The sequence below is a fragment of the Coturnix japonica genome, chromosome 24, assembly GCF_054131305.1.
Source record: "Coturnix japonica strain WE chromosome 24, WE-NBRP24, whole genome shotgun sequence".
NCBI lineage: Eukaryota > Metazoa > Chordata > Aves > Galliformes > Phasianidae > Coturnix > Coturnix japonica.
In genome coordinates this window covers 9,014,822-9,123,142 of record NC_140686.1, presented here as the reverse complement: position 1 = coordinate 9,123,142, position 108,321 = coordinate 9,014,822, and the positions used below count along the sequence as shown (strand labels likewise).

The window sequence follows — 108,321 nt, the reverse complement described above, 5'->3', positions numbered from 1 at the left end:
GTGCTGTGAAAGACACCTCTGGATGGAGGCTGTGAGCACAGGCAGAGCTGGGGCTGTGTGGTGCCCCACAGGCTGGGAGGGAGATGTCCCCAGTGAGCCGTGGGATGAGCTCGTACCCAGTGATTTGGGGTAGCAAAAACCTCACGGCCACCCCACGCTCCCAGGGTGCAGAAGGATTCCTCAGGAGTGGTTTTGCTAGTGAAAGAGGATGTGATGGCTTCGGCAAACAGCTTTGGATAAAGAAATGAGCTGGTCTGAAGGAGGGTGAAGGATTAAAGAGAGCCCAGATCCGGAGTGGGGGAGCTCAGGGTCAGAGAGGTCTGCGAGCCTGTGAATTTGGCTCCAAAATGGGGCACATCTGAACCCCAGCAGCTCACTGCACTATGGGACAGACCCTTTCCCTACTCCCCCCCCCAATGACCCTCAGCTCTTCCCTCCTTGGGATGCCCTCAGTGCTCTATGCCCCCCTTCACTGCAGGGCTCCAGCTACACCTAGAGAGCAGGACAACCCTCAACGCTGCTCCTGCTGCTCCCAGTGCACCAACAGCCATTGCAACTGCATGAGGGACATGGAAGTTGTGGGGCTGGAGGTGGCACTTGTGGGGTGGGATGATGCATTTGTGGGGCGGGAGGTGGATGATGTGGGGCAGGAATTGGCCCCTCCTCCACTTGGGGCCGTGGGGCCAAAATCAACACCCACCTGGCACCAGCTGCACTGAGGTCACTGCTGAGGGAAGAGGCTGAATTGGCGTCTGCTGGATCCTCTCAACCCCGCGCTGGGGAAGGGAAGGGAAGGGAAGGGAAGGGAAGGGAAGGGAAGGGAAGGGAAGGGAAGGGAAGGGAAGGGAAGGGAAGGCCTGAGATTTGCTTAGTGCTCTGCCACCTCGGGTTGGGGCTTTGGCATGTGTCCCTGCTGGGGGCTGGGCAGGGGATGAGCCCCACAGCTCCAGTTTGTACCCTAAAAGATGCCCAGGGGTTGTGGCTGTTCTGGGTGTCGGGGCTCAGCCCCATCCAAGAGCTGTGTCAGCCTGGCTCTGCTCAGCACCCAGCTGCGTGAGGAGGGATGCTGGCCAAGAACGGCCATTAAGTGTCAGGCAAGTTCAAGCTGCAAATTATTTATTAAAACCAGATGTGCTCGCTCAGAGCTGCCACGAGGAATTTCAGGGCTCTCCAGCCTTGGGAGGGCCGGCACTGAAATCCCTGCCCTTCCGCCGCGGGGGCGAGAAGAGGCCGAGGCTGCGTGGGGAGGAGAGCTGCCCCAAAGCCAGCACTGCTGCTGCTTCTCCCTCCCACTGCACACAGGCACTCAGGGCTGCGAGGAGTTCCAGTTCATTTTACTTATGGAGAAAAACACTTTCTCCTTGCTCATGACTTAAGAGTTAGCAGTGCCTGGATATGAGGCCCAAGAGGGAAGGCACCTGGGGGGTGGCAGAGGATGGTACATCCTGCATGGTGAACTGGGAGAGCAGTGATGGGAGTGGGGGGCAGCGCTGCCATCCTTCCCCATAGACACTCCCAGATGAAGCATCGTAAGTTCAGGGCCACGTGGGCAGCCCTGGATCACAGAATGACCCGGGTTGGAAGGGACCTCAAGGATCATGTAGCACCAACCCCCCTGTCTAGCAGAGCCACCAAACATACACCTTAACTAGATCAGGTTGCCCAGGAGACCCCATAGATCCCCATAGAGACTCCATAGACCCTATAGATCTTCATAGAGACCCCATAGATCCCCATACAGGCCCCATAGACCCCATAGATCCCCATACAGGCCCCATAGACCCCATAGACCCCATAGATCCCCATAGAGACCCTATAGATCAGGTTGCCCATGGCCCCGTCCAACCTGACCTTGAACACCTCCAAGGACGGGGCATCCACAACCTCCCTGGGCAGCCTGTTCCAGGGCCTAACCACTCTCCTAGTGAAGAACTTCCCCCTAACATCCAACCTAAATCTTCCCTCTTTTAACTTAAAACCATTTCCCCGTGTCCTGCTATTGTCAGCCCTTTCCAAGAGTTTAAGGGAAGAGTAAGTTCCCTTCGGGTATTGAAAGGCTGCAGTGAGGTCACCCCGCAACCTTCTCTTCTTTATCCTTTATTGGATAAAGGTGGATCCTTTATTTCCACCTCAGCTCCCTCGCAGCCCTTCTCTTACCGAGGGGTTTTGGTGTCCATTGCTTTGGTTTGGGTGCAAGCAGGCAGGTTTTCATGGTAGCAGGAGCTGGGATGAGGCAACGCTGGACACTGCAGGGCTGTAGCTGTGGTCTCAGTGCAAAGCTGAGATGGGCCAAGAGGGAGGACATGACCAAATCACTGTCCTGTCCCCCAGCCAATGCAGTGGAGTGAAGTGAGGACAGGGCTGAGCTGAGCAGCGTTGTGCTTCCTGTGAATGCAAACCAGAGCCAAGCACTGCACAAACCCAGACGAACCTTTGTCCTGCTCCACACCATATCGTTATGTTTGCAGGTCCAGTCCAGGCCAGCCCTGGCCATGAAGAGATGACGGCAAGCTCTGCTAAACACTTCAAGCTTTACCATTCCACCTCAGCACCACCCGGCATTGATTGACCCAAGCGTGGAAGCAGGCTGACGTTTGGCAACTAGGAGCAAGGGGAAAGGGAGGAGAAAGGCTGCAGCAAAGCAATCCCATGGCACAGTGCAGGGCTGGGAGCCGTAGAGAGCTGGCAGCTTGTCACCAGACAACACGCGCCAGCGGCTTTTCCAGCCCTTCACGCCCCCCACACAGTTAATGCATGAAATGAGAGCTTTGCTCAGCCCCCCCCCCCCCGGCCTGGCAGACAATCGGGTCCTTGTGGCCAACCCGCCCGGCCCTGGCTGTGCAGTGCAGAGTTTGCTTGGCCTCCTGCCCCCAGCCTTACCCAGGGCAATGGCTGCAGGGTGTGTGGATGCTCCATGTGTGCAATGTGGGGGTCTCGGTGCAAAGAGGCATCTATGCACAGCAGGAAAGTCAGCTCTGCACCAGGTGGGAGTCCTGCTTCCACGTGCTGCAAAATCTCCATTACAGAATCACAGAATGACCCGGGTTGGAAGGGACCTCAAGGATCATGTAGCTCCAACCCCCCTGCCTGGCAGGGCCACCAAACATACACCTTTACTAGATCAGGTTGCCCAGGAGACCCCATAGATCCCCATAGAGACCCCATACAGGCCCCATAGACCCCCATAGAGACCCCATAGATCCCCATACAGGCCCCATAGACCTCATAGATCCCCATAGAGACCCCATAGATCAGGTTGCCCAGGGCCCCGTCCAACCTGGCCTTGAACACCTCCAAGGACGGGGCATCCACAACCTCCCTGGGCAGCCTGTTCCAGTTCCTAACCACTCTCCTAGTGAAGAACTTCCCCCTAACATCCAAACTAAATCTTCCCTCTTTTAACTTAAAGCCATTTCCCCGTGTCCTGCTGTTGTCAGCATTTCCATTCCAGGTGGTTCCGGGTTCAAGGCTTCAGCACCCAGAAAACAGCCTCCTCCAGCAGCAAACCCCAGGGAGACGCAGTCGGCGGCAGCAAACCTCATGTTGAGGGTTTGCCAGGTCACAAAATAAAGCAGGACTGGCCTAGTTGGCAGAGGGAAGCTCGTTTCATAGCACGACGCCTCACTGCTAACGTAGGAGGCGAAGCATCCAGCAAGGCAGCCCCTGGGGAAGCTCCACTCCTGTCTGCACTGAGCTCTGCAGGCGTCCCAGCTGCGGGCATGCCATGTATATGGTACATACCTGACCACCCCTGCACTGTGCTGTAGCTGCTAAAAGGCAGCTGCCAGCTCCTGCTGTCCAAAATCTGCCTCGCGTCGCCCCAACTGGCGATAATCAATTGCAGCGGCACAGAGGGAGCCGAGCTGCCGTCGGTGTTTGGTTTCATCCGTGCTTTGCTGAAAGCTCTTTCTGACCCCGAGTGTGAGGAGGGTGATGTCAGGGCTGCTGGGAGCAGAGGAATCCTCACCCACCATCCTGCAGCACAGAATGCTCCCTGCATGGCACCTCCTCGCCATGCACCGGGATATGGGCTGCAAACTGGGCTTCATCCACCTACAAGTGGACACGGTGCAGTCAGCTGAAAAGCCCTTGTTGCCTTTTTTCCCCTCTCTCCTTTTCTGTTTTATAGTTTAAAAGCTGTTGAGACTCGGCTGGATGAAATGAAAGGAGCTGGATTTCTTGTTGCTGTTATTCCAGGCCATCAGCTTTCAGCACGGGAGGTGCTCACATATTCATCATCAAACACACAAAGCCCATTTCTTTGTGGCCCAAATGTTTACATCTTCTAAAGGGCAGCCACTGCTCCAGCAGAAATGAGGGACAAACTCCACTCTGACGCCTTCCTCCATCTTCCAGCGTTTGATTGACGTCCATTGTCCAGAGTTTGATCGATGTCCATAAATAAAGCTCAGTGATTTTCAGCAGCTCCCTCTTCTGATGCAGAGACTGCGATGTTCTGAGCTGCTGAGCATCACCTCCATCTTCATCCTACAAACACCTCACACCAAGGCTACGAAGAGCAAAAGAGTGAGAGCCAAGCAAATCAGTTTCTTAAAACTTATTTTAATATCCATGTCTCATCTGTTGGGTAGAGCCAAAACAGTCTGGCCTGGTTTAAGTTACAAATTCTTCATACACTTCTCTTTAAGTAAATGAACAGTGTGGCAATAGGGTCTGTTATCCGAAGTGAAACCCGTATTAACAAGGTGTTTGCAGCTAGAATTCTACCAGGGTTCTTCACTGCTTTCAGCCCCAGAAAAGGCCAACGCCGTCCCCAGGCCCCTGAATGGGTGTCACACAGCAGGAATAACACAAAACTACTCACACCCACAGAGATAGCACACAACTGTATGGCCAAGAAACAACGGGGCTGGGATATAAAAAAACCCTTTTAGAATCCTCCCCACTGTGGATAGATACCAGATCAGCCATAGCAGCAAACAGGATGAAGCATCAGCCCTGATTTTGCCTGACAGATCCATGGAATTGCTGCTGGCTGAGCAGTTATTTCTGGAACAGACCAGCAAGGATAAAAGGGCCACAAAACGATGGCCGAGCATTTAAAGATGCAGTATTTCCTCTAGTTTCAAAACACTACAGTTTAGAGACCACCTTCACACAGTCGCAATAAAAATCAAAGCACGGTTCTGTGCTTCCCAGATCAATTTGATTAATTATTCATCTTTTCCTTTCAGTTTAACACGAGATCCTGAACAAATAACACTTGTTATGGCTTCCATAAGGCAGGTGAATGTGAGTTCCCTCAGTAAGTGCAAGGCTGAGAGCATAGATCGCCATAAGAACATCATGCAGGTCCTGTGTGCCCCACACAGCTGGAGCTGCAGGACCCAGAGGTGCCATGCAATAACCCACAACACACTGGTCTGGGTATCAGGATAGGAAGCGTGCATGGGATCACCTGTTCTTTAAACAAGGCAGTAGCGGCACTGCTTCTTTCCCATGAAAAACTTCATTCTTGAACACTGCATCTTTAAATTTTCCTGGCCAGGGACTGCTGCCACATGTCAGGAACTCTCCAAGCTGGCTGCCACATGTTCAAGCGCTGCACTTTTCGGTGGGTGTTTTCAGTCCTCCTTCAATGCAGGGGGGGAAGGGGGCACGGTGGGGACAACGGGCTGATGTTTCCCATCAGATTCCAGCTGGAGGTGCGAGCTCCCTCCAGGCAGATTACAGAAGGGTGACAGAAATAACGAGGCTATTGGTTCCCTTCTACAACATTATCTCCTTCCCCTCCATTTGCCGAGTGGTGCAGCGAGGGCAGCAAGTTAGAAAAGTCAGCAAGTTTTAAAAGGAAAACGCTAAGGGAGAGAGGAAGCTTTCCTGCCAAGTCACCTAAGTGAGAAGAACAAGACAAGCCTTTCTTCAGCTTTGGATTTCTGTAACATTAATGAGATATGTACAGTACTGCGCGAGCACAGATTACACCCGTGATCAACTGCGCTGTGCTCCAATTCTTTCCTGTTCTCTGCCTGCCTCCTCAACAGCCAGCAGATATCATGCTCACAAGAGCACGTCGTGAGCATGTCAGGGTGTGTTTTCAGAAAGAACAGCACTTCAAATAAATTAAAAAGGTGCAACCGTTGAGAGAGCGATGAAGCAGCAGCTGAAAACCTGGTGGCAGTCTGAACTGTAATCCACTCTGAGCACAGGAGATCCATGCAGGCCTGCCTATGAGCTTCACCGCTCTCCTGAGAAGGTGAGTTATTTGCAAGAGGCCATCCCCAAGGGAGCAGAAAGCTGCACCACCTGCAGGATGCCACGAAGCTGTTAATACGGGTTTCACTTTGAGACCAGAAAACTGTTTTCTTCCAAAAAATTGTTATTTTTTTTTAAAAAAACTGAAATTAATTAGGGGTAAAACACTAACGCTAGTGCCATGAACAGGCAGGATCAACTTTTTTCCCCTCCAAAGGGCAAAGAGTCATATACCATCCCCAGCTGAACCTTGGTGCTTCGAGCTTTTCAGGAGATGTTACCTAAACTTTATTAAAAGAAAAAAGAACAATGTTTAAATATCAACACTGGACTCGACCAGTCTTTTTTCCAAAGTCCACATTCTTCATATGAAGCACACACGGCGTTCTGGATTCTCCAAGGCTGCACGTTCAGAAGTTCACAGTACGTGGAACCATGTCTTTTTATTTTTCATATTTTCTTGAGTTTCCCCCTCCTTGTTCAGAGTAGCCACGCTTTGTGGTCATTTGCTGGACAAACCTCAAGCCACCTCTTAATCCACATGGCTTGGCCTAGATGCTAAAGGTTTTCTTGATGAGATTAGATGTTGTCATGCTCTATGGATGGAAAAAAGCAAGAGAAAAAAAGCACCTGGTACAGGTTTCTCAAGACCCTTGCGGATTCCTCTACTCCAAAGCCGTTTCTGAAAGTCTTCTTGCCGATTCCTCAAGCAGTTTTTGGCCTATTACTCTGTGTCAGTTTGAAGAGCTGTTATTGGATGATCCAGAGGTTGATGCAATTGCAGCTCCAGCTGGGCTGCTGGTGGATACAGATTTGCGGATGTGAGGCAGCAAGTATGGGTCACAGGCCAGCTGCTGGACATCTATCCGATCCTCCTTTCGGTAGGCCAAACAACGCCTGATAAATGCCTGCAGATACCCCCCCCCAAGGCAAAACAAGAATTAGTAGACTGACAGGAACAGGAAGCTTTCTTTGATACATCTAACTCTTTGGGAGCTGGGCCAATCTGACAACCCAGCGCTGAAATTCCTTCCCCAGTGGCTGCGCTGACAGCCCAGCTGCTGTGCCAGAAGCACGTCTTTTAGCAGGAGAAAGCAGGGGTAGAGAGACGTGCTGTACTCCATTCAACCCTGAGGCTGACAACAACAACGATGCAAAGCCATGGCAAGCGCTGAACACAAACTCCTTGCTGGTTTAGGAAAGCCAAGAGAAAGGAACCATTGGTGTTGGCTGCTGAACGGCAATGCAATGTGACCGAATGCTGCTGAGGACTCACCTTTGCTTCTGGTGTGACTACTGGCTTTGGAGGGAACTGCACCTCGGTAGCTTTCAGAATTGTGTTCTCCTGCAGAATATCTTGTTGTGACTGGTTGTGGCCAAAGGGCTACCAAAAACAAAAACAACCCCAAAACAACAGTAGTTAAAACCTGACGACAGGCCTTAAAAAAGAAAATCCCATAGTGCTACTGTTAATCATCACTTGACATCAGTATTTTTCCAGGCAAGAAGCCCGTGAATGCTGTGAAGGTGCTTGCAGATTCCAGCCAGATGAACATCCGACACACTGCTCTGTTTTTGAACTGAACAAAAGGACACCAAGCTGGAACTTGTCCGGGGTGTCTCCAGCTCAAACAGGAAGGACCTCTGTGTGCTTGCAGACCTCATTGGTCAGCTTCATCACACGCAGGAGGACCTTCATCCATCTGAACTGCCAGCAGATTCACCTCCTTCAACCCCTGCTGGGTTGGTCCCACTGTTTGTCTAATTGACACCACAGTGTTTCTATCAGCCCAAGCTTTCCCAATTCCTGGCTACCAAAGACGTGTAAACATGAGAGCTGATGGAATCCTTTTCCTGTCCAACCAACTTCTTCTGTTGTCATTAAAAATAAAGATTGCCTTTTCTCAGAACAAATCACCTCTTCCTGAAACAGACTCTTCCCTTCCAAAAGGCATTCTAAAAACATCCAGAGTAGGTCTTTATATCTACTTTATATTCTATAACACTTGCAGCTATTGAGCAATATCAGGCCTGACAAAGACTTAGCATTCAAGTAACATCAGAGCACTGAAAGCATGATAAAACAAAGCTAGAACGCCAGGTATCTGGCCCTGAATGACACACTCATCTTGCCCATTATCATCTCACTGGAAATAAGACCAGCAGGAAAGATGTTCTGAAGTATATTGCTTCTGACTGTATTGTCATGTAGAGCAAATCATAACCTAACAAATGAGCCTCACTCCATTAACATGGGCAGAAGCAGCTTCCAGTCTGGCAAGGAAAAGGAAGCAGAAGCCAGGGCTGCCTCCCAAAGGTTTGGGAATCACTGCTTGGAAAGGAATTACGTGCTCTCTTACCTTTCTGCCATAGAGACACTGATAGAAGATGACCCCTACTGACCAGACATCAACTTTATTTGAAATCTTTGGAGGTTCTTTCCCAACCACGAAACATTCTGGTGGCAAATACCTGATTAAGAAGAACAAACAACAGGTTATGAGTATTATCTTCATACACTTTCAGTCATTTTCTTTAGGAAAAAAAAAAGAGAAGAATCTTCTGGGATCATGTTGGCTTGGGATTCAAAGAACCCAGTTCTGATCCTGTGCAGCTAAGATCACTGTTACCACACCACTGCATTTCTTGAAAACCAAAGTCCCAAGGACTCCCCAGACACTGATGGTCTGAGTCAGCACAGTCAGTTCCCTTTCAACAGAAGCACACAAAAGAACCTTGTTTTCTTTCACCTTCAAAGCTGGTATTTGTTGTCAAAAGGACTTGGCCAACAATTTCACAATAGAAATCCACAGCCAAAAATATGTATTTCTAGAAATTCAAGCCTCGTTGGCAGTTCATAGTTAGAAGACAGCTTTGCTCAAACTACAGCTAGTTTTACTTTTGGAAAGGAACAGGCCTAAACATTTGTTCACACAATATGGAAGACTTTAACAAACATTATGTACAAATGTTGCCCACAGTGACACACTGCAGTTTGGGTAACATCTAATAATTACATCCCATGGTACTCACTGCAGGTCTTGCTCTCAGCTGCACCACTTGCAGCGATGACATCTGGCACTGGGAGTCAAGTATTGCTGCAAATATCTTTCATATGGCACTTGGAAGTGAAGCTTTGGCTACAGACAGTACTGTGAGATTTATGTAAGAGCTACCTCTATGGATTTTTCACCTTACTTAAGTGGAATGCTCTTTCCTTCTCCCTGATGTACCTGCATGGTATTCTCCTTCCCTGATTTCCAGGGTCTCAATGGCAGTACATACAGACCCAAAGAGGTCTGGTAACCTCTTCTTGATCTCTAAGCTGCAAGTGCCCCAGGTGATGCTTACCAGTAAGTACCAGCCCCCTGCGATGTCAGCTCCATGCCATCAACAGAGTTGTAGCTGTCATCATCCATGATTTTGGAAAGCCCAAAATCTGTGATTTTTATCTCTCCACATGCAGTACCATTAACTAGAAGAATGTTACCTAAATAAAGGAAAAACGTCTCTTAGAAATACATTTAGCAGGGAAAAACAAGAATAAAATTGCATTAAGGTCTGGTCCTCTACAAGAAAACAAGCATCCTACAAAGCACAGCAAGCTGCAACTGCCTGGGGTAGGTGTTTTAAATCCAGTACACCAAACTTCAGAGACAACTCAGCTCCCACCGACTGCTAGATGTGATTTATCTAACCTCAGATGGCTCAGTTGCCCAACGTTACTTGGAGCCTGTGGGCTACAAGCCCTATTCTCCAAATCAGCTTGATGCTCGTGTTGTTTTGACCCCTCCCAAAGGTCCTGTTAAAAGGGCAGGTCAAAAAGAAAGACTAAGCAAAGAAGCAAACATACACAGTTATGACTCATTTTGTCCAGAAGTCCTGACTTGCCCCAGTCTCTCAACAGCCAGAAACTCTCTCCCTTCCTGGCAGTGCTCCCCAGTGGCTTTCTAAGCTCAAAAAAGACAATTACTGCTTAAGCAAGAGTCTTTCATAAATCCATCAAGGATCAAGAATTCAGATCATCACTGTTTTTCTCAAAGCACACAATAAAACAGCAGAATTGTGTGTGATGGCAGCGGATGAATCACAGCTTTAGACAACTGCAGGCTGAGCTTTGCTGCATGTTCAGACAGAGTAAGAACAGCCAACAGTTGGGGGAAGAAATACGGTCACTAGAATAGTGCAACAGCACCACCTCCTGTACAGATTCCTCTTGCTGATGCAACAAACCACATCACAGAGTTACACAATACCAATGAGGTGCCACCAGTAAAGGAAGGCAAACCAGAGACAACTGTCTGAAGAGGTGGTTGAATTTTACTGGACTAGGAAAAAGCAACGCAGCCCACGTCCCAAAAGAGAGCACTTCCATTTCTGCCTTCACTACTCCATCCAGTGCTAAATAGAGCCCTGCAACAACACCTTTCAAAGGACCTTCTGCTTGGTAGATGCTAATGAATGCAAAGGAAGACCAGAGCCTGCATGTCCTCAGCTTTGTGAGCTGCCACGTAATAAAGAACAAACCAACCAAAAACCTGAACCCAGCTTCTGCCCCCAAGATTTCAGGCAGATGATTACAGAAAGAATAAACCAGAAGAATGGGAACATAAAACACACTAGTAATTATGGGAACCTTTATGAAGCAATAACAGAAGCTCTCAACAGCAGAACATAAGCAGGACATTGAGAAACCAAACACAGACACTCGGTGGTTCAAGAGCTCATTCTGAATAAGGAGGCTACTCTTTCTGGAATGTTACTTCCTTGTTTATGTTGCAATTCTGGGAGACAATACCCTTTTCACAGAATGTTCTATGCATTATGGCGTTTTCTTATTTCAAGTTTATTTTCCCAGGCAGAACTGCCTCCTCCTTGCTGTCTGACCAAAATAAACACCTTCTGCTTTACTTATAACCCTTTGCTTTCAGTTAGCATCATTAAGCACGTCAGCTAACAGCATGACATACCTGGTTTAAGGTCATAGTGTATGATGGGAGGTTTGATTTCATTTAAGTATTTTAAAGCATTCACAATCTGCATGATAATGGATCGTGCCTCTTTCTCCGACATTAACTTGTGCTGTTTCAGGTAGAAGTCCAGATCGTTTCCCTCACAGTATTCTAACACTGTACAAAACCTGAAGGCAAAACAATAATAGTTGTAATTAAGGCATCTGATAGAAACCAGACCACTTTGTTGTTGTCTGTCTGTAAGTCTCATCTATTCGATCAATACATTAAGAGTTCTCCAGCCAATTAATCTCCTTCCAAAATTAGGGCAACAAGAGCACAATCATCAGCGCTCAATAGTGCAAAGGTCAGATACGCCCCATTTAGAACCAGAGCAGAAATGGAAAGCAGTATTTGCTGAGGCGTGTGCCCAGGTCAACAAAAAACAGGATTTACTAGCAGAGCATCACGTCTGACATAACAGGGCATGCAAGTCAGCATCTCTAGATAATCTATGCATGCTGGAACTGCCTCAGACAGACATCTCTGCAGCACAGTCTGCAAGGCATGAATATGCTCTGGACTCTGCTGTAAGACTTTGAGAGATCAAAAACTTTGTAGTGGATGGGTCAAACCGAGTCAAAGCAAGCAGCAATACAACTTACGAGTCAGTATCCAGTGAAAAGTAGTCATATAGCTTAACTATTCGAGGATGATCCAGTTCTTTGTGAATTCTGTACTCTCTACACGCATGTCTGGAAATAGGAAAGTGTGAGCATTAGTCATACAAGTAACGTAATTCTAAGTTCTGCAGAAAGAGCACCCAGATGTACCGCTCAGCAGTCCAAGTTCCATCACAAACCCATGCACATCACACAGCTTAAGAAAAGGCAAGCAAATGAGGAGCAGCTCAGAATAGTTTTTGAGAACCACAGAATCCAAGCGTATCAGATTCCTAAATGCTGGCAGCACTACAAAATAACATAATCCTGATTAATGGTACTGCTTGCCAAAACAGAATTATCTCATCATAAATTGCTATGGGATCCAAGATAGCTGAATGTAAAAATCAGCAAGTTCTAGAAAAATTCCAGGATGCTCAACAGCCTGAGATTCAGCTCCAGCTTAGCTCATCCCACCGACACGTTGAGGAAGTAAGATCACAGTTTTGTCTTTGAAGCTCTGTGAAAAAAAAGTCTGGCTGTGATTCTGCAGCACTTATCTAATCTAAGGCATTAGGAAGCAAGTGTTATCAATGCTTAACAGGCTTCCTGCAGTCCTCTTCTAGGCTGTGACAAGTTATTCCTGTCACCTGTGGAAAGCTCAAATATTGTAGGAAACAAAAAGAAGTCTTTCACCACGCAGGTGTGTGCCTGGAAGATGGAGATGAGCACTCTTTTTCTGCAAGCTCTTACTCATTTTGAAGAGAAGCCACTTCAGTGCTTTCTTTCTCCAGCCCTACTGGCACTTTAAACCCTCGTGCTTATACAAAACTGGGGGTGTGTGCACATATTGAAGGCATTTCTAACACAGATATAAATTTTACAAGTAGATGTTGGGACAGAGAGTGGCTTTTGAAATGTGGCAAAACACAGGAAAATATGGCAGCCTGTTCATAGACAGTGACTAACAAAACACAGCTTGGAAATGTATCTGTCTGCTTTGCAGTCCTACTTACTTGTGATAGTTTTCTTTCTTCTCATCTCTCCAGTTTTTATTTAACTGGTGTATTTTCACAGCTACGTATCTCTGTTCTGTTAAATCAAATGCCTGCAGAGAAAAGAGCTGACCATCAGTAGGAATCACAGCTTCAACTTAATGCTGCAGAAGCAGACAAGATCTAACAAATCAATCTCCCCACCCAGGAAATCAGCATTACAACACACTGAGCAAAGAGCAAACCCACATTTTGATGTAATTAGTTTCACTAATGAAACCAAGCAACTCCGAAAACAATTGAATATTCTGTGCTTTGATCTGACCCTTCCCTACGGGATTCAACTCATGCTGCATTTATTCTGACATTTTACTACCAGTGCTACAATGGGATCAGAACGGCCAAATTACAGAAATACAGTCACTTAATCACTCTGGGAAAGACTCTGTCATTATTCCCCCAACCAGCTTACTTATTTTTCTACACTAAGTTAAAAACAAAACGAAAAATCACACAGCAGATCTTTAATACTTTGTTTCACGCTGGTAGCTCAGCTCTCCATCTTGAAGTAAAATGGCTCAGCTTGTTTAGAAGCTAGAGAATCTGAGGGCTGAACTGTGTATTTCCGATGCTGTGTGGCCAATATCTTGCTATTTAGGCAGCCTTTAAAGAATCGATCACTGGAACTGTGTTCATGAAATGAAAAAATCTGCTACTTTGAGAGCAGAAACATCTAATAATTTACAGGATAGGGTAAAATCCTATTGTAAGCAAACAAGGATAATCCATATCCAGCTTTAAAACCGTACACTTAACTCCTTACACTTAACAGATCAGCACGGACCATGGAGAAGAGAAATGAGTGTTTCTTTGTTTTAATAATGTAATTATAACTCTTCTGCACAGTCAGGTATGAAGCATTCCTATCCCCTTGCTTTTACCTTTCACCTGTGGAGCTCTGGATTTCTACTGAGTCATCAGAGACTCCAAAGAGAAACTTGGAGTACTCCCTCTTGGCTATCTGAGCAGCATGCCCCTCTGGTTTAGGTACCTGTTGTTATACTGCATTAAAATAATACATTATCACGTTCCCAACGTCTGCACTGGCATAGTTATGTTAATTCTACCCAAATTCAACATGAATTAAAGACTACTGGGTTAAGTGGAGAATATTTAGCACTGGAGAGGATTTAAGTGCAATAATCAAATAACAAGAACCTCCAAAGTACCGTAACTCTTGGCCAGGCAAAGAGTGCTGACAGACAAGCACTCCTCAGTTCCAAGGACTACGCACACACACCCAGTCTGCTACTTCAGAGCATAAAATGAAGAGAAGTCTTTTACCCCCAGGAAATGAAGGCTTTGCTCTTATTTATTTTCTCTTTTATTTACAGCAAAGTTCAGACTTGCTATGCCATACTCAGTAAAACTTCGTCACATTAAGGTATTTGCATACAGCACTTGAATGGTATGCTTCTAACCTTGGGAAACCTGCAGATTTAGTGCAATGTTTTCTTGAAACATACATTTGCAGGAAATTTGACCTCTGAGGACACGAGCAGAACCTAAAAATGTCAAGCCTGCTGTCTAATACAAGCCAGATGTAACATGTGTTCTGTTCTTCTTCCTTTCACAACCACACACTCCATTGTAAAAATGATTGCAAGGTTCTGCTTACTGTGGGATTTCATTGTAAATACACATTACATCAGATTGGCATCTCTAATTTACCTTATATACTTCACTGAAGCCTCCTCGACCCAGAAGATGTAGCAACAAGTATCTATCGTTTAGCGTTGGATGGTCTTTAAATCTGGCAAGAAAGATATAGTTTAACAACACTGACAGTGAACTATAACACATTACAGCTCTTATACAACTTAGAAGCATCTTTTATATTGAGACTAAAAGCATCAAAACTGGCAGCTTTGACACTATTTAATCATTTTCTACTGATATGAGGTTATATGATAATACTTTGATGTGCTCACAAGCCTTTGCCCCTGCCCCCTAGGTTAGCAATGCATTAAGGTGGAACATTAATTTAAAAGATGTTAATGTATTTACTGTTATGAAGGGGACAAATCAAGATTTGCAATACACTCTCTATGACTCCCACAGGCTTACTGTGAATTATCTTCATTGTGTATCCTTTTCAATTCCCTGATATGTAGATTTCTAACCCTCTCTAGCCGTTCCAGCTCCGCCTGGATCTCTGCTTCTTCCTGTGCAAGAGAAAACCAAAAGGAAAACATGACATTGTTTCAGATATCATAGGACGCATTTCCACCTGGAACCACAAATGTAACTTCAGGTATAAACAGACCATTGGCAAATAATGTATCTGGGAGATTAAAAAGCTGCTCACAGCCATAGAATCAGCAAACCATAGGAATGGCTTGGGTTGGAAGGGACCTCAAGGATCACCCAGCTCCAACCCCCCTGCTGCACACAGGGCCACCAACTTCTATTTAAAGAGTCAGGCAGAAGGTAAAAGGAATGAAAACCGACCGGATAATGTTGCTTAAAATGGCAGCCATTCCCTTTCCAAACCCCTCTCCCCTTCTGCAAGCTATGTGATAAATCTTTTAAGATTGCATCTTCAAAAACTGGGACATGATGTTTTAAGAAAGACATGCTATAAATACAGAGACTGGTATCCTGGGCTTTGACACGTAATTATGTAGATAACAAAAGTAAATGAGATTTTTCTGAAGAAAGTACAGGCTTTGGAGTCTGAAAAGCCATAGAAGGAATGTTTGAAGGATGCAGGATGATGTGGCCTGCCTGACACTTTGGCTTACACATTACACGTGCATGGTTCTAACTTAATGTTAAAGATAAGGAGATCTCCAGTACCAGATTTTGTGTTCAATTCTTATAGACTACCAGTCTGAAAGCCATCACAGCACATAAATGTTACGATAATCTACCAACACATTTCAGGGTGCTGTATTTTCTTCCCAGGAAATATAAAAGCTGCCCAAATCAGAAATGGAAGTTACAGCAAACAGCTTCTGCTGTAAGCATCATTTGAATGGACAGCATGCTCCCATCAACAAAGGTAAGACAAGCAAAGGCTTGTTCACACGGGAGTAACACCACACTGAACCACATGCACAGTCTGAAGCTGAGAAGCAGGAATACCTTAACATACATTTTAGTGGTCAGCAGATCAAGTTATGAACAGCAGAACATCTCAGTGTAGGTTTCGTGGACTCTTCAGTCCCTGTGTGGGTTCTTGTTTCTCTTTAACACCAGGCCAACAGCCACCACCTCACCTTGCAAGCAGGCAGCCCCCTCCCCAGAGCTCTTTAATTCAACTGAGATTGATTTCTTTATCATAGGGCAAAAGTGACTGATAAGCCAACACGTGAACTGAAAGAACTTTCAGCTGTTACTTAGCAAGACTGAAGAATTTTTATCTGAATCACAGAGATTTCAGTTCCTAAAGACGACTTCTGTTCCAGAGAACATTAGGTCTAAAAACCAAGTGAGGAGGCGCTGAGAGGCTCTGCCTCCTGTAAGAACATGCTCTGGACAACTTCAGCTATGTGATGTGCAGCACTGCTGCTCCTGCCCCTTTCCTTGAGAAGGAAGGAACCATGTCACAGTCTATAGGACTGGAAGGTCCACTGCCCTCAAATACAAGACTTGATGTCACACTGATAAGGACAGGTTTGCAAACCTCAATTAAAACATGTGCCTTAAGCAGCATTATTTGGTACACATGACTCAAGGGACATAGTTACCCATTTGCCTTGTGACTGCTCCTTCCCTTCTCAACTGGTTCTATTTTTAGGCACAAAGAATGAGCCAGTTTCCAAAAGTGGACAGGGATAAGAACAGCTTCAGACAATGCCACGATCCCAGAACATTACTTCATTTTCCATTAAGGTCCATTTCCAAATGGGATTCCTCTGTTCCAGGGTGGCACATGACATGCCAGACAACCTGCAATTAATCCACTCCAGCAATGCGGAAGCTACAAAGCAAGTTATGCTTGCAGCATACTCCTGCTCATATCGCATATCTATACTCACTGGACAATAAAATACAATAGGCAGCGTGCCAGTGGATTCCATATGTGCTTTAACTTTCCCTCACCACTGAATATAACGAGGTACAGCAGCGTTAATGAGGCCTTGCATTCAGCTGAAGTGTCAAGGTTACAGGAAAAATAATATTAGAGAGGGGTCGTACATCACCTGAGAAAAGATGGAAGCCTGGCAGTGTGTTGCATTTCTACTTCTTTTCACTCAGGAAAGAGCTCTTTGACCTTACAGATCACAGCTAGCCAGGAAAATGGCAGAAAGCCTTTATTTGATTATATTTTGACTTCTAGCTCACTTGTCCCTCCTATTGAAGCCAATGTATGTGAAAAGAATTATGCAGTATAACTACCTAAACACAACTATCAGTCCAAAGACTTTATAGATCTGTTACTGATAGTGCATGACAAAGAAACAGGAAAGCCACTCTTGCTTGCAGCTTCTGGTTTGTTCTTGTCATTTCTTTCCCTTGGTCCCTTCCTTCATGTTCCCTCATGCTAAGTACATGTAGAGCCCAGCTTCAGGCAGGCCCTATTGACAGAATAAGATGCACTGAAACAGCAGAAGTCCCACCATGAAATCATAACAGTGAGGACATCATCTATTTGCTGAAGTCAAGAGAAACACTACTGCCCTGGAAAATACGATTACAAAAGCATCCTTTTCAAGTAACAAAACCCCTCTTACTTAGAGAACTTGTGGTAGTGACCTCTGCAGTGAAATGATACTGTTTGGAGAATAACAAGTCAGAAACCCACCTAAAAGCCTTCTGTGCAGTTCTTACCTTTTTCAGATGACCCAGTCGGAGTTTGAAGATTTCTTCCTGTTCATGGTATTCTGCTAGCGTTAACCTGTATGGGAGAGACACATCCAAGGTGTTGAATTTCAATGCGTGTGTTAAAGTACATAACTCGCAGTATACACCTTCTCCTATGGAATCAACAACTGCACAGAGTATGCCAACATCCAGCAGTGTGTCTTTTTGTTAACTCCACTATCTGCTAATCAAGCAAGAGACCAAAAGCTAAACTTCAATAAAGCACGTATTGATTACAAATTCAGGTCCCTAATAACACTTATTTAGACCTGCAAGCAGCTACAGTGGGATAAGGAAACGATCCCCATTTTACTGATGGCAAATATCATTCAATGCTTCCATTCTAAGCAGGAGGCAAAATTCAGCCTCATACTAAAACAGTGATAGGTTCCATCCCAAGTGAAATCTAACAATGCACAGAGATCTGTGAAGTTACAAAACCAATCACTATACTGATTTTCTCAGTGCTGCCAACATGGATAAAGGCACCACGCACGTGAACATAAGGTTATGATGTCCACATCAATTGCATCTGTTTACTTTGTAAACGAGATAACATGTAAGAACATACAAATAACCTTTCTGAACCTAAAATTAAGTCCAAATCATGCCTCAAGGGGATCCTTGTTGCAGCAGTTATGCTCTGTATAGTACCTAGTACAAAAGTCAGCATGAGTTCTCCATAGCATCAGTATCACACTCTGTTTCAAGAGGAGATGGAGCCCTCTGTCTGCTGGGCTGTGCTCTCTCACCTCATCATACAGCCAAGTGAGACAATGTTGGATGCAGTTGGTTCAGTGTTTGTCTTGAAATGCCACTACTTCCCTCCCCTGCTCACAGGGCTGCACAGCTGAAACAACTTATACAGTAGTTTTAAAGCAGGTAAATCTAATGCAAAGCTCAGAATGTTCCCTTCGAAAGGATTTCAACCATAAGCAAGTACCTATTACAAACTAAAGATAGGTACAAAAAAACACCTGGTATCGTAAATGCTTATGTGATGTCTCATTTGATATAAAAGTGTGCTACTCTATGAGAAAAATACAACAGTCTGAACTTGGATCAGATTTAGCTCATCTAAAAGGCTTTTCTGGCTGTTTTGGTCTTTGGTTGCTGCTGCTGTACAAAGAATAAAAGGCAACTGAATAAACCAGTGACAAGCTTTCCACGCATTCTTGTGCACAAGAGCTAAACACCAATAGTCTATTCATTAAGCAAGAGATGTAAGGAGTACCAGGCTAATATTGCCCAAAAAAGCCAAGTTCGCAGCAAGCATTACAAAAGCCAAGGAGGCTCAAAGTCAAACACTGTCCCGTTTTGGAAATACAGCCTGAAATGCACTACTTGTGGTACAGATGGGACTCTAAAGCTGCCCAAGCTGTTCAACAAACCTCAATGTTGATCCAGTAGACAATGTATGTGAATGACAATATGTTTCATTCATTATTTTCAGGAGAGTCATGTTGGGGCAGGGTATGTCTGAACCTACATCATTAAACTTTCCCCTTCTAAGACACAGCAACAGCCATGAAAATAAGAGGAAACAAAAGTCAATGGAATTATTTGGTCAACCACTCTGCACTCAGTTTTCATAAGCATTTACATTCAACTCACCCAAAAGCCTCTGTAAGAATTCCACATAAAGCAAGACCTCCCTCCAGCATCAGGAAGCTGTTGTACCTGAATCACATCGGTCCAACAAATGCATCTGTATACAAGTGGTCACTGCAGCTGACTTATAAAACCAATGTATTCATCATAAGCTACAACACTCCATGTGAACAGGTGAGCAGTTTTTAATCAAGAACTCCTCTAAACCACAAAGGCAAAAACTTAAAATACTACAGTAAAGAATGATAGATCAGTAAGAAATCCTAAGAGAAAACTGGGCAGCACCAACGTAATCAGACTGAGAGGAGATCACATCAATGCAGGTTCACTACAGATAGGAACTCACTACATATCACAGGTACACATCATGATTGCCAGGTATATAAAGACCCACGCTGCCATTCCAAAAGCATAAGCCTCAATGCAGCTGTACCCTTCTGTTAGGTAAAGCCATTGCTACACAAATTGGAAATCACTGTAATTACTCAGATGGTGACCATGAACAATTTACATCTCCAAAATCCAACTGCCATTTAAATGCTCAGCTTTAAAAGCATATTCAGTTGTTCTTAAGTCCTCTTGGCCGGAGTAAGTGGTGAAGATCTCCATTCAAGCTATGTATTTGCAGAAAGCATATACCTCCAATACAGGAGACCTGACCAGTCTCAGCATCCTACCTGGGGGCACCACTTTAGCAAGTGAGAGCATTTCAAGCACACAGCTCACCCTATCACATGCCATCTTCACTGCAGGTGGAAAAAAAGAGTGGGAGCTTTTGCTTCATATGCACTTTTCAAAGTGCAAAGTGCAAGAATTCAAAGGACTCCAGAACCTCTGAGGTAAGGCCATAACCAGGAGATTTAATAGTATGAAAAGAGAAGCGTCATTGAGAATTATGATATTAGCTGACAGCAATAAAATGACTGAAAAGTAGACTGGTAGAAGCTACAGGGAAGTACTGACTTGCCCAGAGTGGGGAGAAAAAGAAGAAAGGAAAACTAGGTCATGTGCCTCAGCAGCACATTGCGAGTGAGTTTTATTTACAATAAGGTTACTTAATGTGATTTCCAACAAGCTGGTCAGGGTTTGGCTTCAATTTCTAAGCAGCAAGAACTTTTAAAGAAGAAAGAGCAATGATTAAAAACCTCTTGTGAGAAGCTTTGCTCTCTAAGAGCACCAGCATTCCCAAAGTATCAACAACCTGAAAAAGGGGAGAAAGTCTCTTGTGAGATGACAGGGCAGTACTTAAATAATGCTTCCATTGCCCTCATTCAAATATCTGGAAAGAAATGCTTTTGAGACACAGCTCAGTATCTTACACACTGTCTTTATAGAACACCTTTTTCCTTAGTATACCAAACCCTCACCAGAAGGTATACAGACAAAAGCTCCTGAACATGCCTTTTTTTAAAGCAAAGTATCGTGCAGTGCTACCAAAATTAAGGGTGAAGTTCTTTACTTCTTTTGCACATCCCTTTTTTTTCAGCATCAAGTTTGAAAACTTACTGCATTCAAAAGAAATTAAGCTTACAAAAATTCCGGACTCAGCAATGATCCATGTTTTACTCCAATGAAAACTATTTAGAACTGCAGCCAGATGTTTCTGAATGCCAGGCTAATTCCACACTATTCATTTGTGCGTGTAGTGAAGCCTAGAGGCAAGGGCAAGATTCCATTTCCCAGTGGATATTTTGTGCTCTAATCAAAGCCTGCAGCTTTGCAAGGCACAAAGAAGGCCACATAACGTACGTTTCATTTTCTGCTCCGTTGGTCTTGTTCTTGCGTTGCTTCTGCTCATTGCTTGCTGGGGGGGTCTGTCCCATTGCAGGTGGCTTCCGTTTTGCTAACATTTTTCGTTGCCTTTCTATTTCTTCCCGCTGGGAATTTATCCTTTCCTGTTGCCTGGAAAGATGAGGGCAGAAAAAAAACCATAAAGGAGATAACTAATGGAATGTATTCAGTCGTCCTCAGCATCTGCTTTTCAGAGACTTGAGCAATGAATTCAAATCAGCTGTACTCTTAGATTACCAACAAAATACTCTTGTTCAGAAAGGGAGGATGTGCCAAACATTGACTCAGATTTTTTTTTTTTTCTCCAAGGTATTTTTCACATAGAAGTGGATTCTTTTCCCAGCCCACAGAAACCCTTCAGTAAGTGAAAGGTTTTATTCATGCAGTGGATATCCAAAACCAAGGAGCTGCTATAGCCTCATGGAAAACCCAGGGATCTACGGTAAGTCACTAAGTTTCCACACACTTTTTTTCCTAGAATACTCTGTTCTAAATCCTAGACTTTCCTGTTTGAACTGTTCCTCAAGTCTGGCAGTGTCTGAGAAAGTATCCCCTATGCTTTAAGGGCACAGCTCAGCTATCCTTAGTTTTCTGAAGTGTAACTAACACCATCCCCAGTCTCATGAAGAAAACAGTCTTTGTTTCAGAGGAGAGACTATCATAAAGCTGCCTTGTTATTTTATAGTGATAAAAGCATTTGCAGAATTACAAACCTAAATGACTCGTGAATTTAGATGCTTAATTCACTTTTTAAAATAGACTGAGATTGCAAGTAAGGATTCCAGAAGTATTTCTTCCACGTCTTACAGCACAAACTAACGAGAATATTATCAAGTTCACAATCTGCATCTAACGAGACGGGCACCCTCTATCACACCATAGAATTTTTTCTATGATAAGATGATTTTAATGGATTATACACAGCTCTCTCTATGCAATTAATTTGCCAAGTCCTACTTAAAGGTCAAAGCCAGGTGGGAATTTAGTGAATATTTCCATTAACATCCTACATAAAATGGTCTCTGATCTTCGTTTCCAGGTTTCTGCAGCTACTTTGATCAGTTACCAGGAGGCAAAAGAAGTTAAATAGCATGGATTTACTTTAAGTTTTTTTCTTTTAAAGTTTGAAGGTAGAAAGGGGTGGGGGAGGAAGGGAAGATAAGCAACTTTCCAAACCAAACTGATTGACTCAGGATACAAGAGAATCTGGCCTCCCTCTCCCCACACTCTATGGATTGCACAGCCAGACAGGTGCACTGAGAACACCTAAACAGGGCAGTCTGCTTCTTTCCAATCCAGAGGCCAACTCAAACAATCTGACTCCAGTTTTAAGTCTCTGGAGTTAAGTGGAAGCATATTTCTCACTTCAACACTAAAAGATTCCTCCCTGTCTGTAGCTGAGTCCCTGTCTGATCCATATATGCATCAGCCATGCCATTCTCACACTTTGGCATGCAAGACATCACACAGAACTGCTTAGTTTTTCCTTCTCTGTCTCTGAAGGTAAAGAAAACTGTCCTTACTTGATGAGGTTCTGGAAGGCATAACCATCTGTCCACTGCTCGGTGAAGGACGCCCCGTGCCGAACCGTAGTGAAGTGACCCAGCCTCAATCGATCCTGCATGCTCTTATCTCTGCACGCCATCTTCTCCTGTTTTGACTGAAAACAAAACACGTGTTAAAATAAATCCCACAAATCGGCAGCTAAGAGTTATGCCAAGTCAAAACTCACTTCCAATCCTTGACACCTTTTGATCTGTTTCAGTGCTACTTATTTGAAACCAGCTGAACTTTATTGCTAAAAATTACTGATGGTGCTTCTGCAGTCTTACATGTATTCATTTGATAGCTTCTTTTCTGGCATTTCAATGTTGTATTTTCTTTCCCATTACTGCTTGGGCAGCTCACCCACTCTATCATCAGTTAAAACTCAATTTAGTAGTAGGATTGAAACTATCTCCATATCAGTAGCTTAGCTGGACTCCAGACACATCTCTGATCAGGCCCTTATTCACTCTAATAGGAGGTGAAGGAGGAAAACACACCTCAAATCAATGTTAAGGCTGAGATACAATGATAAGCCAACTCCATCCTAGACAAGAGCCAGCCTCAATTAATACTCAACAGAAAAAAATGGGTGGCGCTATCTGTCACACAGTATTTCCAGTAAGTGAAAGGAAGTTTCAAAGGCCTGAGATGAGAGCAGCAAAGCTTCAGGCAATTAAGATTAAAGATGAACAAGCATAGCTCCTCACTGGAGCTACACACTGATTATCTGAATGCCAGGTCTACATAATACAGCCCTGAGTTACAAATCTGCCCAGAAAACAGAGTCCGTTCAGCCAAGAACAATCAGCTCTGTGACAAAAGCAAATCAAACAGACTGCCCACACTGGCCAGCACCCTGGTATTTGCACCCATCCAGTGCCCACGAACAATGGATGTTATTGGCCAACAGGTGAAAGAGCAATCAAATCCCCACATTGTTGAACTACAAGGAAATCTGCAAATCTTTCAACAGTGAAGCAAGCTGGATGCTTGTAAACAACAGCTTGGCACTTTCTCAGTGTCTTTATCATGTTATTTCGAGTACTGTACAAAGCAATGATCTCCAGCTCTGCCATTTGAAAGAAAAAAAGCTTTAAATCACTTGCCCGTGTCACAGAGCATATCTGGCAATTTCACTTCACAATGGGATACTGCTCTTGTACAGCAAGTGCTGGACAATGGTGCTTTTCAGGTATACAAGTTTCAAAGCAAGTAACGCCCGCTGCATTTAGAGCCCAGACTATTTCACTTAAGCGAGGGAGATCTCTGAGATTCAAAAATAACCAAACTAAAACATTCTGAATGCTTTTCAGTCTTCAGATTACATTCCTATCTGCAGAGAAACAATTCAAGACGAAATTCCAGTTGTCTCTTATCACCGGAGCAAGAGGAACAGGTTTTCACTGCCCAAAAAGATAGAGAAGCTTTCAAATGCACCCACTGTGACTGCAGTCTGCTGCTCACCTTTTCTATAAGGAGCTTCTTGCTCATTGTTACACATCTATTCAACCGCTCCTTGTACTTCTCCAGCATCTTTTGTTGTTCATCTATCTGCCGTCTCAAATCGCAGTTGGCCTGAAAGTGAACAGAGAAGACAAGCCTTTAAGTCACTCTGTGAGAGCCAAGCTGAGCACCACCTAGAAAGAAAGCTAGCTCGAGGCATCAGATAAAGGAAAGCAAAGCAGCAGGATGAAGGAGAAAAATAAAAAATAAAAGAGGCCATGTTTCTCTTCTCTTAACATCCAAGCAAAGCTCTTGCATTTTTAACCCATTCAAACCTTAACACCCCATAGAACAGACAAGCACTATTAAAGCATTATCATTCTTTTACATACGAAAAACTAAGGCATAAAGAAACTAAGCAGAACGATTTGATTTCTTTTAAAGCAACTGAGTCCTTGTCACAGCTATCTCAGAATAGTTGAGTCAACCCTGGGCTATCCTCTCCCTTTTAACCGCAATACTGGCAGAGTAAATGGATGGACTTAGCATTTTCAATTAAATTCTCCTTTGAGTTACTATCTTCTCCCAGTAATACTTCCATAGTGCACAGTCGTATTTGATGTGCTGCTTTTTCTCTGATAAAAAGTTAAATTTAACCCTTCTTTTTCCAACCAACAGCTTCTGATTTCACTGATTTTCTGATAGTACAAATCCTGCTCTGTGGATTGTTTTCCCTCAAAGCCAAAAGTGCTTCCATGTGCATCTCTAAGAGCATGACTTAGTTTTTAAGTACTGAGACCAGACACACATAGTCTTTGCTTTTCTTCTAGTGCATTTTCTAATCCATTTCAGCAGTCCAGAAGAGATGTCTCTCCAGTTATGACAGGTAGATCAACAACAACTCCTCCATTAAGTAAAATAGCTTTAAATCAAGGATCTCATCTTTTACTGAAGAATAATACTGAGACAGACAAGCTTCACTCTTTGGGTTTGACCAAAATACGAGTTCTTTGCCTCTATTTGTTTCACTGACTCATAAATCAACATTTCAGAATAAACTCCCTACTGTGAGGTTGCAGAACATGCTCCTAAGCAAGAGGCAGGCAGGGCAGCACCCCAGCGTTTAGAAGGGGATAATTCTGAAGAGAAATATGTTAAGTCAGCTAACAAAACTCACAACAGGAATGCAACAGATCAAAGAAAGGCCAACCCTGTTGAGGAGACAAACACCTGAGCTTAGCTACAATGGCTCTGCACTACAGAACCACATTGCTACAGCTGCCCTGGTTGTGGATTCCAGCAGGCCCAAGCAGAGTATGGACTGCAAACCAGATAATTATTCTGAAAATAAGAGATGACTGATTCGTTTAACCCTTGTGAGTGTTGGTTCTACAAGTGGTACACAGTACACAAAATGCTGCACTGCAGCCCAGCTGGTGCAGGTGTTTCTTGGTATCTTTAAGTAGCAGCTTTTAGAAGAGTCGTCCCACTTCAAATACTTACTCTTAGTAAGTCATCTATCCTCCCTTCCTTCTTCTCCAAGTCAGAGTTCTTACTGTTTTCTAGTGCAGATATTTTTTCCATTGTGAGGTCCGACTGTAGAAGAAAACCATCATAAACCACATTTAAGAAGAACAGCTGATATTTCACAGTTAGCACAGCTCATCACAGCATAACCCTCTTGAACCTGGACAGATTTAAGAATGAACAAATCCCCTCCCATTTCCCAGGCTAGGGGATGTCCTCCACTCTTCATTTTCTTATTGCATGATGGGCTCCTTCAGCACAGGAGGCTTGGACAGCCAGCCTAACACTCTGCTCTGGAGAACACAGATATAACAAGCTACCACCATATACTGCCAATTTTGTTTTAATAGCTGAATTCTGCCAAGCCCGTGGTGTCCTCTAACACTCAGTGCCCTTTCCTGCAGTGTAACAGAACCTGCACAGGGAAAAGAAAGGAAAAACAACCCACTGAAACTCACCCCTCAGCTGGAACACCAAATTAATGGGCACAAACAACCACTGGTTAGACAAAAGACAGTACCTATGGCTTTTGTTGTTGTTTTAAGAGGTCCTGGCCAAAAGTGCAGGCTCTTATTTTAAAATATAATTGATTGACATTATTTATGTAATTAGGCACAAGCTTTTCATTCTGACAAATTGATGCGTTAGTGCCCACGAGGGTCTCAAACTTTATTGTTTTTGAGTGAAATCTGTTTGGAAAATTGTACCCTGTGCACTACACCGAAAATACCTTCACCCAATGATACGTTATAGCCATAAACAAAATAAAAAAGACACGCTATATTTTGCGGCAACAAGATTATTTCAAACTTAGGACTCCAATTGATTGGGAGGGAAGAAGAAGTCAGTAAGCACATGAACATAAAAAAAACCAAGTCAGCTCAAGGGAATCTTGTTCCTTGTCTGCAAACCTTTACAACTATCAAGCTACTATCCTAGTTCTGAGAAGAGTTAGCAGAGACTTACCTGCAGAGTTCTTAATAACTGTTCTCCAAATTTCAGGCTTGCCTGGAAGCTAACACCATGAAGCAAGAGACAAACTTGGCAGACTGAACACTGTTACTTCTCTATCCAGTATGGAAAAGATCAAAATGAACACCTGCCAGCACTGCATTTCAAGCGAGATGAGACTAAATCCCACAAGATAAAGAGAGGAGGGCTTGAGCAGGTCACCCCACTGCTGCCTTCATTTCATTTATGCTTCCTGACAGCCTGCATGGGCACACAGGACTAAAATTTCTGTCACTGAAGGCAATGAGAAGGCTGGCTACTGAAAACTCAAGGCTATCCACTCAGCCGAGCAGAAGTTTCTTCAGTAACTGACTGCTACACCCACTTGTCAGATGCACATACACACTTGCACCGTGTCAGATGATGTCATGCTTCAGGATGTATGTTCGTACATGCACAGTGATTTATTTCATCACAACTCACCTTGCCTCAGAGAGCTTGGAAGGCCCTCACACTGATGGAAAACGCTAGGGAAATCGTGCTCATACTCCCTTGCTTTTGGCATGCCAAGAAATTTAAGCTGGAAATCTCTGGATATTTTACTTTCCCGGTCTATCAACCTCAAATAGTTTGAGACAACATGAAAACGTACACATTCTCATTGCACAGGCAAGTATCTTTACAGATTTTTTGCCTTAAGCAGCTACTACATCTACATCTCTGGAAAATACAAGGAAGCCGAGTGCTGGCACAAAGCATACTAAGCTAACACATCTTCTTTCTTAGGGAAGATGGATGCTGCGGGCTTGTTGAACACAGGAGATGATAAGAACATCTTGCTCGCTACAGCTGGTACCACTATTTTAAGCAGTGGTGTTGGGATAGCAGAGACTGACATCTGAAAAGCCTCTCTGGCAGGTATTTGAGCCATAGCATCATTCTGTCACAAGTACTAGCAAGATGCAGGGATCTTCACAGACCAGCATTTTAACAATACAGACAACAGAGCCAACCCCAGTGACAGGACAGGTCTCAGAGATGTTAGCTGGTTAGCATCCCCAGCGATTCTTCGTGCACAAAGAACTTGTACCACCTGCTGGGGAAATGGAGAATGAACTTCGCCCAGCAGCGAAACTATCCGACACAGACTAATGTGTGAAAATGACTGACACAAAACCGACTGCTTAGAAATCACTTGAGGGAAGGGTCGCTCATGGAGAAATCAGAGATGAAAATCAAAAGATTAAGAGAAGGTGTGAAGAACAAATGAGCAAGATGTATTGTAGTTAAAGCTTAATGTCCTAATATGCAACAGGGAAAGGTAACACAGCTAGAAGTAAATCTTGCCGTAACGCCACAAGAAGAATCTTAACAGATTATAAAAGGAATCACAAGACTGGCACAGGTAAAACAGCTATTCCTCTTCTTGACTCCAGCTCACTGAACTTGCTGAGAAGCACCTTGAAGAAGACATCACGTCTCACCTTCTCAAGGCAAACTACATCACAGGTGTATTCTTAACAACTGCAGAGGACAAAGAACTCGCAGCTACGCTGTGGATATTTGTGTAATCAGTGTGGATGCACCCATGATTGGCAGCATTCGAACAGAGGCATCCGTAAGTATAATTTACTTAATGTATTCACTTAATGAGGAGAGGAAGAACATTCAGGATACAACACAACTGAAATGGACAGGGCACGACAGAACTATTCCTCCCCCCAGCACATTCTAATGCAGTTGAAAAACTGGCCACAATACCGACATAGAAAAGCCTCAGGAACACATCAAGCAAACTCCAGTAGCAGCAACTGAGAAGTATCCTTTACAGGATAAAGAACAAAGTTCAGCATGATTCACCTTTAACCAGTACAGTTAAGGACTAAGTTGGTACTACCAGTTCTTTTGACATTGCGCCTATGGTGTAGAAGACAAGCTACACCAAGCTTAAATCTCATATCCAAGAGATGTATCATCTGGTAAGCTATACCTGTGACTGTTTGTGCTGGATGGAAATCTGTTTTTGGGAAGTGCAGGAATGCTCAGTGTTCCCTGATCCCGTAGAAGATGGGCTGCCTTGCTGGGCCTGCAAAAGAAAGTCAGGGTATCGTTATATGCTCCTCAACACGATTGCTGGTGCCCATGCAGATACACTTATCTTTACATGGGAGGTGTAATCTGGCCTGGGTACCATACTTATATGTTAAGGTTTAAGAATGCTCTAGAGACTTAGTTCATTAACACAAGAGAATCAGCTGCTCTGAAGATGTCTGGCCCAACCTGCTAAGAGACAAAGCTTTAAAAAAACCTAGTATAAGTCATGTCAGCTGAGATTAAGCTAGCCCAAAATTTACACTTCTAAAAGCAAGGCTGTACTCCATTCTTTCTGATTTTCACAGTTGAGCAGGTACTCATCCTATGGTTTCAATCTACATAAGATTTTTAAATCGTTAACTTAAAACTCAACTCATTTTATTAACAAGCAAAGCCTGGGACCTAGAACTCTTCACAAGGAAGAACTTACCAGAAGGTGGTAGACTTGGTCATCAATAAACCAGGCTGCACTTGAGCTCCTTCAAATGCCCCATCCCTTAACTAGAAACATCCCCTGGCATTCAAGTCCTTTCAGAGCTGCTCACCGAGACAAAAGTAAAGCAGAGGCCACCTCCCCTCTGTGCCAGCTGCTCATTCTCTAGCCGCTGTTTCGCCAGCATCACCGACATCAGCGTTGGCAGAGCAGAGTGATCCTCCTGTGGTTCCTTTGCTGTGCTGCCGTCTACCCCATACAGCGGCTGCTCCACTCGCCGCTGTAACACAGTCAAAAAAACAAAGACAATAAACTTCTTTTTTTTTTTTTTAATTTTTATAAAATGATTTCTCTGTCTCTGCCAAAACTGTTGTCAGTGAAGCAGCTGCTCAGGAATGGGCAGGCAGCACGGGGAGGATCTCATCATTCCAATTGGATTCCCAGAGTGTTCGTTCCAAACATCACAAAGGAGATGAAGTTAGCAATTGAACAGAATAACAAAGGGACACACAGGACAGAATTCCTTGTCAGCTGACACACCCCCATCCTTTGTGGATATCTGTACTTCTGAGCCAGTGGGGCAAAATATGTCAAGAGATGCAGAAGCCGTGGTACATTGTAACTCTGCTTGAAGTTACAATAGGTTGTTTATTAAGGACTCGTTTTAACACAGTCAGTTGTCATAATAAATTGGTTACCCCAGTGAAGTAAACTAAGTCATGACTGCCAAATGCAGCAAACTAACCACGTCCAAGATCCAGACATCGTAGTAGCCTCATTTCTGTCATTAAGGCAGGGATAAACCACTTGTGAGATAAGCAAAACACTAACACAGATCTAAAACTCTTTACAAAGATGCAGAGCATCTGTTAGGGCCAGATTCCTTCTCATACAGCAGACTCATTTTCCAAAGGTGATCCAGAAATGGGGTTCAATAAGAACAAGAGTTATCTGAGCTATGTCGATTACAGTACTCAGACTTCAAAAGCCAACCCATGACCACTGAGACTTGGCAGCCTGGTTAACACTCAGATCTAAGTCTTTCCAAGCTATAACTCCAGGTTAGGGATACAGCAGAGAGAAAGTAAGAAGTCAGGTCAGGCTCTAGTTTCACTTAAAACCTAAATTGCAACCTGCTGCATGTTTCCTGTCTAACATTACAAACGTCAAGAGCACGCTTTCTTCCGCCAATGGAACGTCTGTATATGAGAGCAACCTTGCAAGAGGCTGAAGACCTGCATGTAATTCTTCTAACCAAAGGAAAAGCAAGGCAATATACAGCAGTCAAGAGATTTGAAGACAAGAAGCAACAACCTGATGCCATTACAATTCATCTGCAAGTCCTCACTGCAGAAAATTTCCAGTACAGCATATATTAACTCACAGGTTTGGAGCAGGTTTGTCTCCCTGTGAAAGACATTTTAACACTCCGCTCTCTTCCTAGATCACACCAACATCTGCAATGGATAAGATACACCATCTTCTCCAGTTTTCACTCATCCCTCCCATTTTTAGGGCTTAGCTCAAACCGTTGGTATGCAGTTTAGAAGAAGATGATAGATCTTGCAAATGCACATAATAGTTTGTTATGAATATGCAAACATTGCAAGTTTAGCTGCAAGAGTAAAGAAGAGAAGAAACGCAAAGAGCACCTGTGCAAGCAGAGAGACAAAATGATGTAGCTCAAGCAAACCATACCATCAGCCTTCACCACATGAGAAACGTTCTGTTCCAACTTATACCTACTCAATATATACAAGCAGAGAAGAAGAAAAGCAAAGGAAGAATCACGTGGTCCCATTATAAACACTTGTAGGGTATCTCATCTGCTGGAATAAAGAGCTGTCCCTCCTTTCAGAGGTATTCTTTCATTAACTTCTATTGAAGTAGGAGTATTAGTGGATTAGTAAGACAAGGATGATCAGCTATAGATACATTTTATTCTTACAGACATTGAAAACATCTAGAAGCACAGCTGAAGCTCTCCCTTAAAGCAGCACTGCAGAGCTTCGGTATCTAGTAACATATATTGGATTCAGTGCTGGGATTTAGTTCAGTACACATTCATGAACTGTGTAAAGGTCTCTGCAGAATAATGCAATCAGTGAAGTCTTTGCATTTGGTTTTTGGGGTACTAACCTTTCCCATAGTGCTCTGTACTTCTGTGACACTCAACAAATGCTGAACAATATTTAAGAGGGGCAATGGGAGTGTTCAAAACTAGAGATCAAATATCACAGCCTCTGAATGCTGCTTTGCTAGTTGAAAGAAATTTCTCTAGCTTGTGCTAAAACAGCTTAAAATACTGGTTACTTCTTCATATTCAGATTGTGCAGAAATGCTCGGACAGCAAAATCGAATTATTTAACAAAAAATAGCAACAGATGTGCTTGTATACACATCTCTTTGCAAGCTTTAGCTAATGTTCTTCACAAGTCAAGACACACAGACAGAAGGAAAAGATTTCCCCAGTATTATGATGGTATGCACATCTTCCAGTAGACCCAAAGGGTGAAATCAAGATCAGAAATATCACCGTACTGGTGCTATACAAGCATACATGATACTCTCAACTTCATGTAGAAGTTCATGAGCCACAGTACAGTGCAAGGTAACAGGAATTAAACCAGTTCGTTCTTGTATTAGGGACAGCAACCCATCTGTATCCACATAGCATGTAAAAATACAGACTCTGCATGCTTTAAGCTCAGATAGTGACACCGTTTACAACTCGACTAACAACTGCTGCATGATCGTAGACATTCAGCTTTGCTTCCCAGACAAAGCATCAAATATTAAAAACCAAAGCATGACAACACAACACAAAACCAACAGACAAAAAAACCACAAAGAGAATCAATTAAAGACCAAGTGAAACCACTCACCAAGAGACCCTTCCTTCCTGCTCTGAACATTTTATCACCTGCCTGAAGCATGGCCACCAACAGACGCAATGTGCCACCCACACCATCCCCAGGAGAACACTTACTGGTAAGGGGTTGGATAAGGAATGCTGCGGTGATGATCTGGCAACTGGTGGCACGCTTCTACCAGGACTGGTTCCTGGGCCGCTTCCCCCAGCAAACTGGCCAAAGCAAAAGATCTGATTATCAGTAATTCCACAGAGATGCTGCAATTCAGTAAATTTAACAGAGAAAGAAGCAACGTGATATTAAAGATGAAGCCACACGGGCTCGGGGGACTCATTTAAACAAACTGAAGATAAGCTGGGAGGAAAACTTTAAAATTTCATGTGCTGTTTTCAAAAATAACAGCAAAAGTACTTCACACAAACATTTCTATTTGTACTCATTTTCAAACAAAAGGTATAAGGCAGGCCATCACTAATGCTTGGCTAATTATTTACCGTGCAGAATTAGGAATTCAGTTCTCTGTGAGGAGGTGCATCTGACTGTGCACTATGGAAGCATTTGTGCCAGTCACTGTTGAAGATGAGATATGTAAGCAGCTGGGTAACTGGTCTAGTTGGTACAGGAATTGTTCCTGCACTGCACTACCACAGAATCACTGAATGACTTGGGTTGGAAGGGACCCCAAGGACCATCAAGTTCCAACCCCTCTGTCACAGGCAGCACCACCAAGCTCTGATGCAGCTTGCTTATCAAAAACTTAAACAAGGAAAGAAATGAGCACCAATAAGCAGTTGATTTGACTCCAAGTTAATGAGTAAAATAAAGAATAAACTTCTTGGGGGGAGGCAGCAGGTAGATTCCTTTGCACAGGACCTGTATTAAAGTAGGTTTGTATACTAACAGCTCAAATATCCTCATCCAAGATCCAGGTCCCAGGCCTGCATTTACATGACTGCTCTTTAGAATAAAAAGCAAAACTGCTTTATCCACTGTTCAGAGAGAAATTAAGTTAAAAACCAGCCACAGTTGGATGTATCAGGTTAACATCATCAATCGATGACTCCAAGCCATTATTGAATATGACCAGTTGGTAACAGCAGTCACATCACAGACCTCCATCTGCAGATTATGCACAACATGAATTCAATCAGATTTCTGAATCTATGTAAAGATACTTACCTCAAAATAGTCACTAATTTTATGTCCTCTAGGAGTGCCTTTTCCTAAAGGGAAAAACAAAGAACAAATATCAAAGTGTTCACATATATACACATTAAGCACAGAACTTATGAAGTAGTTTTCTGAAAAACTACTCCTATACTTCAACACTTTTCCTGTACTTCTTTAGGTGCAACACCAACCATAACAAAAGCTTCTAAAGAACAAAAGACTGCCCCAGGGTTACAGCTCTGTGTGGTTGTTGGGAGGGTTTAGAGTTGACAATTCAATTAACTCTCAATTCCAAACATGTCAAATCTAATCAAACATCATTTGTACTCGCTGAAGGACTTAGAAAACATGAAACCTCATTGGACATTCCACAGTTCTCCAAACTTTCCTTCAAGATGAGGGCAGAGCAAAGGGTACTTTTACCTCTACTTTACTCCATCACCTTCACATAAATTACTGCACATTAGATTTCTCACAAGCATCCCTGTAAAAGTTAGAGAGATAACTGGCAGTGGCTTAATAGCACCTCATTAAAAAATTAGCCCTTCTTTCTCACTGTAGTATTATCAAAGCCATTCTGTCAACACAATCCTCAGTCCTTTCTTTTGAAGAATAAAAGGAACTGAAATCTGCCCCCATGCCCCAAAGGAAATCTGAACTTGGACCGAAACACTCTGGTTCTTCTCAGTACTTTGAGTCAGCACTGCCTGCTTTATACCCAAGTACAGTTTGTTCCCTATTTGTTATGGTGAGAACCTCCTTTAACAAAGCAGGCATACGTCTCAAATAGGCAAGAGAGAGTACATCCTGTATTTTGAAGCCTGGCTGCGGTATACGTAGTGACATGGGACCAGAACGACACTGCAGAGATGCCATATTAAGCCTTTGGGCAGTCTGTCCCAAAAAATCTAATCATTTGGGCAAATAAGCTGAAGATGAGCGTTTTCCTGCCAATAAGGACAAGAAGAGCTCCCAAAAGAGAACTACACCATCACGGAGCTGTTCATAACAAGCTGCCTGACACACCCTTGAGAAGAGCCATTAGTTTCCTAAGACACTGACTGTGCAAAACGTACACAAATTACCAACCATTCAGAAATCCTGCAGCTGGGTCAGGAGAATGGATTACCTTGACTGGTCTCATATGCTTCTGCTTTCCTTTTTCTATTCCGCTGGTCATTCTGTTTTTTCTCAGGAGTCTGTTAAACAATACTTCAAAATTAACATTTCTGCAGTTATCCCAAAGTTTAAAGAAAATGCCAAAGCACAATAATTTGCTCCACATCCCCAGTGGCTGTTTCATTTCTCTGGTGCATTTTGCTTCTACTGCTGGGACTTAAAGAAACAACAGCTCCCAAAGAGCTGCTACCTTTGGATATAAGCACTGCAAAATGGACAGAACACGGTTAGAAATTAGGTTAATTTCCTCCCCACTCCCCTACTGTTTTAGTTGCAATATGTCAGCCTCGCAGTTAGAACAAGTTCACTTAAAAATAAAACAATCTGTGTAAACCATTTCAGGGTGACTGCAGACCTGGCACAAGGGGTGTAGTGCGGCTGAGAACAGGACAGTTCACCTCTATGAAGTTGTTTGCACACTATGCCATCCATCAGTGCACATCTGCAACCTTGCACTAACAAAGGCAGAGTTCCCTGAGATGGCAGAAAGCTGCCACAGGTGCAGCACTTCATCAGGATTCCATTTATTTTGCATCTCTTCTCATTAAGGTGAACAGAAGGGACCCTAACATGGCGTATTCTGTGTTACCAGAGTCACTTATGCAGCCAACCCTGCAGTGATCGTGAGGAAGCACAGCACTGGAAGCAGCTCACAGAGGCTGCTGGAAAGAAGATATCTTGTCATTTCCATCACTGTGTCACATTAAAAAAAAAGAATCTCTTATCAATCCTAAAGGGTCCCAAACGATTTTCAAGTTACAGGCTTTGCAATTGCTACAGTCACTGCAAAACTGTAGCCCACGGGCAGGAGGAAAACCACAGCGTGCAAAACACTGGGGGAGGGAAAGGCATGGGCAGAAAGTTTGTGGTAAACCTAAGCTTCGTGCTCTTTGGAAACCAAAGTCCAAAGTACCCTGTTTAAGACCTCTGCCAAAAGACTTGCTCACAGTAAGCACAGAAATCAATCTACCTACTTTAACAGGACGAAAAGGATAAAGCTGACACAGCCAGAACCCAAACCTGGCTGCGTCCCCAGTGGATGCTTGACACCTATGGTCCCACATCACCAACTGGGCCATTGCTGATGTGTTATCTTGGTAAAATGATGGAAGTGCTGTTAAGACAGAGGTGACCACTGTGACTGCAAAGCACTTTTTAAAACTGAGAAGATAAAAGACCCCATAACAATCGAGAGATTTGCTGCACCAGCTCCTGCATGCGTACAAGTGAATGAAAAAGCCTCCTCAACGCTGAGCGAAGAGCAACTCATGTTGGAGTGACTGTAACAACACAAGCTCCACATTACAGCCTCCGTGGAATTCTAGGCATATTAATGAGAGTCAGTTTCAGTTGTTTTTCTACTCAAGTACATTTATATAACCAAAATTACACACAACATTATCTTTTATAGACTGAAAAGCCAGGAATGGAAGATATGATTATGTAAGCTTGGTCAATTTAAATCACTCCACACAGGCTGATCAAAAATCAAGTAAAATAAGACTTAATGCTCCATCTTTCACTCTTAGCTGTACTTGTACAGATACTTTGTTCTTGAAAGACTTAGCTTCACCAGTACTGCCACATAATAGAAGGAAATATGGCCCACAACTTACCTGGTAATTGGGTGGAAAGCTCTTTAAAGCCATAAGAAAATGGCCTCTAATTTGAGACACTGCTACATGAAAATGTGATTTTAAAACGAGAAAAAATTAATTCTGCAATTCATTTTACTGCTGCTTTAGTGAGTGTTTAGAAATAGCCGACACTAAAGCAGCGAGTTTAAATGGGGACAAAGGATCAATTTTCACCTCCCCACAGTTCTACAGAGCGGTTCATGAGAACACTCAGCTTTGTAGAGATTTCTGCAAATCCACATTTTTGATAGGTAAGGCAAACTTTTCCATTAATGCTCTCCGGCTTTTCATTTGGCCAAAACTTTATCCAAAACCCACAAACAAATCACAATGCAGCTGAAAACAATTTCATAAGCTGAGTTTTATGAATACTGTGTTTTTTGGGGGTTGGGTAAAATCTGGCTGTTGCAGTTGGGAAGCTTCAAGAAGGGCTGTTTCACAGCACAGTCCGAAGGCTGTGCTCACTCCCATAAAATTCCTTGTATACTTTCAATCCAATCGTGTTTAACTGAAACTGGATTACTGTTAGGGTTTGTGCCCGCTTACCTCCAGTTCTTTATCACTGAGAGAACCCACGCTGCATAAGCTCTGGTTGGAAGACTCACTATTTAATGGACCCTAGTGGAAAACAAGCAAATATAGTTAGAAAATTTCCCTACAAGGCAGATGCACTCTATCACACATTGCATCTCTGGGCAAACTATGCTGCACTAAGCCACGTGGATACAGCAGCAACATGGGTCAAATATCTACACACATGGTAGCGCACTAAAAAACTCCATAAGCCACAAGAAGCAAGACTGATGCCAGGCAGCTTTTTCTCACTATTCTGATTAGGCTATTATGGCTATTCCTGTGTCAGTTTAATTCCTATTTAACCACAGTCACAAAGCGTTCAAGGCAGTATTCACAAAGGTCTAAAACATCTAACTGGCTTGAGAAACAAAACCTTTGATCTGCTGAGCATCATTAGTTTAAAGCACTGGTCTTTAGGCAAGCATCTGCTTGGCCTTGGCTACAACTTTAGAGGCAAGGCGTCCATTACTGCTATCAGATGCTGGCAGCACCACCATTTTTTCTTTATCTTTTTTTAATGTATATTTTTTTCCCCACTAAGTAAGTGAACAAGTTGTGTTAACAGCAGTAAAACTGTCACCCACACGACAATCCCTCTCACTGGGCTATTTTATGGGCCCACAGCTGAACTGCCATAAGAGCAGTTGCTCCCACCAAGCTAAAGCACAAACCCAAGAGGCTGGAATAGCTTTATCAAAACAGTATCCAGTTACCTACAAGAGTCTGATTGCATCTCTGCAGGCTCTGCTGGATACACACCTACAGCTTTAGGTATCCAAGCATTTTGGAATATTATTTTCTAAAAAACCTCCTTCAAAATTGTTTTTAAGAAAGAGAGAAAAGTGAATCATGCAAAGTCACTGTTTTAGCCTAATGCTCTGACACAAAAGTGTCCTCCCACAGCCCGAACTCAAGACATGTAGACAAATTTGACAAAGACAAAAACAAAATCCACAATTACCGATGGAATGCATTAACAGGAAGAATGACACGATAAAGCCATCTCTCCATTAATAACTTGTGAGCATCTTCTCCCCAAGATTCATTCTATTTTGGCATTCTTATTTTTGCAGTAAGCACTTCCCACCATCCAACCCTTCCTCAAGGCAAAGCCGCTTCTCATTACATGCTTGAACAGAAGACTTAGGGGAGAGTTAGTGCAGAAGCCTGAGCACCATGGAAGAATCTCACAACACATTACTCTGGAGGGTACCAGTTCTCCCTTCCCCACTTATAAGAAAGACAACCTCCATACAATCTAGGTGATACAACCTAGCTATTACTAATCCCTTTTCCAAGCAGGCATCCACACAAAGCAGCAATTCTGTTTACCTTCTATGTGACACTGTGAATGTTAACTAGTAAATCTGCTTCTCCTTAAAGGAAACACTTAGTTGCTTCAAGGAAAAAATAAAAGAATAGAAATATAAAAAAAAACAAAACCCAAACCACTCAAACAATCTACACTCAAACAACTCCAGAAGCTGCATGTTGAGGAATTTTGTTCAGAATCAAATTACTTAGGAACAGGGCAGATGATATTTAAGAGAGTTGGATGGGGGCCCCTGGAGATCATCTAGCCCAACCTCCTGCTAAAGTCCAATAAGCTGCATAGGAACCTACTCCCTTCAACTCATTGTCCAGTTAACTCAAGACATTACAATTAGCACACAGAAATTTCACCCTGTGCCCCCAGTGATACAAGGCTCAATGTTTCAATGTGTTCTGTACTAACAACCAAGCTTTCCACACTGCCCTATCCCTGATCCTCCCCACTGTGTTGGGGCACAAATCTTACTGTTAGAACTCTTGGTTGGCCTGGCCATTTATTTCTTGGCCAACGGGACTTAACAGAAGTGCCAACACTAACCTTAACCACATCTACGTGAAGCCCTCACATAATAAACGTAACATCTTACGGCAAATGTGACAGAAAGTTAACCTTCTCACCCATGTAAAAAGATGGTTTACAAGCTACACAAATGCTGTCCCTCTACAATCCTTCACTTTCTCTCATGAAATCAAACCTCAGCAGCACAGCCGAGATGTCAACCTTCTGTGCGAGTGTGAAAGCTTGATTAGATTCAGAAGCATCTCAACCAATTAGCACTCGCTGGTTTCATATGGACAGGTTGGGGCTCTGACATCATGCAGATGAAAGTGAAAGTCGCTCCCACATTTGCTTCAATTTCCTTGCCTCCATTTTGCACATGGATAGCAAATGACAAGAACAGCTGCTCCTGAAATGTCACATTTGAGCTTTTCAGGAACACTGCTGTTGAATGGATGCTATCTGTACAGCTATCTGTACTATTCCACGTGTGCAATCTACTGTTCTAGAGGAGTTGGAATGAAACACTTTCTTGCCATCAACAAAAGAGCAATTCCGTTCTGATTACAGATTCTCCCATCACTGTAGAAAGTCCCCTAGAAACTACACTAACATCATCACAAAATTGAACTCAATGAAGAAACAGAAACGGTGAAAAGGAACCGGGTACTTTGTTACAGAACCAGGAAAGCAAAGTTTGTGAGCTGTTGGTAAGTATCTGCAAGTTCGCTGCCACGTTTACTGATTTTGTGAACAAATGAAAGAACCTTTGGAGACAATTTTTGACTTAATTCTACTGAATGAGCTTTTGCTTTCCTTGAAATCCTTCAAATAGGCCTTCAGCTTCTATTTCTTTTACAGCAAAGCATTAGGCCCATCTTACAGGCAAGGAGCTAAAGCATCTTGTTCACATCAAACTTAGTAAGAAAAAACAACTTGTTCTAATGAGCACCCTCTGCTTTTATAGTCTGAATACCACAGAATGTGTTGCACTTGAAGCAATGAAGATGCAGTATCGAGGATGCTTAAGGAGTAAGGCCTCAGCCTCACTGCTACTGCTCTTCTCTCCTAGTTATACAAGAGGAAGATGACATTTTTCATGACCCTCCAAGCTAGACACCTACTTTCCCACACAACCTCATGCTATCAACTCCTCAAAGCAACAGGTTTAGGCACCGGATATGAGAAGCCATACATCTGAGTGTCTGCCCTTCACTTAACACTGAGGGAGTGCGTGTGCATACTAAGAAAACCTTTATATTTATGTTTTATCACTCCTGGCTGTTTATATTTAACTCAGCATCTGACATCAGATAAATGTTCAGTACTTAATTTAGCGTACCATTTTAAGTGGTCATGACACAAAAAGAATTAAAGGAATGAATCTGAATTTTGGGAAGAAATAAGCAAGCAATGGCAAAGAACACTAACACCAGGATATAGCTTGGGAAGCAGTAGGAGAGAATAAACATGCAAAAGTTCATATTGGAAGAGCTTATGAATTTTGTTTTTTGAGCCATCTGCAGTGGCATCAGGCTTTTCCAGCAGTCTGCTTTGGGGTAACACTGCACTTCTCTGCCCTCACTTTCAGCCCACTATACCCCCAATGAAGGGAAATGGCGATGAGGCTCAGCAAACATTTGAAACACACGGGTCATCTGAAAGAAGCTCATAGTTCCTACGATGTGTACCCAAGTGACAAGTGTAAGAACAGCACGCACTTCCTCCTCCGTGAGGAATTTTTCTGAGATAAGCTGGCATGCTCTTTTCCCTTGTGATTCACCTTTCAACTGCTCTAAGTGGCCTACCTATGCACAATAAAACCTCCATGTTAAGCACTGGATGCAGGAGCAGCAGGCCCTTTCAAGACTCCCACTCAAAGGCGAGAATTAAAAACCTGTCCACTTACACAAGCTACTCAGTTAGTCATTTCTCCCTTTGCAAGAGCCCTGGGAATGCCACAAATGAGGCACAATGGCTGAAGTTTCAATAGAAACAACTCAGCCTGATAATAGATCCCATTGCACCTCCTGTAACAAAGTTAGTCTGACTCAGGCCCTTACCTACCTCCTGTTCAAGCCTACATACTGCCTCGCATGACTCTTGCATCTCCCCAGCCTCTCCAGGCTCCCAGACACGATGCTCCGAGCTCGTCCGCACCTCTTCTGTTGGGCAGCCTCCATTTTGTGTTCTGCAACTCCTCATATTGGAAGAGAGCTCTAGGAATCCAAGCTGCCTAGCTGGAGTCTCACATGTGGAGTTACACGCGTTGCAAAACTCTCTCTTGCTAACTCAGTGGCGGAGATCTGCTTCACTACCTCAGGCCAATGCAGCCCAAATTATTCTGAATTCTGCAGCAAATCAAGAGATTTCAAAGGGAGAAAGTCAGTCTTTTGTGCCACTAGAAGTTACTGCTGACTCCACACAGGCTTACACAAAAAGAGAAATGCTTTTCCAGTCACTCTAATCCATGGGCTGCTCTACAAGCCAGGTTTAAGAAACATTTTCATCTTCTTTCAAGAATCTCTGAAGTGTGAGAATTAAAGCCTGCTTCTAGAAAAGCTCAATGTTAACCAACACTATTGGTCAATAATGAAATCCTTGTATCATCTATACGCTGCAGGTGTTTCTTTTTGCCACGAGAAGTTAAGCTACCATCAGCCATGCCCAGTTGCCCTCCCTCATATGTGATAGGTAAACAAATGTGTAACAGGATTTGCTTGAGTCCCATTACATCTCAAGAGTTCCCTCAGAAAATAAAAAGATTATTATTTTACTGACAGCAAGTTGGATAGAAATGTCACACAACTCAACCTGAACGCCAATTCAAGGGCAGGAGCTGAACTGAGATCTGATAACTGTTTCTGAACTCAAACAGCTAGACAACACATTTGAAATAAGGAATGCTGCCCAAAGAAGCATCCAAACAGTTTTCAGTTGTCTGGCATAAAGTCCTGGCACTTTCTGCTGTAGCTGAGAAATTTATTTCTAAGGTTCAAAACTCTTATTAATTAGTTCCTCTGGTGGCATGTGACACCTGTCAGGGACTGCCACTGTGCAGCTCTGCTTCCCTCCAAAGAAAACAATTACGTTCATGCTTTAATTCTCAACTTGGTAACTTTTGTTGCTAAAAACATTGCTAAGCAGACCACACAACTGGCAGTTGAACTGATGGAGACTTTCTATTCTACAGCATCAGAGAAAGGGTAAAAAATGACTACAAAAAAAAAGAAAGCTGCTCTTTTTTATGAGCTATTCTCTTTTTGGAGGCAGATGTTCTGCAACATCAGTGACACTCTTCAGGTTATTTTCCTCTTTATGAGACCTCAAAGAAAGAGGAAAGGGAGCAGTAGCTGCCACCAAGACCAATGATTCTTCAGTCGTCTTACATACAGACCCAGTCACCCTCTAGAAGCAATGCAGCCTTTGTGTGTTAACTACAGCAAAGTGGTGCACACAGCTTAGTTTGAAGACCACTTAACAATCAACTTGTAGCAAATACCAACAACGCAGACATGATACAGCCTGAAGCAAACTATGCGCAAGCGCATGAATTCACCCATCACAACTACCCATTCCAACCCTCATCCAGCAGAAGTCTCTGATAATGATAACCATCCTTGGGAGCTAACCCACATACCTTAATAAACAAAGCTGAACAATGTCATCTCTAGAAACAAGCTACTTTTTGACTTATGGACCTCACGACCCAAGGAAGACGCCCAAGATAACTAGCCAGAATAATGTCTCAAGTGAACATGCTTAAACTTCCCCTATATATGTAAACACAAACTAGAGCTTGATAAACAAGAATACTTGTAGATGTCAGACAGTCACATGTTAATTCAAGGACTTGCTCTGTGAATCTGGGGGAGAATGGCACTTTACCATATGGCAGGAATACATATCTAAAGCACTGCCAGCTTTCTGAAGCTATCTAGTGACCTGGATGCACCACAAGGACTATAACAGTTGCCTAGAAACATCCCTGGCTCATAAATTCCACATGTTAACTCCAAGCTTCTAGAGAAGCACATTCCCCAACTACTAAGAAAATGCATCACAGTCTTGCAACAGAATTTTGAGGCATTTAGGACTGCAAACGACCTCAGCCATTGGGTTGTGCCTTCAGCCAACACGGGAGGTGACAGCACACAGCTGCTTCCAAAACAGTTTAGGATTTCTGTGCTCTACTACTGTTACTGGAAGGCACTCACAGAATCCCGTGACCCTGATGGCTAGAAGCATTTTTTTCCCCTAGTTTCTGGATCAAAAACTTAGTCCTGATCAGCTTACTTTTATTCAGACTTAGAATTGTATGCAGATATTCTTTGCTTGCAAACATAGAGGAAAAATAGGCTTTAATGCTGCAGTTACCTTAAAGACGCCAACTAGCACGTCAGTTTTATGCAGGCTCAAAACATACCCTGTATTTCTCAGCATTAAAGAAATGGAACTGAGCACACACTGAGCAGCACAACAGGCCAATGGAAGGCAGGAAGCTCAGAGCTGTAACTGCCTGCTGCATTCACCCAATAGGAGAGCATCTGAGAAGACATTTCTTCCTTTTATGCAATAAACAGCAACAGAATACCTCTATCCCAGGAGGATGTGCCAGTCCCAGTCCCACTAGATGGCACTAATTTACTCTAGGTAGCTTTCCTTAAACATTTAATTGGAGAGAGCTAGAAATCTTAGTTGAATCACACAAATTGTATCACAGCTTTCCCAACACATTCCCTTGAAGACAGTGACCTACCAATGCCAGTGCGGAGCATGACGGACGGAGACTTGGGGGGGTGGGGAGGGAATTTGAAGCACCAACCTGGGAGGGAACGTAGTATCTGAGATTAATATTGCAACCAAGACTTGCTGCAACAGAGTCATGCTAATTCATATCAAAGGTTGGCTGATCTATTGCATATTAGCAAGTATATCAATATATAATGTGTAATGCACTTTTAACAGTTTACTGACTGACACAAGGTAATACTGCACAATAACAGGGTAAAACAAAACTCAATGAAGAGCTTTGCTCAAAGCGCGCTCTCCAAGAAATGAGGACTTATCACTTGGACATATTTTAGTAACAAAATGATTTTTTAATATCCACCTGTACAAAGTTTCTAGACTAGACACATAGAAAACAATTCAAGCTTGCTTTTCTACGTCCTTTAAAGGTTATTCCTTTAAAAGGAGCAGTTCCTAATGTTTTTCAAGAGCACTGAGTATGTTGGCACTCTTTTAAACAAAGGCAGTCTCTACGGTTTTAAGTCTTAAGAAAGTTGTTTGACTTCATTCGTACTCTACCTACGCTGGGAGGAAGAAGCAAAAACAGATGAGAAAGCGCATAGAAAGTTGTAACGCTGTATAAAGCATCTTTCAGGATCATAACTACATTACAGAGCATAAACCAGTAAAAGCCTTGAGATTAGAAGTCTTAACAGTGGGAAAAAGATCAAAAAAGCCCACACTCCTACTTCAGTAACTGAAAGAGTTACTCCTTAATGACTTTAGTGTTAATCACCCTCACTACTTTGCTTCAGAACTGGATCTTTTACCTCTTTGTGCTCTCTTCCAAGACTTAACCTTGTCTGAAGTACATAAAGTATGTACTCAAACTAAACCAATTTAAAGCTCTGATTTACTATCGGTTTTTCTAATGCAAATCTACAAAGTTTCTTTCCAAAACAATGCGAAGAGGCTTCCAAAAAATTCCATAGCAAAGATGGTGTTTTACCTTCCACCTTCCCTTCGTTCAAAACTCACCATCTTCATGAAAAATAAACTCCTTATCACTGACCTACTTTAAAATGAGTTCTGCCACCATTTCATTGCTCAGAGAGGAAATCAATTTAGCACTACCAACAACATCTGGAGTACTACTAACTTAACGTTAGCATATCTAGCAGCCACACAGTGTTGTTGTTAGGTGTCTCACTCAAGAAAATCAGCTACTGGGTAGTTTTGAAGTTGTACGTGAGGACAAAGATGGGATTTACCAGCAGGTTGTGGATCACTGATAGGGAAAGGTTTAACTTCAAGTACTTTTGGGTGTGTTTCATGCAACCAAGTAAGTAGGCAATTTCAACACGTTGTACCCACAAAGAACTGCATGAATAAATTCCTGATTATATTCAGCCTGGTTATATGCTGTATTAAGCACAATCAGATTGAAACCGTATCTAACAAGTGGCCAAATCCAATTCCCCAAATGCAGACTTGGAGAAAGGAAGAGACGGGTAAGATTCCCAAAGACAAAGCTGTCTGTCAGCGGAGTGCAAGCTGCCTTAAGATGGAGCAACTCCTGAGAACCTGGAACCCCAAATCTTCCATATAACAGTGCAACTGCTCATAGAGATCCCATTTTCATTCCTCTCCAACATACTTCAGGCATATCAGCAGTCAAAACTATGGATACAAACACATTCTGCTTGCAAAGCAAAATTAGCAAGGGAGGGAAGGGGGAAAAAAAGAATGTATTGCAGGATGTCGTGCCTTTCACTGGAGGGATCTGCACTCACCTTAGCAACACCAACACCGGTGAACCTGGCCTCTAGTAGTTCCTGCCTTCGTGGGTCCAGGCTATGCAATTCTTCCATCATTTCTGCTGCTGTGAGAGAATAACATTCAGATTATGCAATGCAAGGAAAGGAAAGATTGAAGATTCTGTGCCACTGACATGACTCAAAAGTGCCTGTTTTGAAGCGTAACCACGTAGAGAGCATTTTCTTGCAAGAGAAATACGAGATTACCATGCAATAACTACATGATTTTGTCACCGTATTACTATATGTAAACCACAACCCTGATGGAGAGGTTCATCTGTCTGTAGCACCAGCCATTTCAAGATCTCTTAATCCAAGAAACCAATTATGTCACATTCTCCCACTGGATGCTTTATTAAAAGGAAAACACAGGACCAGAGCGTTATGACTAAAGGCTTCACAGCTTCCCATCCATATTGCATGACTAGGAGGAAAAAAAAAAGCAAAGATCTTCATCCCTGAATTTATTTTTGGCCAATCCCTAAAATATAAGGTCTCCCAAAACTCAGTGACAACAGCTCTGGTTCTTCTAAGCACAGAAAGGGATTGTCAGGGGGAAAATAATGTGTGTTTACATCCATTATAAAGTATCAGATAGCCCCAGCTGCATCTACACACTGCATGTAAGCTGGGGTACCGAGATGCAATGGATGCCATCACTTGAAGGGTTCAGAAACAGCCAACCAAACAAGCACGGCTGTGTAAAGAGGTGGGGGAAAAAAAAAGCATAAAACATAAAATGCGGATATTGAACTATGAAAGAAAAATGGGACGAATTTCAATGTTCATTTTAACTGCGAATCGCATCCTCCCAAACGCACCAATCGAGTCCGTCATTTCCAGAAATGTCTGTTCCAGTTTCATTACCCAGACGAAGGTAAGGGAAAAAAAAAAAAAAGACACAAGATAAGGATTTGCTGTATAAAGAGTGTATGTGAGGAGGAAAGTTCCTGAAGGGCAGCAAGTGCCCTCTAGATCAGGCAGCTTACAGTTGTTCCTTTTATTAACTGTCCATTTTGTCTCTGCTGTTTCCTCCAAATGCTGCAGCTCTAAGTTACAGAGAGCTCAGTGAATCAATCCAGGGGCATTCACAAGCGCTCTCCCCATCCAGCAGCAAACCTCAACAACCAAACGCGGTCGCGGCAGAACCCCATTTCTACTATTTGCTCCAACAAAGCTACCAACCTAGTTTTCAAAACAGGAAATCTGTGCACCGAGGAAAATGACAGGCGAGCCCTTAAGGCGAAGGTGTTAAAGACCTCGGAACTCTGACCCCCCTTTATGGGGAGGGGATGCCGGGCTGGGGAAAGGGTATCCCCGGCTGGGAAGAGGCCACACCAAACTGCCCCCTCCCCGGAGCCCCTGTGCCCATTGGGGCCTGGGGAATGACCCAACCATCCACCCATCCATCCCTGCCGGCAGCAGGCTGCATTCCCTCCCTGCCCTCCTCCCGACGGCTTCGAGGGGCGACTCGCTGTTGGGCGAGCAGCGGGTGAGGAGCAGCCTGCCCCGCCGCCAGCCACTGCACCGCCTGGGCCTGCCTCCTCCTCCCGTCACTGCCTCACTGCCAGGCCGGGGATCCAAAGGCCGTACCCACCCCTTCACCTCCTCACCGCGTCCCCCGCGCTCCCCCGGGGTTGAGGCCGGGCCGTCTCCGATCTTAACCCCCCACCATCGGAGCCCTCAAGGCCTCGCGTTGCTCCGAGCACCCGCGGCCCAGGCCTCGCTCCGCCGCCTCGGGGCACGCACAGGCCGCGGCCCTTCCGCCTGACCCCGGCCCGGCCAACAGCGGGCAGCGCTCCATCGCCACCCCGCCCGGCCGCCCCCGGGGGTCGCAACCCACCGCCCCCACGGCCCGGGGAAGGGAAGGAAGAGTGAGGGGGGATCCCCGCCGCCCCCCCCGGGCTCTCTCTCACCTGGCGCTGCTGCTCGTGCCGCCGCCCGGGCCCGACGTTCCCCGGGCACCGCTCGGATCCCGCCGCCGCCGCCGGGGGCAGGAGGAGGAGGAGGAGGAGAAGGAGGAGGGAGGGAGGGAACCTGCTGCGGCGGCGGCGGCAGCGGCTGCACGGGCGGGAGGGGGAGGCCAGGGGCGGCTCCGCGGCCTCTCGTGAGCAGCCGCTGCGGGTGCCCGGAGGAGAAGAGGGCGGAGGGGAAGGGAGAGACGGCGGCACAGGGTGTGGGGGGGGGATGAGGGGGATGGAAAGTAGGGGCGGAAGATGGGGATGAGCCCCTGGGTGCGCTGCGGGGATGGAGCAGGCCGCGAATCCCCGGCCTCGCGTAGAAGCCTCGCCCGAGCGCGGCACGCCGAGGCCGGCGGAGGTGGCGAGGCCTCGCGGCAGGACAAAGGCCCGAGGGAGGGCTCGGAGGGTGCGGCACCCGGGCAGGTGGGGGGTAAAGGGGAAGGTAAAGGGGGTGGGGGGGGGTTACGGGGGGGTGGCGGCGGAGACCCTTCGCTCGGCAGGTGCGGGGCCGGTGCTCCCCCTCCCACCCCTCCCCCTCCCACGGCGGTTCGGCCCGACCCGGCCCGGATCGGATCGATTGGTGCACACACACTGGTGAAAGCGCGCGGAGTCTCGCGAGATTTGCACGAGGGCGGAGGGGGGGGGGTGGGGGGGGGGGGCAGGTCAGCACGGGAGGGGGGAGGGGGGGGGGCAGGTCAGCGGGGGGAGGGGCCTCGAGTGGGGATGGGGGAGGGGCTTAAAGGGAGGGAGGGGCCATTGCCCGGCCATGGGGTGGGGGGGCAGCAGGTACGGAGGGGTGGGGGGAAGGGAGGGGACCTATGAGGGTCAGGGTCGGCTGTGGGGTCAGCAGACACAAGGGGAAGGTGGGTAGGGCTGGGGGGGTCAGGAGAGCACTGAGGGTGTTTGTTCCCCCCCCCTTTAAGGGGTGACCTGACATCCCCCACCCCAAAAGGGGGGTCCCTTGTGTGGATTGGGTGGGTCTGTGAGGGGATGTCCATACAACCCATTCCATCATCCCATCCAGCATTAACCCAGCTCCATCCCCCTGGCTGGGGGCACATGCCAGTTGTCCACCCCCCATCATCACCCCCGCAGCCCCCCATGATGATGCTTAATCCTAAATGAATCCCCCCACACACATACACACACACACACACCACGATCCAGGCTGCCCCTCGCATCCCTTCGGAGCCATCACACACAGCCCTGCGGGCTCTGCGCTCACTGCTGCCTTTCTAAGGCCAAGATTGAAGAAGGAAAAAACCTAAAGGTGGGGGTTGGGGGGTGGGTTGAGGTGGGAGGAGAAGAGAATCAAGATGTTAAAGGCTTTTCCATTGGCGGCGTGGCGGTGCGGTCGCCCCTTCGGCCGCCGGTGCAACCTGCTCGCCTCCGAGGTTGAATGAGCTTTCTGCAAAGCAAACGAGGAAGGGGGGGAGGATTGATTAACAACAACAAAAAGCAAGCATTAAAAAAGAAGGAGGTGAAGGGGGGGGTGGGGGGGAAGGAAAGCAGCACGTCGGGAAGTGGCCAGGCCTGTCCGAAGGGAGGCAGGCGTGGATTAGAGATGGGATTTGCTTTGGGTTGGATAGTGAGAGCTGGGTGTCACCACCCCAAAACCACGCAGCTAAAGCAGAGCCCATCCAACAGCAAAGGGGGGGGGTGAAGGGGAGCGGCTGAGCTTCAGCCCTGCGGGGTTGGCCCCCCCCAACCTCCTCCTACAACACGATGCTGATGGTGGGGAAGGGGGAGGATCTGTTATTTAGCACTCGTTTATCGTGCTCCGAGCCCGGCGTTATTCGTTAACTTCGCGTTGCAAATGGCTTTTCCGAGGCTCATCTCACGAGCTGTGTTTCCTGTACTTTAATCTGCTATTTTTGTTGTTGTTGTTGTTTTTAAGGTAGAGGATCCACTCCGGTTTCAGCTCCTTGCTGCGTGATTCACGTTTATCAGCACGGCCGGCAGCAGGAATTTGTTAAAGAAATAAACGACCTGCTATATTTCGCTTTGCTTTTCTCTCCCCCCTTTCCCCCCCCACCCCAAATAAAAGGAGGCATTCTAGAGTAAATATCCCATCGGTTGCTAAACCAATCACAGCCATTTAGTGGAGCGCTAATTAGTACCATTTGCAGCGAGCGTGGTTCTGAAAGGATGTATACATTTCAATTGTGTGTTTCTGTTTGATTTTGGGTGGAGGGAGGAGATGCTCGGGGGGCTGTCAGACCCAGGAAGGGATCCCAGCAGCCAGGGCTGCATCTATGGGATGAGCTTTGAATTGGGGCAGCTTGTGATCTCAGAGCACTGAACCAGATGCTGTGCTGTTGAATCCACTGCTCTGTGCCCCATCTTTGTGTTCGGGAGGAGATGGGGGTCACTTTGGTGGGTCAGAGCCATGGGTGGTTAATTCAGCAATATGCTGAGGTTACACCATCCTTTTATGCCTTACCAAAAGGGTTGGGGGTTTGCATTGTGGAGCCCCATCTCTGCTGCAAACCTGCATGCTGTCCTCCTCAAATAGTCTTCTATGTAACACCTGTAGCTGCAGCTCCTTTCCAAGACACCAAACCAGCTCCCATAGGACGAGGCAGCTCAATTTCTGTGCTGTGGATGGGAAAGGAATCAACAGGCAACCACGTTTATGGCCATGGGCAGAAATACTAGAGAATTCCTCTAAGAGCATCGTGTTCTGTCAGCTAAGTGCCTGGTAGGTATGAAGGACAGACAAGCTTATCATACAGCTTCTGCAGGAGGTCAGCAATGGGAGTTTTCCTCATCAGAGCCTCAAAGTCAGAGATCTTGGAGGTTTTCCTGCTGTTTCATCACATATAAAACATAGTAATAGAACAATAGGAAAACGAAGTTTGGCTATCCCAACATCACAGTATTCAGAGTACTTGGATCTCTAAGAACCCTCACGCAATTGACCTTCCATTCTTCATGCAATAAACCTGCGTGGCACACAAACACTCCTCACTTTTTCCCTCCCATTTCCATGTGAGATGCTGCAGCTCCGACACACCGGTCCTTTTAGAGGAGCTGCTTTGAAAGCTGGCGGGCAGGATGGCTATGAGCAATGCAGGACGTACAGGGCTGACCAAATATTATCTCATCCATGGGGGCAAGCCAGCCCTCCTACACCCTCATCTGTGCCAGATTCCTCTTGTACAGCATCCTGCTTTCCAGGTCTGCCAGCAGCCAGCAGCAATGCTTCCTGCTGCATCCCCCCGTGGCAGCGCTCCTGTTTTCACTCCCTGGATGTCAGCAATATCTTTGGCATGTTGCGCTTCTATCACGGTTTGGAAAGAGCTACTCAGCTGCCGCAGCCATTTTGTCACTGAATTCAACTGGAGCAGCCTCCAGCCAGCACCGTGCTTAGCAAAAAAAAGAGAGCAAAAAACCTTTGCATCACTGCTGTGCTCTGAACCAACATTAGATTTGGCAAAAAAATGTGCTGAGATTTTAGAGATACCGCAACGCAGTACCTAACAAGTTCTTTGTCATGAATTTTGGAGATAAAATATCGGGTTGTTATCTTTTTTTCCCCCTCCCTTCTGTGTTATCAGTGCTTTGCCTTTGCTTTCCAGGCTTGTAAAAGATTCTAACTGCATTTTTTCCTCTTGTTTCTGTACAGCCGTGAGGTGTAGGAATGCACCGACATAACGTAGCACACTGCAAAAGGAGAGCTGAGATTCCTCTGTGATAGCAGGAATCCGGGACCCGAGGAAAGCACCGAATTGCTTCAACCTTTAAAGCATGAAAGCGATCTCAAATCAGGACATTTTACAGCTGTTGAGATGGAAAAAAAAAACACCCAAATCAGTTCACTCAACAGGTTTCCTTATGGATTTAGATGATCTCACCTCGAGGCATCACATCCAGAAGAGGCCAAGCCCTGCCTGCAGAGCAGGATGTCCTACTGAGCTGCAACTGGAGAGCTTGTCTGGCATAGGCATTCAAAACAGCTCACCCTTATGTGGATTCTCTAGTGGCTCCAGCGCAGCCCTTCCCTCACTAGGAAAGTTAAAAGGGTCTCTTCTCATTTTCATTAGATAGGGAGAAAGCTGCTCCAAGACAACATGCCATCACCTGACTCCTTCCTGAGGCCATTCGGAGCCTCCGCCCTCCCACACAATGGAGTTTATCTCCGAGGTTGTTCCTGCCCCTCCCTCTGTCTACACCTTCAGGTATCCCATTAGGGAGGCTCTGATACCCGAACCCAGCAGGAAAGCATCCAGCTCGTACAACCTCCACGCTTCCAGCAAGCAAAGAACAACCTCAGAGCAGTGCCTGAGCCAAGGCAGCGCGTGTCCTACCTGCCTGCAGGAAGCACCCCAGCCAAAACTGGCAGGTAGGAAACAAATACCTCCATGATCACATTCACTTCCCCACAGCACACGGCTGAGAACCATTGTTTGTTCTGCCTTGCCTGAAATGGTGTGATTTCCCTCTATGTGCCAGCAAACCTTTCCCCATCCTCATTCACTACTTCCTAGAATACAAGAGAATATTATTCTCGGCAGGATTTGTCCTCTGCTTCTCTTCCTCCTGCTTAAAACAGGCATAATAATACCCTACCTTACAGGGCTTTCTGAAAGCCTCTATTAAACAAAACCGCTCTCAGATTTGTGTAAGAGGAAAATTAAATCAACATCCCATTGTAAAGCTGGAGTTACTGCATGCATATTTCTGGCAGTATATTCAGCCTCTATGTGTGCGTGTGTAAATACATACCAACCCTCACAACGAGGGGTGTCTCGGTAGGGAAGAAGTCACTTGAAGTTAAGGAAAAGCTACATTTAGTTTTCCATGCAATCTCAATCGACCTCTTCATATCCACCCTTGGTGATGAGTACAGAAAATACCTGTATAGCTGTGTAATTCAAGACTGCAGTGAAGTATATCTGCCTAAGTGGTTCTGTCTTGATAAGGGGGACCAAGAGCAGCACCCTGTGCTTGGGTAAAGCAGACTGAGGGGAGATCAGCCATCTTTTCCTCTAAATGAGGAAACACCCATATAATGCTCCAGAGAAGGGTGGTATGGGGCACCTCTCCACTTCCAGCTGTGCAGATGATCCCCTGCCTGATATGCCTTATGCACGGGGGTGTAAGCCTGGCCCTCACAACCTGGAGCTGCAAACAGCAGCTTTCCATTTCACATCAGCTGAAAGAACATTTCACAAACCAGAGGTTTGGCTCCATATTGGCCCCAAAATTCCTCAGCCTCCAGATAAAATGTCAACCTGAGGGCTACAAAAGTCCTTTGGATCACAAAACATCAAAACAACCTGAATACGGCAGTCCTGTTAACTCTCCTCCCCCAAATCAAGATGCCGCTCACATGTTCCGTGTTGCTGCTTGCAGTGAAGGCTCTGGGGCTTCTGCATAGAATGAGTCAGGGCAGCGGGGTCCAAATCTCACTAGGCTGTTCTTTCTTCTTGCAAACAGCTGTAAACCAACAGGCTGGCAGCTCCAGGCACGTGCTAGAAATCTCTGCCATTGCTGCTTTCCAACCACAACCAAGTCCCACTCATCCAACTGTTGTCACATCTGTGTGGGGGTCAAAATCCAAAAGTAAAAGTCTTCTGAGGGCTGACATCCCCAGTCACACCACATCACTGCTGGGCTTGAGTTCCCCGTAACAAAGGTAGCTGTATTTCACTTGATTCAAATTAGCACTGCTTTTGCCTGCACAGGTAATTTCCTGCCGTGTGTCCCACTTTCTCTGCAACACAAGCTCCCATTCTGCAAGGCAGCGAAGCACAGGATCTTAACTGCCTTCAGCAGGAGGACAAACTTCAGAGCTTTGCTGATTAAGCAAGGAATTGACAATTCCTTTCCCTTTAGAGCACCAGGCTTCACAGGAGCCTCCTCCAAAAACTCATCCCACCTCCCTGTGCTTCTAATAATTCCTATCATGCCCTGAAAGCGTATGTGACAACAGCACGAAGTGAGAACCCTACAGATAGTGGTACAGAAAGATGTGTGCCAAGCACACACCCCTGTCTGGGAGGATGAATAGCTACAACTGCAAAAGTGATCCTGGGCATTCAACACTTTCTCCCAATTCCTGAACGTGCTTATTCTCTTTTGGAATGATTTTTCTCTGTCGTGGCACCAAACCAAAAGCAGATGCACTGCTCAGATTGACAAATAAAGTCCAGTTTGCTGACAAGAACAAAGAGGGTGTCTCTTCCCACACCTGCATGACTCAGTTTCCCTCCATCTATCTTTACAGAGATGGAGGGATTGTCACAAAATCCCTCAAGGTGACCCCTGCTGCCTCATCTCCATCATCACTCTCACTTCCAGGCTTTAAAACCTGTGCATATCTCATTTGTGCTCAGGAAGAACAGTTGTTTGGTTCGGACTCCTGCAGGGAACCTGACTGCAAAGCAGCCAAAGGCTCATCTGAATGCTGATGACAAAGGAAGCTTGCTCAGCTTTGGTTACCATGCAGGGACAAAAGCCACAGGCACGCACAGAGGTTACTTCCACTCACACCTTTCATTGAAAACAATCAAGTATCACTTATCCTGGAGCTCTGCAAGTAACTACACAACCAGAATTGGTGGTGACATACCCTGAGAAGGTGGAGACAAAGCATTCAGGAGAGAAGACGATCATGTCTGGTCTCAGAAGCATTTGGTGGTTACTCGTTGTAGCCATAGAAGTCCTTAAGGGTGACTGCTGTCTCCTACATCCCTGTGCTGTCAGGAAGATCCTGAGAAAGCTCTGATGTTCACTGGAATTTACAGTGCATTTATTTTTGAAGTGAGGATATAAGAAACACTCTCATCTTCCTGCTCTCTTTGTCACGTTCCCCTCCTTTCCCCCCCAGGTTCCAGAGCTCACCTGTGAAATCTGGATGCTTTGGGATGAAATACCTGGGCAGGCAAAGTGTTCCTTGCTATTTGCTGGAACCCTCAGAATCACAGCTGGATTGAAAGCTCTTCTGAAGGATTTTTTTCAGGCTCAGCCCAATTCATGGGCACGATGCCACAATCTCTACACATAAAGGGTGATGCAAAGGGTCAGAATGGGTGATGATAAGATCCCCTTCCAGCCAAAACAATCTACAAACATCCAAGGAAACCCACCATCCTCTGGCAAGGGCCAGGACCACATTTTCTAAAGTGCAACAATGTGTCTGGCTCCAGAATCACAGGGGCAGAGCCTCTGAAGAGCAATGAAATCATCTCTTCTGCCTGGGAGGTTCAACCAGCTATGTCGGCAATGCCTGTCAGCTACAGACCACAAGGCTGGAGCACTGGGAACAAAACTTGAGCAGATGTGTTCAGAATTGCTTTAAAATTAATGTCACAACGTTTAGAATATATAAAAAAAACCCAACATGCAGTGAAATGTAGTGAAAGTAAACTCAAGAAATCTTTGCACACGCTAGAAATACATTGTGCAACCCAGCCTGCTCAGCAGGCTCTAAGTGGGAATGGCAGAAGCTGCTGCAAGTCAAGACCAAGGTACCTGAGCAAAGTGGTGTGGGAGGCAATGCCTGGAGTTGCAGAAGCGTAGCAGCTTCAGAGAGAACGGGAGCTGACAGACATTAATACATGAAGCTCAGATGGTATCTGTCTGTAGGAGGCCTGGCTCAACTCAAGGCCATTAACTTGTTGCTCTCTGAACAGCACCGAAAGGACTGGAAGCAGAAGCACGTTGGCCCAGCATGGTTTGTGTTCAATGACTGCTTAAAGATTACAGCAGAATGAAGAGTGTTGAGAAAGGTGCAGAGCCACTTGAATGGCTGCAGGCTCACAGGGCTGCAAGTTTTTGCATGAAGCCAAAGTCAAAACCAGGCAGACAACTGGGATGTAGCCTTCAAAGTAGAAAGGAATAAATTACTAGTCTTCATTTCTTCCCTTTCAGGAGTTTGAACTTAAAGGGGAGTCCATCAACTTTAAATAAATCCTGTTCATAATTAAAAACATTTTCCTGTGCTGCACATAAGCCCCTGGATGATTAATAAGGCATTTTTTTCAAACTACTTTAATTCACACTAATTAAGCTGCTTGTTTATCCCAGTCAATAATTTTTCTTCCAGGGAATTAAAGCTATCCCAGGAGGTGGTCTCCCCTCCAGGGACCAAGAGGGAAAGGACCCCAGGGAACTGCCTAAGGCACCAGTAACATACAGAGGGGTTTCACAGAAAGCAACAGAGCTGGTTACACGAATCACATCATGTCAGACCCTCACTGTACTTCTATTGCTAAGCCTGATTCTTTGGCTGAATAAGATGAGGAGACATGAAGTTACTCAGCTCCTGGGGGGCCTTCAAGAGCAATTTACCCAGACTTTTGAGTTCCCAGCCTTGCTGGGGACCAGACTTTGTAGGCTTAGCACTAAAACAAAAGTGGCTGCATAGCTCTGGTGTTTGGTCAAACTTGTGGCCAACAGAAGATAAATATATTTAGAGGCAAGTGAAAGGGATGGAAGGGGAATTCAGAATTTCATTGGCATTTTCTCTTGCCTTTAATGTTATCATTTCTTTCAGCATTTCAAGCCCACAGGCTGACTGACAAGATTTGGAGAGTTAAGGAATTCCTCCCAAGCATTGGTGCATTCATGCTTTGACTCCTGCACCCTACTGAAGATCCATCAAGGGCTTCAAGCCTCATTTTTTATGTCATTCAGAAACACTCCCAGAATATTAGAAAAAACAAACAAACTGGGAAGAGAATTCTTCATATAGAATATACTACAACCGATTGAACAAGAATTCTCTTCCCAACTCTTTGATTCCACAGTACACACAGTAAGGTCTGATATGTGATGCTCAGGATGCTCCTCAGCTTTTACTCTTCCTTCTCCGTTCCAAGAGGGCAGTTATTTCATCATCTATGTGGCCTCAGAGTCAACGGTTATTCTTAAGCAATTGTAAACTACAAATACTAGTGTCCAGATAACAAAACATACATGCTATGAACAGCACAAACTGCTCTTTAGCTCATGGTGCACACTTAGCAGGCATTGTTTCTTCAAGGAAAAGAAATCAGTAGTTACCTAACAGTGGCTGAAATCCTTCAGATCAAGTGCCCACAGGCATGTGAGTTTCTGTGGAAGCTTCATTTATATTACTCAAAACAGCAATGAAAAACATTACCTCAGAATTTATTTGAATATCTGTTGTCCGACATCCTAAAAGTAACAAAAAACCAACAACAAGTAGAGATAAAAGTTGTCAGCTGTCAAAAGTGGGGTAATACCTTCAGAAAGCCACACTTGGTTTCCTTTAATAAATCAAACAATGTTGGTAGACACTCTTCATATTTCTTATCAAAGACAAGTGCCTTGCCTACTTTAGTTTAGTGCATCACCAAGACAGGGCAGTGCAGCTTGTGACCTGGTTCTGCAGCCAGCTGGAACACTTCTTGACTATTCAGGCAGAAAAAGCAGGTAATGGATTCTGTGCAAGCTCTGGTCCCACAAGCTGCTTTGGTTTCTCTGCACTCTGAAGGTGCTTCAGAACTACCTCATCAACAACCTCACATTTCTGAAAGGTTGAACTCTGAGAATTCACAGCACCTGAGCTATAGTGTGCTAGCTCCGTAAAGAAACAATCTTGAAGACAGTAGAAGCAATAATCTGTGTTCTCCACAGGTTATCTGCCCACCAGGATACGTCTGTGAGGAAAGTGGCACAGAGAAACAAGCGTGCTCTCAGTTCATGCCCTCAATAAGTGTATTTTAACTTCTGGATTTGCACAGATCTGAAGGACTGAAAGAGAATTGCATGAGATAAGTTGGCAAAGGGATCCATGTGACCAGCTGCAAAGGAAATCAGATCTATCAAATTTGTCTTGGAAACAAAAAACAACAGCACAGAGACAAGGTTGAAGATCTTGTTTCATGTAGAAATCCACAGTAAGAGAGGCTTGCTACTCAACTTGCACAGCTGCTCTTAGCATGACTATTTCTTATGTTGTTAAAAACTATAAACTTTAAAAACCCAGCCCAGTAGCAAGACACCTTAATTACTGGTTGGTCTCCTCCTAGACCACTTGTCCTTAGCAAAACTCATCTGAAGTGATGCTACGTGCTATGAAAGGCACTGAGGTTCTATGCATGCAGACTTCCTCAACAATACATCTCACCAGGAGGAGACCAACCATGAAGAGGATAAAATCTGACAAAGCACACCCTGCTTCCTCACAGCTGAGGGGCAGCAGGTTTTTGGTATTTGCACTGGATCCATACTCGATACATTGTCATTTGCTTCCCACGGTTCACTTGCAGTCGACGATCAACCAGATTCTGTATTTTCTGCAGGCCAGCTCTTGTGAAGAGGTCATCTAATTCATCTGGAAGCAGAGAGAAGAGAAGGATGCTACAGCTTTCATTTAACTGATATCTGTTCATGCTGAGGGCTAAACAGTTGAAAGACAGGCCAGAGGAAACTCATGGTCTCTGTCTGGCAGGGAAATATAGAGATCAGACAGGACTTAACTATTGTGTTATGGGGGAAAAAAGGCTACAGTCTCATAAGTTTCCTTTGAATTTACCTTCTACAAAGGAAGGAAAGAAGTATTGTGAGGACAACTGGAGTTACAAATAGTTGATGAAAACAACAGCAGTCTCAGAAATTAGTATTGCCTCTAGTAACCAATTAAAAGATCACCTTCTAGTGAGTAGGGACAGATCCCTTTCCTTACCCCTCTCCCCTCTCTCCATTGCAATTTCAGAGTCTGCAAGAGCAAAGAACCAGATCAGATATCAGACCCACGCTTTTAAAATGGTGGCAGTAAGATCTTTGCTGTATAAGCTGGAGGGGAACTGGATTCATTATAATTATGTCTGGGAAAAAAAAAATCCTGAAAAAAAACCCACACCCAACTGGGGCCCAAAGCACTGAGAGCCCTCAAGGCTACAACACTTAAATTGGTAAGTATTCCTGACCAAGCAAATAAGTATCATAGTGCCCCAGCACAGTGGCTGTGGGCAAAGTCAGTCTGAGTCCTGCTGAGCAGCAGAGAGCTCATTCAACTGCAGCTTGGGAGCATGTGACTGGTATGGAGCTGCTGGAGAAAAGTGCTAGCAGGTCCCAGCTTGTGCACTTTTATCAGATACTTGACATAGGGAAGCATTTGCCAAACACACACTGAGTATTAATTTTGTTGTGACAAATTAGACTTTTGCAGTGGGGGAACAACACAGTTCATTGCAGTTGTGTCAGTGCTCTAAAACAGACCATGCAGATGAGCCCTCAGTGGAAGTGACTGGGGTGCAACTTGTGATAAGGTGAGAGAAATTAAACTCCTGCTGAACACAAAGCAACAACTGAATCACAGAGTCATAGAATGGCTTGGGTTGGAAGGGATGCAAAGGATCACCAAGTTCCAACCCTCCTACCACAGGGAGGGCCACTAACCTCAAGATCTGGGACTAGACCAGGCTGCCCAGGGCTCCATTCAAGCCAGTCTTGAACACCTCCAGGGATGGGGCATCCACAGCCTCTCTGGGCAGCTGTTCCAGCACCTCACCAGTCTCTCTAGGAAGAACTTTCCCCTGACATCCAATCGAAACTTTCTCTTCTTGAGCTTAAAATCATTGCCCCTTGTCCTATCACTATCTACCTGAGTAAAAAGTTGATTCCCCTCCTGTTTATATTCCCCTTTTAAATACTGGAAGGAACTAAGAAGTTTGCCCCTAGCTCTGTACTGAACCATGCTCCTCACATTCCACTGTGGGAGAACAGTAAAGTTAAGAGAAGTTCTCTCCAGTTGCGTTCATCTGACTGCATACTCCTCAGGCAACTAGATTCAAGAGGGCTTCTCCACTTCCATTCCTTTCAGTTTAGCACACACTTCAGTCTTAATCTAAAAAGATTTTCCACATAGGAATTTACTGTGCATATTCAAATCAGCATCTGACAGGCTGAGATCCCTGTGTGATTAGGTGACATTTCACATTTCACACTGCTCCAAGAAAGACTGGCTGGAAAGAGCTAGCAACAAAACTTGGGTGCACAGGGACAAAAAGAGGTAAGGATGTGTTTTCCAGCCTCCTACCTTGGGTGAAGAAGTAGACTCTGGTGCCATCACCTCTCACATAGAAGTTAGCAGACAGACACTGACCTAAGGGCAAGAAGGATTTAAACAGTTACCAGCTATCATTTAAAACCAAACAACTGCTGCATATAAAGACAGAAGCACTTCTCCTCCCAGCACACGCTGTGCTTCAGGGGAATTAATGAGCTGCCTCCCAAACAGGGCAGACACTGCTCCAGAGAAGCATAATCTATTAGTGAGCTGTAAAGGCTCCCCATGGGAAATGAAAATACCTTTCTTGAACCGAAGCTGGGCTAGGTCGTAACGGCCATAATCTCGTAACAAAATCATTCCTCCTGGTTTCAGAAGGTGACTTAGTTTGTTAATGACGTACTGCATCCTGAGAAAAGAACAAGATGGCAGCATTCAGAAGTCTGCAAAATCAAGCCTGTTTGTTTAGCCTACCAATCAGAAAATATGAAGTTTCACACATATTACAACTTCATATAAAAAGCGACCAACATCTGAAATCTACTGAGCACTGTCAGACTGGGGTGGGTTCACTTTATCAGCCCACCATTTCTGTTCTTTTTTTTTAATCATAGTTGCCAATTTTGCCTTCTTTTTTTCCTCCCCTTCTTTAGCTTAGCCTTAATAGGAAACTGGATCAGTCACAGAATCAGCTTTAATTTCACTTTACACATATCTAGAAAAAACTATGACACATTAACACCCAAAAACTTTCTGTCAACTTCTGCACTGGCTCCACTTGTTTTATCTCAATACATTCCACTGCAGGTTCGGCTCCATCAGCCTAATCTTCAGGTACTGCTAAGCATCCAAGACTATTTTCCCACTATTCACTGTCTATCACTACCTATCAAACATCTCCTATATATTCTACTGCAGGTAGACATGTTTCATTTAACAAGATTCTCTTTCTTTCCTGCTCTTGCAGTGTTCATACTAACAATTCAGGTATTTAACAGCTAACAGCCGCTCTGCACCATGTTTATAACAAAGGTGCTCAATTCATTATATATTTCCTTACTCACCTGTTGATTAATCTACACAAAGATATGGATGGCACAGCACACAGATCACTATATTATCAAGCAAGTGCTGAAACTAAATAATTCATTATGTAGAAAGCTACCAGTCTCCTTAACTTAAACACCTAGGGGGATCTCATGCAGCAACATTAAAGAGTACAGTGAGGTTATTTAGTCAGTTTAGTTGGTATTTTTTTTGCAGTTTTAGGATGCAATCACTTGGCAAAAAGTGAATGAAATAGAAGAGCCTTTTTGATATTTCTGACATCGCTATCTGGTGCATAGAACAGAGGTGCAACCTTCAAAACACATCAATAATGCAGGCTGTTTTGGTCCTTGACATCACTGTAAAACTAAAGAGATGAAGTAGTAAAGCTGTGGAGATGAAGAACTTGAGACATGTTAAGATTGCAGAGAGACAGCCAGGGAATTTTAAGTCTTTGAAGTAGGTTATGTTGGTATAACTTTAACAGATTACTAAGAAGCCTTAGCTAAACTGGATGAAATGGAAGAAGGTACAACAGCATGACACGTGTGTTTCCCACTCGGCACTAGCAAGGCTTCAACAATTACAGTTTTTTCTTCATCTCTGCTCTTTTAATGTTTCCCTAATAAAGAACTCCAGCTCTGTATGTATTTGCTTTAGACCCAGAAGGAATTTTTAAACTTACTTCTCTGGGAGAATTGCTGACAGGACAAAGATGAGAATGACAATGTCAAGGCTTTCATTTGGCATTGGGAAAGGACTTTGGTCATTGCAGAGGTCATGGACAAATGCAAAGCAGCGAGAAGAATCATATTCCACATTGCTCTGTATTTAAAGAGAGAGAGATATTAGAGCATTAGCAGACATCAGTAGTCTACATTTCATTTCAAAAAGCAAGTTACTTCCAACATCCCAGACATCAGACCCAGCTCCATAAAGTTACACTCATAAAATCACAAGCAGATTTCTAGAAGTCATTTAATTTTTGAAAGCTGTTGCTATGGATTGTAGTAACTCCCATACTTTTGTCAGCTCTGCAGATACAATGATATGCTGGATCTGCTGCTGTGCCCATTTCATCTCATGAAATAACTGATAACATTTGACACTCCATAGACTCATTCCCAGCTCTGTTCTGACCTGAGTTTTGTTAGCAGCATTTGTCCTTTGACTAAATCCCAGCTTTCTGTTCCACAGTACCTGTCCTCAGCTGTCTTTGCAGAAGCACTCCTACCACTTACAGAATTGCAGTGCTAATAATACACACACAAATCAAACACAACTTCAGTCACTGTTAAAAAATAGGCTGAATGTTCTCAAGGTTCAGCAGTTACTCAACTAAAAGAGCATTGCATTTTTTAAACAGAGCTGCCAACCACAGGGGAAAGGAAATCTGGCTGACTTCTCTGCTGCCAATGTGATGTGGTGAGGACTCTTGAATCCCTCATTTCTACAGTCTTTGATTTAATAGTAAAAGGGTCAGCATCAGGGCTAGCTAAAATAGAAAGCTGCCAAAAGAACTATACAGCTGGTGGCTGCCATGATATACTTATGTCAGTGTGCAATTGGCACCGTGTACTTCCTACCTTCATAAGTCACTGTTGAGTTTACCTGGACAAGATCCACGGCTGTCGTAGAAAAGTCACAGCAATAAACAAAAAGGCCTGGGTCACTGAAATAAGCAAAAGACACTATCATCACATATAGAAAGGTGTTCCACAGGATATACAGAAGTGCATCAGACACACAGAGCACAAAATTGAGAGTCTGAAATTGTGGCCTTTAGTCTCGGTCAGTCTGTCTGTCTCTTATCTGCTGTGCAAAATCTGGCTCATCACTTTGCTCTTTTATGTCTCAGTTATTCTCACATGGAACTGACTGCTTACTTTTCCTTCAGGAGAGATACTAAAGCCTGTATGAAAATGCTTTAGAATGAGACACGTATGCTTGCATTTCAAGACCAAAGACCTTCAGGCTCAAAACACGATTATTTGAAGACTTATATAGTTTGTCAGTTACATCTGGCCTTTCAGCATGAAACTGTCCCAATTAAGAAAGCATGCAACAATTTCCCTACAGTTTTTCATGGGCTGCTTTATCACACAGGTAAAATCTTAATGAGAACTACTTACTTGTTGGTTTGTAAAATTGGGAAGACTGTATTTCCAGCACCACAGCCAACCTGCACAAGCAAAGCAGATGTGCACGTAATGAAAATGATTCTTCAACACATCCCATGCATCTGATTTCAACTTTAACTCTCTACAGCCACAGAACAGAGTGTATCTCAGAAGTAACAAACGAGCACAGCACTGACCATTTGCAAATATCACTGCATGAATTGAATACACTCAGCTCTGAGGAGCAGGCCTACATACAAGCACTGTGGGAAACCAGTTCAGTTCTTTTAGAAATCTTACTAACAAACCGCATATTGCTCCTCTTCTGAGAATGGTTACTGCTAGAATCCCAAGCCTAACAACCAGTATATACAAGTCACTGAAGCACTGGAAAAAAAGCACTGTTACATTCCCTTCCATAGAAAATCAGAGCAACAGAGAAAGAAGTTTGCTTTACTATAATTATATTCTGCTGTTTCAGAGTTACCCTCACTAGATGGCTCTTGTCCAAGTTACAATTAAGCCTACAATGATTGTACCTTGTTATTTCTTATGTCTGTTCCTATCTGAAGTCCCATTTGAGGTCTCATACAACTGGGTTTAGAATATTTCTCCCCGAATGTCTAAATAATCAGTGAAATTGAAAGTTTGAGAAGGAAAAAACACAAAGGGCAAGCAGTGACATATGGCACTGAGAATATTCAGGTGAGACAGGAAAGCCACCACATCCCAAGAACATTTGTCTGAGGAAGTCTCAATGGCTCAGATCAAATGTAAATCTAAAGGACTCTTTATATTGATTCCCACTAGAAGGTCAGAGTTTCCATACAACAGGAGCACTCAACAAAAATGGTGGTATCTACACTGAACAAAACAGAGGTGGCAAAGCAAAAGGTCTTCATGAGCTGTCAGGAGTCTAATGTTTATGAGAAATCTGACCTGGACAAGCATGATACCCCTATGTTAACTTGATATTTTCTGTTATTAGATGGAATATAAGTTCCTAAACAAACAGCATCTCTACATTCTTGGTTTCATTATTCCACTTCATGCCTCCCAGGGCAAACAAGAATCAGCACAAACATCAAAACCATAAAAGACAAAGAAAATATTTATACAGACAAATAAAAGAATCAAGTTCTTATAGAAAAGATGGCACTTAAAAGTTTGTTTCAACATCAATAGTTTTTATTTTAAACCTGAAAACTTGTCCTTGTGCTCTGTGTGTACAGACTGAACCAAGAATCCCAACAGTTCTAAGCTGCCCTCTCTTTTTACTGATGTAAGTTGACCTTCCTACTAACTTGTTTGCTATGTACATAATTTTACATCCATTACCCAGTCACACAAACATTCATACAAGAAACCACTCAATGTGTGATTCATTGTTTTATAGCTATTACCTCTAATATACGGTAAGAAGCAGAGGATCCCGGGTAATCTTCATAACTTTGTTTCAGCTTCTGTGCAGCCAGCTCTTCTGTACAGCATGTACGACTGCTTTTCACCAGGTTTAACTCATTCTCTGCTCTGGTTTCTAATGTGCAATGTCCATTTTCACAGCTTCCCAGCCCTTCATTTTTGGATACCTCTTCGCAGCTGAGTTCACACAGAGAATCCTCATTTTGACTTGGGTTCCTATTTGGTGCCAGCTCGGGGAATTCAGTGAACAGCCAGTGCCTGTCCTTGAAGAAGCCATTTTCATGAATCTTATAAAAGTCATCCCAGTATCTCTTAGCATTCACCTCATATTCCTCTGTAAACACAAACAAAAACATCACCAGCAGTCAAATCAGAAAGGTGTCAGAGTTTAATCAGCTCAGACAGTCAGGGATCACTGCAGACATCTACTCAGTAGTCTGCTGTAATAATTATTGATTGAAAATCACCTTGATTTAGGTCATACCCTCTTGTGTGAACTCTCAACCTGCCTCCTTACTGTTATTTTGTTAGGAATTAAAAAAAAAAGAAAGGGAAAAGAGATAGAAGAGGAGGTGCCTTGGTAGGATTTAAGTGAAGGACTTAAAGAAAGCTGGCAACAGAAAAACCCTCTTTGAAATATACTGGAATGAAGATATCCACGTTTTACTTCCATTTCTAACACTAACCTACTCAGTTCATAGGATTAATTCATTTGGAGCCCGGTGACAAAAAGTGAAACACTTAAATCTACAAAGGAATTCTGCGATGAGTGGATTCTGGAGCTGAAGCCTGACACACCACTTCTTTTTTCACACCGAGAAACAGAAAAATTGGTCAACTATACTGGCCCAGCATAAAGCTCTATTAGCATTTACACAACACTCCAAGATCACAGGACATCATGTCTTACACAAGTACTCTTGGAGTCCAGTCTGCAGCACTTTTTATTCCCCCCCCCCCGCCATGGTTCTGTGCAGGTCAGAGCATCACATGAAATTACAGCAAAAGAGAGGAATCAAATAAGTGACCACTACCACTTAAGTAATAGCACAGAGCTAAGGTGGATAGACCAAAACTGGTAAGAATTAACTTTAAACAGCGAGCAAAATGGTTTTCACACCTACTAAATACAATCCAGTGGCAAGATAAACATTACAGACAATCAGAACACTTATGAAGCTGTGATCTAACAAAATTAGAGTAATCTATATAATTATCCCTGCAGTACAAAGAGCTATTTATAAAAATAATCTCTTTACCTTGATTATGAGGATTTTCTCCTTTTAAGCAGCTTTGTCCTTAAACAACAAGCTGAACAAAACTATAGTCTAGAGCATAAGTTTGTGTCATGATCTCACTGTACCTCAAAGTAAGTGGGGTCAGGTCTGATTATTATTTGCAGAGGAGGCAGTCAGCAACTACTAACATCAGAGGAATGAGGGCTATTGATTCAGTCTCTGGTGCACTCCTTCCTGAACTGTCACTTCTTCCACACACCAGTAGGGATATGCAAAGCTGCTGGGGTTGGAAACTCTTTCAGCTAACAAAGATACGAAGTCCTGACTCCTGTTGAACCCTGAAGATGCCACGACAGGCTCTAATTAAAAGAGGATGTTTACCTCAGAAACTGTGGTAATATTCCAAGCCAACCACTTTGGATTAACCAGATTTTTGCTCTTCCTATGATAAATTAGTGTGGAATTCTGTTGGATGCTATTGAAGAGCTGCTATCTTCCACCTAACATGCAGAAGTGTTATTTAAAGTTCATTTGCAAAGCACTGGAATAGAGGACAAGTAGTAAAATAAATACTCTAGGTCCAGCTTCTCATGCAAGAAACAGGGTTAAAGCTAAAAATGACCATACTAATATTCAGTGCGAGTTCCTGTACAGCTTATGCCAGAAAAGATTGCACCATATTTGCTTCAAGATCCTTTTTGTTGTATTAGTTCATAAGGACATTGGCATGTGAGCCTGGTTCCTCCAGAGACTTGATAAGGACTTCTGATATTTCTGCATAATTTTGTAAGGACACCCCCAAAGTCAAGCCCATACTCACCCTTTCACATTGCAGAAGATTTGTAAACAAAATAAACTGTTTACAAAAGACAGGAAGAGAATTACAGATCCCCTGATTCGCATGGAGGCTCATTACGGAGCTTCAGAACAAAACCAAGCAACACTTCCTCTTCTTTCCCTGCTCCCATCCAGCAGATACACCTTCTATATAACACACAGAACTTCTCTCCTTCAGAATAAATTCTGACAGCTCAAGTCGTCCAAAGAATAATACAGCCATAATGACCAATAGCCTGTCTTTGTTCTCCTGCTTGGACATTTCTGATTCTCGAAATACTGGACCCCTCAGGCACGTTTGGCTGAGTTGACTTCCCTATGTTTCAGCCTTCCCATTGTCTCCACACGCTTCCTATTGAATAGCAGCCATCAAAATTTGACTGGCCCCCATTGTTCAGCCTGGGAAATACATCATAAAGACCTGTCAAATTGCTCTAACATCAAATTTCTCTGCAATTTCATATTTGTATATATGTTCTCAAAGCATGACAGAGAGTGCACTTTAATGTTAACCAGATTTTAAAATGAACTCAACACAATGGGTATCACAATAGAAACTGCTGGATACTTCTGGGAATCTGAGAAATAAGGAGTACTGCTCCTTGGTATAATTAAATTTGCTATTGTGAACACAACTGGAAGCTATATGGGAAGTGTCTGAACAGCTCCAATAGTGTTCAGCATTGCCTTACAGATGGCACACTCAACTCAATTTGAGCAAAAGAAGTGGACCCATCCTACAGCTCATCATCAAACAAGTATCTTATCATACTAAAGAACAGGATATCATTTCACCATCATCTGAGGGACCTGATATATCTCACTTGAGGAGGAAAGATGCAAAATAAACCAACCCCAGAACTGCTTCGACCAAGTAACTTTACTACCAAGTAACTTCTGATGATTAACACTCCAATCAGGATAAAATCATTTTCTTTCACTTTGGATTTAATTATTACCATGTTGTTTGTGAACTTGGTAGAGTTGTATATGGATACTACTTTATTAGATCCTCTTAAGAGAAAAAGTGCTTGCAGCATGCAAACAAACAAAAGATTAACTGTTGTATGTTAAGCTTTGAACAGCAAAGCACTAACTGAAGCTGCTGCTCTATACTGAAAGAAGTTTGTTGACTGGAAACAGTAACAAACACTTCAGCAAACACAACACAAAGAATCTCAAGCCAAGATGACTCCTCCCAACCAAGGTCACTTCTGCTCCTGTGAAATGAGCCTTGACAGAAGGTGGAACAGGCACAGAAAGGTAAACTTAGGACAGAAATATCCCTGCTTTGCCATTTTCCCCCCACTACAAGGTAACGTATTTTGAACAATTTAGGAGAGGGTGGAGAAAAAAGATGAATGAAGATGCAAATGTAACTCTGACCAGACCCTTCTTCTGCTGCACACACAAGTCAAGACGCACACATTACAGTAACATCCAAAAGTACCTTGTTTATCTTGTGGCAATAGCTGTGAGCTGTTCTCTTGAACTTTACTCTTGGCACTGGCTTCCTGCTCTTCTGACCACTCCACATTATCCCTGTTGTAAAAATTAAAGTGCACTACTCAGCTGAGAGTTGTAAGGCAAAGACAGAAAAAAAAGAGGTTTTGATAGATCTCCAAATGGACAACTGTGGGGCTTTTCTGCTATCTCCAATTCCAGCTCTGCAGCAATGTAGCAGTTACCAGTGTGGCATAACAGGAAGGGACCCCAAGAGACACCAAATCTGTTCCCTAAGCCTTCTACCTGTTTGCTGATCAGCCAAGTCTAGAGGAACTATATCCTTACTCCAAAACCACTCAGCACAAATAGGCCTCTTTGGAGATGAGCTGCCTTTCCCACATGGAGAATAGAACACGGTTCCTATGCAGGGAACTACTTTTACTCAAGCAGATCAGCAAAATGGGCATTTCATTTAACTGTCTTTGAAAATTACATTCTCTTTCTCAAGTTAAAAGAAAAAAAAAAAGGCAGGTAGGGTTATTTGGAAGGCAAAGTGTCACATTAATATTAAATCCAATTATAAGAAAATGGAGCATTAAGAACCTATTAGTAACTTAAATGCGCATACACAGTTGTGCAGTCATTAAGGTGATTCACTTGACTTTTCTTCTTTAAAACAAATAATGAAAAGCAGAATACAAGGATCAAGTAGAACTACTCCGTCCTCAGAAAGAATTGGCCTTTTGATATTAATTAGCAAAACAAAGCCTTAAGTGTTGTGTCTGAAAAACGACATTATTAGGAATTTCTGCAGGGAAATACCATTGAGGACACACTTTGTAAGTCCCAAAATGAACGACAAGCTGATGCATGCACACATAACTTTATTACAGCTTAAACATTGCCAGTTTTCAACAGAACAGAGTAACCAGAGACCTGAGGTAGATATAGTTGCTTTAGAAGTGCAAAATGCCTCCAGTTCCCAGGAAACCCAACAATTTGGGCACCTAACATTTCTGAAACAAGCAGATTTATCCGTGCAAAGACCTGCTGCACTCTAAACCTGGCATGACTCCAAAGCATCATATGGGTGAATTTATGTTCATTCAAAGAATCACAGAATGACCCGGGTTGGAAGGGACCTCAAGGATCATGTAGTTCCACCCCCCCTGCCCAGCAGGGCCACCAAACATACACATTTATTAAATCAGGTTGCCCAGGAGACCCCATAGATCCCCATAGAGACCCCATAGATCCCCATAGAGACCCCATAGATCCCCATACAGGCCCCATAGAGATCCGATAGATCCCCACAGAGACCCCACAGAGACCCCATGGATCCCCATAGAGACCCCATGGACCCCCATACAGGCCCACAGACCCCATGGATCCCCATAGAGACCCCATAGATCCCCATACAAGCCCCATAGAGATCCCATGGATCCCCATAGAGACCCCATAGGCCCCATGGATCCCCATAGAGACCCCATGGATCCCCATACAGGCCCCATAGACCCCATGGATCCCCATAGAGACCCCATAGATCCCCACACAGGCCCCATAGACCCCATACAGGCCCCATAGAGATCCCATAGATCCCCATAGAGACCCCATAGACCCCATGGATCCCCATAGAGACCCCATAGATCCCCATACAGGCCCCATAGACCCCATGCAGGCCCTATAGAGATCCCACAGATCCCCATAGAGACCCCATGGATCCCCATAGAGACCCCATGGATCCCCATAGAGACCCCATGGATCAGGTTGCCTATGGCCCTGTCCAACCTGGCCTTGAACAGCTCCAAGGACGGGGCATCCACAACCTCCCTGTGCAGGATGAGCGCTGCCCAACAGCGGCCGGATTCTCCCTCACCTCCAGGCCCACCCTCAGCTCCACCCCCACGGCTGCCCCCAGCACTAAGCACGGAGAGAGAAATAAGAACGATATCTTAAGAGGAGCCAACAAGGAGCGATGCTGAGGGAGAGCAGGCCTCAGAGGGCACACCAGGCCCGGATGAGCGCGGAGAGGCACCACAGGTAGGGCAGCCGACAAGAGGAGCCCTATGGAGACGGGTAGGCCGCCCTCACCAGGCGTTATGCTGGAAAAGGCGGGTGGGGTCGGTGAGGAATCGCCTCCCAAAAGGCCGCCGCCGCTCCGGGGCCTCGCTGGGCGCCGCCATGATGAGCCGGTGTCCTCCGGAAGCGGAAGGAGCAGAGAGGGGGACTGGGCGGGAGGGGAGTGTCACGTGAGGCGGCGGCGGAGGGAAGATGGCGGTGGGTGGGTGGTGTTGTCAGCGCTGTGGGATCATGGAGCATCCCGAGCTGAGAGGATCAGCGCCCGACCCCGGCTCTGCACCACCCGAACCCAATAGCTAACAGTGGCATCCCACCACTCCCTGAGCTCTAAGGTCGGGGTCGTGCCCACCGCCCTCTGGGACAGGGCCCACCCTGCCATCTCTATGCCGTTCCCTCAGGCCGCAGAGCTCAGCCCCTTCGTTTCTGTCCCTATGAGCTCCATGTCCTTAAAGTGAAGTGTCCAACCAATGCCCCAATACTCAGTGTGAGGCTCCACAGAGCAGGACAGGCCCTTCCCTTGGCCATCTCGCTGTGCTGGATAGGATAACAACAACCCCACCTTTCCCAGCTTTTATTTAACATTTCGAACGCCAGGAGGAAGGGTGATAGTCTGGTCCAAACAAACCCCATCCAGCATCCAACTGGTGCCCTAAAACATCCACTTCTTCCACGGTGGCTGCCTGGTGGCTGGCAGGAAGCGGCAATACCAGTCATGTGCCTGTAGCTCCTCAGCTGTCACCAGCTCTCTACACGCATTCCAGGACCAGGAGTAAGTGGAGAAGGTGTGGTAGAAACGCCTGCTGCCCGACTGCCGGCCGATCTGAGCCCCGTGGATCTTCTGCCACAGCTTGAGCAGGCTGGCGTGTTTGCGGAGGACCAGGTTGTTCCTGTAGCGTTGGGCCGCCTGTGGGTCCTGATGGAGGGGATGGGAGATTAAGGGGCAGAACCCCATGGAGGAACCATGCAGCTCAGCCCCCACTGCATTCATATGGCACAGAGGTGAGTACAAAGCTAGAAGGCACCTCAGTGCCACGCCAGGATACAGTGGAGGCAGGTTAAAACCAATTCACACTGATGATTAACTGTAATTAATCAAGCTATTACTATACCTCTGGTTTCAATTTTCCTTGCACTTAGGACAAAATTGCTTGTTATTACCCACGTCTAGTTAAAGTGTTCACCAGACTATTGGAATATAGGTTACATGAGTCCAACTCTAGTGTATCTGCTGTTCCCACATTACCAAGGTAACACCTCTACTCTGAATGATATAGTATCTGCAGTGCCTCCTTGCTACTGTATGTAAGTGTTGCTAGCAAGTATCATTACATATTTCTACTTGCTATTTCTGTATCCTTGCTACCAGGGTGAAAAAAGAGCGAGCAGTGGAACCCCTGACAGTGTAACTGAGTGCCACAGCAGAGAAGAGTGAGGAAATGTGAAGTGAATGAGCACAGAGTATGGGGCTGGACTTCACACTCACACTGGCTCTTGGTGGCCGACGCTGCTTGTTTGGGTGCTCTGAGTTGTTACCAGAGGAGCATTTCTTCTTGCTGTTCTGAGCAGAAGCCTTGCCTGCAGCCTGATCAAATAAAACATAGGTTTTAAGGCTTGTCCTCGGGCTTCCTTTGGTGCTGTTGCATGTAGCTGAAGCACCATCCATATCTCTCACCCCCTGAACTTGTTTTTTCTTACAGCTGAAGCGACTCACTTTTGAAGTTACTGGCTGTTTCTTTCTTTGCTTTGTCTGCTTTTGCATATCTTTTTTTGGCTTCACCAGTGTGTTTGCATCTTGTTTAGAAATCAGTGGGAAGACAGGTACCTCAGCATAGGGGCTGTCTGGATCAGGCATGTGATCTGGCAATGGGAAATAAGAACAAGGGTCACCAACAGTGTTGCCACAGCCAGCTGCCCCTTGGTTTTGCTCTTCTGACCAGGGAAGGGCAAGGTAAGTCCCAGATTCCTCACACTGCTGAAATGTGGAGCTAGTCAAGCACCGGAGATACCTCTGGGGGGCAGTTCCTTTCTCCCTAGGAGCATCTGGAGCAGAACTCCAAGTGTTTGATTTTGTATCTTTCCCTGTGAGTGATACTGGATGGATGAACACCTAAGGTTTGCTCCAGCTCAGTTTTCTGTGATCCTCTTAGGAATTACTGCCTACACTGTAGGAAACACAGAGCTTTGGGGCCAACCCCGTTAATAGATTTGACAATCCAGATGAAGGGATTGAGTGTACCCTCAAGTTAACATTGGATAACATCAAGCTGGGAGGAAGCATTGATCTGCTTGAGGTTAGGAAGGCTCTACAGAGGGATGTGGGCAGGCTGGATCTCTGGGCTGAGGTCAGTGGGATGAGTTACAAAGAGATCAAGGGCTGGATCCTGCATTTTGGTCATGACAACCCCATGCATTGCTACAGGCTTGGGGCACAGTGGCTGTAAAGCTGCATTGAGGGAAGATTTCGAGGCATTAGTTCACAGCTGACTGCACATGAGCCAGCAGTGTGTCCAGGTGGCCAAGAAGGCCAACAGCATCCTGGTTGTGTCAGTAATAGTGCAGCCAGCAGAGCAGGAGCTGATCATCCCTCTGTACTCAGCTCTGGTGAGGCTGCACCTTGGTGCTGTGTTCAGTTCTGGGCCCCTCATTACAAGACATGGAGGCCCTGGAGTGTGTGCAGAGAAGGACAACAGAGCTGTGAGGGGTTTTAGCAGAAATCTTATAAGGGAGCAGCTGAGGGAACTGGGATTGTTCGGCCTGGAGAAGAGGAAGCTCAGGGCTGGGCCTCATTAGTCTGCAGCTACCAGAAAGGGATACAGTGAGGTGGGGATCTGCCTCTTCTAGGTAACAACACTTGGAGGTGTTCAAGAGCCATGGAGATGTGGCACTGAGGGACATGATTAGTGGGCATAGTGGGGATGAATTGACAGCTGGACCTGGTGATCTTAGAGGTCTTTTCCAACCTTAATGATTCTATGAAACGTTTGCTAATATAGAGCTGAATGACAGCATGTGAGCCTTACCTTTGAGTTGTTCCAAATAAGCTGTTGCCTCTTTTTCCTTCATCATTGTGATGCGGGCAAGATTTGCAAGGGGTAAAGGACAAACCAGAACTTTAGTGTTTTTGTTGTTGTTCTTTTTGTGACTCACGAGGAAATCAGCATGTGTCCAGGCTTCCTCACCAGCGCAGTCCTCAAACTTCTGCTTATAGTAACTAGAAGGTAAAAGAGGGCACCATTGACCAGCGAAGCACAGCCCAAGACCTGTTCAGCATGGGATGCTGCACACTGACATACCTGGAAAGATGATATTTAAAGGGGTACACGTGGTATTTACAACAACACCTTTGTAAGGTGGGTATCAAAGCTATGTAGGTGCTTTTGGTTGTCCAACTAGATATGGACATGTTATCTGTTATCTGTTTATCTCGTTAGACAGCATGTAAATATCACAATGAAAGGGGGAACCTCCTTCTCTCACTTACAACACTAAGGAAGCTCACCTGGAAATCTGAAATAGAGTTCTCGGGGGCAGAGCTTCCAACTCCACCAGCTTCAGCAAGACTTTGAGGAGGAGGACTTCTCTGGCATCGACGTGATTGACATTGTCTGAGTCATTTTGGTCAGGGACTGGAGAGAAGGAGAGTAGTCAGAGCCCCAGCTGAGCCTTGCCTTACCTTCAGGGGGAGTGGAGACTCCAGCAGACCCCAGCAAGATCTGCTCAGTGAGGATCCATCCTCATTTTCTGCCAGAGTGCTGGTTGGATGTCCAGCAGGGAGGATGAGTTCTTGCAGCTTTTCATTAGCTGCAATGCTGGATCACAGTGCTGATTTCTTGCTCAGTACCAATTAGAATGAGGTAATTCAGATATCTCTGGGTAAGTGAGAGTTTTGCTGGAGAGAAGCAACATGTACCTGGGTAGGGTATTTCTTACTTACATACTGTCTGGATAAAACAATTCTGGTCAGTAATGGCGGTCAGAAAGTCAGAGTAATTCATTGCTTTGTCTCCTGCAAACAAGTGGCATCTCTGTTAGCAAGGCAGATTTTTGCTAGAATGAAATGTTAAGGTGAGCAGCTCAGAGATCGTACTGCAGGAAGATTTGCTTACTAAAAAACTAAGGGCAGGAATAAGAGCTTTTAAAGCTTTCATGTGTAACAGCTGTGGAGCATGCATGAGAAGGTCTGTAACAAAGGACAGAGTCACCAGTGAGTGCTAAAACACAACAACTCAAGCACAGCCTCTCCCTTCAAGTACATTTCAATACAGCAATGCCCAGGGCTGGGAAGGCACAAGGAGAGGGGTAACTTTACATGCACAGCGCAATCCATGCATGGTCTGATGGACTCACCATCGGCATCTGCACACACCAGCTTCTTTTGTGTCTCTTGCCCATCAAAGCTAATCCCCAGTTGCTTAGCAAGCACTTCCAGGTGCTGAAGGTTAATATTGCCATCCAGGTCTTTGGGGAAGAAGTTGAAAACATCGGAAAATGCTGCAGGCAGGCAGAGAGAGGACAGCAGGTTAAACAGGGTTGGGGGGGGGGAAGATCTACCTGTCTTATATTCTTTTGGAAACAATGAACTATAATCAACAGGGATTTGAGGAGGTTGTTCCTTGCTGCCAGTGTCAATGCATCTACCTCTAAATGGCTGGTGTAGGAGAGCTGGAGAATCTAGGGAGAGGAAGGGTAAGGTGGTATTTAATGTGCAGGGCTGGGTGAGGCACTTGGTTTAGTTCCAGCTCTGTTCTTTTAAGATTCAGCTGTCTGTCTGCCAGTAAGGGTATTGATGGTTACCTCAGCCCTCAGCTGCTGGGCTCCCACATCCTTGGGACACGGGATTGTCTCTTTGTTCATCCCACAGCATGGTTATTATGTGGGGAGGACCATGAAGGACCCACCTAAAGGCCCAACCACTCCTGTTGGTGCTGGCAATGTGTTTCCTGGGGGGAGCACGTAACGAGGTAACATTTACCTTTCTGTTGTTGCTTTGTCATGTTCTTCACTGTTTCACTCTCAACTCTTGTCTGAGGAGTCTCTGGGAGTTCACTGCCATGCACAGAATGATAAAGAGAGATGGACAGAGCGGCAGCTGAAGCACAGTTGTACAACAGGCAACAGCATATTCCCTGTTTCCACCTTCATGCTCACATGGCTGTATCAATCTCAAGGGGATTTAACACTTTCTTCTTTCGTGGAAACTTCTTTCCTACACAGGTTTGGGGAACATGGCCAGGAGCAAGAGCAGCTTTCTCTGGATATGGAAAGACACAAATAAACGGTTTCATGGGCTTCCCTCTCACCAGCATTCACATCTTCAACATCCCAAGGAGGAGAGCTGGAAGGACCCCGTGATGACACTTCTCCCTGTTTTGTGCTACAGCATGAACTCACTGTATCCTTCTGGCCACAGGCAGCAGGGCACCCAGCAAGGGAAATCCTATGTCACCCAGCATCCCGTCCCCTGCTGCAGCACCTTCCCTATGGGAAACCTGAATTCTTTCTTCTTGACACTTAAGATTTGATTTCCTATCCCACCATGGTGGATACAGAGCATGACTTATAGTCCTTATATCCCCCTTGCCTTTCCCTTCAGAGCAGCCACCGTGTGGGACAACTCGATACCTCCCTACATTCTATTATAGATGCTATTTTGGCTGTTTTTCCTTTCTCTGCCTCTTGTACCCAAAGGCTGACAAGTCACAGAGGGGAACTGACACCAATAATTCTATGATTCACTGACCATCCATTTGTGCCTCGTTCAGCTCCTCCAGGGCTGAGTGGATGTTCAGGACAGCCAGGATGGAACCCTCACTACTGACATCATCCTTGTCCTCTATGAAAACAAACAAACAAAAGCCTCATTGAGCACCGTTTTCCACCTAAGCATGGATAATTTAAACACCATCTTAATCATATTAGGAAAGTACTGCTGCCTTCTGTGCACATACAGGGCATGGAGGGAGATGAGTTAAATAAGAACCATGTTATTAATATCATTTGCCTTTCTCCAGCTCTGTCCTCCAGAGAATTTAAAATCTTTTCAGCACATTAGTGAAATTAATCTTGCCTGCTCACAGGGAGGAGAAAAGCCCTGCCATCATTGCTAGGAGGGGGGAAAAAAGAGTATGAGGTGGCTCACAGACAAACCAGGTCTGTGCAGTGCAGGAGAGCTGCAGCAAAAAGGGGAACAGAGGGCGGAGTGTCAGGTAAATCTTTGCAGCCCACTCCACATCTGTGCTTTCCCAACTCTGGCTCAGGAGCTACAGAGCTGACTTTGCTGTGGGTAGCAACATGCCATTGGAAATGCATTGCAGCTGCTGGTCTGTCTGCCTCTCCTTGCGCAGCTTCATTACCAGCAGATTTGCAGTTCATTAAAACATGTGGTCACAGAGTTTTCTTCTGAAGGACTCTCGTCTGATCCTGTTGTTATCTGGCAGCGGATTTCGTTATGGGGATCTTGCTCACCTTCTCCCATGGGTGTTTGCTGGACCTTCTGCGCCGCCTTTGTGGATTTACTCAGATTCCTCTTCACAGCTACAGGGGGAGAGGAGAGCTTTCAATGCAAATAACAGACAGCTGTAAGAACAACAAGGATAAATGGAAATGATGGGCATCAGAGCACAGGGAGGATGAGGTGCTGGACCACTGGCAGCTGCTGCGTGAGCCAGGGGCTTTCCTAAAACGTTGGCTGGAGATTTGTTGCTTCTAAGTGAAGGCATGATGGAGTCCTTGGTGAGGGTTAAGCACTGGGAAAAGGGCAGCAGGGTGGTACTGGTAGAGGAGCAAATATGGCCCTCTCTAACAGACACTTTTCTCCATGTCTATTTAATATAAGTAGGAACTCACTACATTATTGTAATAGAATCAGTTCTGTCGTGTGTCTTGCATTAACATCACATCCTCACTGCTTGAAAAGCACCAGGGAACGTATGCAGAAGGCTTTAAACTCAGCTGTTGGTTTCTAAAGGGTATCAAAAGACTGCCCTCACCTTCCACATGTCTCAAGGCTTCGTGTATCTCCTGGCTGCTCAGGTGAACTTTGCTGTCTGTGGGATCCAGGATGGACTCAAGGTCTTGAATGTTTTCCTCATCTCCTACAAGAGATGCTGGGCAGTGTTTGAATGGAGCAGTGACTGGCTCTATGGGGGTGTTTGAGCCATGACAGTGGCAGTGAAGGGAAGGCAGAGACCCTTACCATTCACAGCAGCAGGATCCAGCTCCTTTGCAGGGTCAGCGCCCTGACTATCCCTGAAGACTCTGCCACCTATAACAAGAAAGTGTTAGAAACCTCCTCTCCATGCTGGCAGCCAGCAGAGAGAGACTTGGCAAAAAAATAAAGGTTATTATTAATAATAATAATAGAGGCTCCTTTGCCTTTCACCTACCCTTTCCATCTGAGGATCTAAAGGACCTTAGCCACAATAATGCAATGAAACTCCCTCCCCTCCAGGCAGGGTGAGATGCTGAGGCCAAGAAAGATTAAATTCCCTCTCCATGGTCATTCATCACCCAGTGATTCCCTCCATACACTACGCTGTACTATAACACTATAGACACAAAACCTCAAATCCTTTGATACACTGAGGAATGGTGTTTGTGTCATGCCAGGACTTACAGAACCATTCATGCCAAGTAACGCAAAGCAAAAATTTAACACAAGATTAAAGGGAAGCGGGGAGAATTTCACCTCTGCTGTGTGCAAGGCATATCCCATACCGTGGCCATCTGCAGGCACCCAGCAGCCTCCCTGGGTCTCTGGGTTTCTGGCTGCAGGGGCTGTGCAGAAGCAGAAAACAAAGAAGGATACCAGTTCCCACCTGCAGCGTGTCTGGCGATCTGCTGCAGCTCCTCTTTGGATAAGATGACCTCCCCAGTGCCCACATTGGAGTTGGGATCCTGACTGTTGGCTGCATCCCCTGGGGTACAGGGAGAGATGGAGCATGGCTAAAGGGGAAATACTCCTGAAGAAGGGGGGGCTGACAGGCAGACAAGAGCTTTTAGGGTGGCCCTTAGCTGCAGCTTTAAGTTTTTCTACCAAAAAGGAAGTTAACAGCACTGAAAACACATCCACAAAGGGTTTGGTGATTTTAGAGCATCTTGCCCTGAAACTGATTCCCAAGTTTTTGGCCAGCTAGTCATCTAAGCTGGGGATCCAGGATTCCCTAGAGCACAGCATTCTCATTTCAAGCTAACCCTGACTCATTACAGTCCTGGAGATACTATAAAGGATAAATCCCAGAGCAACCTGGACTGATCTCACAGCTGACCCAGCTTGGAGCAGGAGTTGGCACTAGAGACTTCCCAAGGTGCCTTCCAAGCTGCATTGTTCTATTATTTTGTGCCTTGGGAAATGTCAGTGTGCTGACTATAAAAGTCAATTCCTTTCTCCTCTTTATCTCCAATTCTGAAGCCTTCTGCCTGGAAAACAATCCAAACCCTGAACACCCCAAAGTGCTGACACACTCACCTTCCACAGGCACATCCCTCAGTGCCTGCTGGCGATTAACGTCCACTAAATGCATCCCTATAGGGGCTGGGTGAGACTTCAGCTCTCCTACATCAACCTGCTTGCCTGCAAACAGGAAAACGTGTTTCACTTCAGAAGGTTTCCTAGACACCTGGAAAACACGCTTCTGGGTTATGAACGGGACAGGGTACACCTTGGATTAGCTGCACCAGAAGGAGCTTTGTTCGTTTTTAGGTTTAATAAAAGACATCACACTTCTGCTTGCTGCAATGAGGAGCTAAGTGGGAAGAGTCTGGCTGAGTGCGTACAGAGATCCCCATCTAGTGGTCTCTAGCACCAACAACCTCAATACAGCCCAAATGTGCAGGTTCAGCGGGGTTGGAGTTATTATCACTTTGCAAATGGCTTCTCCTGGGGAACGGTGATCAACCTCCAGCCCCGCTCCTTCTCCAGGAGCACCTCTGGCTGCTCACACTCATTCAGAGCACCCAGTACAGCCACATGGCCCTGTTTTTGGGGTCACAGCTGTTGGTCTTCATGGTGCTGGGCCCTATCCTGCCAGCAGCCAAGCTCACTGGCATTAAAAAGCAGGGAGATTAGCTAAACATGGTGTCGTCTCATGCCACAGCTCAATGAGAAACTGAGATTTTCTGCATTACAGGGGCTTGGCCCAGTGTCCCCCTGTGTAGGAACCTGACTGTGGCACACAGGGTGGATGGTGGCTGCTTTCTGCTATGTACCTTCCTTGTGAAAGCTTCCATCAGCCTCCAGAGGTGGCATCCATTTCACCTCTTTGCCTACTGGAAGAGAAAGAGGTGAGCTTAACCAGCAGCTAAGCTCGCTGGCATTAAAAAGCAGGGAGATTAGCTAAACTTGATCTTGTCTCATGCCACAGCTCAATGAGAAACTGAGATTTTCTGCATTACAGGGGCTTGGCCCAGTGTCCCCCTGTGTAGGATCCTGACTGTGGCACACAGGGTGGATGGTGGCTGCTTTCTGCTATGTACCTTCCTTGTGAAAGCTTCCACCAGCCTCCAGATGTGAGATTGGTTTCAACTCTTTGCCTACTGGAAGGGAAAGAGGTGAGCTTAGCCAGCAGCTCTGGGAGATACCACATGTTCCATGTGTCCTAAAACGCATCTGAGAAGGAAGACAAGGCTGATACACTCACGTGTCTGGGTTAGGACAGTGTCTCCATGCTCACTGTGAGCCTGAGTGTGTTTTAGCCCCTCCTGAGTCTCCTTCTCTGCAAGGCAAATCCCCTGGCTGTCCTCCATGGCAGTGCCTGGACTGTGGACATCAACCTGATACCCTGCAGTGGGTGAAGGAGAAGTGAGAGTGAATCTACAGTAGAAATTAGATACATATTCATAACGCTAATCTTTGTCATTTGCCTCCAGGAAGTGGGGATGGTCTGTAACTCCAGGCAATCCTGGCAGCATTTTAGCTTCACCTCTGGGAGATACCACATGTTCCATGTGTCCTAAAACACATCTGAGAAGGAAGACAAGGCTGATACACTCACGTGTCTGGGTTAGGACAGTGTCTCCATGCTCACTGTGAGCCTGAGTGTGTTTTAGCCCCTCCTGAGTCTCCTTTGCAGGGCAAATCCCCTGGCTGTTCTCCATGTCAGTGCCTGGACTGTGGACATCAGCCTCATCCCCTGCAGTGGGTGAAGGAGAAGTGAGGGTGGATGAACACCAGCATTAAGTTCTTCCATTTGAAACAGCCCCTGAATCCTGTTTCTAAATAATGCTGAATTTATTTCAGAGAGACGCATTAGAATCAACACAGTTATAAAATCACAGAATCATTAAGGTTGGAAAAGACCTCTAAGATCATCAAGTCCAGCAGTCAACCCATCACCACTGTGCCCAGTAACCGTGTCCCTAAGTGCCACATCCACACATTCCTTGAATGCCTCCAGAACAATGGCTCCACCACTTCCCTGGCAGTTGGCTGAACTGAGTGGGGAGAACCAGGGGTTACCTTCCACCTCCAGCACATCCTGGTCCTCCCACCCTTCCTCATCAGGATCCACACATGTGTTGGATATGACTTTGCTCTTCCTACAAATGAAGATGCTAATGTTGAGCGCCCATCCCTGAGCCTCAGGAACCTTTGTCACCCAGAGGGCAGAGCTAGACTGTATTACCTGTGCTGGGATGTGACCTTAGGGAGGCTGGGAGTTCTGTTCTCCACTGCCTGGGGGAAGATCTCCATGGTACTGCTGTCCCTTGAGGCTCGCAGCTGATTCTGGTTGCTGATCACATCTTTTCTTTTAGTTTTCTTCTTGAGCCGAGTGTGCCGTTTGTTGAGTGATGCATCAAAGGAGTGGGGGGTCTGAACAGGGGAACAGCCATACCATCAAACCCCAGAGAAAGGAACAGGAGGAACCTGGGCCTCAGCAGCTGCCAGAGCCAAACCCTTGGCCCAGATACACCCCTAGGATTGTGGGACACATGTATGGGATGGGCTTGTGGTTTGCCCACCCTCACCTGAATTGCTTTATCCACTTTTGGCACGCCTCTCCTGCGCACCTCCTGCCTGGGTGGGTACGTCTCAGCCATCAGGATCATGCACTGCTGGGTTGACTTCCTGCCAGGTAGGCACCATTCTGTCACCCTCCCCAGCCCATCCGGCAGCTTTTCTGACTTGAGGGTGAGCAGGGAGTGTGAAGGAGCCCTAAAACATGGACAGGCATAGTCTCCATCCATCCCGTCACTTACCTGGAGATCCTGCTAGCTATGGAGGTCCTGCTGGATGTTGAGGCTCTGCTGGACACAGAAATCCTACTGGATGTGGAGGCTCTGCTGGATACAGAAATCCTGCTGGATGTAGAGGTCCTGCTGGATTTGGAGGCTCTACTGGACGTAGAGGTCCTGCTTGGTGTGGAGGACTTCTTGGGGGTTGCCACATCTCTGGTGCTGGCAGCATCTTCCAAACCATCCTGTGGTTGCTGCTGCTCGGTGGCCACAAAGCAGTCAGGATTTAATGGCTTCTGGGGCTCCATCTCCTCCTTGGCTGACCCTGGTGTGAACAGAGGCACTTTGGGGCTGTGCTGGCACACAGGTCACTCCTCTGCAGTGACCTCACCACTGGCTTACCCTCTCTGGTCAATTGATTACCCCGGTGGCCTCAGGCATACCCAGGCAGAGCACACCCGTCACTAAGCTCACGGCCTGGTGCCACCATTCTGCCTGATGTCACAGAGTGCCTGGAAAATTCCCTGGCTCATCTCCATTGTGCCAGCAAGCACTGGATTCCAATGGGGACTATAAAGCTCCATAAGAGTGGTACAGGGATGGGGACAAGATTCAGGGCCTGAATACAGGTACAGGTCCATCCCTGCAGCTGCTGCTTGCTGAGCCCTGCACTATGCTCATAACACCCAGTGTGATCAGCCCCCCATGCAGCCACTTTTAGCTGGAAAGCCCCAGCCATGACCCCCAGCCAGCACAGCTGAGGACATTGAGTACTGCCCCAGAGCCTCCCCTTGACCACACTGTGTGGAGTGTGGGCATCCCACATGGCAAATGGGAGCTGTCAGAGCCAAACCCACCATTCTGCCCCAGCTGGGGGCTGCCACTGAGATGACCCTACAGGACTCATCCCCAGCATCTTCACAAGTTCAACTCTGCACCCCTTCAAACTGTGTTTTTCAGCATCTCCTGTGCTCCTCAAATGCTACTTTGGAAGGTGCCACCAGGTGTCCCTGCAGCCCTTTGCGAAGTAATGATGAGTGGGTGCCCAGGCAGCACTCTGCTCCCATCTTACACAACTTCCCCCCAGCTGCCCACCACGGTGACCCTACAGCAGTCACAGCCCACCTTCCCTCCTTTGGGAGCTTTTCCAGCACACTGAAGAACTTTCAGAGACCTGCAGAAGAACAGGAGTTGTTTGCCTTGCAGTGAAGAGTGGAAACTGCCAGGAGAACTCTGGGCTGCAGTAGACTTGGGGCTGCTCTGTGAGCCAAAAAGCCCCCTGGAGAGACATAGAGACATCCATCCATCCATCCATCCATCCATCCATCCATCCATCCATCCATCCATCCATCCATCCATCCATCCATCCATCCATCCATCCATCCATCCCTATGCTAACTTGGGCAAGCACTGGCTGATGACACCATTGAGTGTTTGAGGTTTTTTATTTGGTGCCCTGGGAAGTGCCCACAGGTGCAGCAAATCTCTGCCCACCCACAGGCTCAGCCCCAGCTACCACCCAGCACCACCCTTGATGCTGCCCCTGTTCCCACTCCGCTGTGGACAGGCCACTGGACACAGCCACCACCTGCAGGACAGTCTTGGGCACTAGAGGTGGGCATGGGGCATAGGATCTCCATTGCTTTTTGGTAGAACCAAGGGGAACAGAGGTACCAGGACCTGCATGGGGCAGGCATTGCAACAGTAGACCCAGCTCTGCCACCAGGATATCTTTTTCCACAGGGGATAAAACCATAGGAGACACAGCTGAAGGCAGCAGGATAGAGCCTGACCCCTGCCAACTCTTCTGGACCCTGAGCCACACAGAAAACCGAGCACAGTACCATGATACAGCTCAAACAGCACAGAGAAAGGCTGGGAGGTTGCTCCCTAGAGAGCCAAGCTCAAGGGATACAACACATCCATGTGCTTTGTGAAGGGTGGTGGGAGACACTGGGACCAGCACAGCTGGTGCTACAGGAAGGTGACTGCTGGTGGTACATAGGGGGAAGGATGAGGTCACACAGAGCTCAGACATTGCTTTGCACTGTCCCAGACCACAGCAATGTCAGAAAGGTGGGGGTGGTCCGGTTTGCTTGAGTTTCCTCAACTCACAAGGCAACAACATGGGGGCTGCAGGTGCTCAGTGGGTTCCTCCAGTATGGGCCACGCAGGAGAACACAGCTCATGGCTTTGGGTTCTACCCAAATCCCCTCTGCCCAATGAGCACCTCACAGTTCACAGTCTCTCCAAGGCAGAATGGCCCATGTCACCATGTTCAGTGTATGGAGGGGCCGCTGGCCCACCGAGGTAAGGATGAGAGGTTTGCTGTGGAAGCACATCCCTGCAGTACAGTGAGGTGACAGACAGTAGGGCCAGAGACAGCCAAGGGGCTGTTAAATAACACGCAGACACACACAAGTTGTAAACTGGACTCCAGGAGATCCCACAGCCCTGGGTTGATCCCACAGCCAGTGCTGGGTGCAGCATCCTACATGTTCCCACGGTATGTGATGTTGGTGAAGGTTGAGGTTGCCTCTTTATATAATGGGTTGTTGCCCTGGAAAAGAAGCAAACAGCGTCACTTTGTGATTGGCATCAGTGTTTGCTGCACTTTGCACTTGGGGAAACTGAGGCACAGTGTTGGATGCAGAGGGCAGACCTTTGAAGGGTTAATGTGCTGCAGTTTAACTGCTCCCTATGGGACCTTATAGGGAAAACAGGGGAAAGCTGTTGTGGAGGAAAGGCAGCAAGAGCCCCAGGAAGGACCCCCTCATCCCTTCCCTTTGGGAGGTGGACAGGCATTGGTGCCATCCCAGCCCCTTCCCTCATACTGTGGGTGCCTCAGCCCTTCCAACATCCCGTGCCAGCAATGTTCCATCTGCTCATGAGGTGGAACATTGGTGTGGGCAGTGAGTAAGAGACTCATGCTGGAGGGAAGCACTCGAGATACACTGGGAAAAGCAGCTGGGACATCTGCTGTGTCCTGTGCCCAGCCCCTGGGAACAACACAGGTATCCAGGCTGCTGGTGCCACTTCAGGTCCTGCTGTGCCACCATGGCACGCTTCAGAGATGAGCTGGTCCACAAGGACCAGGGGCTGGGGATCACAGACTGGACTCTTATGCCGGGAGCACTGGGATCTGGATTCACTCAGCCCAGAGGATAAAGAACTCACATCCTCATACCCACCACATCCACCCCCCTTGCCCTTACCATGTCCCACTTGGCCCTGGCTTTCTCCTCTTCAAAGCGGGCAAACTCCCGGCGGTCATGGATGGTGACGAGGAGCTTCCAGATGAGCAGGGCAGCCAGGCCAATGAGAAGGATGGCACCCGTCACTGAGAGCAGCACCACCAGGACATCTGGCCCCTTTGGGCACTCTGGTGGGATAGAAGAGCACGGTTGAGTGATCTACAGGGCCTCCTCTGGTCTCTCAAGTGCTTGATTCTCCACCATTTTAGAACCTCTAACTCTGAGCATTCACACTGTTCTCCTCACACGCTGCCTATACCTACAGTGCTGGGGCTGGGGAGGGGGTGGGTAGTTGCAATTAGACCTGGGGTTCCTTTCAGGACCTTTGAGTTTGAAAGCTCTGTAGTCACACAGCCCCCTACACAGACTGAAATGAGCTTCCAAGGGTGCTGGTAGCTTTGCTCCATGCAAGGAGTGCCATATCCCTGACCATGGGTGCAATCACAGCCTTAATCCTGAATGGCTGACTGGAGCTGGCTCGGTCTCAAGAAAATGAGACCCCTGGAGCCAGAATTGGGGCGGGAGGGCTGAGCTTGTCCTTGGCAGCTCAGCAGGGGGGTGAAACAACCTGGCAGTGTGGGGAAATGTGAGACAGGCAGCCCGGGCGCACAGAGCAGGAAACAAAGCAGCACTGTTAGTCATACCAGAGCCTAGCTGGGAGGTACAAAGCCCCCAGGTTAGTGCAAACCCTTCACACTGAGTTGTAATTAGAGCCCCAGCCAGGCCCTACCTGGTTCCTCTATGACATAGAGGACGGATTTGCCACTGGAGTCCTCATAGTACTGGAAGTGCACCACGCAGTCATTCTCATCCTTGTAGGTGCAGTTCACAGCATCCTTGCCCCTGTCACCTGGGGGGGGTGGAGGCAAGCAGCTGTCAGAGCCCTCGTGGTGGGGGCACACACAGCCTCAAATACCTGTGCTTTAAGCAGAAAACTGCATTGTGCTCCATTCCAGCTCTTACCCAGCTCCTGCACTGTCTCAATCTCATCACGGCACACGCGGCCACAGGACTGCTGCTCCACCAGCGTGCCCCGCTCATACTTCTTGCACTCCACACATTCCCTAAAGAAGAAGGGAGAAATACTATGAGCTGCATCAAACATCCTCAAGGCAGGGCACCCTCCCACCCTTTGCTCTCCCAAAGGAGCTGGGGGGCAGAGGGTGGCACAAGGTATGATGGAACCATCCCAGCTCTCCAACCCAACTCACTTTTTGATGGTGCAGGCATCCGGGCACGTGGGACACTTCTCGCAGGTGTTCCCATAGGAACCAGGCTGGGTGCAGTCACACTTGCCACAGATGCAGGTGCCGTGGCCGCTGCATACCAGCCCATTGCTGGACATGCACGTGTCGGTGCGCGTGGTACAGTTGCAGTAGTCACCAGTCCAATCTGAGTCACACAGGCAGTCCCCACAACTGCACTGCCCGTGCCCTAGGGACAGCCAGGAGGACATTAGGACCCTCAAATGGATCCCCATGGATCACCCCCATGGGATGCTCCTGCACTTGGCACATGGCGCAGCAAGGTGGAGCAACCACCCAGAACACCTTCATTCCACCTTCCTTAGGGTGGGACACTGCTGTTGCCATTACTTTGCTGTTTGTTGTGTCCCCAGTGCTCATCTTATCCCACCGAAACAAGAAAACAGAAAACAGCCAAATCTCATGCTGAGCTATCTCCATTCCTGTGGTAGCAGCGGGAGATGCTCAGTCAGCTCTATCTGAGCTACCCAAGCTTTAGGGATTCAATCAGGACATCTGGTCAACCCCTGCTGTCATTTCCCAGCCCTGCATCACACATGGGAAACTGACTGCTGGGAAAAGCCCAGCCAGCTCTGCATGCTCCCCTGGCTCAGTCAGACAGACAGACCGACCGACGTCCTCAAACCCTGCCAGAGCCCGCAGCTATTTGGATTGTGGTTCGATTTCTGATTCCAGCACCAGACACAGCAAGAGGTGGAAATGCCACAGAGCCGGCACGCGCCAACCCATCCCAACCTCTCAGCTCACTCTGCTCTCAGCTGGGGAGGGCTGGGCACCATCCCCTGACATGGCCTCGGGGGCACTGGCATGAGAAATAAATGTGTAACCCTACTAACGAGGAACTGAGTCACAGGAAAACAGTGTTGTGTTGCTCGACAGTGCATGGAAATGTGGGGGAAGTCTGGGGAGATATGGTGAAATGTAACACGACTGATGGCAGTGGGGTCAGACAGGGCATTGACTGGGAGATAGGGTGGGTGTCTGCCAGGAATGGGGTTTGTGGGTAGTGCCTGCAGGGAGGGCTTGGCCACCTTTCCCCCATTTCATTTCCTCCCCAGCCCAGAGCACACAGCCAGGTTTGGTCCAAATGGGTGAAGGGCACAGAGCTGGGAAACAACAGGGTTAATTAACAGCTCGCCCATCTCAATCGGCATCCTTGCCCTCTGTGCCTGATGCTGTGTAAATATGCTGCTCTGTGGGAGCAGCTGTGGGTGGTAGTGGGAGGGATGTCACATCCCAATGCTTCTCCTCACCCCCTCCCTCTCCACCCTGGTGATTTTTTGCTGTGGAGGAACATCTCTGACCCAGAGGGGCTGGTGGGATACAAGCAAGGGCTGGCAATGCAGAGCCACTTCCCTTGGTGTCTCCCAGCCACCCTGATGGGGCTCCAAGGATCAAAGTCTGCTTGTACCCTTCTGAACTCATCACCTTGCCAAGGGAACAGGCTGCCAAAACAGGAGTCACTGCTTCACACCCAGGGCTAAGAAAGCCAACAATGGGGACAACACACATGTCAGGCCCCCCAAAACCTATAATTTCTCTTCTTCACATTGCTGGGCAACAAAAGCACCTCTCCAACACACCCCACACCCTTGAGCACAACACTCACCGGAGCACATCTGGCCCTTGAAGCGGACGCAGGAGAAGTCATCGCACTCGCAGTACTTGCCAGTCACCTTGCCAAAGTCACTGCTGTGACACACGCACTGCCCACAGATACACTCGCCACGCTGGCTGCAGAGGGGCTGTCCTGGCTGTGGGCTGCAGTTATCCTGCTGTGAGGGGTTGTACTCCTCCTCTGAGCACTCACAGTGTGAGCCCAGGCGCCCCGGGTTGCAGCGGCACACCCCACACTCCAGGCTGCCGTTGCCTTTGCTGCAGAAGGAGCTGTTGGCTTCAGCCTGGCTCTCACAAGAACAGTTGCAGTTGAAGTTCACCACCACGGTCAGGCTGTCCTTGAAGCCCACGGGTTTGATGGTGAAGGATTTCTGGCGCTCCTGTGGGCAGCCTCGTACCTTGGCCTCAATGCTGAAGCTCACCTGGGGGCATAAAGGTGTGTCCAGGCATTGGTACCCCCATGCAGAGTTGGGGTTCCCATTGCAGTCTACTCCATACCCAAGCTCAGCCAGCCCAGAAATGGCACTGACCAAGTCCCCTATGGCTTCTCAAAGGTGTCACAGCTTCAAGCAAGACACTTGCCCACTATCCAGGCAAAAATCAGTCCATAAGCCCACATGCTGTGTCCAGAAAGACCACAGTTTCTGCATCCACTGGACTCACAGAAGCTTTTGTTTTCCCTCCCTTGCACCCACCCAGCTGGACCCCCTCCCCGATTTCCTCTAAAAGAACTTGAGCCCCCCCAGGAGGTGGGAGGGGATCAGACAGTGCAGGTGCAGAACATCAGGTGAACTCTCAGCACCACTATGTAGAAAGAGAGAAAAGCAGATCCCAGGCAGAAGCCTCACCGTGTCCCCAATCTTGAGCCCCATGCATGACTTGAGCCCAACGATGACCTCGTTGTTGAGGCAGGTGGCATTGAAGGACAGGGACAGCTCTTCAGGAAGGTCACGCACCTCCAGCTCCACCTTGGAGCGGATTTTCTAGAAGAGCAGAGAGGAATGATGGAGAAGACAGCCAGGCAGAGGCTCACCCATAGCAGCCTCCTCACTGCAGTGACGTTCCCATGCATGCAAGAAAGAACCCCAGTGCTCCAAGACTTCCCAGAGCTAGGCCATGCCATTTCCCACTGGGAATGCTCTAGAGGATGGAAGGGACAGAGGTGATCTCCCATCCCCACAGTCTCTAAGTGGAGGCAAATGCTCATTGTTGGCTCAGGGCTTGGGGAGATGCTAGGAGCAGCTGGGCTGCTTGTAGTGGTTACGTAGGAAGGAACAGAGCTTCTTTGGGGCTGTCACAGAGCACAGCTCTCCTTCAAGTAACTCAGGGCAAGGTCTGTGCCCTGTGATGGTGACTGCAATTCAAGATGAAGTCATTGCATCTTGTTGCCCATGGGATTTGGATGTGGTAGCACTGCACACTCACCCCATAGGCATCCACAATGAGCTGCAGGACGTTGCTGGAGTCTCTGGACAAGGTGCCCACAGTTGTACCTGGGATCAACTCGCTGTAGTTCTGGAGAAACAGCATCAGAAAGATGGCCTACTTATGACAGGTGAACACAGATGGGTCAACCCATGCACATGCACACGTGAGCTTCCAAGGGTGCTTTGAGAATGGAGGACAAGCAGGTTGTGCCCAGTTGCAAAAGTCCTCCTCAGGGCCCCAGCAGCCCCCTATGCAGGTTTCTGCACAGCAACCATTACCTGGTAGAGACCAACAACCGTATCTGTCACAGCAAAGATCAAATTGATGTTCTTCTGTGAGAGCTTCTCAGTCATCAGGCCCAGAGAGGGATAGTCCTGGAGAAAGGAAGAGATACCCTAAGAACATGCATTCCTAGCCACTCCATCAAGCTCTCCAAGCACAGATGGACCACCCTTCTCATCACCAACAAGAGATTTGGGACCCCCAGCTTTACACTTGGGTTGGGATTTACCAGAGTGGTGGAGGCTGAGTAGAAGTTATCCTTGTCAATGTGGCACCGGGCATCGTTGGGCTGCACAATGCCAGCCAGCCTGCCGTCCAGTGCGATGTGTGTCTTGGCATCCGTGGTGAAGACGAGCAGGTGGGATGCGTCATTCCTCCAGCCAATTTTCTCCTGCAACCAAAGGCAGTTTCTAGTGGTGCAGCTGTGAGTGCCCTACATTGCTGTTGCCCTCACTGCCCCCTCAGATTATAGCTTGGGAAGGTGAAAGACAGGCTTTGGTTTGCTAGAGTGGTAATCATGGTTGCTAACAATTAAGGGGCACATTTCCATCTCCAGCAAAAATCAACATGCAGGTAAAGAAGACATTCTTTTGGGTGGTTACTGCCAGGCTGACATGGGATCAACATGCCAGTCCCTAGAGCACCTGTTCTGCTCCTCTCACCTCCCAGGACCCCATAAAGGCTGTGCTCTTTCCTCTTCTTGGCTGAGTACCTAGAAATCCCCTCGAATGTTGAATGTTCACCCTGTCTAGATCTCAGCCCAGCTGCTTGTGGCCCTGTCTTGGTACAGTGGGTGCCCTGTGCCAAGCCCCAGGCCCAGCCTGATGACCCTCTCCAGCCCCAACCAGGCCTCTTTAGCCCTTACATCACACACGGTGGCCTGGATGATGGCATCAAAGCCACCCTCAGGTGCATCCCTGTTCCGTGAGACGTTCTGCTTCTTCACCTCCTCGTTGAAGCGCATCACCTCATCCGTGAGCGACAGGACGTGTTTGTATCCAAACATGGGCAAGCATTTTTCCCCAATCCTGTGGGAAAAGAGTTGTCAGGTACAAGTCTCATGGGTGCTTCCAGCTCCCATCTCCACCCTGCAGCCTATGGTCCTCCTTTGGATGTGGTGGAGGAATCCAACTGACTACTCCAGGAGCCTGAGGGCATAGCTGGTGTACAACCTTGTAAAAATCTGTCATGTTATAGTGAAGCTGGGCTCAGATCATCTCTTAGCCTCTGTCCTGCTGAGAGTTTTAGGAGAAACTTCCTTAAATCCTCAACAAAAATACTGTCTGATCTCAAAACCAAACACCCAGCTGAAATCCATGGATTATGCAAGCACAGTTCAGTGCTTCCCCATCCTTACAGACCTCCCTTAACCTGGGACTTACTCATAACAAGGGTTCCTGATGGCTTCTGGAGGAGAGATGTACATGTAGGGAGAAATGGGCTTGTCCACAAAGGCCCCAAAGCCAATGCGAAGGTTGCTGGTGAGCTTGCGCATCTCGCTGGCCAGCTTGGTACCCAGGTTATGGATGTTCCTCAGGTCATCCTTCATGGAGTTGGACAGGTCCATCAGATAGTAGATGTCCACAGGGTAGTCTTCCACTTGGCGCACTTGGACACGGAATATCTGGGAGTCATCTATAACAAGACAGGGCAGAGGAGTAAGAGATTGTCCCCCAGAAGCCCAAGAAGATGATCTAATGCTGCTGGGAGGAGAATACCACAGCTGGGCACACAAAGGAGTAAATAACTTGGGGTCTTCTTCAAGACCCTCTGAGCTCCTGAGACCCCCCCCAAGGATCTCCTGGCTTCTCCATTCCTTTTCCATCCTGCTCCCCTGGGCTCCTCCCAGCCCCTGCTATACCAAGTTTTTTGATGAAACATTTCCCATTGAAACAAAAACCTTCTTACACAGAACCTTCTGGGGAACAGGCCAGCTTCAATGACTTCTACACTTCGAAAAACAAAAATAAAAGCACTGAAACACTCAGGTTTGACCTTTTCTTTCTGCTTTTTAGAAGAGACAAAGCTTCTTTCTTGTTCTTCAAAAGCACTTCTTGGAAATGTAAGCTGGGACACAGCTGTAGCCTTCTCAAACCACCTCTTATATGTCAAGGATTAAAGCTTTTTTTTCAGCTTCCATTATTGTTTTCATGTTTCCTTCTCAATCTGCACATCTGAGATTTTGATCTTCATGATGGAGAAGGTGCTTTCAAAATCAAAGAGAGCCCAAAGAACCCCAGCCCCAACCCGCCTATATCTTCATGCAGGCAGAAGTCCCAACTTTGTCCCCACAGAACATCCATTCTTCCTCAGTGAGTTAAAACCATGAGGACTGAGCTCATGGGATGTGCCCTTGTTATAACCTTCAGCATCCAGCCTTCACTCTCAAGCTGAAGACTGTTTCTCCCTAGCACAGCACACTATGTCATACCAAATGATGCCTTTTGACCTAAAGGCAGCAACAGCCACTGAGCAGCTACACATCCACATTGGGTGTTGAGGAGGACACTTCAGAGCTGCTGTCACTCACTTCAGGACCCCACCTTGGCCAACACTAAGGATGTGCTATCAGCCACTGACAGCTGGTCCTGGGGCTTGAATGAGCTGATCCAGGACATCCATGAGTGGATGGATAACAAGGGCAGGGCTGGATTATGTGTGTTGAAGAGCACAGACACAGCAAAGGCACCATTTTTTTTCTCCACTTCCCCCAAACCTCAGATGGGTGACACCAAAGGGGACATCAATCAGGGGGAGTAAAATGTGAACGTTTATTTCATCTAATTCCCTGTGAAATCCTGTGTGAAATTTTGGTGTCAGCTTTATGGCACCAAGAAGTCGGTAGCTAAGGTTTAAATGGCTTCATAAAACAACCCCATGAGATGTTGAAGCCTCATCCCATCCTATCCCCTGGGGTCCTGCAGGATTGAGACAAGAGAATGAATGGCGCTCACCAGCCTGCAGAATGCCCAACTGGAGGACATTGCTGGGGGGTTTGTCACAGGCCCAACCTGGCACTGTCCTCAATGGGTGTGAAACAACCTCAGCCAGAAGGCTGTGGGGATGGTTTATCCATCATTTGACCTCTCTTGGTTACTCCCACAGCATCTTACAGGCTCTTACCTGGCCTCAGGTTCAGCTGGATTCTCTGGGGGCTCATTTGGGTGGTGGTGGACCCCCCTGAGCCCTTATCACTGAGCGGCCTCTCCTCCACGACCGTGACACTGCTTCTGGGGAACTCGATGAAGTCCTTCCCACAGCCATTCTGCAGGAGGTTGGTGAGCAGGTCGCAACGTGGGGACGACTGTGCCACCACCTGTGGGACAGAACATGGTTAGGAGAATATGGACAGCTCCACTGAGCCAAACTCAAGATGAGATGCAGGAGCTGGAGCCTCACCTGTGGGTTTTGGCAAAGCTAAAAGGGAAATCATTCTAATGGGGTGGCTGTATGTGCACAAAGAGGGTGAAGCAGAGCAAAAGCATAGGGAATCAGGCATTGTTTGGGGAATTTTAATAGTGTTATTGCCTTTTGTAAACTCTGGGATAAGATGGCCCAACTTCTCCCCAGTGTTCAGTGCAATCATGTAAGTGAAGTCAGTTATACTGCAGGAAAGCCCAGTGCTCCCATCTGAGTGCAGCTCTGCTTATCGGCAGCTCCCTGGCTTCCTGCTGGAGCCCAGCAGGAGGGAAAAGAGATCCAAATAAGGAGAGAAGGAGCAAAAAGTCACCGGGCTGTGGGAGAGGCAATCAAGGGTCTGTCAGAGGCAGGAAATGGAAAGTGTGAAGTCACAGCAGGGCTCCAACCCCCCCTCTGAATTTCCTAGAAAGCTTCCTGCCCTTATCGCAGAGTATACAGAGGGGTCCAGGCAGTCCCGGAGATGGGTGACGTTTCCCATCAAGACTAATAAGGGAAGAATTCCTCTGCTGCTGCCCTCCCCTCGGTGGGGCTCTTCCATTTCCCTCCCACAGAACAGAGCTTTCTCCATTTGGAGCCCTGAGAGGGGAGAGAAGCAGATCTACTCCCCCCATCACCACCACCACAGCCCAGGTTATTTGCTTCCCCTGGATCCAGGTGGGCTGAACCCAGGAACTGATTTGTGTGCTTTATGCAAACAAGAGGAAAAGTGCAAAAAAAGCACCATGAGGCCCTCCCCAACAGCAGTGGCCTTTGTCTGCTTTTTTCTCCTCCCTCAGCACAAGCAATAGCCAGAAAATACATCAGCAGGCGTGTTCCTCCCTGGTGGCCTCCCACTCCTCCCTACGCAGCACGCTGTGGTGCACAGGACACGTTGTCCATCCACATGAACTCCCTGCATCCCTCCAGCTCACCCCCATAGGCTCTCACTGCAGGGCACAGAACCCTTGAGGCCATTGAACCTCCAGAGATATCCCCATGGCCAGCAAGAGCTTTCCCAGGTGATATGGGCTCAGAAAAGAACTCATCAGTCAATACACACATTCCTGTCCCAGGCAGGGAAAGAACTAGAGAGATGAGGGTGAGAGGCAGGATGGGCAGAAAGGTTTTTAACTATGATTCTGGACTCTTTGGTGATACCCTGAGATTCTGGTGTGCTCCAGAAGGGCACACATCCCTCCCAGGATCAGCAGTATAATTTCTATTAAGAGATACCCACACAGAAGCTGTTTCACCCCAGAACCACCATCCTTCTCCATTTCCTAAAGGCTGTTGACGTGGAGATGGAGTGACTCAGAGGCAGACCAGACCCACTAGCACAGCAGCACCAGTAGGAGCTCCCCATGAAGGAGATGCTGCAGGGCAGGGGGTCCTACCTCCATCACAAAACACCCCACAGGCCCTGGCAGATGCTCCTCAATTCACATCCCCTCTGGGCAGCTGGATCAGTGACTTCCATAGGTCCCTTCCAACCCCTTACCCACTCTGTCATTCTCTGACCAGGGTTTCAATCTCCCACCTGCATAAGCTCTCTCTGGGACTGGGTATCTAATTGGGTTCACCCCAATCTCCACCTCTAAACCCCAAAAGAGGGAACAGGGCCAGGCAGGATGCAGTCAGAACCAGCCCCATCCCACCCCATCACCACTGCAACACAATGCACATCTCCAGGGCATCTCCATTTTCATCTCATAAGCAACCACATACAGGGAGGGATTCTCTGCAGGGGAGCTGGTGGGAGGACCCAAGGCATAGACATCTCTGCAGATCAAGCTAAAAGCTTCCACAGCTTCTCCAAACCAAGCCCTGGCCCAGCACTGCCTCCCCCTTCTCTCTGAGGGGAATGGAGGGTATTTTGGGTAGATGAGACCCTGGAAAATCTGCCATGATACTCTCTAAAGCTATCTCAGAGCTTTAAGATTCAGCTGGCTTTTCCCCTAAGGGAAAGTAATTGGGTGGGCACATCCATTAGCTGGTAAGGGTGGTCAGGGCTCCAGAAAAATAAAGTCAGCTGTTCTCTACTGTGCTCACAAGAAACAGCAACAAAATTCCCCTCTTGCCCAAAGCATAGAGCAGGAGTAACTGTTAACCCTGGGTGGGAAAGGAAAGAGTGCAAGAAGGGGCACTCTGCCTTTAAAAAAAGGGAGGGGGATCAGAGACCTCCCCCACCCCGGGGATATTAAACAAACCCTCAACAAAAAGCCCTAAATTTGCTAAATTAAGACAATGCTCTCCAGATGTTGGAGGCAGAGCTGTGAGTAGTTTGCACAGCCCGGCTGCTTGCAGTGGGACGCTCTTCCACTGCTTGTTACGCCCGTCCACGAGCACAACCCCAAACAGTGCCTGAAATATTGCCTTTTTTGGAAACCTTTGCTGATATGGGGGGGGGGGGGGGAAGAGCACAACAAAAAGTTAAAACCATAACAGCCCCAACTGCAGTGTTAACACATCAGTAGCCCAGGCTGGGGAGGAGCAGACAGAGGATTGAGTCCTTATCATGGCATAAATTGAGCCACTCCTTGCAGGAGATAAATGGGGCTCATCCACATGAGCATCTCTATGCACCCTGCAATGGGAAGATGCTGGGAGACACAATGGGATCTGCTGGGACCTACAGGTGGGCAGCAATTGGGGATCATCCCACAGATCAGGTCAATACTCCTGGTCTTCTCCCCATCCCCATTTGTGGATGAATTCCACATTTGCAGAAGCAGGAGACAAAGACAAGACCTTTCTTTGTGCTTTCTTGCAACACACAAGGAGTGCATTGTTACAGCAGTGCCTCACTGAGCCCTGCAGCCATAAGTCCCCTTTATCTGCAGCTCACCAGATGCATCACTGTTGGGAACTTCCTCTCTTACACCCCTGATAGACCAACCCTAAGGGCAGCATTTTTGGAGAGCATAGTGGCACATCTTCCCACATCTCACCCACACCCAGATAATGGATTTCAGAGCCATAGCTCAGCCCTCACGTCCCCTTTAACTCCATAACCTAAAACAGGATCCTCATCTTCCCATCCCCCATTTTCCCATGATTAAAAGTCATTTAAACCCAAACACAAGTTCTAATCAGTGTTATTTTTCCTTCTCTTAAATCCCCTCTCCAGCCTTTCCATGAATCAGATTCCTTTTAGTCAGAGCTTCACAAGGAGCTTTCAAGAAGCCAACAAAAAGGGAACCAACTTTCCAAGCACACAGTATGAGACAAAATGAGTTGTCAATGGAAGAAAGCAGCACTTCCCAGAGCTCCTACCCAGTCAAGGGGTAGATTTTGAGAGCAAAGCAGGAACCCAGACCAAACCCCATGGTGCACATTGCTATAGCCACTACCAGATGCCACTGAGGGGTGTACTTAGACACAGTGAGAACAGATGGAATTGGATGTAGCTGCAACATACCATCCCACAGCCCAGAGCCCATCTCAAGTTCAGCCCAGCACTCACCTCTGCAGAGCACCATGCACAGAGTGGGCTGACAGCCAAGCACTGCTTGCAGGAGGTCACCCCTCGGGTAGTGCAGATGTTACTCCCTTGGAACAACAAAACAGAGAGCTGTCATTACCTGCTGACCACCACCACACAGCCCTATGAACTCAGACAACAAGCAAAGCCCAATCCCACATACATAACCTCACCCCTTTCCCAGCTCCAAATCCAGTGCTTCCCTCCCTATTCATTTAATAGCCACCTCCCATTGCTGATGCAATGAGGGGATGGGGACATGGCCACGACATCATCACCCTCAGCTCTTCCTCCCTCTTGAGGTACAGTGGTCCCCAGCATCCATGGGGCAGCTGGGCCCTATGGGTGCTGTGTGCCCCCACTGCAGCCCTGGGATCTCCCAGTACCAGTGTGAAGTTGCTGTGATCCCCCTATGTTCCCTCATTCCCTACTCAAGGCCCTCCCTTTGCAGCTGCAATGTTTTCTGCAAAAATGGGAGGAAATACATTGTGAAACACAAAGAGGAAACAGCAGAACGGTGAGGTTTGGGCTTTGGGCACAGCCACAGCTACAGTTATTGATGTGTCTGTGCCCTCTGGCATGAAGGGTGTTGTGCAGTGTGGATGCATGTTCCTGCATGAACATGGTGGTACAGGGAGCTGAGCATGGGGCCAATGCTGGGACACAGAGAATGACACCACGCTTAGACACATGGCCCTGCAGCATCTCATGTTTGCTCAGTTTTGGGGTTGTACCCACACCCAGAGCTCTCAGCATACACCAAAATCCCCAGCTGTAGCTTATCACAGTGAGAAAGACTCTGTGGGAGCCCAAAGTTGGGGGCAGCTTCTGAACTGCAAGATGCAGGGGAGCCCTGTGCCTCACTAACATCCCAGAGCAGCACTGTGTCCCCTTGGTTGGGGTGGAAGAAAGGTGCCCAGGACTCCCCCTCTGTGCTGGGGACCCCATTTTCTGCCTGATTTTGGCACACAGGACTATAAATCAGGTGATTTGCCCCATCGTCCCGTGACCAGGGCATGTGTCTGAGGATGTGGGGCTTTACTGAGCCATTCTTGGTGTGCTCAACACGGCTGAACACAGCTCTGACCCACTGGGAGGAGCCCAAATCCCCCAGGTGCCAGCAGTGCTTAATGCAGAGCTGTTATCACCATGCAAACATGAAGGGGACTGTGGTCAGCCTCACCTCCTACCTTGGGAAATACCCCTATTTTGTCATCTACAGCTTTGTTTGCATGGCTGGACACAGCAGGATGCATCAAGGAGCAAAGATGCTGTGGGTGCAAAACCAAGTCTGGAGGAGAGCAGGGGATACTGAAGGCTGAGCACACCCTGCTCACAGCCCTCTGAGTTCTGCCTGGCCATGAGCAGGTTAACAAGATTCCAGCACAGCCTAAACTAATAAACTCTGTGTATCTGATTTATTTTCTTTTCCCCACTAATTTTTAGGTCTTGGTTTTTCTTTTCCAGCCATAAAAGCGAACCAACCAAAGCGCAAAAGCTGCCTTTATTTGTTTTCATTACTATGAAAACAGCTGCCCTCCTATAACGAGCTGCTCCTGAAGACTCGGGTCTTCAAATAAGAAAAGAAATCCCAATGCATGGAACGTGGGGTGCTGACATGAGCAGCACAGGAAGCACCGTCAGGGCCAAGAAGTGTTCAGACAGCGCACTGCAAATGATGCACTTGGAATGCCCCAACCGACGTCTGTGGCTGAGCATCCCCCTTCCCTGGCTGGGAGAAATTACTCAGACCTCAGCCTACACCCCGTGTGCTGTGTGAGCCAGCTTTTCCCCTTGCTAATATGCAGAGTTCTTGATAAGGATGCTTTAGAAATACTTGGTATGGATACAAGTTGTTTTGACATCATCTCTGGGTTTTCTGCTTGACTAAGCAATAGGGAGCTGGGCTTTTTTTGGCTGCTCCTGCTCACTCCATCCGGGGCTATGTCATTTCTTGGAATATTTCCTCATTTACCAGCATCTTCCTGCAGAGGAGATGTCCCAGGATGGTTATGGGGCCGGATAAATGCACAGCCCCAAAAGTGCAACCCTACAAACTCAGACTCTCCTAGGGGTGAGTGCATCCATACAGCTGGCTCAGCACATCGCAGCCTCGGGCTGTTCCTGGGAACCCAGCGATTCCAGCATTCTTTAACCAAAATAACATTGACCCAAATCCCCTCGGGTCGGGTCTCCAAAACAATGAGGTTGATTTACAGACCGGGAGCTGAACAACACCCTTTTGTGGCTGCGAGATTTGCTTTCTGGAAGCTTTGAGCTCAGGAAAGCACCTGGGGAGGACATTCCCTTCCCTGGGCTGCTCCTCCACAAGGCACGTAAAGTTCTGAACAATGCAAACTGCGTTTGTTCCGGTGCCAGAAATCAGGGCTTTGAAAGACCAGCACCAAAAGAACAGGAGAAAAATGGATTTGATGAATGCTGATCCCTAAAATGAGGTGGATACAGCAACTGCTGACCCTGCGCTCTGCCCTTACCGCCTGCTTACAGAGCCCACCCCAGTGCTCCCACTACAAACCAGCACCACAGCCAAGCACTGCACAGGGAGAGAGGGCTGAGTTCACACCGCCCAAAGTGAGAAGAGAGCGGGGAACCCTGAAAATAGGGCAAATTCAGCAATGGGGATCTGTGCTGAGGTCACCTTCTGCCTGCCACCCCTCTGAGCGACTTTCCCGACAGCGTGGGAATGAAGAGAATCCCAGGGTTTAGGGATGACAGCACGCAACCCAAGCACTGCATGCAATGTCAGGGCAAACCCAGCATTCCAGCCCCACACCTACCCCAGCTGCCAGCAGCGCAGAGCACCAGGATGCTGAAAACGACTCGGAGTTCATCCATCTCCTCCTCCGAACCCCGGCTATAGGGGTGTGGGACGGCCCCGCCGTGTGATTTTGAGATGGTTTAGAGCCGTCCAAGGGATGAATCATGCGCTGGGTGTGTGTGACACACATACACACCGAGCTGGGCGGCCGGAGGAAGCTACGTTGCTTCGTCACTCGAACTGCAGTCGGGCAGTGCCTCCTCCCGTCCTGCCCCCGGAGATCCCTGTGCTTATTCCTTCTCTCGACTCTAAAAAGGTCTTAATGAACCTGGGCACAAAGTGCAGGACCGGCTGTAGCAGGCTTGCTCCCATAGGCTCTCCTACCGGGTTTAATTGCTTGCAAAACCTCGCTCACTCCCTCCCTTCATTAACCCTTTCGGCCGCGTGGGTTTTAAACTTGCTGAGGCTGAGCTGCTTCACAGCGTGAGGATTTAAGGGGAAACAGAGCACATGCGTATTGCAATGAAAGTGTGGGTTCTCAACAGTCTTTCAGGTGGGAAAATCCCTGCTGGAACAGCCCCGGAGTTGTGCAGAGGGATGGGTACAAACCCGACATCACGGAGGGAGGGAAATTCAGACTGAGATACGTGATTTGGAGCTGATTTTCTGCTGGCTGTGCTGGTTTTCTCCCTTACAGATCCTTACAGAGCCCCCCTTCGCTGCTTGCGTGGGGCTCATTACATCTGTCCGTACCCTCAGATGGAGACAACACGGGAACCGAGGCTTTCCCGGCTCCAATAGCGGCTCTTTCTTGGCCTGAAAATTCGCCCCGTTGTCGCTTTTTCCCCCTCATCCCACCCTCCCTGCAGAGCTGCTGCCCTCCGGCGGCCGTCGGGACTCTGCTCTTAGGGGACATTCTCCTCCTGGGATCTCCCCTTTGCCTCGCTGACGTGGATTTGCTAAGGAGGGCCCCAGAAAAACCCATCGGCCCTCATGTAGAGTTGATAAAGTACTGCTTTTCAATTGAAGCTGGGTTGCTTACAGCTCCATCCAGCCTGGTCTCGAACACCTCCAGGGAGGGGTATCCACTACCTCACTGTTCCAGTGTCTCACAGCTGTCACAGCAGAGAATTTCCTCCTAATATCTAGCCGAAATCTTCCCTCTTCCAGTTTAAAACCACTTCCCCTTGTCCTGTTGCTAGCTTCCCTTCTAAAAGGTCCCAACCCAGCTTTCCTGTTGGCTCCCTTCAAGTAGTGGAAAGGCTATAAAGTCTCCCTGGAGCTTTCTGTTCTCCAGGCTGAAGAGCCCCAGCTCTCAGCCTGTCCTCATGAAGGATGTGCTCCAGCCCTCTGATCATCTTTGTGGCCCTCCCCTGGACCCTATTCAGTAACTCCATCTTGTGGAGTAACTGTGCTATGAGCTCCAGAATTGGATGAACTACTACAGATGTGGTCTCATGAGGGCAGAGCAGGGGGGCAGAATCACCACCCTCACCCTGCTGGTCACACTGCGATCCACAGTTGGCCACATTGCACACATAGCACACATTGCCAGCTCATATTGAGTCTTTCATTAACCAACAACCCCCCAGATCCTTCTCCTCTGGGCTGCTCTCAAGCCATTCTTTGCCCAACCTGCATCTGTGCTTCAATGGGCCGAGCTGTCAGTCCCACAGGTCCTCTTAGGGTCATAGAATTGTGAAGGTTGGGAAGGACCTCTCAGATCCCCAAACCCAACCCACCCCCACTGTGCCCATTGACTGTGTCCCTCAGTGCCACATCCCCATGGTTCTTGGGGTCCTGTCCTGCCAGGCAGCTGGGTGCCTGGCCTAGCAAATGACACAGCCCTGTGTGCAAGCAGAGTGGAATACTCCAGCTCATGCTTCCAAAGCCTTTTAAAAAGAAGGAAAAAGGATAAAAAAAAAAATAAATATGTATTTGAGTCCTTGAACCCTTTCCTGGCTGCTGCTTGTCCTGTAAGAACTGCTGTGATGGGGATGTGGGGCACACGAGGGTGGGAGGCACTGGGTAGAGCATGGGCTCTCATTGCTGCTCTTTGGGAGTTGGAGAGCTGGACAAAAACTGAGCTGGGGGGAATCAATCGTGGGATGCTCTGCATTGTGAAGCCCTTCTTGGGATTAAGGTGAAGAGCAGCCAAGAGCTGAGTGTTCCCATGTCCCTGTGTCCCCAGGGGATGGCTGTGATCCCTGTGTGATGCTGCAGTGCCCTGTTCCGGCATACAGAACAGGTTGGAGCTGGAACTGGAGCCAGCAGAGGGAGCAGAAACTCCTCCAGCCCGGAGGCAGCGGGGAAAGGAGCTGCCACTGGGATGCTCTGCTCTCCCAGGGGGATCTTTCCTGGCCCTGGGGTTAAATGCAGGGGGTTCCATCCCCTTGTCCCATCCAGACTTCCAGCTTCATTCCTTCTGCTGCAAAATAACCTTATGGAGTGGGGGGAGCAATGCTACCAGGAGGAAAAAGCAACAAGTAAAAGTCAAAGCAAGCTGCTTTGGGCCCCTAAAAGCCACAAAAGCAAAATATAGAGATCTCATCTGTTTAATAGAGAAATCATTGATGTATTCCTACCAAGCCACCCTCCACCCCCAGCCGACCGGCCTCCTGCTCACGTCTTTAGCTGCAATTTATCAATTCTCATTTGGGTTTATTAAAATCCCCTCTGGGGGCTGTGCAAGCAAAGCGAGCTGAGACGTACACAGATCAATCAGAGCACAGTCTCCATGTCATGGCCATCTCTTGTCCTGCACCACCCGAACACATCTGCACCCACTCACGGTGCATGGACCACAGCTGCTGCTGCTGTAGGACCCTGAGCTGGGAATGGGGGTGGGATGCAGAGATTGGGGTGCAGCATCACTGTGCTTCCTTCTGATGGGGATAAAGGAGCATGAGAAGGGGAAATGGAGGTGCCTGGGTGTAAACATCCCCCAGCCAGAGGATGATGATCCAGTTGTCAGTGTAGGACAGAAGAACAGAGCAGAGCTGGGGGTGGACGGGGCTGGATTGGGCCAGCGCTGCTCTAAGGAAGGAGTGGGTGGCACAGAGCAGCAAGCAGGGATCGGTGAGAGCAGCACAGACCTGAAGCTCACAGGAGGGTGTGTGGGGGGGAACAGGGGAGCTGCTGGTGACCCAGGCCCAACACCGACATGGTGGGCTGCTCTGGGAAGCAGGTGGAGGGCTGGGGGAGAGGATGCATTATGGCAGGACCTCAGGGGTTAGCACACAGCCAGGGGGTAGCACAGGTGTGGGTTTGGGCCCCCATAGGAGGGTGAGGGGATGCAGCAGCATGGGGAAGGGGTGGGCAGCCTGGGTGAGCTTGGAGGGGGGAGGAAGGCGGTCCTGGGGGGAGGCTGCAAGGGGGTGGAGTTGCTGGTTTTTCTTTGAACACGGGGAAGACTTGAGCTGGGAACTTGCATCCGTGGAGCTCCCAGCCGGCAGGCATCAGCCCCCGGCTCCTGCTGGGGGTCCCCATTGCTTCGGGGTGGCAGCAGGGCAGGGAGCATGCGACCGCCTCCTACTGCCTTCCTCTGCCCCGTGCTCCCTTCTCCTTCCCTCTCGGTGCTCGGGTGACTGTGCTGAGTTGCTGGTGGCAGCTGGCAGCCCGCCGCCCCTCTCTGCACACCTTTCCTTCCCTTCCAGCCCAGGCATCAGGAGCAGACAGGCAGGAGGTGGCACGGAGCCTGCGGGATGTGAGCGCAGCTGGGGGACCGCCAGCTCCATCCTGCCTTCCTCCGACGGTTGGGACCCCACGTAGACCATGAATGGATCTTTCTTCAACCAGAGCCTCCTGGAGCAAGGAGCATACCCCAACAGGACCCGGGGTTTGGGGTTGCTCCTGGCCTGCTGCAATGGGACCAGCTCGGTGCTGGCACCCGATGGCAGCTCCTCGGTGCTGGTGCCCGATGAGCGTAGCCTGTACATCACACGCGTGGTGCAGATCGCCGTCCTCTGCGTCCTCTCCTTGACTGTGGTGTTTGGCATCTTCTTTTTGGGCTGCAATTTGCTCATCAAGTCGGAGAGCATGATTAACTTTTTGGTGAAGGACCGAAGACCTTCCAAGGACGTGGGAGCCGCGATCATGGGGCTCTACTGATGCCGTGGAACAAGTGTAGGCAAGTGGCTGGAGCTGGTGCTGAGATGCACATGCCCATGTGTTCGGGGCAGCTGGGGGGAATGGGGAAGGGAAGGGGTGGGTGATGTCTTTTCATGTGTCTGTGTCCACGGGAAAGCAAATCAGTGCTTCACAGTGAGCAAACTCCATCGTGGTGAATGGGGAGATGTCCCCAGCGCTATGTGAAGTGCAACGACCAGCATCGTGTTGCATGCAGAAATGGCTTAAGTTTTGCATGAAACTTGCAGAAACGGCGATAATGTGCAGATCTGGACTCTTGTCTGCTGTTACCTTGGATACCGCCTCTTGGGATTTAGGGCTAAAAAAAATCAAAAGTGAAGAAAATGTAAAAGAAAAAAAGAGCAAACTCACTACAGAATGAGAAGAAACTATGGGGGAAGTGGAGTGCGTGGCATGGACCACATCTTTGTCTGTGGGGTAGGGGAAGGGAAGGGCTGTGTGGGTCGGACAGCAAAGTCTGCATGCTATGAAACGTGTCAATCTGTTGTGTTCTGGACCTCCCGCATGCACCGCCAGGTGGTTTTGTAACAGGGAGAGCATGTTCCTCCTCGATTCTGAACCGTCCTGTCAAATAAAATGCAGATTTCCTCTTTCACACTTTGCCGGAGGAAGATAAGAAACCCCGATAAACACCAAAACCATTCCATCTTTCCCCAAAAAGCATGTTTGTTTTGTACGTAGTGGCCTTTTTTCCCCTCCCTGAGTGCTGCATTGTTACGGTCTTTGAGGTTTTTTTTTGTAGCTTCTTTTGAAAAGTGGTGAACATTCAGGGAGAAAAATGGGGGGGAAAAAAAAGAAACTGTTTCAAAAGAATTTGGTGTTGTCTTCATTTTCTTTCCCTCTGTGTGCACAGCTCAGGTATTTCAACCCCAGTTCCAGAGGTTAAATATAGCCATCCCACCTTCCAGCTGAACTCCAATTAAAGATTGTTATTTCAAGCAGAAACTAACATGCTTTTTTGTTTTCCAAAGGCAAAAATCCTTTTCCTGAGCAAATAAATGTATCAGGAACGATGTGTTCCGGGTGTTAAATACCTGCACAGCATCAAAACACAGAGGATGTGTAAGGATGCGCTGAACACGTCTTGCAAAGCAACATTTCTGACTCTGATTGAAATCTCCATCTCCTCTCATCCTGATGAGCTGTCAGAACTAAATTGTATGAGAGGAGGAAGACTCCCGACCTTTGTTCTGTGATGGAATTACAGCTCTGTCTGTGGGTGTGAGATGGAAATAATGTGAGTTTTGTTGTGCCAACAGTATCCTTGCTGGGTCTGCAGCTGTAGTGGGAAAGCACTCCTGGGTCCAGCAGGAGCTGCTGATCTGATGGACGTGTATGTGAATCCAGAAGGACAACTCTCTGCCTTTCCCAGTTGTAGGAGCAGGATGATGGCTGAGTTTTTAATTAATCAGTGTTTGCTGAGCACCCTCCTCAAGGTTCCCATAGGATATTGGTTGGGCACAGAGGGAGATGAATGCAGCACTGTCACTGATTTCTCTCAGTGTGCAGAGTCAATGTGGCAGCAGGACAGGAGTTTGTAGGGTCACAGGTACAAGAGGTGGAGGATCCATGCCCCAATGAGAGGGGAGACCTTCCCCATGGATCCCACGGCATGAGCTCAGCTCTATGTTGGTTTACTCACCCTCTGCTCATGGCCCTTTCTTGACCATAAGGGCTATGGCTACACGACCAGGTGGAGGGGACCAAAAGAGGGTCTGCAGGGTGGAGCACTGCTGGGCACCATCCTTGTTACCATCCTCATAGAATCATAAAGATTGGAAGAAACCATTGAGGTCACCAAGTCCAGCCATACCCCACAGCATGCATCCCTATGGTGTGGTTGTGGTTCTGTCTTGCTTACAGTGAGTTGAAAGCCTCTGTGAGCAAATCCCCTTCCATTGAGATTCCCAGTACAAAGACAATCACTCTATCAAGAGGGGGGATTCAGGAGGACTGATGTCAGCATGAAGGAGGCAAGAAGGTAGGAGACACCCAGACAGTGAGATGCTTGCTCCAGGGCTTGCATAAGGATGGCAGCCCACAATGGCTCCTTCTGTATCCCTTCGCCCACAAATAGCCCTTCTTCCTCACCCCACCTCTTGCCCACTCATTTAGCTGAAGCTTGTGAGTGGGTGTTGACTCCCACAACATTTTTAAGCAAGTCCTTTTTAATTTTTATATCTTTTTGTGAGAGGACATTTTAACACTATTTTGCTATTTTTTTTTTTTAATAGTTAATTAGCTGTCAGAACGTCAGTGGTGTGCCAGGAGACGTGCAAGTAGGACTGAGAGACAGTGCTGGCTGTACAGTGCAAGCTAGGGGGAGAGACGGGATCAGCACATCAGGGGCAGAGTGAGGACCAGACATTGGGACTCATTTAAACTCATCTCTTGGTGGTGGAGCTACCTCACAACCCACAGCCACAATGACCAGTGGGACTGGTGGGCTGAGCCACGTGCTGTCTTGGTTGGCAGCTTTTTGATGAGAAAAGTCTGGGTTTTATCACAGAATCCCAGAATGGGGTTGAGAAGGACCTCAATGCTCATCCAGATCCAACCCCCTGCTATGTGCAGGGTCACCAACCAGCAGCCCAGGCTGCCCAGAGCTACATCCAGCCTGGCCTTGAATGCCTGCAGGGATGGGGCATCCACAGCCTCCTTGGGCAACCTGTTCCAGTGCGTCACCATCCTCTGGGTGAAAAACTTCTTCCTAATATCCAGCCTAAACCTCCCTTGTCTCAGTATAAAACCATTCCCCTTGTCCTATCACTGTGCACCCTCATAAATAGCCATTTCCCTTTCTGTTTCTATGCTCCCTTCAAATACTGGAAGGCCACGATGGCAGTGCATGGGTGATTAAGCAGACCTGCTAATGGGGAACGTCACAAGCGATCTGCTCCATACCCTCTATGTCCTACTCCAGGAGCAATCCCCATCTTGGGGACTTTGTTTCAGCTGGAATTTCTTATTTTGACACAACCATCAGAAGAAGGGAGTTATGAGAGTATTTCCTCCTGCAAACAGCAGGCCTCCACCTGATTGTACCATCGGAGAAATGAAGAGGTGCCTTGACCCAGCGGTGACAACCAGCAGCCCTGGCCATCCCATCCTGCCTGCATGTGGGAGAAACCCAAAGCATCTCCCAGCCCATCCTCCCTGCCCCAGCAGTTCAGCTTAGGGGGCAATGAAAGAGTTAAACGAGATGAGACAGACAAACAGATTAAGGGGAGGGAGGATCCCTACCTGAGCCTGGCACCAGATGTACCAGGGCGCGTGCACCAAACATACACAGTATTTAATAATTCCTGTGAATTGCCATGGTAATGAAGCACAGAGTCAGATTGTCATAGCAACCATCTGGCTTTTTTTTTTTTTTTTGAGGCAGGGAGGCATTACCCAGGTTGTAACCTCAATCCAGACAGAGCACATTTCTGAGAGGAACCCCCCCCACCCCCCAAAAGATAATATCAAATTAGATAAGCAGCAGCTTCCTGTCTCACGTCTGGCAGTTCTGGGTTTGTTCTGTAGGTAGGTGGATGGAGCACAGCTCCCTGAAAAGACTGGGAGCATCTCCACAAACAGAGTGTTGCTGGGTGCTGGGTTGGGACCCTCCAGTGGGGGTCTTGGATGATCTGATACCCCCTGGCTTCCCTCCCAGCCCCTAGCATGGCTTTGGGGGTCTCCCCATAGAGACATGGAAAGCCCACGAGCATCTCTCTGGGTGATAAGCCCCTGTCCCAACCAAGCCCAGTGGAGGATGCTGTGGTCCCATCTACCTGCAGGTGAAGCATGGAATCATAGAATGGCCTGGGTTGGAAAGGCCCACAGTACTCATCCAGATCCAACCCCCTCCTCTGTGCAGGGTCACCAACCAGCAGCCCAGGCTGCCCAGAGCTACATCCAGCCTGGCCTTGAATGCCTGCAGGGATGGGGCATCCACAGCCTCCTTGGGCAACCTGTTCCAGTGCGTCACCACCCTCTGGGTGAAAAACTTCCTTATAATATCCAACCTAAACCTCCCCTGTCTCAGTTTCAAACCATTCCCCCTTGTCCTATCACTGTCCACCCTCATAAGCAGCTATTCCCCCTCCTGTTTATATGCTCCCTTAAAGCATTAGTGCTGGCATGCTAGCACTGAAGATCTCCAAGATGGGACATGGGGGCTGGCAACAGGTAGCAGAGCTCTTTCCCAAAGGCATATCTAAGAGGAAAGTACATGTTCCTTGAGCTCTGGCAAGGTCCCCATCCTGTGGACTCCCTGAAGAGGCACCCATCAAGCTGGAATTGAAATCTGTGTCTGCATCCCTCCCATCAATGGCCAAACAAATGTTACCTCCACCTTCTCTCCCCAGGCTGCCACTCCATGGAATGTATTCCAGGTTTGTCCTACCACTCATATTGAATTTTAACCTAGTAGTGGTTAAACCAGCAGTTTCAGGAGCTCTGTTCTTATAAAGGAGACTGAAGCAGAGCATTCAGGGTTTGCTTACCATGGAGGTGGCCTGAAATACACAGTGCAATGACTCAGTAACATCGGTCCCTGCATCCCCACTGCTGCCCAGCGTGGTTCTCTCTCAGTGTCTATGAGAGAGCCATCAGCCCCCAGACAAAGCCTCTGTGGTTCATTAGCTCTGATGAAGGGACAAGTTGGTACCACAGCAATCTGTGCCCTAGGGAGAACTGAGTCCAAATGATGATAAAATTGAAGAGCCTCACTGAAGTGAAGGCTTTGAAAGGGATTTCTCCCTCTTGATCTTTGCTGAACCAGAGCCCTTCTGGGTCTGCACAAGTAATCAGAATCCCTGGTGCAAAGCATGGGCCTTATAGCTCACTGCTGGTCATTGGGGCTTGGCTGATGATGCTGTTAACTTGTGAGGGTGGTTCAGATCCGCACCAACAGCTCTGACCCACACAGTCCCTGGGCAGTGGCAAAATAACAGTTATAGAGCACAGTGCTCTCAGGGATATTGTTTTGGACAGTGCTGTCTGTGAGGGGTGAGGATCTCATTAGGTTTGATGGGTTTACAGGGGCCACATGCTGATTCAGGCATCTCCAAAGCATTTTTTTGGCTTTCTGAATCCAAGTAGGGATGAGGAATTGGAAACCCCAGGGTTTGGACAAACACTGGGCCCAGCGAAGCACAAAACAGCCTCAGCATCTCTGAAAATTGCCTGTTTTATGTTGTGGGACAAACCTTTGGGCTCCCACCAGTTCTCCCATTAAAATAACTTAGCCAGGCCATTCCCCAGCAGTGTGGCCAAGCTTATGTTCCTCTGATTTTACAATCAGCCGTCGTCTTGGACTTGTTTGTTCCATGGGGACGCAATGATGGAAAATGAAGTTCAGAGAAAATCAGAACATTGCCAACAGTCAGTACGGTTTGGCACATCCCTGAAGATATCATATCACCATCAAAGTGCTGGAAAGAAGAAGGGGGCACTGACAGTGCTCAAAGACATGAGGAAATCTGAAGTGGCTGCCTCTGATCTGAAGAACGCTGCTCTGCATGTGGTTCGGGCTGTAAGTGTAACAGAAGTCCTGCTTTGGAGATGCCTTTATAGCTCTCATCCTTCCCAGAAGCTCATTAATGTGGAAGACGTTTTTGCATCGTTAATTTATGGTGGGTTAATCATCAACAAAGCAAAAACTTGGGTTCTTTTTTTCTTTTTTTGTAATGACAGAGATTTTAGCACAGCAGGGTGAGAAGCAGAGAGGTGAGGCTGTGTGGCCATTTGGACCAAGGCAATCTCATCCACCTTCTCAGGTCTACGATCCTTGGCCATGGCAAAGCACTCTCTGTTGGGGTGCAGCTATTAAATTGAGTTCCCTCTTCTTGAGCTAATGGGGACAGTGCTGCTGAGGTGAACCTCCTGTTCCCAGGGATGAGGTTCGAAGGCATCATCACTGCAGGTGGGATTTCCATCTGTGTTAGGAGCTGTGTGAGTGGCTGTGAGGATGGACACAGTTGTTGGTGCACAGCACCTTCCAGGAACACAAGCTCAGAGCATGCTTCCCTTTCCACGACAGCTGCCTGGCTGCGCTGGGTGCTGGCTCCCTGCCCTGGCACAGCTCAGGTTTTGTTCACACAGGGTTTAATCCAGAGCCATCCTTGTTGGCAGGACCCACGAGTGTTCACATCACAGGTTTCCGTGCAGCTGTGTGCGCTCCCCTCTTTGCCTCACTCAGTCCCAAAATGCAGGTTTAATGGGACAAGACAGCTGAAGAAGCGAGCAAAATGTAATTAGGCTTTAATTAGCTAACTCCGTTCTTTCAGATAATTGAAAATTGGACTAATTGGTTGCAATGAATTCCCCGTACAGCTAGCCAGCCAGCTTGGTGTGTGCTCTGCCAGCTGCCACACACTCTTGTCCCCACAATAGCACCAGCCTGGCAGCTGAACATGACTACGACCTGCTGTAATGGGGAGATGCATTGGTACAAGCTGCCCAGCC

The 108,321-nt window shown here is 46.9% G+C and overlaps 5 protein-coding genes and 3 long non-coding RNA genes across 32 annotated transcripts; 4 read left to right on the top strand and 4 right to left on the bottom strand.

Moving 5' to 3' along the window:
• Nucleotides 1-4,543: 4,543 nt before the first annotated feature.
• Nucleotides 4,544-48,099, bottom strand: TLK2 (tousled like kinase 2). 17 transcript variants are annotated; one of them, XM_085523783.1, is made up of 23 exons: nt 48,025-48,099; nt 44,883-44,971; nt 43,118-43,183; nt 36,498-36,569; nt 34,265-34,334; nt 33,145-33,188; nt 32,082-32,177; nt 29,205-29,372; nt 28,556-28,651; nt 25,591-25,683; nt 24,109-24,219; nt 22,620-22,756; nt 21,055-21,207; nt 17,662-17,728; nt 14,953-15,050; nt 14,557-14,638; nt 12,847-12,938; nt 11,834-11,923; nt 11,187-11,356; nt 9,568-9,706; nt 8,577-8,688; nt 7,493-7,600; nt 4,544-7,124 (listed from the first exon to the last, which is right to left on the bottom strand). In XM_085523783.1, the coding sequence occupies exons 2-23, from the start codon at nt 44,961-44,963 to the stop codon at nt 6,951-6,953; spliced, it is 2,319 nt and encodes a 772-aa protein (XP_085379909.1). In that variant the 5' UTR covers nt 44,964-44,971; nt 48,025-48,099; the 3' UTR covers nt 4,544-6,950. The 17 variants fall into 17 exon arrangements, with proteins under 17 accessions (XP_085379909.1, XP_015741221.2, XP_085379905.1 ...); XM_015885735.2 differs by lacking the exon at nt 48,025-48,099 and adding an exon at nt 46,823-47,489; XM_085523779.1 differs by lacking the exon at nt 48,025-48,099 and adding an exon at nt 46,823-47,474 and having other exon boundaries at nt 44,883-44,968.
• Nucleotides 48,100-48,217: 118 nt separating this feature from the next.
• LOC116654441 (uncharacterized) lies at nt 48,218-54,821 on the top strand. The gene is made up of 2 exons (XR_004309687.2): nt 48,218-50,388; nt 50,496-54,821. It is a non-coding gene; the product is annotated as an uncharacterized LOC116654441 (long non-coding RNA).
• A 1,145-nt stretch (nt 54,822-55,966) lies between these two features.
• On the bottom strand, nt 55,967-69,170 carry METTL2A (methyltransferase 2A, tRNA N3-cytidine). 2 transcript variants are annotated; one of them, XM_015885734.3, is made up of 10 exons: nt 69,055-69,170; nt 66,968-67,059; nt 63,424-63,776; nt 62,033-62,082; nt 61,512-61,572; nt 60,586-60,725; nt 59,156-59,262; nt 58,884-58,949; nt 57,494-57,560; nt 55,967-57,176 (listed from the first exon to the last, which is right to left on the bottom strand). In XM_015885734.3, exons 1-10 carry the CDS (start codon nt 69,144-69,146, stop codon nt 57,173-57,175), a joined length of 1,032 nt encoding a protein of 343 aa, XP_015741220.2. In that variant the 5' UTR covers nt 69,147-69,170; the 3' UTR covers nt 55,967-57,172. The 2 variants fall into 2 exon arrangements, with proteins under 2 accessions (XP_015741220.2, XP_015741219.2); XM_015885733.3 differs by lacking the exon at nt 57,494-57,560.
• A 428-nt stretch (nt 69,171-69,598) lies between these two features.
• On the bottom strand, nt 69,599-80,703 carry EFCAB3 (EF-hand calcium binding domain 3). Of its 6 annotated transcripts, none has more exons than XM_085523774.1 (22): nt 80,617-80,703; nt 80,239-80,533; nt 80,008-80,107; nt 79,665-79,852; nt 79,499-79,578; nt 79,035-79,172; nt 78,681-78,821; nt 78,517-78,576; nt 77,510-77,614; nt 76,860-76,958; nt 76,238-76,306; nt 76,032-76,148; nt 75,508-75,576; nt 74,783-74,875; nt 74,191-74,293; nt 74,015-74,088; nt 73,390-73,533; nt 72,977-73,048; nt 72,542-72,668; nt 72,063-72,253; nt 70,526-70,899; nt 69,599-69,955 (listed from the first exon to the last, which is right to left on the bottom strand). In XM_085523774.1, the coding sequence occupies exons 2-22, from the start codon at nt 80,520-80,522 to the stop codon at nt 69,692-69,694; spliced, it is 2,892 nt and encodes a 963-aa protein (XP_085379900.1). In that variant the 5' UTR covers nt 80,523-80,533; nt 80,617-80,703; the 3' UTR covers nt 69,599-69,691. The 6 variants fall into 6 exon arrangements, with proteins under 6 accessions (XP_085379900.1, XP_085379901.1, XP_085379899.1 ...); XM_085523775.1 differs by having other exon boundaries at nt 80,239-80,557; nt 80,617-80,701; XM_085523773.1 differs by having other exon boundaries at nt 80,239-80,539; nt 80,617-80,701.
• LOC116654442 (uncharacterized) lies at nt 69,911-70,658 on the top strand. The gene is made up of 2 exons (XR_004309688.2): nt 69,911-70,041; nt 70,409-70,658. It is a non-coding gene; the product is annotated as an uncharacterized LOC116654442 (long non-coding RNA).
• A 59-nt stretch (nt 80,704-80,762) lies between the features above and the next one.
• LOC146757279 (uncharacterized) lies at nt 80,763-81,946 on the top strand. Its single transcript, XR_014937148.1, has 2 exons — nt 80,763-80,843; nt 81,175-81,946. It is a non-coding gene; the product is annotated as an uncharacterized LOC146757279 (long non-coding RNA).
• ITGB3 (integrin subunit beta 3) lies at nt 81,641-98,399 on the bottom strand. Its single transcript, XM_015885943.3, has 15 exons — nt 97,739-98,399; nt 94,923-95,008; nt 91,184-91,376; nt 89,443-89,695; nt 88,926-89,088; nt 88,290-88,451; nt 88,057-88,152; nt 87,776-87,865; nt 87,199-87,333; nt 86,343-86,772; nt 84,680-84,902; nt 84,432-84,532; nt 84,199-84,318; nt 83,430-83,596; nt 81,641-82,774 (listed from the first exon to the last, which is right to left on the bottom strand). Exons 1-15 carry the CDS (start codon nt 97,794-97,796, stop codon nt 82,706-82,708), a joined length of 2,346 nt encoding a protein of 781 aa, XP_015741429.2. The 5' UTR covers nt 97,797-98,399; the 3' UTR covers nt 81,641-82,705.
• A 2,292-nt stretch (nt 98,400-100,691) lies between these two features.
• RPRML (reprimo like) lies at nt 100,692-102,681 on the top strand. Of its 3 annotated transcripts, none has more exons than XM_015885996.2 (2): nt 100,692-100,797; nt 101,376-102,681. In XM_015885996.2, the coding sequence occupies exon 2, from the start codon at nt 101,494-101,496 to the stop codon at nt 101,827-101,829; it is 336 nt and encodes a 111-aa protein (XP_015741482.1). In that variant the 5' UTR covers nt 100,692-100,797; nt 101,376-101,493; the 3' UTR covers nt 101,830-102,681. The 3 variants fall into 3 exon arrangements, with proteins under 3 accessions (XP_015741482.1, XP_015741481.1, XP_015741480.1); XM_015885995.3 differs by having other exon boundaries at nt 100,710-100,831; XM_015885994.3 differs by lacking the exon at nt 100,692-100,797 and adding an exon at nt 100,800-100,885.
• The last annotated feature ends 5,640 nt before the right edge of the window (nt 102,682-108,321 follow it).

Bases quoted from the DNA above. Each gene is read 5' to 3' on its own strand.
- TLK2 (XM_085523783.1), bottom strand. From the start codon at position 44,963: ATGATGGAAGAATTGCATAGCCTGGACCCACGAAGGCAGGAACTACTA. The intron at 43,184-44,882 runs GTGAGTGCAGAT...GTTCCCTCCCAG, and splicing joins CCGGTGTTGGTGTTGCTAAG to GTTGGTGCTTCAAATTCCCT. The intron at 9,707-11,186 runs GTATGTCATGCT...TCCTTTATTTAG, and splicing joins ACACTATGACCTTAAACCAG to GTAACATTCTTCTAGTTAAT.
- RPRML (XM_015885996.2), top strand. From the start codon at position 101,494: ATGAATGGATCTTTCTTCAACCAGAGCCTCCTGGAGCAAGGAGCATAC.
- EFCAB3 (XM_085523774.1), bottom strand. From the start codon at position 80,522: ATGGAGCCCCAGAAGCCATTAAATCCTGACTGCTTTGTGGCCACCGAG. The intron at 77,615-78,516 runs GTACATAGCAGA...TCCTGTTTGCAG, and splicing joins TGGAAGCTTTCACAAGGAAG to GCAAGCAGGTTGATGTAGGA. The intron at 74,294-74,782 runs GTCAGTGAATCA...TTCCATATCCAG, and splicing joins GAACGAGGCACAAATGGATG to AGAAAGCTGCTCTTGCTCCT.
- ITGB3 (XM_015885943.3), bottom strand. From the start codon at position 97,796: ATGGATGAACTCCGAGTCGTTTTCAGCATCCTGGTGCTCTGCGCTGCT. The intron at 87,334-87,775 runs GTGAGTGTGCAG...CTGCTCTTCTAG, and splicing joins TCATTGTGGATGCCTATGGG to AAAATCCGCTCCAAGGTGGA. The intron at 86,773-87,198 runs GTGAGGCTTCTG...TTATGCCCCCAG, and splicing joins GGCTCAAGATTGGGGACACG to GTGAGCTTCAGCATTGAGGC.
- METTL2A (XM_015885733.3), bottom strand. From the start codon at position 69,146: ATGGCGGCGCCCAGCGAGGCCCCGGAGCGGCGGCGGCCTTTTGGGAGG. The intron at 61,573-62,032 runs GTAAGTAGTTCT...TGCTTATTTCAG, and splicing joins CCAATTTTACAAACCAACAA to TGACCCAGGCCTTTTTGTTT. The intron at 60,726-61,511 runs GTAAACTCAACA...CTTTAAATACAG, and splicing joins CAGCCGTGGATCTTGTCCAG to AGCAATGTGGAATATGATTC.